Source organism: Pieris napi, chromosome 18 (assembly GCF_905475465.1).
Source record: "Pieris napi chromosome 18, ilPieNapi1.2, whole genome shotgun sequence".
NCBI lineage: Eukaryota > Metazoa > Arthropoda > Insecta > Lepidoptera > Pieridae > Pieris > Pieris napi.
In genome coordinates this window covers 3,974,953-4,085,797 of record NC_062251.1, presented here as the reverse complement: position 1 = coordinate 4,085,797, position 110,845 = coordinate 3,974,953, and the positions used below count along the sequence as shown (strand labels likewise).

The following is a 110,845-nucleotide window of genomic DNA, read 5'->3' as shown; positions in this document are numbered from 1 at the left end:
GGGAAGATGTCTATCTTTCGGGACTCGTTAACAATATTTACGAGCAAGTCAAAACGCGAGGTCGCGCTGGAGCGTTTTTATTTTTTTTTATTTTAAATTAATATTTATTCGACCGGTTACACTGGTGATTAGCTTAAGACTAAATTAATATCTAATATTCGAGACTGGGAGCTGGACAGTCCGTCAGCATATTTCGTGAGAATACGAGTGGGTGTTTCCGTTTATAGATTATGAAATATGTCTTGTGACTGTGTAACTAGCATACTTGTCTCAGCAAACTGCAACGAATCAGCGACAATTCTAAGGGTTTTAGCAACCACTTTCTGTAGATATTAAAGCTGTTTGAAATAAAGGTATTCACATTTACGTGTTACGATTAGGTTCTCGTGTGTGTGAACCTTTGATGCTTTTCCGCCTTTTTGGTAATGATTCAGCTGAAAATAATAATATATGAAAAGGTTATTTTAATTGTATGTATATCCTTCTTCAACTTTAGCGACACTAACTCCTTAGGTAGCCCTCTTCGATTTGATCTTAAGGTAATAACGGGTTTTGTGAGATAGGAGATGTTCCGCCGATTCAATTGAAGAGTAGAAATTGCCTGCAATTACTACACTAGTTCTCCAGCCCTTGAATGAGTTTCAGTACGGTGACTTTACCATGATTTTGTTCTCGGCCATTTTCTCCCTTTCCAGAATAAATTATTTATTTATATGTATACACTTCTGGAGTGCATAACTTGTAAATTTTAACACCGTACTTGTGTGATTTGTTTTTAAAGTATTGATTTATTTTTTGCTGACAGTAATGCTACATTAATTTAGTACATTAAATATATCTAATTGCTATTGTTTGAACTTCAGCTTGCCACGCCATGGTATCATTGATTCATCTATAACAATGAATTTACCGGGCGTTAATACTTCTTGGAATCTGCTGTTGAGCATATTAGCCAAATCTGATGCTAAATCAAGCATCGTTAAGAATAAACTTTTACCTAACATGTCAAATAAATCGTTAATATTAGCCAAAGGATATTTGTCATCAGTAGTAATGTCATATAGTCGTCGGTAATCTATGACCATACGCCATTTTCCCTCCGGACGCATCTAGCTTCTTTGGTACTAGATGTACCAAAGAATAATCTGGAATTATGTTGTTGTTTAACATTTTTTCTACCTGTTTTTTTATTTCTGTAGTTTGAACTGGGGGTAAGCGTTGAGCTGTAATATTAATTGGATCTTCGTTCTTTGTCCGAATATCGTGTTTCACTTCGTTACTAAAAGTTTTTTTTTTTTTAGCGGTAAATGTTCACAAAAAAATCTTTATAATCCCTACAATTTTTTCCAATCGTATTTAAAAGTAACTTCAGATACGGCGGTCTTGATTCTCTTTTCATCATGACAAAATAAATAAAAATCATCTAATTCAGACCATTAAAAAGTCCATATATAGTTAGTAAAGTAATACTTATAACTATGTTAGTAAAATTAAATCAAAACTGTCTTGTAAAATAGCAGCCTCTCTGTTTTATTTTCCATATATCCCCGATGTTTGATTTAAAACAATTTCTTTTGTAGCATAATTTTCTATTATAAACAACACATTATCTTGCAGTTTAATAATGTCCCTTAACAGTCTCGTGGCGTCTACATGGTCTAATGTGACCGGGGGAAGACGATGTAAGCCCCTTGCCACAAAATAGGTATCAAATCAGGGTCTGTTTCTTTGATCACACATAGAATATGTTCCATATCTCGCTTACTTTTTCCTTCACCTTTTCTTTTCTTTCGAGTTATAGTTTGTACCGACTCGAAAAGTATTTTTTTCGCCTGTGTGATTTCATCCGTCGTGAAAGCAGTAGAACACAGACGAAGTATACTGTCTTCATCCATTACATCAGCTTTATTTTGCACAAAAGCCAATAGTTCACAAATAACTATGTTACAGTTATTACACTTTACGATATCCATATTGAAGGACCGACCACGCGGATCAACTGTACGCGTGGTCGGTCCGCACACAACAACGACCGTGCGACGACTGAAATATCAGATAATTTTTTTTTATTGCTTATTTAGTTTATGCACAAAAGCCGATGCTAATTTATTCTACCCTTTTGGTATTTCGTCTTCAGTCCAAAAGTATATTTGAGTTTTTTCTTACATACAAATATTGTAGATGTAAAGTTGGCGAAGGTAGTAAGAGCTCTGGTCTGGTTATTTTGGAAGCACTAAATTCTTTGGCAGTCAAATGAGATAATTAGGACATTAGGATTTAGGATCATCATTTTTACGCGCCTTATACAGTGCATTTGCTCGTAAATTGTGAATTCTGTATTCTGTTCGAAGAGATTGTTTGACTGATTCAATTAGAGTATTTTTAATTCTCTCTAATAACTCCATGCAAGAGCACTTATCAGTTGCAGAGTACGAAAAGATACATGTACTTTTCTACAAATATTTTTCTAAAATAGTTATATTTCACTTTCAAGGAACGAACTTTGTCACTGTACATTTTATGCAATGTTTTATATTTTTTTATTTATGTGCTCAACAGTATTCCTACAGCTACTCACTAAACAATATCCAAACAATTACATTGTACAAAAAAGCCAAAAACGGAATACACATTCAAACATATACAAAGCAAGTGTGGAGATCTTGATAAGATCTTCCATGGCAGCCGAGTATTTAAAGAAGTTTTGATACCTTGAAAATTTTGAATCTGCTTTATATTGAAGGTCCAATATCTCCGTTTGCAATTGAGGGGTGTCAAATTCATATTTATCCTACTATTTTCAAGTTCCATTAACCCTAGAAAGATAACCATATTTTGCTATGCACTAAAGATTTGTGATAATTTTGGGTACAATATCCATAACTCGGATATTTTCCTAGGTCAGCTTCAAATATCACATTGTTAATCGCTTGTTTGACGTATATTTAAGTGCGTGAATCATATCTACGGAGTTCATTAGCAATGTGCTGGCCGTAAGAAAAATATGGGTCAGCAGATGATGCAGCGGATTCAGTTAGAACCTGAAATGCTTTTTTCAGCAGAGGGGAATCTTTTTCAGCGTTTGCCTTTTTCTTTTTCTATTTCATTACTCTTTACTCTTTAGCGCTATACAATTGTATTAGTAAACGGCACTTTTCGTTGTCCATTTTGACTTCTACAACGGTCCCCACTGCGCGCGAGCGAACGACTGAAGCTCCTTTGGAGCGGTCTCAAAAACCGACAGCGAGCAGATCGCCCCGCGGAACGTTCGAGCGCGATAATGTTCGCGTCGCCGCGGGCGTCGTACCCGTCTACATAGAGCGCGGCCGCCGCGCGCGCCAATAGCCGCGTACTGACTGAGCGAGCAGCCTCGCGAAGCAGCCTCGGACGTTTGCTTCGCAACGTTTGCCGCGCGAGGCAGCCTCGGTCTGTAAGTTTTCTAATCCGAGGCTGCCTCGCGCGGCAAGTCCGAGCCATCGTGAGCATCGACGCTCAGTTTAACTTGAAGTCGAATAGAGACCGCGCGTGCCCGTATAGTTTGCCCGAGACCACCATGAGGCCGCACATTCGGAAAGCTGTCGCTACCACTGCCTTTTTAATAATTCTAAGGCTTGCAAAAAAAAGAAAACAGAAAACTAAACGTTTTTGGATTAAACTCTTATACAAAAATAGATTACAGGCTGGGAACAGATTATTTGAAGAGTTGTGCTTCGATGACGAAGAAAAAAATTTCACTCGAATGAGTAAAATCGAATTTGACAATGTGTATTCTCTCATAAACGCCAAAATAAGCAAGAAGGACACAAATTTTCGAGAAGCAATATCCGCTAGGGAAAGATTATTAGTGACGTTGAGATTTTTGGCCACAGGAGATTCTTATACCAGTCTACAGTATCTATTTCGTATATCAAAACAAAGGATATCGGTTATAGTTCCTGAAGTCTGTGATGCTATAATTGAGGTGTTAAAGGATTATGTTAAGGTAAAATAAAATTACATATTTTTATTATTTTTTTATTAATCTGATTAGAAAATTGGACAAATAATATAAGAAAATTAAACAAACAAATATTTAATGATGAGGAGCTGGAGAAGGAGGAGGGGGAGGCATCGAAATTGGTGAGATAGGAGGCATTGGTGAGGCAGCAGGCATCGGTGAAGTAGAAGGCATCGATGAGGCAGGAGGCATCGGTGAAGTAGGAGGCATCGGTGAAGTAGGAGGCATCGGTGAGGTAGAAGGCATTGGTGAGGCAGCAGGCATCGAATATGTAGATGGCGTCGATGAGGAAGAGGGATGAGACATATATCTTAAATTATCGTGTTCACCATATGATTGAGTATAATAACTATAACCACTGTATGCTCCCATGTCTGCATCAAAGATAATTTTATTTATTGCATTTTTTACGTATGCTAATGTAATTTTATCATACTTTCTCAACTCATTTCCTATATATTGGCCATACACATTATAGGGATCATTTTTTTCTGATATATTATCGCTTGCACACTGTTGTAAGAGTGTTAATGCTTCAGATATGGCGTTATCAGTAAGATCATCACTTTCGTTCATTTTGGATCTCTTTTTAGGTCTAGTTGACTTTTGTTTAGGTCCTTCCGTTGTCGTCGAGTTTGAAGTTTCATTTTTTTCTTCGTTATAACCGTCATCATTTCGAGTATTATCCAGACTTGCATTCTGTAAAGATAGAAATTATTACTTAATTTTATTTACAGATACCATCATCCGAAGAAGAGTGGCTTACCATAGCGAAAGAGTTTGAGAGCAAATGGAATTTCCCACATGTCATAGGAGCAATGGATGGGAAGCATGTTATATTACAGTCGCCGATAAATAGTGGCAATGATTATGACTGTTACAAAATGTTTCCAAGTATAGTGCTGTTTGCTTTAGTTGACGCTAACTATAAATTTCTGTACGTAGACGTTGGCAGCAAAGGACGTATATCAGATGGCGGTGTGTTTAAAAATACCAATTTATATAAAAAGGTCGAAAAGAAGGAATTGAACATTCCTTCACCAGAAATATTACAAATACCGTATAAAATTGCAGTGCCCTATTTTATTCTAGGCGATAAAGCTTTTGCTCTCAATGATTACACATTGAAACCTTATGAAGGTACTCCAGAAAGAGGTTCAATGGAAAGGATTTTCAATTACAGGCTGTCCAGAGCAAGAAGAGTTGTGGAGAATGCCTTTGGCATTTTAAGCTCCGTTTTTAGAGTACTGAGGAAGCCGCTACTATTAGAACCAGAAAAAGCTACGAAAGTCGTATTGACTACCATATGCTTATATAACTACTTGCGTAGAGATTTAGCTTCCTCACAAAGGTTCACTCCCCCAGGATCATTCGATGCCGAAGTTGAAGGGACAGTAATACCCGGCCGATGGCGACAGGATACAGAAATGTCATCAATGCTATCTATTCAAGCCATACCACGGCGAGGATCAACAAATATAAAAGAAATACGTTCACATTTAGGGAGACATTTCATAACAAACGGAGCAATTTCTTGGCAGAATAATTATCAGTAAATAATAGGTACTCACTTCTTCACCTAAAGTATCTTGTGTATTTCCTGGGTGATTTCTATCTCCTAGAAAACTGAAGGCTTCATAGGCATACCAATTCGAAACATATATTTCACCACGACCTGCAGTATAAAATAAAAAAAAATAATATTAGAAATAATATTAGAAATAATATAAAAACCGATGTAACTTTGAATATAATAAAATGAATGTTGTTAACCCTAATCATAAACATTAAATAATAAATACCTGATCCTGTGATTCGGCTTTTTTTTTCTCTCGAATTTTCCCTCCTGTAAGACCCTAGTAAAGAGTCCATTTTTTTCTTTAATTCAGCTATTGGAAGGTTCATTTCCTGGCTTATTTTTCTCCATGCATCTTCCCTTAGTCCTCTATTTGTGTAATCAGGACATTGCGCATCCCAAAGTCGTCTATATTCACCATATAGTCGTATTAATTTAAGACACTGTTCTTTATCCATGACGCACAACTAACACGCAACGAATAAGCGAGGCAAAACACTACCGTCTTGAGTGAGCGCGGCAAACGTACTGAGGCGCCTTTGAACATCGACAAAAACCGACAACGTTCGGCTCGGGCCGCGGCACGCTCGGGCGAGGCAGCGCGTGCGTTTGCCTCGGGCGAGGCACGTCTTGACCGACCGAGGATTTGCCTCGCGAGGCAGCCTCGCGAGGCTGCTCGCTCAGTCAGTACGCGGCTAATGGTCGATGGTTTGCCGCGCTTAATTTATACGCACCTAAAGCGAGCTTGTCTGTGCGCTACAGACAACTTTGGACCATTTGCTGGTCTAAAAGGGGTGATATCCGCTTCCTTAAACCTTCTTCTTATTGTTTGTGCACTAACGTTATTTTGTATGCTAAGCGCTTCGTTGTCGACTTGGAATTCTCGGTATGCTTGAACTTCTGCTAAATCTGATGCATGGATTATCATTCGTAAGGTCCATTTTTATGTTTTATAAACGTCCATAGTAACTCATGAGTTGATCTAGCAAATCTACACCTCCCATCGCATGATTGTACTTCCTTACAACTTCGGGGCGTTCCACTTCAATAAAGTGCTTATCTTTTTTACACCACCTCTTCACTAAATCATTTTCACCAATTCCAACAAAATTAGATGCTAAATGGGTAATTTTATTGTTCAACCATTTGACCACAGTTACATCTTCATCATAGCTAGTCATTTCTTGAGCAAAGCCTCGCAGTTTTTTGTTCGTTTCTTCTGCCACGTCCACTCACTGCGGTGTGAGAGACGTCCGCCAAACACCGACGCGTCACAGCGATAGCCCTCACTTGACACCAAATTTGTCACGACAAGATGGCGTCGTATATTGTAAGCAATCAAATAAATGATGCTAATATCAATAGCTCAACCCTCCCTTCTCCAAACCAGAATATCTCCCAACCAATCGAACCGCCTTATGGAGACAAAGACGATGGTTACCTCCTCTTGGTCACCAGACCTCCCTAACACATCAATCCAACACATAGAATCACACCCAAAAACTTATATGTCGTCGCGACAAAAAACAACAAAAAGCACAAATACACCGGGTCAATTTCCCCCTCACTTTTGCCTTGTAGTTATTAAAGTATATAACATACAAAGTGCACAAACACTAGTGCTCTAATAGCGTCGCGCGAAAACATATTGGTAATTTCTTTTTCTTATCTGAAAATAGTATTCACCATTCAATAATAATTATAATTTATTTTTATAATACCTACAATACACAACAACAAATCAGAAATACATCGTATGCGCCCGATGTGTACATTTGCGCACAAATATCAAAATCACCAAAATTTGTACAAAAATAAACTTAAACCAACAGCATGTATGTAAAATATGACGACAACAATATAACAAATCGACCTATAAATACTTCATTACATATACTTAGATATTTTCTACTATTTAGAAATAAAATAATGAACTTACCTGCACAATGCCAACTTCTGTCGGCTACTGTTCTTAACTTGCCAAAAACTGTCATTAGACGCTAAGAGATGGCGTTGGGAGTATCGTTTTCGGTAGTTTATTAAGTGAACTAATGAACACAACCGTTTAAAGAAAATACTTTTTAACCGGATTAAAGTTATGTATTATTATAAATTTACAATTATTTAACATAATTTTAAATTTATCCGACGTTTCGCGTGCTTTACAGCGTGCGTGGTCACGGTGACTGAAGACAAAAGGTGTTGGATGTCAAAAAGTATCACAGCTGTAGAGAAAGTTGCATTATCTGTATTTATTTCCCCGGAGTTGGTATCGACTAAAAGATGGAGGGTTTTGGCAAAAATGGCTCACGGTGTCCTCTATTTTCGCGGATTGTTTTTCTTGAGATTTTAATTCGGATATTATTGGATCCCAGGTGTTTGACAATTTTAGGCCGTCTTTTCTATTGAAATTGGGGTGTTTTTTTTATTTCAATGGCTTCGCGTACCAATCTTGGAAAGAATCTTTTTTCTTTCGCAAGTAATTTCGGTTGATCAAAGCGTATGTAGTGATTAGGCCTATCTAGTATGTGTTCACAGACTGCTGATTTTGTGTGTCGTCTATGTCTTATGTCCGCAATGTGTGCTTAGTTTCTGCTGGACATATTGAGTTTAGTTTGCCCTATGTAAGACAGGCCGCAGTCGCAATCCAGTTTGTATATACCTGCATCTTGCAACGGGGTGTTACTTTTGATTGGTCTTAGGAAAGGGTCTTAGGCTTGAAAAATGTCAATAAAAGACAATACTAAAGACAACCGTTTTTAGTTGCAAATAATGTGAAGTTAATACTTAAATTTATTTTTATATTATATGTGTACAATTGTACACCAGGTCTGAAAGGTTTATTACTGAATGTGAATATAGCTTTAAAAAAACAAAACAATTTGGAGCAGCCGTCTTGGATAAGGAGTAGGAAACAACTAACTGGGTTTGAGCGGAATGTTTATTAAATACGAAGCAAAGAGTTTATGTTTTCGAAAAGAGAGAATGAAGTCAGCTCTATGGCTAACAGAATAAGGGTGTAACATCTCCTGGGGTAAGCCTAAACTTCGGGGTTAAAATTCGAAGTTTAGGAAAAGATATCCTTTATAGGTCTTCGGATGCTAGGTGCTGGGATATGTTCTGTATGATTTATGTCAGAGACTTGATCGAGAGAATATGGATAGGAGACGGCTACGTTTCTTTATTATAAGAAAAATCTTAAAAATACAGTACATAATAGTAACTCCTATAGAATGTATAGAGAATATATTGAGTAGTGAGTCTCATACTTTAAAATTGAATGTTGATTTATAATTTCGCCAGCGGCTGCTGATATGACTTTTGATTTTAATTCATTAGCACAAAAATCTAAGTTTATATTTAATAATTTCAAAGGAGCCTTATTATTCAATTTCTTATCAAACTTATCTAAATTACAACATGTGTCATTAATTATATTGAAGTCTGATTGTACATGATAATCTGTGGTATTGAGAGAATAAACTTTTAATTTAGGAATTAATTTTGTACCTTTACAATGTGCCTTACAATAATGGAATATTAACAATTCCAATGCCGTGTAGATTTTTTTCAATTACATTTTGGTTTAAGCATTCTATGAACAGTTTATTAGTATGTGATCGTTTATAAAGCCAATTGTTATTATAAAGAGGTTTTCATATATCAATTGAACCATGTATGAATTCCATTTGGCATTTGTCTGGGAGTTTATTAATTAAATTTAACAGCATTTCAGTTTCACAACTAGGGTTTTCATTCGTTCAGAAGGTGTTCATGACGTCACAAATATAGTTGTTGTTGAGATTAACAAATTTACAGTTATTAACTAAGGGTATCTAGATGATAGTATTCTGATTTGTCTTTGGTCACTGCGATATATTTATATATTCCTTTTTTCTTAAGGATTGATTTTTCTTGCGTATTTCTCTTGCGTGTAGGAAGTGGTGTTACTTTTATATAATTTGGCACTTGCACTTTTCCACTTTTTAAAACTTTTCACACTTTTTTGTCTCGTATAGACTTATGGCATTAAATTGTAATGGCGCCATTTCACTTTTCGTAACCGTTGATTTAATCATCTCATATTGAGTTTGATACTTAGAACAATAACTTTCTAATGTTTCTAAGCGTGTTTGTAGATAGCCACTTGTGTATCTTGATTTAGACGTCTTTTTAGTATTACTTTGTAACTTAAAAATACGTTCCGATATCGTTTTTGGTGAATTTGTTTACGTTTATGCCCGAATTCACGATGCACGAAATCAAAGTTAATATTTACAGTCTAATCTTACCAACACGCAGTAATTAGCACTTAGACTTTTAGACTATTGTTTTTTAGCACTTATTACACTTTCACAATCCGGTTCTTGAAGGACCAAACAAGTTTGTAATCGGAATCAAATTTGGGATTTGACCAATTTCGAAACCAAGCTATGGATTTGACTATGTTTGATGCTTAATATCATGGATATGACTGACTTTGATCCTAAAACAATATCATGTCAGGGTTTCTCAATATTTGGTTGGGTTGGGTTGGTAGGGTAGTAACAATAAATATAAAAAACTTGGTACATAATCAGTCTTGCTTTATATGAAAAACCTTAATTTTTATCCATCACTTTTATGTTTTTAAATGTATTAAACTCCATACTAAAGCTGGTAATTCTTCAAAGAAATCACAGTCTTCAACAACCTGTTCATGAGCAGTAGTTGGTATTGTTATTACTTGTTTATTATGACGTAAATCTCCCACTTCTCTCCAAAATGTGTAATTAATTTTTTTTTAACGTCCATGTATAATTTAATCACATCTGAGTTTCTAGCAGAAACCTTATTTTTTCCTTTACATATATTTTGATACGTATTTATAGTATTTTGGTAAAATTCTTCCGCTCGAATATAAACATTTTGTTTGTCACGATTACTTTTAAGAAAAACCTTTTAGTTTTTTTTATAAAAAAGTGCATGTTGGTTGTAGTTTTTAAGACTTCAACTAATGATCATTTCCAGTCGTAGACATTTATATCAAGTTCCGAGTAATACACAGTTCCATGACGGATGAAAATTTCGTAATAATCGTCAAGGCTAGTCATTACCTCACGACTATTATTCTCTTTAAATTTTTGCGAAAACTATCAGGTGGAAAAAGTGTATAGCCAACTACTGGAAACATTATTTCTAGGCCCAAAATGTGTACCGGTGCATAGTCTTGTACACATTTAGCTGCCATACTAAGAGCATTGGTATTGGCCGCTGCACCCATCTGCTACCAAACGAATCAATCCCCACGATCACCGGGATATTCATACTTTTAACCCACACGACATAAAAATAAATTTCAAGCGATATCACAGAAAATTCTTTTGTCAGAGTAGTACGAAATGATACATCGATGTCTTGACTTCCTAAGCCGCGTAATACACGAAAATACGATAATTGAGTGCACCGTGTAAACACTTAGTTACAAACTCGGAAATTAAAGACCCACTATCTATTAGCACATCAACTGACACATCTTGTATAATGGCAGTTGTAACCATTTTGCTTATTGCAATAAGCTATTGAATCACTACAAAAGTTAACATTTAGCCTACCGCTTGACTCAGAACGCTGTCGAACAAAGCAGTCCTCCGTTTTATGTCTTACCTTCTTTCAAAATGTGCAAATAATTTTGCCATTTAAAACTGCCTTTTATTTAAACTTGTATTGCTTGTACATAAAATTTGTTTCGTATATGATACGTAATTTATGAATAATTGCCCACCGTCCTTCTAGTAATCGAGTTGGATTGGATTCTATTAAAATTAAATTTTCCGAAGGAGTTAGTTTTCTGAACTTGAATGCTGTTATGAAGAAGATGAGTCTGGAACTAAATTTAGTTTTTCAACATGATATGATCGACCATCACTCAATTTATATTTATTGTGTGGCTCTATACTAACTATAGTGAACGGACCTCAAAATATAGGTTTGGTTTTGTGCCGATCTGCCATGCTATTTTTTAAATAGGCGACATCACCTACTTTATAAATCTTAGGGGTTTTAATTTTTTTATTGATTCTTTCATTTCTAACTTCTTTTCATTGAAAATTTTCTTCATTTTCAGCAATAACCTGTGAGGATTCGTCAATAAATGTTTCCTCACTATATTCCTCGTATATACATGAGGGTATTCGAAATATTCACCTTCCCCCATGTTTTCCTCATGAAAGAAAACTTCTTCCGCTACCATACCTTTCCCAAAATTAATTTGTCCTGGTCTAATGTGAGGTGCTGTTCGCATCGACACATCAGTTGTTTCGTTTGGCAACCGATTTTGTTGGAACTTTTGAGGAGAATAATGTGGATGTTGACCCCTGAAGTAGTCATATTTAGGTTTAGTAAATACGTTATTTGGATTCGGTGTCCAGGAATAATTTGGTCTGTTTGATTGCATTCTTTGGTTAATCGACCGTTGTGTCGGTGGATAAACATCTCTCGGGTTTTGTTGCGGTACGTTATATGATCGCGGATACTGATAGCTAGGTCCTGCTGTATTATGTATTGGATAGTTTGGTTTTTTGTAATTTTGAATAACCTTTGGTGGAGGTAAAATTTGCGAAATTTTTTGTTTAATGTTATCAAATCTGCCTTCTGGCTCTATCTTGAATCGCGGTATTGTTTTTTGTGTTTTTCTTGTTCATCTATTAATAACGTGTTAAATTCACGGTTATCGCCACTATCATTCTTTAGAATTTCTTCTATGTTTGTCCATTTTAATTCATGGTCCATCATACTCACACATTCGGACGCTTTGCCCTTTAATTTATATACTTATAAGTGGTATTTTCCGGGGACGCACCTCCCGCGCGCATTAACCATTGTTTCGCACTATTTAAATAATTATATAATCTATTTGAGTCACCATTGTATGTCGGGACGTATACTAAAGTTTTAGGATCCATTGTTTTTAATCCTCTTTTCGTTTGTGAACTTAAAATATCTAATGAACTTGGCACACTATAGAGCAAGCTAGTATTTCCCTCACTACCAAAAGGAGGGTGATTTTCACCACAATCACTAACACTTACTCTACATTACTATAATTCTGATCATAAACAAGTTATAGTAAGTTTATTTTTTATTGTAAAGGTATATATACCACTTTTCATGCATTTTACATTAGAAATGGCAGTTTCATACAATCTTACATCCCTTTAGTATATTTAATAGTTAGTAATTTTTTTTCTTGTAGATTAAAAATGATTTCATCGCTCTTCCTCTTCTCATTTAGATGTTAAACACGCAGCTCAAAAATGAATTTTTCATATTTCCTACAATTTTTGAACCATTCCAATCTTTCAGTGGATATTTGAGATGTGAGACTGGACACATTTGACAGCCTGAATTTTTTAGGCACCTTTAAACTCCTTGTCATCGAAGTGCTAAGAAATCAGGCTGGTGATTTGGTGTTGAATACCTAATATTAAAATATTGATTTTAATCATAATAACTTTTAGATTTAAATAAATAATAGTGAGTGAATGAAAAAGTGTGTAACTTCATACTAGGTCTCAAAAGCATCTCTAACACTGCGCAAGGTATGCTCAGAAGCCCATCCTTTACGAGTATCTATACATTGTAGACGGTGAGCGGGTAGATGTTAAGCGGCCTGTTCAATTTATTATATATAAAGTCTGCTTGCATATTGCGTCTGGCGAAGTCAGTCCTTACAGTTTCTGACCTACGACAACATGCCTATTTCTTTTTAGGTACAGCCTATTATCAAACGGCAGCGCTCTGTGTTTTCAAAATTAGACTCAGGACATACAGCTTCCTAACGGAAAGTAGTTGGCTGAGATGATACAGCTCCTCCGATTGGAATCTGTATGGCCGTTATAGCATCACCTTTAAAAGAGCCCAATGTCCCCGCTCTAATTCAAGAAATTTTGTTTTATTGGCCGCTCCCCATATGTGTATGCAATATGTCAATACGGACTGAGCGAGTGCTGTGTAAATTCTTCATACTGTAGTGAAACATACGCTAGTTGGTTTAACACTGATTTATTTTCAAATTACCCTCCATAAGTACATAATATTACCACATCTTCCCTCTTATAAATAAAGCTATAAAGCAATCTTAATTCGAATTAACATCTAATAACTTAGCTGTAAACACATATAATTATAGGTAAGTACCTGGATGTTTTATCATTGAGAAATTATCTATTACTTTGTTTTTTGATTGAATGATGAAATTCAGTGCGTGTACATCATTATTCTTTGCGGCAAGAATTGCTCGTTGACTTAATCAAGTATAATTCTGATAATTCTCTCTGTTTGGGAAAACATTTTCAATAAGAGCTAATTGAGAGTCTACAAATCGGTATAAGTCGTTGGTAAGAGTAATTAATCCAGATGTCGCATCAATTGGGACTTTTCCATTTCCAACAGCTAACACTTGTTTGGAAAATTGTGCAGCACTTTGATCATTTTGAAGTTGAACTCTCATATTAGTGGTTAGCGATAATGTTTTTATGTTATTCCATAAAGGTGATGCCTTCAGGCAAGCATTCAATTCATCTGCAGGCGTTCCACGGGGAATTACTGGCAACAATATCATCAAGCCGCCAAAGATCCTTCAGTGTGAAAGTGCATCAAGTGATTTCTTATGTGCCAGTGTGCACTCATTCCAAACAATGAGCTTGCATTGCATCAACAATTTTCCCATTGCACTGGATCGGGAAATATTGCATGTTGGATTATCAATTGTGTTTAAATGGAGTGGCAACTTAAGCGCAGAATGACCGCCATCTAGAAGAGTCGCCGCAATTCCAGATGATGCTAACGCCAAAGCTTTCGATCGGTGCCGGACGGTGGGGAAATCGTCGACGAAATTCACGTTGTGTTTTTATCACTGATGAATTATTCCGTAAGAACATTGACACGATTATTCCACATTCTTGGGGAGTAAAACGGTCCATGTTTATTTTCAGTGTATTTTACATTTGTTCACTACACAATTTTCAACAACAGAATGACAGGAAATGTCATATAAAAAAAATACACAAATTTTCTTTAGTGCGAGTACTTTTGCGCCACCCAGTATATTAGGCATTATTATTTATTAATCACAGCGTTCGTTCTATTACTTTATTATACTAGGATAAGAAATCAGAGTATCAAACTTCTTCGTCCATGTTTCCTTCTGAAACAGTATGGAATTTTAAATTTTCATACAAAATAAAATTTTGCTGGGATTACACCACTTTTACACAAGCTTAGCAAATCTTTATATTTGTTGTAACTTATGGCAAGTTCTCCCTCATAAGCCTGCTTTATAATCAATTCATGAGATATTCTAGCTGCCCTTGTGCTAGATCGCAGGACAATAATTGTTTTTGGTTCATCTTCAAAATTGTATTTGAACTCTATCCTGTCAAAATTATTCGCATTCACTGTAACCACTCTCACACGGGATTTACACTCGCGCTTCGTCCCTCGCCTCGTGGCTCGCCTCGTCCCTCGTGCGAGGCTCGTGTTGATCGATGGTAAATGAGTTGCCTGTTTACACTCGCGTGCCGAGTTCAGTCGTCTTTGAGCTAGCAACAATGGAGGACGTCGAAGTTTTAGCAGCAACAAGTTTGTGCGTACTGGGCTTATACTGCTACGTCACTAATTTAAATAAAAGGAAAGTAGTAAAGAAACGGCGGTGGCGCCCAAGAAGATGGTGGATGATATCGATTCATCGCAATAGAACCCTGTAAGTGTGTTAATGCCTACGGAGCTTCTGCTTCTCCCTGAATCGCATTATGCAATATGTAGTATAGTTATTTTTAATGCTTCTCTTTTAAATTTCCATATCTGTTCAGCAGTAACGATATACTAGCGCCATCTACCGACTAGCGTCATCTGTCTATACCTACTTGATGATGATTTATTGAAGATGACTAATTACTTGAACTGACTAATTACTTGAATAAACCTAACTAAACAAATATGTACTTAGTTTTATTTTACTTACTTGTCTTTCTTCAGTGCTCACTGTGGTGTTACACTCGTAAATGGATGCCAAAAATGTTTCCATAGTATCGTAATACAACCACACTGGCTTGTAAATATCATCTTCTCCTGCGCCGGACCCCTTACTGATTGTTTTTTGCGCCGGAGTAGCTGGCGAAATGTAGCCATGAGAGAATTTTTCTTGTTTTTTAATTCTGTTTGAGATCTTCCCATTATTTCGGACAATCTCGCCCATGCATCGCTAACTTTTTGGCTGTTCTTGTGGCATTTATGTTTAGGGTCCCAAATTATTCGTTCTTTTTGAAATAGTTCTATGAACTTAAATGTTTCGTCTTGCGACCAATCCATTATACGATTACTGCGTTTTTGTTTTTGCGTATTTAAAACTAAACACAACTTGCGCGGCACGATGTAGAAGCCAGAATAAAGCGGGAGGGCGAATGTAAACACCCACTTGCGTGCGACGCGAGGTCCTTTGACTCGTGCCCCAAAAACCGCTCCGGACGCGAGCGCCGCGAGGGACGAGGCGAGCCACGAGCGTCTGTTCACACTCGCACCTCGCCCCTCGCCTCGTCCCTCGCCTCGCGACTCGTACGCGAATGTAAATGGGCTATCAGAAGTGTCCAATTTACTTTTACGTTGTTAGTTTAATCCAATTTTTATTTACCAGCAGAGATTTGAAATCTAAGATTTCTGAGGTGGTTATCTCTTTGACTTCATATGGGTGCCCTTAAACTTTGACCCACAATTTTACGCTCACTAGCGCGCTCGATAGTTGAATGGACACTATCCCCTTCATTTTGTGTGTGGGCCTTTTCCATAAATCGATGTGTAATCGTGACTACAAATTCTTTTGCTGCAAGCAAGTAGAAAGAGAAACCTTTTGGGTTCCTATTCTGAGTTCTTTTATATATCATAGAGGCAACTAGAGACCTCATTTGTCCCGCGTTTAGCTATAGCTTCATGCCACATAAAACAGGTACCTTTTTTGGTAGCTAAATTATATACCGTAAAGTTAAAGGTTGACAATTTTCTTTTATAGTAAAATACGCTTACTATGTGGTGCTATCAATACTTTTTCAAAATCAAAAGTAGCTGCTGCTAATATAATATCAGTATTCGACTTTGCATCAGCTTTATCCATCTGTTTTAAACGGCGTGCAGATATTTTTGATGCTTGATGCTGTAAGTATCTTGATTGTTCTTTTTCTGTAGGTAATTCTTTATTTATGTATGTGTGACAAGTATCACAGAACTTTTTTCGGCTTATGGAATGCAATATTAAAATTAGCGTTGAGTATATACTTGTACTGTCTCTTATTTGCTTTATTCTTATATTTTTCAGAATCAAACCATTCAGCGTACAATCCATACATTCAAGATGCATTATCTACACCGTCTAAATATAATTCTTTAGATTTTATTTCTGATGTAATGTCTCCACAGGTGGAAATGATTTGATGTGGTGGACAAACGCTTCTAGACATCTCGTCGTCAATAACTCTGTTTGTATGTCTATATTTACCACGCCCATCTTCTGATACTTCTCCATAATGTAGTGATAATGCGCTCGGCATTATTATCACTACATGAGAAGTATAAATTGTATGTACATGTACATACAACATTTTCGATGAACGCTCACCGGCGTATATTGTTGTAAGTAATTTATACAATTGTTTAGGTTGGGGCCACCATGAAAAGTGTTAGTAACTGCTGATTCTCCGACAAACACCATGATGACGTCGTCTGCAAAGGTTTGACAATGGTTCCCCTTTTTTTTTCATTTCCTGCAGCAATGGATCCAAAAGTAGGTTCCAGAGTATAGGGCCACCTATGGATCCCTGAACGCATCCTTTCGATGTATTTCTATTAACCTCCTCTCCCGCATATTTTAGCTGAACCTTTCCTTCTTTTAAGTAGCAATCTATTAGCTTTCTCAAGTTAATCGGGACCTTTAGTTTAGCCAGCTGAACCCGTATCATTGGCCACCAGGCACTGTCAAAGGCGCCCTCTATGTCCAAGGAAACTATCGTAATCAGTTTTTTCTTATTAATTTGGTCTCATATATAGCCCATAAGAGGGAGTCTTCTGTGCTCTTTTGTGGCATAAAACCGTATTGACGGTGGCTAAGTATCACATGCCATTTTAATCTATACACAAGCAATTTTTCTAGGATTTTGCCCATCACTGGCAGAAGACTATTGTGTACTTAGGTACTCTGAATAATTGTGACAGTGTACCTAATGAATCTCCAGTTGCCAAATATTTTAAAGTTATTTCTTATTTCGTTCGAGCAAGAATAGCATTACGCATTGTTGTATTTTGCCTTTGTATAGAAGAACCAACTTTATCTAACAACAACTATGGTTTACAATTTTCACTACGTCATTCAACGTGCTTAGCAAATCTGGTGGAAGCGTCTTAACGGCCAAAGCGTAGCGGTGTATTAGACAATGATAAGGTAAAATTTGAAGAGCAACTTGTTTCACAAGTGCTTGAAATCCAGAACGAACACCCATCATGGAAGGGGCCCCATCTGTACAAACGCCAACCAGCTGTGACCAGTCCAGCCCGATTTCCTCAATAAATTGTTTTAGCGTTTGAAATACGTCTTCGCCACGCGTAGTGGTGGGCAAAGACTTGCAAAACAGGTATTCCTCTTTTAGGGTGCTTACATAAAGAAACAGGTTTCCGGTACAGACAAATCTGTACGGGTCGGTACCGATCGGTACAGTGTTGACTCGCATAAAGAAACAGGTGAATCTGTCCTTAGTGACAATCATGGCCTCCAGTTCGTCGGACGAAGATTTTTTACTTTTAGAAAGTACTTACGTCAAATATAGAAAGAGAAGAACAGTTAGTGTATCTGATATTAACAGAAAAAGAACTAAATATGGAACATATTATCATTTATTCTTAAAAGATATAAAGGACGATGAAAAGGAGTTTTATGATTATACAAGGATGACTCAAGAAACATTTTACTACATATTAAATTTAATCGAACATCGCTTAATTAAGAAATGGTGTAACTGGCATGTTCAACCAATTTCACCTGAAGAAAGACTCGTTATCACTATTAGGTAAGTAATGAATAATATTTATTAGTATAAAAATATGCGTAATATAGGTACTGGGTGGTATAATTTCAAAATGAAATGTCTTCTATACCGCTTATAATCGGGGTGTCCACAGCCAATGTTCAAAAAAATTCCTTGACCTTTATTCATTCAGTAGGCTAGTATGTTTTATTTGTAAGTAGTTTTAATCACAATGAAAAATATATTCTTCTGTGGCTAATTGGTTGCTTATAACAGCAATATTGTCACTCGAAGTTTGTGGAAGAGTTATTTCGTTGCAGGTCTCTGGAGTACTATTACGGGAAACATTACTTAAATGAGAGTAGTTTGACATCGAACTAGGGTTACCATATTGCAAAGATTGGTACGCGAACTCGTCGACGACGCTTTGAATGCGGTTTCTAAAAGAAAGTAGCATGTGCTGTGGAATTTTTTCAATGTGTGGTATGAGGCTTTTAAAAAATAAAATATGTTCGTTGTCTGCATCTGTTGTTCTATTCTGTCGGGATTTTTCCTTATCTTGTAAAAATTTAAGTTTTTGATGCTCAATGTCCAATAATTTGTCATTGATTGTTCTCTTCGGCCTTTTCAAAGCGATTTTTGAAACAGGCATCGCAGGAGACACTGTTGGTTGGTCACTCGCATCATTATCTTCCATGTTGCTTGGTCCAGGTGAAAGAGAACAATCATGGTCATTTGTAGTTTGGGTGTATTCTGTTTCACTATCAAGGCTCACAGCACTATTTGAATGAGATCTTTGTCGCGTCAAACTTCCAGTGGTTAGCCGCGCCTTCACCATAGGTTTGAGAAAAAGTAAGGGTTTAAAATATGGCCATTTGGGATATACTGTAGTTGCCTCATCTCCAGAGCGAGAAGGTGAAATTTTTCCTAAGGCATCTTTTCCATTACACGGTTGTTCAAACGTACGGTGTGTAAGCCGTACGGTTGAAAAAACGTGCTAGCTTGTACATGATACGGCAAAATCACCGCGCGAGACATTGGTAAGTACTGGCTAGTAGCGCTTTTTACTCGGGCTGTGTAGGACGTGCTGCGTCATGAATTTTCTTACGAAAAAAAAGATTATAGTTGCTTATTACATATATAGGAAAAAGAAAATAGAAAAAAAAGGGAAGTAAGGTTTTGGATACATCCGATTTTAGAAAAAAGGGAGGAATATGGCGCGTTTCATACACTTGTCAAGAATCAATTGAGAGAAGATGAAGACAAGTTTTACAATTATTTTAGAATGCAGAAAACTACATTCGACAACTTGCTCCAAAAATTATCCCAGGAACTAAAACATCAAGATACTTTTATGCGAGAGAGTATATCGCCCGCAGAAAGATTGGCTGTAACTCTGAGGTAAGTAGGTACAAAATTAAATGACATATTTTAGTTTAAAATTGTTTATTGCACACAAACAAAATTATTACATGTAATTGAATTTTAATAATTATTAATTTAAGAACAAGTAAATCAAAAAATACACTACGCTGAAAATGCTACTCAAGTGCGGTACTAAAATCGAATTCGTCTTCAATAGAAACTTGAGAATCTGCCGAGATACTTTCCGCATTTACACTATGTACAGATAATTGTGATTCGGGTCGGTAGTGGATTGGCTCTAAACCAGAACCGTGTCCAAAATCATGAGAAGACGTCTGTGGACGACTTATTCCATAGCTCGATCTAGCAGCTGTAGAATATCCATATGTTGACGATTGCGCATTTGAGGATGCTGTACCACTTAAATATCCTTGATGGCCTTGATCCCATTGGTTTCTTGATGTAGGTATATACTGAGTACACTGTCTTTGTTGAATATTTTTAATTATTGAAATTACTTGAAACTGAAAGTCTATCATATTTTCATCACTGAACTTGTCAACTGTATCAGCGATTCCCATAAAAAAGTTCATACTACGGCTTTTCTTTTTCTCATCTCGTTCTGCTGAATCCATAAACTTCATAAACCTAATGTCAACTTCACTTAGTTCATTTTTTCTTTTTTTTTTAGCCCTTTGCGTCTCACTCCGTTCAGTGTATCCCGAGCTTGATTGATTCGGGACTGCACTATCAAAATTTTCATTACTGAGGCTAGAATCATGAACATGTTCAGTCATGTTAGAATCGGTCTTGCGATGCTCAACATTTTTTTTTAGGAACATCATTTCATCATAGAACATATATTTTCTAATTTTTTTTGCTGAAGAACCAGACTTACATTCATTAATTTTTTTGTCATATTTTATCCAGCTATCTTTCATATTGGTCCACTTCTTCATCACCATTTGCCCTGAAAATAAATAAATAATAATTATTAAATTCAAAATTTATGAAAACCCCCGACCTAAACTGAATCGACCCCGACCTAAAATGGAGTTTTAGAATTTGAACCTGAACCGTTTTGTTTTATATTTCAGGTATCTAGCAACAGGAGATACCTTTACTGACCTATACTACAGCTATAGAATTGGAATAAAAACCATAAGTTGCATCGTACGTGAAGTATGCCACTACATTTGGTTAGAACTGTATAAAGAATATATGAAAATGCCATCTAAAGAAGACTGGCTACACATTGCAAGCAAATTTCAAGAATCTTCCAACTTCCCGCTGTGCTTAGGAGCGGTCGATGGAAAACACATCAGACTTATTAAGCCAATTGATAGTGGCTCGATGTTTTTAAATTACAAACATTTTTTTTCTATAGTTTTGATGGCAGTAGTAGATAGCGATTACAACTTTATATTTGTTGACGTTGGCGCCTACGGAAAGGAGTGTGATTCCAGTGTGTTTAAAGAGACCCCATTTTGGAAAAATTTAACAAACAACGGATTAAATCTACCCGATGCAACACGTTTGCCTGGAATTGACTACGATTTGCCATATGTGTTCGTTGCGGACGAAGCCTTTGCTTTGCATTATCACTTGCTTCGTCCATTTGGTGGTCATCAGCTTGATCAATTAAAACGTACATTTAACTACAGACTCACAAGAGCGCGAAGATTTGTTGAATGTGCGTTTGGCATTTTATCCAATAAATGGCGAATTTTTCACCGGCCAATGAATGTGTCCATCGATTTGGCAGTTGATATTGTGAAAACATGTTGTGTTTTGCAAAATTTTATACATAAGCAGGAAAACTTTCAGTTTCACAATGCGAGTGAAAATGAGTCCACCCTTGATTCAGAATCGGAACTAATCCAGTTACCTATCACGAATGCAGTTCGCGGAAGTTTGGCGGCTAATGAAGTTCGCAACAGATTTGCACAATATTTTGTATCTAACGAAGGTCGCCTCTCCTATCAAAACAACTATGCATAAGTAAAAAGTTAATAATTAAATATCTGTAACTTACCAAACTTGTTTTTCTCATCACCACTTAAATCTTCAAATGTGGGCTGGAAATGAATAAATATTTCTTTCCAGGAATCATATTTAAGCCGCTTATTTTTATAATCGTCGATGGTCTTATCCCATATTACAGGCCTTTCTTGAATCAACGTAATTAATAATTCTTGATTTATGTTCATTTTATAATAAAATCGCGAAACAGCGTATATAAGCGGTCACGAATCCGTGCGTACGTCCGGCACCGTCGACACACCCCGATAGACTGCCATACAACACTGGTGAAAATCACGCCGTGCGTAGACGCGGCGCGCCGAGGGGCAGTCACGGCGCACGCGGCCGCGGCGCCGTGCCTTGGCGCCACCGTGCATGTCGACAAGCTCATATAGTGATCCATACCACACTGACGACCGTGCCTACACGCGGCGAATTAACCGTAGATTTTCACGGCGAGAAACCGTGTAATGGAAAAGAGGCCTAATACTGGATTTGAGTAACTTGATCTGTGCCGTGTGTACAACCGCACTCATATGACTAAACAAACAATTAGAGAGAAACTGGAGAAAAAAAGTTAATCGTACTCATTTTAATAAAAAGAGTTTTATTCATAAATTAAAAAATCAAATTTTACATCATTCATTTCTTTGTAAATTTGTATCCTGAGCGTTGACATTACTTTCGCCTGTAGATGATGTTGTTGCTGGGGTATAAATTACGTCATAAGACGTGATATTAAACAGGCCGCTTTCAGTCGAAATAAGAGTTTCATTGTCATTCACTGCAGCAGAACTAATAGCATTGTCGTTAAGACTCGAAGTATCCTGGATTATACTATTGGTTTGGTGACAATTTATCGGTGACAAACTGTCAAGCTCAGTAAAAGCACTAGAACTTGTTGTAGGTATGGGACTGTAGTATGCAGGTTGTGTTTGACTTTCCATTTCCATAACTATATTTAACACTTTTGTTCTGAACATTAGTTTTTGATATCTAGTGAATCTTTTTAATGAAGGCTGCAGAGACTGAAAGAAAGCCAAATCCTCACTTTCTAGCTCCAGTTGATTAGACTTTAAGCATTCTAATAACTGTGCCTCAAATTCAGATGGTGCTTGCTTTTTAGATTTTACTTGTTTTTGTTTTGATGTTGGGTGAGAACTTTCTTGACGTGAAGTATCTGGTTGCGTGGACTCATTAGGTGTTTCTAAATTACTTTGTTCAGACATTTCTTCACAGAGTGACTCTTCTCCAGCAGTTTCCGTTGTACTGTCTAAGAAAGTCAAAATGTCATAGTAAGAATATTTCTTCTTCTTCTTCTTACTCCCAGAGCCGGATGGCTGATTTTTTTCAGATATCTTGTCTTTCTGGTAAGTGTCCCTTGCTGTTCGCCAGCGTTGTTGTATTTTCTTGTCTGAAATGACAAAATATAATAAGTAAGTGGCAAAAGTACACACAGTTTCAGATCAAGTTACCCAAAACCAGTACCAATAAACGGAACTTGCTAGGGCCTCGCCGGGCGCCGAGTCGTCTACGATAATAAACAACGCATGAGTCCTGTTTATACTGGTTTTGGGAAGCTTGATCTGTGGCCGTGTGTACAAATCTGATATTAGTTGGAAATTTAACTGCATTCGATTAAAGGCCCTCCTTAATTCACACATGTTGTCAACTTTACACTGTCTCATGAAGCATTAGATAAATCAAGCAATATATATATACCTATACAGAGTGGAAAAATAAGGCCGCAGTTGAAGGAAAAGTACCCTTAGGCGCAACGCAAACGGCGGGCCGGCGCAGGCCGGTCAATTTCGCCGCGAACGATAGCGCAAAGTGAATCTTATACTAGACGCAGACGGCGCGGCCGGGGCGGCGCGGCGCAGACATCGACGAAATAATTCATTTTTTACAAAAATAATTAGAACTTCATTTAAGGATTTTTGGAAAAACACCGGATTGAATCGGGCAATTTGTTTATTTGTTACAGTAAAATTTGCCATCATCAAAATTAAGGTGAAAACTTCCGGAAGTCACTAGCGCTGTAAGTTTTTAATTTGTTTTAACAAAAATTTGCTTTATTTGCATCTGTCAACCTTCATGAAGGAGGACATCTTGTAATGTAAATATTGCCTGAAATAAACGATATTTCATTATATTATATTATATATATTTATTAGATTCCTTTCATTTGCCGGAAATTTTACCATAGGGGTTAATTTATACAGAGAAGATTTCTTATAAAATATTTACAGCATAGTTATGTGTCTCAAATCTGCTAAAAGTGGCCACTTTTAGCAGATATGAGATACATAACTATACTTCGAACTTTTCATATGAAATCATAACTGCATAAATACCCCCCTATGATAAAATTTTCGGCAAATCATAGAAATCTAACGTAGCTATAGTACTGTAGTTAAAACGAATTAAAAACTTCTAGCGCTAGCTACTTCCGTGCCCTTTCACCTTAAGGGTATTTATTTTTCTTCTGAAGTAAAATTCGAGCGGTGCATGCTGTCTTATGTCTGATGTCAGCATTATTAATATATTATGTTATCATATTATTAATATATTGTTTTTGTTTTCAGATATTTGGCAACTGGTAATACATTCACTGATCTACACTATTCCTATGTGATTGGAATTGCAACAATTAGCGAAATAGTAAGACAAGTTTGTTACATAATATGGATTGAACTAAAGTCTGAATGTATTCCACAGCTTAATGGGATCAAATGGAAAGAAATCGCAGAGGGATTTCTCACATATACAAATTTTCCTAATTGCTTGGGTGCAATTGATGGAAAACATATAAGAGTGATTCGGCCGCCGCACAGTGGATCACTATATTTTAATTATAAGAAATATTATTCTGTAGTGCTCCTCGCAATGTGTGATGCTGATTATAATTTTACATATATTAATGTCGGTACCAGTGGAAGCAACGCCGATTCAACCATCTTTAGAAGGAGTCAATTGTATACGAAACTGGAAAGTAACACGTTGGGTATCCCTGACCCGCAAGAGTTGCCTATTATTTGCCCCGAAGTAGCTTATCCATCTAGTGTAAGAGCAAAGTTGCCGTTCGTGATAGTGGGAGACGAGGCATTTGGTTTATCATCACATGTGATGCGGCCTTATGCTCGTGATAATTTACCTTACAAAAAGAAAATATTTAATTACCGTCTGTCCAGAGCTAGAAGGTACATAGAATGCACTTTTGGAATTATGTCAAATAAATTTAGAATATTTCACAGATCCATGAATGTCAAGTTAGATCTAGCACAATTAATAGTCAAGACGGCATGTGTACTTCACAATTTCATAAGGAAACGGGATGGCTACAAGGTCAGCCATACATTTGTCACAAATGGTTTTACGGGACCACTACCCAGGCAGCAGACTGAAAGTAGTAATACGTCGGCAAGTAATATCAGAGATATATTTGCAGATTACTTTATCAATGAAGGAAAAGTCTCCTGGCAACACCGATATATAATTAATTAACTAAACTCAAAAGGTTTTAGAAGGTTTTTGATGTTATTTGTGAATTAAATAATTATGCTTATATTAATAAAGTAATGATGCTTGTATAAATAAAATAATGAACCAAACACATACCCGCCTCTTTTCTTTCCTCTTCGCTCAAATTTTCGTAGTTAGGTGCCAATTCCTTCAAAATATCTCTCCATGCAGCCTCCCTCGCGTCCCTGTTTTTGTATAATTCATTGCGTTTATCCCACAAAACGGGCCGCAGATGAACTTCAATGATTACTCGTTCTGTATCGATTTTCATTTCGGTAGTACAATACGGCGCGTGCGCCCCGCTCGACTCTAAAATGGGCACTGAAGTTGTAGGCAGCGCTTACGCATGCGGATACCCCGCACCGGGGTGACGCCCCGCACAGCGCCCCGCGTCCCGCGTGCGTTTATCACGCTTTAGGCTGCCAGTCCACCAGAGCGGAGCGAGGCAGCGGAGCCGAGAAACGGACTAATGCGGAGTGGAGTTGCGTACTGTGACTGTCCACCGGAGCGGAGCGAGGCTGCGGAGCGGAGTGAGGAAGTAATGCGGAGCGGAGTTGCTGTGTTTTTCAATATGCGGAGCTAGGCAGCAAGTACGCGACGAGTGATTTCGAGCTCCCGGCGTGGGGCGATTGGTTTAATTCTACGCGAAATGTCAGTGATAGCAGACATGCCATCGAAAAAGTTGATACATTATTACCTTACATTGCTTGAGGAAGAAGAGTTGGAGTCAGAAGAAGCCGAAATACTTACCATATACCATTTGAACAATTCTATGAGGAAACATAGATTTTGGTTAAGAAATCATATCAAACATCGTTCAGAACACAGTGAATATTTTACTTTTTTCCAAACAGCTGATGAAGAAACTTTCGAAAATTCTTATAGAGTTTCAAGATGTACTTTTTATGAACTTCACTCCCTGATTGAACCATATATTCGGAAACAAGACACAAATTACAGAAATTCAATTAGTAGCCGTGAAAGATTAGCGGTGTGTTTAAAGTAAGTACACATTTTAAATCAAAGTAACTTTTATTTTTGCATACAGTTATAGAAGCCATGTTATATTAATTTAAAAATCGTAATCTGTCTCAAAATTGACCGCATTTTCATTGGGTTCTGTTGGCTCTGCTGCAGATGTTTCAATATCCTGGGTTGTTGGAATTTGTAAAGCGCTAGGATTAATGATACTAGTGTTAATATTATCTGAAGCACTAGGAATATTGACACTAGTGTTGGTATTATCTGAAGCACTAGGAATATTAAGACTAGTGTTGATATTATCTGAAGCACTAGGAATATTGATACTAGTGTTGATATTATCTGAAGCACTAGGAGTATCGATACTAGTGTTGATGTTATCTGATGTAGGTGTTGAGCCTGTAGAATAACCATAATTATTCGGAGAATACCAACTATGTTGAAGATTACTTTCTTCAGCTGACATTACCGCATTAAAGCAGGTTTTTTTAATTTGAAGTTGAAAATAATACGGCAGCTTTTTTGTCGATGCAGCCAAATTTAAAAAAAATAAGTCTATTTCATCGTATTTATCACTGGCTGACATCATGTTTTTAAGTTCTATCCGTTCTCGTTCCAACACTTCGCGGCGTTCTTGATTTTTTTTTAAATAATCTAGAATTTCATCGTTCTTTCTTTTTTTGGATGTTGATGGAAGAGATTCCGAAGCTGTTGGATTCTTAGGATCATCGGCAGAAGGAAGATTATTTGAATTTGATGGCAAAAAATTGCATGATTCCCGTGAACTCTCTTCAATGGTATTTGGCGGATTTGAAGTTTCGCTTACTGAGTGGTCCAGGGGCGTAAAATTTGTTGACCGGTCTCTGTTACTCATGTAAGGCAATAAAAATGACATGGCTTTTTGATATTTCCATTCTTTTCGTTGTTTTCTAGCCTGTCCACTCCTTGTTGCATTTTGTCTTTTTAAGGCATCCCGATGGTTATCTCTCAGTTGTTTCCATCGCGACTTGGCAGTTGTAACTGAAACAATCAACAAACACAAAAATGTATTACATGGTCTATTTATGACAAAAATATTACATCACTTACGCGAAGTACAATTAAATACGTTTTTTTTTAGGTATTTAGCAACCGGCCAGTCATTTACAACGATGGGAGAGAATTTTAGAATTGGATTGAAAAGTGTATCAAGAATTGTTGAGGAGGTTTGTGATGCTTTATGGAATATATTGCAACCTCTTGTCATGTCACAACCAACAGAAAACGACTGGAAAGAAATCGCAAAAGATTTTGATGAACTATGGCAATTTAAAAATTGTATAGGTGCTCTTGATGGCAAGCACGTATATATCAAGGCTCCCTCGAAAACCGGGTCCTCGTTTTTCAACTACAAAAAGAGATTTTCTGTAGTATTGATGTGTTTAGCTGATGCCAAAAGGAAAATCATAATGGCTGATGTGGGATCTATGGGAAGATTTTCTGATGCAGGAATTTTTGATAACAGCATTTTCGGAAAGAGTCTAAAAGAAAAGAGATTGAATTTACCTCAGCCGGTACCATTTTATCAAGGTGGAGCAAAAATGCCGTTCGTATTTATAGGAGACGAAGCTTTTCCATTAATGGAAAATTTTATGAGGCCTTACCCACGTGATGGACTTAACGCAGAAAAAAAAATTTTTAATTACCGATTATCAAGAGCACGTCGTATTGTTGAGGCAACTTTCGGTGTATTGACGAGAAAGTGGTACGTGTATCATAAAGATTTTGAATGCAAAATAGAAACAGTTGACAAGGTAATAAAAGCAACATGTGTTTTGCACAATTATTTAATTCAAAGACAACCTAATTATATAAACAATATTGAAAATAACATGGAGCAATCATTATTATCAGTTGGTGATATTATAGAAACACAACATTCTAGTAACGATGGTTATCAAGTTCGTGAAATGTATTGTTCATACTTTAATAATCAGGGGAAGGTACCATGGCAAGATACTCGAATTTTGAAAAGAATCTATAATAGTCAGTGATGTGAGACAGATATAGATAATTTGGCCAGCTGCGGACATTATTTAACTATTTAGGCTATTACATTATATAGGCTATTTTGTTAAATAAAAAAAAAGATATCAATATGTACCTACTAGAAGGTATTATAGAATAAAGATACATATTATTTACCATCCGATATGTTTGTTTCAATGATAATTTGGTCCCACGCAGCATCTTTTGTTTCGTTGCATTTGTAAAATTCTGAAGATGTGTTCCAAATGCACGGAAACTTTTTCACACTTTCAATAAGTTTTTCATCCATTATCTTCGGTCACATACGCACTGGTCGGAATACGGCGGCACACTGCCGGCGCAAAGTGCGCCCGCGCCCGCACTCGCTTCCCCGCTCCGCATCCCCGCACGTTTCCCCGCTCCGTTTCCCCGCTCCGCATACCGGTTTTATATGAAATTTTAAACTAGCTCGCAAGTCCCTGTCCACTTAAGAGGAGCGGAGATTTTGTGCAATCCTATTGGTTAATATTTCTCCGTTTCTCGGCTCCGCTGCCTCGCTCCGCTCTGGTGGACTGGCAGCCTTAAGCCCCGTATTCATGGTAAACATTTGTTTAGCAACAGTTGCTAAACATTGTTGGTGAGCGGCGAGAATGTTGCTAGCAACTATGTTTAAATCAATACAGGTTGTCCACACGCCAGTCTGCGTTAAAATGTTGCCCGAGGAGGTAGTGTTGTTGTGTTCTCTGTATCAGATGTATAGAATCTCTAATAAAAAAAAGAGAAAAAGATGGTGGATTCGAAATTATCTTTTGCAAAGAGAAAATTTGATGAGTGACCTCAGAATGACAGATGGATCATTTTGTAACTTTACGAGAATGTCGAAAAGTGATTTCGAACATCTTCTAGAAATGATTGGTCCATCAATAGCCAAAAGGGAAACAAATATTCGTCAGCCAGTTTCACCTCAAACGAGGCTGGCTATTACATTACGGTATCTTGCAACTGGAGATTCATACAGTTCTCTTTCATACACATTCAGAGTATCAAAACAATTGATTAGCAAAATTATACCAGATGTATGTCAAGAACTAATTAACTCACTAGCAGGATATGTCAAGGTACAAGAACACTATTTGTGTAATCAAGTATTTTATTAATTAAAAAACACAAAAAAAAAAACAGTGTATGCTATTGCGTTGATTCATCACTGAGATAGTTAACTAAGTTTAGTATAGCCGAATCTTCTGTTTCGTCTCGTAATGCATCTAGTCTATTTGTTTCGTGTCTCTCAATTTCCCTTATTTCAGTTTCCTGAACATTATTTGGTGTTGATGATGGATGAGAAGATGCCGTTTGATATCCATATGTATTATATCGTCCCATTTTTAATTCATACAGTATATTATTAATATGGTACTTTGCCTGTGTCACGGCTTGGTCATCTTTAACACTTCTTAATTCAGCAGCAATATATTCACCATATATATCAAATGGATCCTTCTTCTCCCTTTCATCCATCTTTTTTTTAGCACTTTTCAAAACCTCTAATATTTCATTTGATTCATCTGTCTTATTTCTTTTCCTCGAAGATGTAGATGTTGTAGCATTCGGCCTTGGTGATTGAGATGGCTCTGACTCCATACCACTTTCAAGTGCATTGTTTTCATCTACCTGTAAATTATTATCTTATTATATATTTATTTATTTTTTAGGTTCCAAGTTCGGAACAAGAATGGAAACAAATAAGTCGTGAATTCGAAATACGATGGAATTTTCCACATTGCATTGGGGCCATTGATGGGAAACACGTTATGATTGTGGCGCCAAATAATTCTGGAAGTGAATACTACAATTATAAAAATCAGTTCAGCATGGTACTTATGGCAATTGCAGATGGCAATTACAACTTTATTTACGCAAATTATGGAGCTAAGGGTCGGTCGTCCGACAGTGGAATATTTCAAGAAACACCGTTTTATAATGCATTGTTAGAAAACTCACTTAAACTGCCACGGCCTGAACCAATAACACAAGGCGGAACAGAAATGCCGTATGTAATTGTAGGTGACAGTGCTTTCGCGCTAACGGAGAACATCATGAAACCATATCCTGGCATTCATGAACGTGGGAACAAAAAGCGTATATTCAATTACAGACTATCAAGAGCTAGGAGGATTATAGAAAATGTTTTTGGCATTTTATGTGTGGTGTTCCGTGTATTCACTAAACCTATTCCGTTAAAACCAGCCAATTGTGAACTCGTGGTAATTGCTTGTGTATATTTACATAACTTCTTAAGACGTAACTCAGTTTCCAGATCCATATATACACCTCCACAAACTTTTGATTTTGAAGACTCTGAAGGTAACCTATTAGAAGGTTCTTGGCGAAGGGAACTAAGTTCGTTTCCTATGATTGATTTGCAAAGACGGGGCAGGCCTGCATCACAATCAGCTCTTTGTATTAGAGAACAGTTTGCCGATTACTTTATAACTCCAGAGGGAAGAGTTCCATGGCAAAATAATGTAGCGTAATTGTAATAATTTTACAGACAATAGTATAAAACAATTATATACAAAAACAACTTACTGTTTTATTCATAGTATCCGTTTCATCAGAAGTAGTTGCACCACATAACAAAAATTCCAATGGCTCGTAATAAATCCATTTACATTTTTCTATTGCGCCGCTGCCTGTAGTTTTTTTTGCCGACATCTTTTTTTTCTCTCTAGTAAATTGAGTACGCAGTACATGTATTTTAGTTTCTACGTCTTTTTTGGGTATATTTAGGACTTGAGAAATTTCTTCGAATGCATCGTTCTTTTTGTTTCTATCTTTGTATTGTTTTATAGAACAATCCCATAATAATGGTTTTGATTGAAATAATTCTATTAATTGCATTATTTTATCATTGCTCCACACTACTGCCATGTTTATAAACTGTTGCAAACTCGTCCACACACGTCAACAATTGTCGCTAAACTGATGTTTACGCTTGTCGGGCGAGAGCTTGTCAACATGATGCTGTCAACTCTGCAACACGCAGTGTTGCCAGCAACATGTTGACAGCAACTCCGCAACACGTTGATTCAACTTTGTTGCTCAACAAATGTTTCCCATGAATACGGGGCATTACTCTACATTACTATAATTCTGATCATAAACAAGTTATAGTAAGTTTATTTTTTATTTTAAAGGTATATATACCACTTTTCATGCATTTTACATTAGAAATGGCAGTTTCATACAATCTTACATCCCTTTAGTATAATTAATAGTTAGTAATTTTTTTTCCTTGTAGATTAAGAGCTAGTTCAGACATGGCGGAATCCGTGCGGATGCAAATCGCGCGGTTCTAAACGCAAGTGTTCAGACAGACGCGGATGTAAATGCGGAGTGCCGTAATCCGCATAGAGTGACAGCGTTCTAGTCCAATCATGGAAGTCGAAGAAGCAATATGTGTGTACTTGTTGCTCCGTAAAAAAGAAAGAAAGAAGAAACGGCAGTATTGGGTGCATCCAATATTACGTGATCGGCTCACCCATGGTCAGTTTCTGACTTTATATCCAAAATTAAGAAGTTTTGAACCAAAATTCTTTAATTATTTGAGAATGTCGATAAATTCATTTGATGAATTATTAGAAATGATCAGTGAACAAATTGCATCTAATGATACCCATATGAGGTCAAGCGTGGCCCCAGAAGAAAAACTCGTGATTACATTAAGGTAAGATATTTATTTTATACATCAGAATATATGTTTTGTACTATAGAAGACTGTGAGTCGTCAGTGCTATTGCATGATAAAGGCGATGGAGACTCTCCTGGTACGATTGTAGAATATCCTGTAAAATATCCTTGTGGGTTTGAATATTGTTGGTTTTGCCAAAATACTTCATTAGGCGTGTTCTGCTGGCTCGTGATATGAATAGGCGCTGGTAATTTCTGCCCTTTCTGTATTACCTGGAGTAATTCAATTTTAGTAGCCAAACGCTTATTTTCTGGAATTTTTTTTAACTCTTTATACAATGACATACAAAAAAGCTTATCATCATCATCTTGCTTTGACATACTTTCTTGTAATTGTCTCTGTATTTTATCCCTTGATTCAATGCTATTTTCTAATATGTCAGCCAATCGCTCTTCTGAAGTAATTTTAGTCTTCTTCCTTTTATTGGGTACTGGTTGTATTTCACGTGCATTAACAAAATTATCTTGGTTTTGGTCAATGTTTTGAATTCCTTCATTTTTGGCTTCACGTATGTTTGATGTCGTTTCTTTGTTTTCTACTGTCTTCTGAAGAAAAGAAAGCCGGTCAAAATACATGTATTTTGAACCTTTACATGCACCAGAACCAGAAGGAATTGATTTGCCTTTCTTGAATTCCTTATTATAAGCATCCCGTATATTCTTCCACTTTTTTTGTAAAGTTACACCTGGAACAGAAATCAGTATTTTTAACAAAATTGTAGACTTATAAATACAGGAGCGGTCAAATATTTGAAGACACTCAAAAATTTGAAAAATTTAAAATAAAATAATTGACACTCATTATTTTAAACTAGCTGGTGCCCGCGACTTATAATTAATAAATGAAAAGTTTGCAACTTTGTTAACAAAACGATACAGATCAAGATTATATTGTTTCAGATATCTGGGTACTGGTTGTTCCTTTGGAGAACTGCATTACAACTTTCGTCTTGGCAAATCTACAATTACAGGAATTGTCCGTGAAGTATGTGAAGCTCTGTGGGAAAAAGTCGCAAAAAATGTCATGCCTGAACCCAGCGAAGATATATGGAAGAAAATAGCTACAGATTTTGAAAAATATGCAAATTTCCCCAATTGCATTGGCGCCATAGATGGCAAGCATATAAGGATTACAAAACCCAATGATTCTGGATCTTTGTATTATAATTACAAAACTTTTTTTTCCATAGTGCTGTTGGCACTTTGTGATAGTAACTATTGTTTTTCTTTCATAGATATTGGATCATATGGAAAAAGTAGTGATTCTGCAATTTTTAAAAATTCGGTATTTTATAAAAGATTAATAGAAAAGTCATTACACATACCAAAACCTAAACCAATATCTAACACAGATCCTACGCCATTGCCATACGTCATAGTTGGCGATGAAGCGTTTGGTTTATCCGAAACTGTAATGCGACCCTATGCAGGTAGAGGGCTATCATACGAAAAAAATATATTTAATTACAGGTTATCAAGAGCTCGACGTTATATTGAATGCACTTTTGGAATTCTGGCAAACAAGTGGCGCATTTTTCATAGGCCTATAAACGTTAATATAGACTTTGCCGAAGACATAATAAAGGCCTGTTGTGTGCTACACAATTTTGTTAGAACTAGAGATGGTATACAGTTTGAAGATACTTTATATACTGGGCCAATGAGTAATCTTAATACATTACATGCAGGAAGGGGTACACCGTCATCATTAAATATTAGAGACAAATATGCTAATTACTTTGTAAATGAGGGTCGTGTAGAATGGCAAGACACAAAAATATAAAAACTTGAGAGGTGTCAAGGGACACCCGGATAGAACGAAGTTGACCTCACTGGAGGCGAGTACTAGAGGCGAGTAGCGAGGCGTGGTGTTTGCGTGCGTGAGAATCGTGAGATTTTTCCCGCGCCCGATACTTACCTCCAATCACAATAACAACATTTTTATATAGTTTAGTTATTTGGGGTGGACTGTCAATTACAAAATATGTAAACTACCCTGATAAATGTAAAATTAAATACATACTGACCAAAAAGAACCTTTTTTTCCAAAGAATCCTCATTTTCTCCAAAAATATCCACCAGCTCCTGCCAAGCTCCGTTTCTAATAATTTTATTGGAATATTCTGCACATTGGATGTCCCACAAAGCAGGTCTCTTTTCCACCTCATCGATGAATAGCTCGGTGTCGAAGCGATCGGCCGGGTTCCCACTACGCCGGACCGGCAGATCTGCCGCGCCGGTAAATCTGCCGGAAGAGCTAGTGGCTGTACAATTTATATGAAGCTATTCACATTATCCCGGGTCCGGCATTTTTGCCGAGCCCGGCATTTCTACCGAACGTTTTGTCACTACGAATTGCCGGTAGAACGACCGGGCCCGGAGTAATGTGAACGAGTTTGTGCCGGTATCTGTCCCCCGCTCGCCCTGCTCGTGCTCCCCTCGCCCCGCCCGTGTTCCACTCACGTCATTCGGCTCGCATGTTCTGGTAAAAGTAGACGTTTAGCATGGATATTCAAGCAGAAACTTTAATTACGCTTGTCCAAGAGAGACCTGTTCTGTGGGATAAGACCGAAGACGTTTATAAAGACAAAAACTTAAAGTTAGCAGCATGGCGTGAAGTATGTTTAATACTGAAACCAAACTTCGATGAACTGGATGAAAAAGAAAGAAAACAGTACGGTGAGTTTTTAATGTTTTATTGATAAAATGTAAATGCATTGATAAATTTTATTTTATAGCTGCTGCCTGCCACGGAACGGAACCAATATCTGAAACAAAATAATTAGTAAATGATGTCCGTATAGCGTTGGCATTAGGGCCACCTCGACTCGACACATTTCGATTCATGGGTGTAGTTTCTTGTTCTTGTCTATGTTCTATATTTTGGTAACTTTCAAAATTTATACCATCTTTTTCTCTTACAAAATTATGTAAGACTGCACAAGCTTTAATTACTTGAATTGCTGTGTCTACGTTGAGATCTATAGCTCGATGGATTATTCGCCACTTATTTGCCAGAATACCAAAAGCGCACTCAACATACCTTCTTGCTCGACTTAGTCTATAGTTAAAAATCTTTTTATCAGTATTCAAATGTGTACCTCCATATGGACGTAGGAGATTAGGTGTTAAAGCAAAGCCTTCATCGCCAACAAGTATAAACGGTAATTCTTCGTGCAAGTTTTCATGAAGCGGTCTAGGCTTTGGTACATTTAAAGTACCATCATTGATCTTTTGCCAAAATGTACTATCCTTTAATATACTAGAATCGCATTCCTTGCCAAATGAGCCCACACTAATAAAAATAAATCGGTACTCTGAATCGACAACTGCCATTAATACAAAAGAATAATACTCCTTGTAATTAAAGAACATAGAACCACTCTTGGCTGGTTTCAAAATTCTGATATGTTTGCCATCTACTGCTCCAAGACAGTGAGGAAAGTTGGCTTTTCTTTCGAATCCTGAAGCGATGTCCTCCCATTCTCTCTCAGTATCAGGCAGCTTAAGGAAATCTGTCTTTAGGTTTTCCCAAATGACGTGGGTCATTTCTTTTATTAGTTTACTTATTGTCGAAACGCCTACTCTGTATGAGTAATGTATTTCTTTGAATGAACATCCTGAAGCTAAATATCTGAAAAAAAAGTATTTTTTGTTAATACATTATTACTTTATACGTCACCAAGAAACAAATTGTATTGTTTTATGATATTTTTTTATTGATTTCAGGAAAACAGGTTTCAACTAAATGGAATAATATACGAGATTCGTGGCTTAAGACAGTAAAGAAACAAAAAGATGAGTCTAAATCTGGATCTTCGACCAAAAAGACACGAAATTATTTATATCACGAGCAATTAATGTTTTTGAAAAAAGTCTCCGAACCTCGACCACCACATGAGTCAGTTTCAAAAAAAGCAAGAACCGAGACTGAAGTAGGCATGGAATCAGATTTTCGTTCACCTTTAATTAAAGATAAAAAAAAAATTGATAATAAAGAGGTAAATGACAGGATGGTAAAGTTTTTGGACTCCAGAATAAACCCAGAAAAGGAAAACCATCATCTATCTTTCTTCAAAGGCATTATACCAATCTTGAACACTTTAACTATCGAAGAGACTTTAGAATTTCAAGCTAGCGTCATGACAATGTTGCAAAAAATTAAAAGTAGGAATTATGAGAGACCAAATTACGGACATTGGCGTGATTCATATAATCAGATAACCGGACCAGATCAGTATTCTGGATACTACACACATAATAGCGTCAATCAACAGCCAATACCTACGCAAGATCAACACTACCCTGGATACTCTACGCAATATAATAGTAGCAATCAACAGGCAACAACATCTATACCATCAACTTCATCTCAGACATCGAATCCGATTCCAGCTTCGCCATCAGCATCTAGTAATCGTTCCATACATTCCCAAGACTCAGATTACTTAGATTTTGAAGGGATTTAAGTTTGAGTACAAATAAATACTTAAATAATTGTTTGCATTTTTAATTCATAATGATTATCAAATACATACACCCTCCCACACACACACATTATATATATTCACATTCATGAAACAAACATACATAGCAAACATTCATTCATTCATACAGTCTTAAGTAGGTACCTACGTCAAAACTATTATTACGCAATCTAGTGCATAAAATAATCTTACCTTAGACATATGGCTAATCTTTGTTCTGGGCAAATACATTCTCTGAAACTTGTATCTCGTACTCTTATGTCTAGTCGTCCCAGTAAATCGTCAAAAGTGGTTGCTGTCATTCGAAAATAATTGAAGAACTTTGATTCGTCTCTTCTAAGTTCACCCATTAATGTTTCAAATGTTCCAAGTGAAAATCTTTCCCGTAAAATAGGGTGTACCCAATGTTTTCTTTTATTTTGCCTTCTATTAAGATACCACCACAACACAACAATTTCGTCGTCCATTGTGCGCGCAGGTCCAAATTCAACTGAGGACTGTCTGAATTTCTTCCGGGATCCGATGTAATGTGAACACTCTGTCCGGTGTCCGGTTTTCGGCAGATCTGCCGGTCCGGCGTAGTGGGAACCCGGCCATCCATTGTCACCGTCCGATACGCGCGGCTTCCGCAGAGCAACTGAACGCGCTCTAGGTACGTCAAGTAAATAGATCCGAGCGGCAACCGCGCGAATTCATTTTCTAGCGGTTGAGTGGCGGTAGCCGCGCGGTTTGTCAATCCGCGCGGACAGGTATGAACGAATTTATAGGCGCTAATGTAAATAAGATCCGCGCGGTCTAACCGCGCGATTTGCATCCGCACGGATTCCGCCATGTCTGAACTAGCTCTAAAAAAGATTTCATCGTTCTCCCTCTTCTCATGTAGATGTTGAACACGCAACTCAAAAATTTCTATTTCATATTTCCTACAATTTTTGAACAATTCCAATCTTTCAGTGGATATTTGAGATGTGAGATTGGACACATTTGACAGCCTGCATTTTTTAGGCACCGTTAAACTCCTTGTCATCGGAGCGCGAAGAAAACAGGCTGGTGATTTTGTGTTGAATACCTAATATTCAAATATTGATTTTAATCATAATAACTTTTAGATTTAAATAAATAATAGTGAGTGAATGAAAAAGTGTGTAACTTCATACTAGGTCTCAAAAGCATCTCTAACACTGCGCAAGGTATGCTCAGAAGCCAATCCTTTACTCGTATCTTTACATTGTAGACGGTGAGCGGTTTAACACTGATTTATTTTCAAGTTACCCTCCATAAGTACATAATAATACCACATCTTCCCTCTTATAAATAAAGCTATAAAGCAATCTTAATTCGAATTAACATCTAATAACTTAGCTGTTAACACAAATAATTATAGGTAACCTGGATGTTTTATCATTGAGAAATTATCTATCACGGTAGTCTAGTTCTAACGTAACTTATAACTACAACTAAACCTTAATAATATAAAGAAAAAACCAACATAAATCAAATGTACAACATCAATCAAAGGAGGTACTATTTACAATAACCTAGGTACTTTGTTTTTTGATTGGATGATGAAATTCAGTGCGTGTACATCATTATTCTTTGCGGCAAGAATTGCTCGTTGACTTAACCAAGTATAATTCTGATAATTCTCTCTGTTTGGGAAAACATTTTCAATAAGAGCTAATTGAGAGTCTACAAATCGGTAAAAGTCGTTGGTAAGAGTAATTAATCCAAATGTCGCATCAATTGGGACTTTTCCATTTCCAACAGCTAACAATTGTTTGGAAAATTGTGCAGCACTTTGATCATTTTGAAGTTGAACTCTCATATTAGTGGTTAGCGATAATGTTTTTATGTTATTCCATTAAGGTGATGCCTTCAGGCAAGCATTCAATTCATCTGCAGGCGTTCCACGGGGAATTACTGGCAACGGCTGTCTGAAATCGCCTGCCAACAATATCATTAAGTGCTTCAAGTGATTTCTTATGTGCCATTGTGCACTTATCCCAAACAATGAGCTTTCATTGCATCAACAATTTTCCCATTGCACTGGATCGGGAAATATTGCATTTTGGATTATCAATTGTGTTTAAATTGAGTGGCAACTTAAGCGCAGAATGTGCAGTACGACCGCCAGAAGAGTTCTAGAAGAGTTGCCGCAATTCCAGATGATGCTAACGCCAAAGCTTTCGATCGGTGCCGGACGGTGGGGAAATCGTCGACGAAATTCACGTTGTGTTTTTATCACTGATGAATTATTCCGTAAGAACATTGACACGATTATTCCACATTCTTGGGGAGTAAAACGGTCCATGTTTATTTTCAGTGTATTTTACATTTTGTTCACTACACAATTTTCAACAACAGAATGACAGGAAATGTCATATAAAAAAATACACAAATTTTGTTTAGTGCCAGTACTTTTGCGCCACCCAGTATATTAGGCATTATTATTTATTAATCACAGCGTTCGTTCTATTACTTTATTATACTAGGATATGAAATCATAGTATCAATCTTCTTCGTCTATGTTTCCTTCTGAAACAGTATGTAATTTTAAATTTTCATAAAAATATGTTATTTTGCTGGGATTACACCACTTTTACACAAGCTTAGCAAATCCTTATATTTGTTGTAACTTATGGCAAGTTCTCCCTCATAAGCCTGCTTTATAATCAATTCATGAGATATTCTAGCTGCCCTTCTTGTGCTAGATCGCAGGACAATAATTGTTTTTGGTTCATCTTCAAAATTGTATTTGAACTCTATCCTGTCAAAATTATTCGCATTCACTGTAACCACTCTCAGAAGTGTCCAATTTACTTTTTCGTTGGTAGTTTAATCCAATTTTTATTTACCAGCAGAGATTTGAAATCTAAGATTTCTGAGGTGGTTATCTCTTTGACTGCATATGGGTGCCCTTAAACTTTGACCCACAATTTTACGCTCACTAGCGCGCTCGATAGTTGAAAAGACACTATCCCCTTCATTTTGTGTGTGGGCCTTTTCCATAAATCGATGTGTAATCGTGACTCCAAAATCTTTTGCTGCAAGCAAGTAGAGAGAGAAACCTTTTGAGTTCCTATTCTGAGTTCTTTTATATATCATAGAGGCAACTAGAGACCTCATTTGTCCCGCGTTTAGCTATAGCTTCATGCCACATTAAACAGGTACCTTTTTTGGTAGCTAAATTATATACCGTAAAGTTAAAGGTTGACAATTTTCTTTTATAGTAAAATACGCTTACCGTGTGGTGCTATCAATACTTTTTCAAAATCAAAAGTAGCTGCTGCTAATATAATATCAGTATTCGACTTTGCATCATATTTATCCATCTGTTTTAAACGGCGTGCAGCTATTTTTGATGCTTGATGCTGTAAGTATCTTGATTTTTCTTTTTCTGTAGGTAATTCTGTATTTATGTATGTGTGACAAGTATCACAGAACTTTTTTCGGCTTATGGAATGCAATATTAAAATTAGCGTTGAGTATATACTTGTACTGTCTCTTATTTGCTTTATTCTTATATTTTTCAGAATCAAACCATTCAGCGTACAATCCATACATTCAAGATGCATTATCTACACCGTCTAAATATAATTCTTTAGATTTTATTTCTGATGTAATGTCTCCACAGGTGGAAATGATTTGATGTGGTGGACAAACGCTTCTAGACATCTCGTCGTCAATAACTCTGTTTGTATGTCTATATTTACCACGCCCATCTTCTGATACTTCTCCATAATGTAGTGATAATGCGCTCGGCATTATTATCACTACATGAGAAGTATAAATTGTATGTACATGTACATACAACATTTTCGATGAACGCTCACCGGCGTATATTGTTGTAAGTAATTTATACAATTGTTTAGGTTGGGGCCACCATGAAAAGTGTTAGTAACTGCTGATTCTCCGACAAACACCATGATGACGTCGTCTGCAAAGGTTTGACAATGGTTCCCCTTTTTTTTTCATTTCCTGCAGCAATGGATCCAAAAGTAGGTTCCAGAGTATAGGGCCACCTATGGATCCCTGAACGCATCCTTTCGATGTATTTCTATTAACCTCCTCTCCCGCATATTTTAGCTGAACCTTTCCTTCTTTTAAGTAGCAATCTATTAGCTTTCTCAAGTTAATCGGGACCTTTAGTTTAGCCAGCTGAACCCGTATCATTGGCCACCAGGCACTGTCAAAGGCGCCCTCTATGTCCAAGGAAACTATCGTAATCAGTTTTTTCTTATTAATTTGGTCTCATATATAGCCCATAAGAGGGAGTCTTCTGTGCTCTTTTGTGGCATAAAACCGTATTGACGGTGGCTAAGTATCACATGCCATTTTAATCTATACACAAGCAATATTTCTAGGATTTTGCCCATCACTGGCAGAAGACTGTATTGTGTACTTAGGTACTCTGAATAATTGTGACAGTGTACCTAATGAATCTCCAGTTGCCAAATATTTTAAAGTTATTTCTTATTTCGTTCGAGCAAGAATAGCATTACGCATTGTTGTATTTTGCCTTTGTATAGAAGAACCAACTTTATCTAACAACAACTATGGTTTACAATTTTCGCTACGTCATTCAACGTGCTTAGCAAATCTGGTGGAAGCGTCTTAACGGCCAAAGCGTAGCGGTGTATTAGACAATGATAAGGTAAAATTTGAGGAGCAACTTGTTTCACAAGTGCTTGAAATCCAGAACGAACACCCATCATGGAACAATCTGTACAAACGCCAACCAGCTGTGACCAGTCCAGTCCGATTTCCTCAATAAATTGTTTTAGCGTTTGAAATACGTCTTCGCCACGCGTAGTGGTGGGCAAAGACTTGCAAAACAGGTATTCCTCTTTTACATGGTCATTTTTGATATAACGAGTAAATAACAGCAATTGTGAACACGAAGCTACATCCGTAGACTCATCTTATTGCAGCGCAAACATATCACTTTCTTTAATTTCATCAATAACGGTTGCCAAAATATCGTTACTCATGTCTGAAATGCGTTTTTGAACTGTTGTATTTGAGAGTGATATTTGTTTAATCTTAGCCACATTTTGTTCGCCAATAACGAGCGATCAACACACAAACAAGGTTTGATAAAATCCTCTCCAATAGTATGCGGTTTTTTGTTCATAGCAATACGATAAGAAATTCGAAATGAAGCTTCAAGACACGACTTGTTTGCCTCATCTCTTTTAATAACTCCTGCAGTTCTCCTGACTTCACGTGAATAGTTTCCATTATTTTCTACGTTTTCATGATTATGATCAGGGATAGTGATTACATTTAACTCATCTCCTTGTAATATGCAGATATTGTGGACGACACAGCATGCAATGATGTACTCTGCTATTAAATCGACTCTTGTCATTGGTAGACAATGTAATAAGCTCCTTCATGCGTCCTTTTAATAATCCAATACATCGTTCAACAGTCACTCGTGCAGCTGAATGACGATAATTATAGTTTCTTTGTTTTTCAGTTAAATGTCCATTATCTCGATACGGAATAAGTGTTGATGTATTTCATACGCAGCATCGCCTAGAATATGGCAATTTTCTAAGAATTTATCATCATCATTTACGTAATCTGCAACTTCTGATAAACGGAAAACTCTCTGATCATGAACAGACCCAGGAAGTCCAGCATAACAATGAGTTATCAGAGTCTTGTGATCACAAACGATCTGTAGAATATTTTAACTATATGTAAATCAATTTTCAATACTAAGGTTAGTAGTGTGCTTTAAAATAACAGTCGCTAAATACCTGTAACTGAATAGAATGAAATCCTTTCCGATTAATATAATCTGCATGATTTTGTTTCGGACGATTAATACGAATATGAGTACCATCAATCGCCCCTATTACTTTTGGAAAGCCACTCGCTCTTTCAAATCCATGCATCACTTCTATAGCACGATCCCCCGTAGGCCATTGTATAAATCTTTGGATGCAATTATAAAAATAATATACAATGAAAACAATATTTTGACACTTTTTTAAATTATTTTCTGTGATTGATTCCGGTATACAAATATTCACAATGACAACAAAAAACGTTCAAACTAAAAAATCAAGTCAAAAAATCAATCTTAACAAAAACTAGGTATATAAATACATATATGCTTATTTTCGTCATGATCAAGATGTGTGTAGAATATTGTGTAATTCCATTAATAGTCCGGGAGGTAGCGTTGCATTTTCGGCAGTGATTTTACGCCGACTATTTTCCTTCTTTCACTATTTATCTCGAAATACTTATAACTGAATCAAGCGTCAGCTGGCGCACCTGCGGTGGGTGTGGAATTGGGAGGTTGCGAAAGAAGTAAAAAAAATTAAAAAATTAAGTAATAGTACGCTGCCTGAAACTTTTTCCGTAAATAGTTGATGTCATACTGAGCAAAAAAAAATCGTCAGCTGCATCGTGAAGGGGGGATTATGCGTCAGCTGCTCGCATGAACTTGTAATAAAATCACGTGAAATAAAGTCATAGTACGCCGGATGAAATTGGACTACGTGATCGTTTAAATAATTCAAAGTACGAAAATAACAATCAGCTGCGTGTATAGCGGTGGAAAGACCGTCAGCTGACGCAGTAAAGGTAAAGATTATTCTAGAAATGCACAGAATCTTTCTCGATATATTTTTGTCTCGTTTTATTCGTAACAAAATGCACGAGATGAAATAAAATCGAGTGTAAAATTAAATGAACGCAAAATAAAATGAAGGGTGATATAAACAAAATCGAAACATAGAAATAAAAAGATCGCAAAAGTTATTCGTTGTCGATGGTATCGCTATCATCATCGTTGTCTGACGAATCATCGGCCGAACTGTCCTGGAGGAAATCGTTCTCTTCGTCTTGATCGAGTTCTTGGCCTCGAATCTCTTCACCGTCATCTGTAAATGACCATGTAAATTATCAAAATTAGGCTACTAGAAAGCTCAAAGAAAGTGTCACCGACAAAAATTCCATACCGCCAATATAGTCGCTGCTATCCGTTATACTGGTGACTGATAGGGGTACTTGATCTCCTTCGAACCATTTGAAGACATATTTGTCGTCGTTTTCTTCCCTTCCCCAGTCCGTGGGAGATAATTGAGATGGATCTTGAAGGTGAGCATGGATCCAAAGGTGCGCTATGTATGACGTGCGCAGTAAATGCTGGCGTGGCTCGGATTTACATGGTGGGAAGATCGCCCCGTCGATACGGCTTTTCCACTTGAGCACGCCGTTTTTCTCATTGATTTGATAATTTTTCGCGAAGGTAGCAACGCGTGTAGCGTTGACACCGTTTATCGATTTAAACCCGTACAAGCGACAAACTAATTCTTTAATCGTTATGAAGACCTTGTCTAATTCACGACCCGGAATAGTTGCGATATTCCCCAACGCTTGCATATATGCCTGTGATTTTCGCAACAATTGTAAAGGCTTTTTTTTTCTTTCCTGTAAAATGCGGGATTAAAATCACAGCCTGTGAGGGCTTGGAAACCTGGCAACGCAGAGCACAAATCGGTTCCCAAGGTCCGTTCGGTCGACGAGGAGAACCGAAACTGCTTGTGTACGACAAAGATTCCCCAGGCAGATGCTGCTTTGAAATTTTAGGGGGAGAGGTTTAGGTAGCCCGAAGGTCGTGCTATGGGTTCAAGCAAGGCCAGAATGTATCGCAAAATATGTGTTTGAAAGCGAACAGCCTGACAGCAATGCTCCAAAATTTTAAATCTTGACTGGGTCAGCTGACGGTCTTTCCACCGCTACATAAACAGCTGATTGTTGTTTTCGTACTCTATATTTTTTGTAGAATCACGGAGTTAAATTTCATTCGGCGTATTATAACTTTTTTTTTAAACGTTTTTTTTCACAAGTGCATGCGGGCAGCTGACGCATAATCCCCCCTCCACGATGCAGCTGATGATTTTTTTTTTGCTCAGTATGACATCAACTATTCATGGAACAAGTTTCAGCCAGCGTACTATTACTTTATTTTTTTTACCTCTTTCGCAGCCTCCTACACCCGCACCCACCGATACTTGAGCAGCTGACGGTCGGTTCACTTATTAGTCATATAAGATCAACTATCGGTGTTAATATCAGCCGGCTTACTATGACTTTTGCATTTGCAACGCTACCTCCCGGACTATAACATTATTAGTATTTAAAACAGAGTATTTGCCCACTGACAATTATTCGTGTATCTCGCTTTCTATTCTGCTAGCACGGAGAATACGAACGATCAAATGTTTTAAGAAACATACTTAATAGAAAAAGTAAATTATTAAACAATCAAATTGATCAGAGCTCCGTATTTGAAAAAGGAAAACCAAAAATACATATTTTATTATAGTAATAAGTTAGTGATGTCAACCACTGTTTGAACAACACCACCAAACTTTTGATCTGATCCACTTCTTATCTCGTAAAAACAGACGTAGAGATTTAACATACGAGGCGTGTATTTAAAGTAAGGTCTCCATTTATTTTTTTCACATTAAATAACATGTATTTACAAAATTTAATACATTGCTGTAAAGCTTGAAATCTAAGCTATTTTTCTTTATAATCGCCATTCACTTCGATGAGTTTCTTCATTCGTACGACAAACTTTTGTATCCCCTCCTCGAACCATGATCCCGCCGCCTCGCGCAGGAACGAAATGACCGCTTCATGCACCTCTTCATCATTCGCAAATTTCGCGAACATTAAAATGAAAATGGAATTTTCATGGAAACATGTGGAAGTCACTAGGGGCGACGTCGGGACTGTAAGGAGGGTGGTCCAACACATCCCAACCAAATTCCGTAATGAGTGACGTTGTTTTGTTGGCCACATGAGGACGCGCGTTGTCGTGATGAAGTCGTACTCCCTTGGTCAGCATCCCTCTTCGTTTATTTTGAATAGCTCTTCGAAGTTTCCTCAAGGTCTCACAGTACCGATCAGCATTTATGGTTGTTCCACGAGGCATGAAATCGATCAGCAATACACCCTTTCTGTCCCAAAAGACGGTGGCCATAACCTTGCCTGCTGATTATTCTTGCTTAAATTTTTTAACTTTAGGCGAATGCGTGTGTCTCCATTGTTTCGACTGCTCCTTCGTTTCCGGTATGTAATAATGAGCCCATGTTTCATCTCCTGTAACGATTGAATCGAGAAATTCTTCCCCTTCCTCTTCAAAACTGGCGAGAAAGTCTTGGGCACATTGGACACGTTTCACTTTGTGCTCCGGGGTAAGCATTTTTTAATTACGAATACGAGACAAAATTAACTTAATCATTTTTAATCAAATTTAAATGAATTCAAAAGTTAGCGTCATCATAGTTATGGTAGTATTCTCTGAGAATAGATTCTGTATTTTCTGTGTTATGAGTATGTTGAGGTTCAGATAAAATTATATCAGAGTTTTCTTGAAGTGGGGTAGACGATGACGATGGCCCAGAAATGTTAGTATGAAATACAACTTTTTTGCATTGTTTATCACATATATCTGACGTTTCTGTTAGTTGTTTTAAAATGCCTTTGTGCATAACTGTATGTATAATTGATTCTGCATATAGAGCTTGGACTTTGTCCATTTTTTCAATTTTTTTTGAAATTGTCACTCCTAGAGCTTCATATTCTGTCATCTGTTTGCTCTTTTTTTGAAGAGCTTCTGTGCATACATTAAAGAACTTAATTTGAGTGTCAATTATATTTGACTTCCTCTTCGTTCCCCGTGGAGTAGGGGTTGATTCCTGAAAAAAATGTAATAAAAATGAATATTTTTTACAGTTTCCTACAAGCAAAGAAGAATGGCTGGAAATTGCTAAAGGTTTCCATGATCATTGGAATTTTGTTAACTGTGGAGGCGCACTGGACGGAAAACATATAAGAATTATTCCTCCTGCCAATTCTGAAGCAAAATATTACAATTATAAGAACGTTTATAGTATGGTTTTAATGGCTCTGGTAGACTCAAACTATGAGTTTATTTTTGTTGACGTTGGTAAAAATAGCAGAATGTCCGATGGGGGTGTTATTGAATACACAACCTTTTACAACAAATTATTAAGAGGACAATTAAATTTACCCGAGAGAAGCAGAATGTTCATTATTTAAATTACGTTTTCATTAGTGATGAAGGTTTTGCTTTGAATGAAAACCTTTTGACCCTCTACCCGCAAAGAGAACTTGATCATGAAAAACGAATCTTCAATTACAGACTCTCACGTGCTCGTAATGTTGTTGAAAATACATAAATTATTGCCTCTAGATTTCAGATACTACGTACACCTATTAACATGAAACCAGAAAATATATGTTACATAGTACTAGCAATATGTAGTATTCATAATTTTTTAAGAAAGAGAAGTAATTTTTATATGTCAGCATCAACCGTGACCAGAGAAAATATTGAATCGAGTACTGTTTTAGACGGAGATTGGCGCCAAAACAGCTCTGAACTAACTCCATTGGACAGATATTCGTCCAGAAATGTGCTTTCCTTAGCTAAACAGAGTAGAGATGAATACAAAACATATTTCAATACAATAGGTAAGGTTTCTTGGCAAGAAACTATGATAAACGCTGGTAGAGCATAGCTGTTAATATGGACAAACTTTTAATTTTTTTGTAAAAATCATTTAACTTAATTTTAAAATGAAAATAATCACTTACTTATACGTAATAAAAAGGCTTTCTGTGAAAAACGTGTATTTATTATCTTACCTTAGTATTTGTATTTTCGGCATTAATTGGTAGCGATGCTATATTAGTAGTATCCTGTAGTGGTGATGGTGAGACATCTCGTGGCGGTGATACTGAGTTAGTACGGGAAAATAACAGTGAAGCGACGTTTGTATATTGGGAATTTTCATTTTATATGTCTATATTGGAAATACTTGGAGTCGGCAATTCTTGGTCTTTGGTAAACAACATTTGATGATAATACCAAAGACTTGGTTTATATATATCATCCTGTGCACTTCCGCTTTTATTTCTGGTATCAGACACTTTTTTTAACTCCTTGCGGAATGCTCCCCTTAGATTTTGTATTTTTTTCGTGACAAAATCCCGGTTCGCCGTTGTAAAACCAACATTTTTGCAATATTCGATGAGTTCGTCGTACGCTTTTTGTTTTAAATTACGGTTTGTATAAGCCGACTTATTTTTAAATTGCCATAAACATGGATGTTCCCGATATATCCTTATAAGCAGTGACACTGCTTCCACTCTCCAAACTGCCATTTTGAAATAATTGTCATCCACACGAGGCACCCGCATAAAACTGTACAAACGTTAGTACACACCTTTGAGTATTAAGCCAGAAAGGAGTCGCCTTTACGCGCGTCCCCCTCTGTCATACGGGATTTACACTCGCGCTTCGTCCCTCGCCTCGTGGCTCGCCTCGTCCCTCGTGCGAGGCTCGTGTTGATCGATGGTAAATGAGTTGCCTGTTTACACTCGCGTGCCGAGTTCAGTCGTCTTTGAGCTAGCAACAATGGAGGACGTCGAAGTTTTAGCAGCAACAAGTTTGTGCGTACTGGGCTTATACTGCTACGTGACTAATTTAAATAAAAGGAAAGTAGTAAAGAAACGGCGGTGGCGCCCAAGAAGATGGTGGATGATATCGATTCATCGCAATAGAACCCTGTAAGTGTGTTAATGCCTACGGAGCTTCTGCTTCTCCCTGAATCGCATTATACAATATGTAGTATAGTTATTTTTAATGCTTCTCTTTTAAATTTCAGGCAAAGTATGGAACAAATGTTTCAAGAAATGCTGAATGAAGATTCTGGCGAGTTTCAGAATTTTTGCCGAATGTCACCAAATGATTTTGATTTTCTGCTAAGCAAAGTAGAACCTTTGATTAAAAAGCAAAAGACTAGACTCAGAATACCCATCCCAGCAAAAGTGCGCTTAGCTATAACGTTACGATTCTTAGCTACTGGCGACAGCTACAGGAGCCTTCACTACTTATTCAAGGTTTCCAGTGCAGCCATCTCAATCATTGTACAAGATGTCTGTAATGCTATCAACACAGTGCTAAAGGATCAGATAAAGGTAAGAAATTAAAGTAGGTACTTGATTAGTCAATCATGTATTTATTAAAATTATGTATGTAGCCTAAATTATGCATGTTTTTTTAGTAACATCACTGAATAATCATCAACTTACGTATTTTTAAGCTTATACGTATGTATTCATTTATTTTCATCAACTTACACTGTAGTATCACCAACGTATACAGTAATCATCAACTTACGTATTTTTAAGCTTAAACGTAGTCCTTATTTACTATCATCAACTTACATTGTAGGTATCACCAACGTATATAGTATAGTTGTAAGTTTAGTATTCTTATTTTTATACTTTAGTACTTACATAGATATAGTTAGTAAAATTAATTGTATTTGTCATTTAAAGCATTTATGAGCGCTGTATCTATGATGCTTTGAGAAGCATAGGGCTGCGTAATTTCGTCAGAAAGGATAGTGAAATTTTGTGATGGTAAAACGGTATCAATAGTGGCAGTTGCTGAATGTGTATTCGGGATAGATATTTGTACGGGGGAATGTTGTGGTGGCGAGACATAGCTGTAATGAGAAGCAGGACGGTCCGGGATAGATATTTGTACGGGGGAATGTTGTGATGGCGAGACATAGCTGTTATGCGAAGCAGGACGGTCCGGGATAGATATTTGTACCGGGGAATGTTGTGGTCGCAAGACATAGTTGTTACGAGAAGTAGGACGGTCTGGTATATAACTCGGAGAGTTAGAGGAAGATGGTATAGAATGTATCGGCGATGGTGTAGATCTGGAGTATCGGTTAAATTAAACAACAGAGAAGGCCTCTAGCAACCTTAAAATAGTACACCAGAATATACAAGGTTTTTCTGGAAAGAATCTAGAAATCTCTTTGTTTTTAAACAGTCAGAATATCCATGTATTATGTCTCACAGAGCATTGGTTAAAAAAAAATGAATTATTAGATTGTATTGAAAATTATAAAATTGTTAGTGCATTTACTAGGGAATGTGCAATTAGAGGTGGGTCATTAATAATGTTACAAAACAATATCAAATATAAAGAAAGATTAGACATAATAAAACATTCCATTGAACAAACGATAGAAATTTCTTGTGTGGAATTTGAACAATTTATAATTGTGTGTGTATACAGACCCCCTTCTGGAAGCTATGATCTGTTTGAGTCTTCTATGGAAAATGTTCTTAATATTATAAGTAAAAATAACAAAAAGATGGTTGTCTGTGGGGATTTCAATTTAAATATTTTAGTTTCTAGTACATATACAAGTAGATTTACTAATTTATTTGGGTCGTTCAATCTACAATATTCTTTCTTTGAACCAACTAGGATTACCCCCCTATCAGCTACCTGCTTGGATAACATTTTTTCTGATTGCGTTTTATATGAAAAATGTATTGTTAACTGGGTGGATTCAGATCATAGTGGACAAAAAATCATTGTTGAGCGCCATAGGGTTAATCAAGACATAAAAATTACTTTTAGGCCAATAACGGACAAACGCTTAAAGGTTTTTGAAAATAATATTAAGAATAAACTTAGGTTTCTTAAAAATTCAAATGATGCTAATGAGCAATACGAATATTTATGTCAACAAATAAGCATAGAATTTGCTAGCATATTTAAACAAAAAACTGTTTCTTTAAACGCTAAAATGAAATTCTGTGACTGGGCCACACCAGGTATTTACGTTAGTAGAAGAAAATTGTATGATCTATATTATGAAAAGTCTATTTCTACTGAGCAGTCGCTTATAAACTATGTCAGAAATTATTCAAAAATATTTAAAAAAGTTTGTAATATAGCAAAGGCAAATTATTTGAGTAATAAAATAAAAAAATCGGACAATAAAATTAAGACCACTTGGAACATTATTAATCAAGAAACTGGTAAAACTTCATTTAAAGATAGCTCTTTTGAAATTAATATTAATGGCAAAATTATAAAAAAAGATGCAGCGGTCGCAAATGCTATGGAGTCCTTTTTCTCTGAAATCCCTGCAAGAATCACTAGTAAACTGAATTCATCTACGCAATTCGCGCTTTCACTTTTAACGTCTAGCACAAATAAAAATAGTAGTGCATTCGATTTTCATAAAATTAACACGGATTCTATTGTAAAGGCATTTAGATCGTTGAATAAGAAGAAAACAGAAGATCTATGGGGAATATCAGTAGCTGTAATAGCACCAATAATTGGAAATATTTCTCCTTATCTAACGATTATTTTTAATAGATGTATCGATGATGGGGTTTTTCCCAATCTCATGAAATATAGTAAAATTATTCCTTTATTTAAGTCTGGAGACAAATCGGACCCCACGAATTTCCGCCCTATATCAATTTTACCAACTCTAAGTAAAATATTTGAAAAAATTATTCATAATCAATTGCTTTCACATTTTAGATTAAATAAACTATTTCATGATAGACAATTCGGTTTTACTAAGGGTAGATGTAGTACGGATGCGGGTGTGGAGCTCATGAAGCAAATATTCGATGCCTGGGAAAATAAACAGGATGCTTTAGCTGTCTTCTGTGACCTGTCCAAGGCTTTTGACTGTGTAGAGCATAAAACATTATTGGGAAAATTACAGTATTATGGCGTCTCAGCAAACTCAATAAAAATAATAAATTCATACTTGAGTGACCGATTACAAAAAGTGGTTATAAATAAAGCAGAGTCTTTAGGAGCTCCTATTCTCATGGGTGTGCCTCAGGGGTCGATATTGGGGCCGTTGCTCTTTCTTATCTACATAAATGACCTGCCATTTTATATAAATAACTTATGTGAAACGGTATTATTTGCAGATGATACATCTCTTATTTTTAAAATCAGTAGGAACGCAATAAATTTTGACGAGGTAAATGATGCCCTTTCCCGAGTTATGTGTTGGTTTACTTATAATAACTTGTTACTAAATTCTAATAAAACAAAATGTATTAGATTTTCTTTGCCTAACGTAAAACAGGTCAGTACAAACATTAATATTAATGAGGAAATAATTCAATGTGTTGATTCAACTGTATTTTTAGGGATCACTCTAGATTCTCGTTTGCAATGGAAGCCCCATATTACAAATCTATCGGCAAGACTTAGTTCGGCTGCTTTTGCGATAAGAAAGATTAGATGGATGTCTGATGTCGAAACGGCGAGGCTTGTATACTTCAGTTACTTCCATAGTGTTATGACATATGGTATATTGTTGTGGGGCTCAGCGGCCGATATTCAAGATATTTTTGTTTTACAAAAAAGAGCAATACGCGCTATATACAAATTAAAACCGCGTGACTCGCTAAGAGAATTATTTAAAGAGATTGGTATTTTAACAGTTGCCTCCCAATATGTGTATGAAAATATTATGTACGTTTATAAAAACATTAATAAATTTATAAAGCGCAGTGACTGTCACAATTTAAACACAAGAAGTAGGAATAGACTTGATTTTCCAGCTTTCAGACTTCATAAAACTGCTCACTCATTTATGGGGAAATGTATACAGATATTTAACAAGATTCCGGACCGTGTAACCAAACTTCCGATACATGAGTTTAAGCTTTGCATCAAGAAAACCCTAACAAAGGGAGGATATTACACTGTTCGGGAATTTATAGACGATGACAATGTGTGGGCACTAGTGCCGCTGTAAGATGGGGAGTTGACATGCATAAGAGTACAAATTGTACCTAAATGATTAAATGACTTATTATTATTATTATTATTATTATTATTATTGCTGCAATTGTTGTGGTGGATTTGCCAAAAGTAGCCCATCAATGCGATGCATAATCTGACGCCGTTCTTGTTTTGAATATTCTCGTAATCTTGTAGCCAATAACTGCGCGTACATGTCGCACTCGTCAGTTTCCTTCCTGTTCAATAATATGCTGTTTAAATTAGATACCGTGTCTTTTATATTCTTCTGAATCTCTGTGTCGCAATCTTCACGAGGACGCTTTTTTTTGACAGGTGATTTAAATATTTTTTTATTGTTCGCTGGTTTGTCTTTCTCGCTATTCTGTACATTGCTCTGGGCATTATTATTGTCACTAATAAGCTCGTTATTTTGTTCGTTACCATGGCGATCAATATTGTCACTATCCTCGTTGACATTATCTGGATCTGATGTTATCTGAAATAGATTACATACATTCTTAATCATAATTGTTCTAAAATACAGAGTCCTCATCCTCAACAGTATCAACAGCCGTGGATATCATTATGAACAACTGTTTCATATGGAATTCGCGAAAAATAATTCGATCTCTCCATACGAACAGACCGAATCACGAACCACCTGAACATAGGTGATTGACAAATTAGGACCCGAAATAATTCATACTTTTTCTTGTTTTTCAGATGCCGCGGACAGAGGCAGAATGGTTAAATATAGAAAGGCGCTTTCAGAGAAAATACCCACATTGTGTAGGTTGTATTGATGGCAAGCATGTACAGATACAATGTCCAATTGACAGTGGCTCAGAATACTACAATTATAAAGGGACTTTTAGTTTTGTGCTCTTAGCTTTAGTTGATAATGATTACCGCTTCATATTTGCCGATATCGGAGCTCAGGGTAGAATAAGCGATGGAGGCGTATTTCAAAACAGTGTTCTTTGGGAAAGAATTTCTACAGACACTATTAATTTACCACCTGATTGTCCACTTCCTGGTGGACAATGTAATGTACCATATGTTTTTCTCGGAGATGGGGCATTTGCGTTAAGCAAACACGTTATGAAACCTTTCCCAGGAAACCATCCCCTTGGTTCATTACAACGCAATTTTAACAAGAGATTATCTAGTACACGTGTTATCGTTGAAAATGTTTTTGGAGTTCTAACAACAGTTTTTAGAATCTTTAAACACCCAATGGAAATTAATAAGGATAAAGCTATATTGATAACAAAGACTTGTATTCTATTACATAATTTTCTCAGAAATAGTAGGACTTCAAGAAACATTTACACACCTCCTGGTACCTTTGATACTGTTGTCAATGATGAAATAATTCAAGAAGGTTCTTGGAGGCGACAGGTTTCCACTAACCCGGCTATAATACCTATTCCAACTGTAGCTAGACGTGCAGCACAGAGTGCCATAGACGTAAGAAATGAGTTCGCTAATTTTTTTCAAAGGCAAAATGTTTAAGACAATAAATTGTTACCCATTTTATCGAATAGTAATGAGGTTATAAATCAGTTGCTAAGAGCAAACTCGCCAGCCAATATCAAAATTATTTAATTATTGTGTATTATTTATATTGGATACAACTTTTGATAGTAGGTAATTATTATTTATAGAAGTACTTGCTTGTGCCCGGCCCGGGACTCGAACCTGGGATAAAAAGTATCTATTATGTTATTCTGGGTCATTCTATATCTGTGCCAAGTTTCATCCATATCTGTTCAGCAGTAACGATATACTAGCGCCATCTACCGACTAGCGTTATCTGTCTATACCTACTTGATGATGATTTATTGAAGATGACTAATTACTTGAACTGACTAATTACTTGAATAAACCTAACTAAACAAATATGTACTTAGTTTTATTTTACTTACTTGTCTTTCTTCAGTGCTCACTGTGGTGTTACACTCGTAAATGGATGCCAAAAATGTTTCCATAGCATCGTAATACAACCACACTGGCTTGTAAATATCATCTTCTCCTGCGCCGGACCTTACTGATTGTTTTTTGCGCCGGAGTAGCTGGCGAAATGTAGCCATGAGAGAATTTTTCTTGTTTTTTAATTCTGTTTGAGATCTTCCCATTATTTCGGACAATCTCGCCCATGCATCGCTAACTTTTTGGCTGTTCTTGTGGCATTTATGTTTAGGGTCCCAAATTATTCGTTCTTTTTGAAATAGTTCTATGAACTTAAATGTTTCGTCTTGCGACCAATCCATTATACGATTACTGCGTTTTTGTTTTTGCGTATTTAAAACTAAACACAACCTGCGCGGCACGATGTAGAAGCCAGAATAAAGCTGGAGGGCGAATGTAAACACCCACTCGCGTGCGACGCGAGGTCCTTTGACTCGTGCCCCAAAAACCGCTTCGGACGCGAGCGCCGCGAGGGACGAGGCGAGCCACGAGCGTCTGTTCACACTCGCACCTCGCCCCTCGCCTCGTCCCTCGCCTCGCGACTCGTACGCGAATGTAAATGGGCTATGAGAGGAAGCGAGAAATGAACAAGACAGAGCAATATTCAAATCTGATTTATTGTTATAAAACAATATCTTAAAAACTAATTACACCTATTCACACATACATGATATTTTTGTAGTGAGCTGTTGGCGTATCGCGCAACCTCAGCTTTTAAGATTTGGAACACATATGAGCCGTATCAGCAGATGATCAATATTTAAATAAAATATCATTAAAATTGCTCTTCAGCTGCTAATATTTAGCACACACCGGGTCCATGTTAGCAGTTTGCTGATGTTTCAATGATGAAATCTTAACTAACGGTATATTAATAATAAAGTATATTATCTGATTTATAATTCGGCTATTTACTGTATTAAAAGATTCTATATCATTTATATTGTTAGATAACATTACTTCTTTTGGAAGTATACTATTTATAGCATCCTGTAAAATATGAGATTGTAAAATGCTATGATGAAACATATTATGTTCTGCAAAAGTAATCGCAGTACTATGTCTTTCAGATACCTCTTGTAAGGTTTGGGTCTGTAATAATAAAGAAGTCGCTACTTTTTGATGTATTTTTGAATTAAATACTCCTTGAAATTGTGGATTAATTTGCTGTTGAATAAAGGTAATCTTAGCAATTTGTTTATTATCCTCTTCCAGTGTATCATATGTTACTGATGTTTGTTTGTTATATGCTACTCGAAGAGTTTCTAAATCTTTCTGAATATTGTCTAAATCGTCTTGATCTAAATTACCAGTAATAGATTTAATTACAGATCTTAATCCATTAATTAATCCACGCTTTACACGACTATTACTTTGTATATTCAAATGTTTACAAATTTCCTTGACATGTTCTAAAATAATATCATATCTCTGATATATGTGTTTGGCTTCATCAGATTTAAATCTAGTGAGAGCATTTTTCATGGAATTTTCAATACTATCTAGGTTATTCTTTATAGGTTTAATATCTAATTTATGAATAATTGCCCACCGTCCTTCTAGGAATCGAGTTGGATTCTATTAAAATTACATTTTCCGAAGGAGTTAGTTTTCTGAACTTGAATACTGTGACGAAGAAGATGAATGAGTCTGGAACAATATTTAGTTTTTCAACACGATATGATCGACCATTACTCACAATGACAATAATGTGGATGTTGACCCCTGAAGTAGTCATGTTTAGGTTTAGTAAATACGTTATTTGGATTCGGTTTCCAAGAATAATTTGGTCTGTTTGATTGCATTCTTTGGTTCGACCGTTGTGTCGGTGGATAAACATCTCTCGGGTTTTGTTGCGGTACGGTATATGATCGCGGATACTGATAGCTACGTTCTGCTCTATTATGTATCGGATAGTTTGGTTTTATATAATTTTGAATAACCTTTGGTGGAGGTATAATTGGCGAATTTTTTTGTTTAATGTTATTAAATCTACCTTCTGCTTCTATCTTGAATCGCGGTGTTGTTTTTGTGTTTTTCTTGTTCATCTATTAATAACGTGTTGAATTCACGGTTATCGCCACAAACGCTCTTTAGAATTTCTTCTATGTTTGCCCATTTTAATTCATGGTCCATCATACTCACAGATTCGGACGCTTTGCCCTTTAATTTACTCATAAGTAGCATGGACTTACCTCCCGCGCGCATTAACCATTGTTTCGCACTATTTAAATAATTATATAATCTATATGAGTCACATACGACGTATGCTAAAGTTTTAGGATCCATTGTTTTTAATCCTCTTTTCGTTTGTGAACTTAAAATATCTAATGAACTTGGCACACTATAGAGCAAGCTAGTATTTCCCTCACTACCAAAAGGAGGGTGATTTTCACCACAATCACTAACACTTAGGCATCTTTTCCATTACACGGTTGTTCAAACGTACGGTGTGTAAGCCGTACGGTTGAAAAAACGTGCTAGCTTGTACATGATACGGCAAAATCACCGCGCGAGACATTGGTAAGTACTGGCTAGTAGCGCTTTTTACTCGGGCTGTGTAGGACGTGCTGCGTCATGAATTTTCTTACGAAAAAAAAGATTATAGTTGCTTATTACATATATAGGAAAAAGAAAATAGAAAAAAAAAGGGAAGTAAGGTTTTGGATACATCCGATTTTAGAAAAAAGGGAGGAATATGGCGCGTTTCATACACTTGTCAAGAATCAATTGAGAGAAGATGAAGACAAGTTTTACAATTATTTTAGAATGCAGAAAACTACATTCGACAACTTGCTCCAAAAATTATCCCAGGAACTAAAACATCAAGATACTTTTATGCGAGAGAGTATATCGCCCGCAGAAAGATTGGCTGTAACTCTGAGGTAAGTAGGTACAAAATTAAATGACATATTTTAGTTTAAAATTGTTTATTGCACACAAACAAAATTATTACATGTAATTGAATTTTAATAATTATTAATTTAAGAACAAGTAAATCAAAAAATACACTACGCTGAAAATGCTACTCAAGTGCGGTACTAAAATCGAATTCGTCTTCAATAGAAACTTGAGAATCTGCCGAGATACTTTCCGCATTTACACTATGTACAGATAATTGTGATTCGGGTCGGTAGTGGATTGGCTCTAAACCAGAACCGTGTCCAAAATCATGAGAAGACGTCTGTGGACGACTTATTCCATAGCTCGATCTAGCAGCTGTAGAATATCCATATGTTGACGATTGCGCATTTGAGGATGCTGTACCACTTAAATATCCTTGATGGCCTTGATCCCATTGGTTTCTTGATGTAGGTATATACTGAGTACACTGTCTTTGTTGAATATTTTTAATTATTGAAATTACTTGAAACTGAAAGTCTATCATATTTTCATCACTGAACTTGTCAACTGTATCAGCGATTCCCATAAAAAAGTTCATACTACGGCTTTTCTTTTTCTCATCTCGTTCTGCTGAATCCATAAACTTCATAAACCTAATGTCAACTTCACTTAGTTCATTTTTTCTTTTTTTTTAGCCCTTTGCGTCTCACTCCGTTCAGTGTATCCCGAGCTTGATTGATTCGGGACTGCACTATCAAAATTTTCATTACTGAGGCTAGAATCATGAACATGTTCAGTCATGTTAGAATCGGTCTTGCGATGCTCAACATTTTTTTTTAGGAACATCATTTCATCATAGAACATATATTTTCTTATTTTTTTTGCTGAAGAACCAGACTTACATTCATTAATTTTTTTGTCATATTTTATCCAGCTATCTTTCATATTGGTCCACTTCTTCATCACCATTTGCCCTGAAAATAAATAAATAATAATTATTAAATTCAAAATTTATGAAAACCCCCGACCTAAACTGAATCGACCCCGACCTAAAATGGGGTTTTAGTATTTGAACCTGAACCGTTTTGTTTTATATTTCAGGTATCTAGCAACAGGAGATACCTTTACTGACCTATACTACAGCTATAGAATTGGAATAAAAACCATAAGTTGCATCGTACGTGAAGTATGCCACTACATTTGGTTAGAACTGTATAAAGAATATATGAAAATGCCATCTAAAGAAGACTGGCTACACATTGCAAGCAAATTTCAAGAATCTTCCAACTTCCCGCTGTGCTTAGGAGCGGTCGATGGAAAACACATCAGACTTATTAAGCCAATTGATAGTGGCTCGATGTTTTTAAATTACAAACATTTTTTTTCTATAGTTTTGATGGCAGTAGTAGATAGCGATTACAACTTTATATTTGTTGACGTTGGCGCCTACGGAAAGGAGTGTGATTCCAGTGTGTTTAAAGAGACCCCATTTTGGAAAAATTTAACAAACAACGGATTAAATCTACCCGATGCAACACGTTTGCCTGGAATTGACTACGATTTGCCATATGTGTTCGTTGCGGACGAAGCCTTTGCTTTGCATTATCACTTGCTTCGTCCATTTGGTGGTCATCAGCTTGATCAATTAAAACGTACATTTAACTACAGACTCACAAGAGCGCGAAGATTTGTTGAATGTGCGTTTGGCATTTTATCCAATAAATGGCGAATTTTTCACCGGCCAATGAATGTGTCCATCGATTTGGCAGTTGATATTGTGAAAACATGTTGTGTTTTGCAAAATTTTATACATAAGCAGGAAAACTTTCAGTTTCACAATGCGAGTGAAAATGAGTCCACCCTTGATTCAGAATCGGAACTAATCCAGTTACCTATCACGAATGCAGTTCGCGGAAGTTTGGCGGCTAATGAAGTTCGCAACAGATTTGCACAATATTTTGTATCTAACGAAGGTCGCCTCTCCTATCAAAACAACTATGCATAAGTAAAAAGTTAATAATTAAATATCTGTAACTTACCAAACTTGTTTTTCTCATCACCACTTAAATCTTCAAATGTGGGCTGGAAATGAATAAATATTTCTTTCCAGGAATCATATTTAAGCCGCTTATTTTTATAATCGTCGATGGTCTTATCCCATATTACAGGCCTTTCTTGAATCAACGTAATTAATAATTCTTGATTTATGTTCATTTTATAATAAAATCGCGAAACAGCGTATATAAGCGGTCACGAATCCGTGCGTACGTCCGGCACCGTCGACACACCCCGATAGACTGCCATACAACACTGGTGAAAATCACGCCGTGCGTAGACGCGGCGCGCCGAGGGGCAGTCACGGCGCACGCGGCCGCGGCGCCGTGCCTTGGCGCCACCGTGCATGTCGACAAGCTCATATAGTGATCCATACCACACTGACGACCGTGCCTACACGCGGCGAATTAACCGTAGATTTTCACGGCGAGAAACCGTGTAATGGAAAAGAGGCCTTAGGCCGTGGCCCCATGTCTACGGCACGGCACCGGCTACCGTGCAACGGCACGGCGCCGTCGCCGTGACACGGTACGACGCCGTGCCGCACCACGGTGCCGCGGGCGATGTGCGCGGGGGGCAATTCTCAGTCGATATTTCGCAGTTGTTGTACTCGGACGTGGTTATCTGGATATGGATCACGAAATTATTCTCCTGATGTTACTAAGACGACGAATGAAAAAAAAACAGAAACAGAGGAAATTTTGGGTAAATCCATATATTCTTACAATGAACCAAGATGGAGGTCATTTCAAAAGGAAATATGAAGCCCTAAAAATATGTGGGAATGAGAAATTTTTTGAATATTTTAGAATGACCATAACAAGTTTTGAACAACTATTTACCAAATTAGCACCTCGTTTACAAAAACAATACGTGTTCAGAAAACCTGTTGATCCTATTGAGAAGCTTGGTTTAACTGTCAGGTAAGAATAAAACGAACTTATAGTAAATCAAAATATGTTTATTATTTGTATCACAGGAGTTTCAATGCGATTTTTTTCGCTCTAGAGTCGTGGTCCCCTGCGATGTTCTTAAATTATCTAACTAGATTTAAGAAAAATCGTATTCGGACTCCTGTGTGTTTGATAAGATATCGCTTAAATTATTAGATATGTTTTCTATGGTTGAATTTGGCGAAGTTTGGTCACGGACGCTTGTAGATGATGGATTGTGAGTTGTTTGATAAGTCGCTGTAGCTTCTTGTGATCTTTGGTAGCTACTTTGATATGCTGTCTGGTAGCCGCTGTATGACTGTTGATTGTATTGATATGTGGGTTGATTAAAATCTGTCAATATTTGCATTACACGACTTTGATAGATCAATGTTTGGTGGTCGTCTAGTTTTTCCAGAAATGGTAAAATTGATTTAAAAAAAGACACATGTCTATTCTGTGCAATTTCTAAAGTTTCGATAATTTTGTTCTCAAAATCATCTTCAACGTATTTTCTTTTACGCGTAGGTGTAGCATAAGGTCGGTATCGTGACCTAGTATTTTCATTTGTCTTTGGACCTTCAGACTCTTCTTCCAATATACTACAGTCTGTTAAATTTGGTGCGTTTTTTTTTAAAAACATCAGTTGTTTGTGCAAATGATATTCTTTCAAGTTCTTTGCACCAGCTCCAGATTTGTTCGCAAGCTCTTTCTTTTTCATGTATTTCATGTAGTTGTCTTTGATGTTTGTCCATTTTTTAATTATGTCATGTCCTGCAACAATAAAACATTAGGTTAATATTTTCATGACTACATGTATTTATCATAGGGTATACAAAGTGTTAGCCAAAGTATAAATTCAAAAAAGCAATTCGAAAATTGAGCTGCTTAAACAGTTTGTGGTAACACTGTTCTAAGAAACTAGTAAATATATTTTCTCTTTTCAGGTTTTTGGCAACAGGGAATTCATTTAGAGATATGGAATTCACAGATTATCGAGGAAAAAGTACAATCAGCAGAATAGTGCAAGAAGTATGTCGTGCTATTTGGGACATTCTTTTATCTGAATGTATACCGACAATAACCGAAGAGCTTATGGAACCAATAGCGGAAGACTTTGACAAAAAAACAAATTTCCCAAATTGCATGGGGGCCTTAGACGGGAAGCACATTCGCATTAACAGTCCCGCCCACAGTGGATCTCTTTTTTTCAACTATAAAAACTATAATTCTATCGTGTTGCTGGGACTAGTCGATTCTAAATACAGATTTGTGTATGTCGATATTGGAGCGTATGGAAAAGAATGTGATTCGACAATTTTTCAGAACACAAAACTATATGAATTATTAATTCAACATCGACTCCCCATACCAGTTTCAAAGCCTTTGCCAGGCCTTCAAAAACCAGTTCCGTATGTCTTTATTGCAGATGAAGGCCTACCGTTAATGAGTAATCTAATGCGTCCATACTCAGGGAAACATTTAAGTATTGATCAAAGAATTTTTAATTACCGTTTGAGTCGGGCCAGACGAAATGTCGAGTGTGCTTTTGGCATACTTGCAAATAAATGGCGTATATTTCACAGGCCTTTAAACGTCAAATATGATTTTGCAACAGACATTATCAAAGCATGCTGTGTATTGCACAACTTTGTTGTATCTCGAGATGGAAGTAAAATGTCCGAAGAACTGTATATCGATGACTCCTTTTTGGACTTGCGACAAACTATAGATGACGTTTCTTTATCAAATCCAGTAAATATAAGAGACGAGTTTTCTAAATATTTTAATAGCGATGTTGGCGCGCTTAGTTGGCAATTAACCAAAATATAACTCAAAACCAGTCACGAAAAAAAAAGAAATTCCTACCTGCCTTCTATTATCAAGACTGAATTCCTATGTGGAAGAGACGTCATCTCAAAGTACACAGGAACTGTATGGTGTACAACCATTATTATAGATCTTATTACAGCAGCGCAAGTTCTATTTCTGCATAAAAATATATCTCGATGAGACCACGACTGTACCTACTCCATTATCATAAAAACATTAAAAACAAATAAATGTTAGTACTCACCCAGTTTTGTTTTTTCTTTAATGTCCTTGTCATCAAATGATTCAAAAATGTTTCGGCAAACATCTTTCCACGCTTCTGTTTTTAAATGTTTGTCCTTATAATTGTCATTTGTCTTGTCCCAGAGCACTGTACGTGCCTCCACTAACGAAATAAAGAAATCTACATCGATATTTTCCACCATTTTGTTTTAAACACATTAAACACATGCACGCACGCCACCTGCGAAATATCGACTGAGAATTGGCCCCCCGCGCACACCGCCCGCGGCACCGTGGTGCGGCACGGCGTCGTACCGTGTCACGGCGACGGCGCCGTGCCGTTGCACGGTAGCCGGTGCCGTGCCGTAGACATGGGGCCACGGCCTAACTCTACATTACTATAATTCTGATCATAAACAAGTTATAGTAAGTTTATTTTTTATTGTAAAGGTATATATACCACTTTTCATGCATTTTACATTAGGAATGGCAGTTTCATACAATCTTACATCCCTTTAGTATAATTAATAGTTAGTATTTTTTTTTCCTTGTAGATTAAAAATGATTTCATCGTTCTCCCTCTTCTCATGTAGATGTTGAACACGCAACTCAAAAATTTCTATTTCATATTTCCTACAATTTTGAACAATTCCAATCTTTCAGTGGATATTTGAGATGTGAGATTGGACACATTTGACAGCCTGCATTTTTTAGGCACCGTTAAACTCCTTGTCATCGGAGCGCGAAGAAAACAGGCTGGTGATTTTGTGTTGAATACCTAATGCCCCGTATTCATGGTAAACATTTGTTTAGCAACAGTTGCTAAACATTGTTGGTGAGCGGCGAGAATGTTGCTAGCAACTATGTTTAAATCAATACAGGTTGTCCACACGCCAGTCTGCGTTAAAATGTTGCCCGAGGAGGTAGTGTTGTTGTGTTCTCTGTATCAGATGTATAGAATCTCTAATAAAAAAAAGAGAAAAAGATGGTGGATTCGAAATTATCTTTTGCAAAGAGAAAATTTGATGAGTGACCTCAGAATGACAGATGGATCATTTTGTAACTTTACGAGAATGTCGAAAAGTGATTTCGAACATCTTCTAGAAATGATTGGTCCATCAATAGCCAAAAGGGAAACAAATATTCGTCAGCCAGTTTCACCTCAAACGAGGCTGGCTATTACATTACGGTATCTTGCAACTGGAGATTCATACAGTTCTCTTTCATACACATTCAGAGTATCAAAACAATTGATTAGCAAAATTATACCAGATGTATGTCAAGAACTAATTAACTCACTAGCAGGATATGTCAAGGTACAAGAACACTATTTGTGTAATCAAGTATTTTATTAATTAAAAAACACAAAAAAAAAACAGTGTATGCTATTGCGTTGATTCATCACTGAGATAGTTAACTAAGTTTAGTATAGCCGAATCTTCTGTTTCGTCTCGTAATGCATCTAGTCTATTTGTTTCGTGTCTCTCAATTTCCCTTATTTCAGTTTCCTGAACATTATTTGGTGTTGATGATGGATGAGAAGATGCCGTTTGATATCCATATGTATTATATCGTCCCATTTTTAATTCATACAGTATATTATTAATATGGTACTTTGCCTGTGTCACGGCTTGGTCATCTTTAACACTTCTTAATTCAGCAGCAATATATTCACCATATATATCAAATGGATCCTTCTTCTCCCTTTCATCCATCTTTTTTTTAGCACTTTTCAAAACCTCTAATATTTCATTTGATTCATCTGTCTTATTTCTTTTCCTCGAAGATGTAGATGTTGTAGCATTCGGCCTTGGTGATTGAGATGGCTCTGACTCCATACCACTTTCAAGTGCATTGTTTTCATCTACCTGTAAATTATTATCTTATTATATATTTATTTATTTTTTAGGTTCCAAGTTCGGAACAAGAATGGAAACAAATAAGTCGTGAATTCGAAATACGATGGAATTTTCCACATTGCATTGGGGCCATTGATGGGAAACACGTTATGATTGTGGCGCCAAATAATTCTGGAAGTGAATACTACAATTATAAAAATCAGTTCAGCATGGTACTTATGGCAATTGCAGATGGCAATTACAACTTTATTTACGCAAATTATGGAGCTAAGGGTCGGTCGTCCGACAGTGGAATATTTCAAGAAACACCGTTTTATAATGCATTGTTAGAAAACTCACTTAAACTGCCACGGCCTGAACCAATAACACAAGGCGGAACAGAAATGCCGTATGTAATTGTAGGTGACAGTGCTTTCGCGCTAACGGAGAACATCATGAAACCATATCCTGGCATTCATGAACGTGGGAACAAAAAGCGTATATTCAATTACAGACTATCAAGAGCTAGGAGGATTATAGAAAATGTTTTTGGCATTTTATGTGTGGTGTTCCGTGTATTCACTAAACCTATTCCGTTAAAACCAGCCAATTGTGAACTCGTGGTAATTGCTTGTGTATATTTACATAACTTCTTAAGACGTAACTCAGTTTCCAGATCCATATATACACCTCCACAAACTTTTGATTTTGAAGACTCTGAAGGTAACCTATTAGAAGGTTCTTGGCGAAGGGAACTAAGTTCGTTTCCTATGATTGATTTGCAAAGACGGGGCAGGCCTGCATCACAATCAGCTCTTTGTATTAGAGAACAGTTTGCCGATTACTTTATAACTCCAGAGGGAAGAGTTCCATGGCAAAATAATGTAGCGTAATTGTAATAATTTTACAGACAATAGTATAAAACAATTATATACAAAAACAACTTACTGTTTTATTCATAGTATCCGTTTCACCAGAAGTAGTTGCACCACATAACAAAAATTCCAATGGCTCGTAATAAATCCATTTACATTTTTCTATTGCGCCGCTGCCTGTAGTTTTTTTTGCCGACATCTTTTTTTTCTCTCTAGTAAATTGAGTACGCAGTACATGTATTTTAGTTTCTACGTCTTTTTTGGGTATATTTAGGACTTGAGAAATTTCTTCGAATGCATCGTTCTTTTTGTTTCTATCTTTGTATTGTTTTATAGAACAATCCCATAATAATGGTTTTGATTGAAATAATTCTATTAATTGCATTATTTTATCATTGCTCCACACTACTGCCATGTTTATAAACTGTTGCAAACTCGTCCACACACGTCAACAATTGTCGCTAAACTGATGTTTACGCTTGTCGGGCGAGAGCTTGTCAACATGATGCTGTCAACTCTGCAACACGCAGTGTTGCCAGCAACATGTTGACAGCAACTCCGCAACACGTTGATTCAACTTTGTTGCTCAACAAATGTTTCCCATGAAGAGCTAGTTCAGACATGGCGGAATCCGTGCGGATGCAAATCGCGCGGTTCTAAACGCAAGTGTTCAGACAGACGCGGATGTAAATGCGGAGTGCCGTAATCCGCATAGAGTGACAGCGTTCTAGTCCAATCATGGAAGTCGAAGAAGCAATATGTGTGTACTTGTTGCTCCGTAAAAAAGAAAGAAAGAAGAAACGGCAGTATTGGGTGCATCCAATATTACGTGATCGGCTCACCCATGGTCAGTTTCTGACTTTATATCCAAAATTAAGAAGTTTTGAACCAAAATTCTTTAATTATTTGAGAATGTCGATAAATTCATTTGATGAATTATTAGAAATGATCAGTGAACAAATTGCATCTAATGATACCCATATGAGGTCAAGCGTGGCCCCAGAAGAAAAACTCGTGATTACATTAAGGTAAGATATTTATTTTATACATCAGAATATATGTTTTGTACTATAGAAGACTGTGAGTCGTCAGTGCTATTGCATGATAAAGGCGATGGAGACTCTCCTGGTACGATTGTAGAATATCCTGTAAAATATCCTTGTGGGTTTGAATATTGTTGGTTTTGCCAAAATACTTCATTAGGCGTGTTCTGCTGGCTCGTGATATGAATAGGCGCTGGTAATTTCTGCCCTTTCTGTATTACCTGGAGTAATTCAATTTTAGTAGCCAAACGCTTATTTTCTGGAATTTTTTTTAACTCTTTATACAATGACATACAAAAAAGCTTATCATCATCATCTTGCTTTGACATACTTTCTTGTAATTGTCTCTGTATTTTATCCCTTGATTCAATGCTATTTTCTAATATGTCAGCCAATCGCTCTTCTGAAGTAATTTTAGTCTTCTTCCTTTTATTGGGTACTGGTTGTATTTCACGTGCATTAACAAAATTATCTTGGTTTTGGTCAATGTTTTGAATTCCTTCATTTTTGGCTTCATGTATGTTTGATGTCGTTTCTTTGTTTTCTACTGTCTTCTGAAGAAAAGAAAGCCGGTCAAAATACATGTATTTTGAACCTTTACATGCACCAGAACCAGAAGGAATTGATTTGCCTTTCTTGAATTCCTTATTATAAGCATCCCGTATATTCTTCCACTTTTTTTGTAAAGTTACACCTGGAACAGAAATCAGTATTTTTAACAAAATTGTAGACTTATAAATACAGGAGCGGTCAAATATTTGAAGACACTCAAAAATTTGAAAAATTTAAAATAAAATAATTGACACTCATTATTTTAAACTAGCTGGTGCCCGCGACTTATAATTAATAAATGAAAAGTTTGCAACTTTGTTAACAAAACGATACAGATCAAGATTATATTGTTTCAGATATCTGGGTACTGGTTGTTCCTTTGGAGAACTGCATTACAACTTTCGTCTTGGCAAATCTACAATTACAGGAATTGTCCGTGAAGTATGTGAAGCTCTGTGGGAAAAAGTCGCAAAAAATGTCATGCCTGAACCCAGCGAAGATATATGGAAGAAAATAGCTACAGATTTTGAAAAATATGCAAATTTCCCCAATTGCATTGGCGCCATAGATGGCAAGCATATAAGGATTACAAAACCCAATGATTCTGGATCTTTGTATTATAATTACAAAACTTTTTTTTCCATAGTGCTGTTGGCACTTTGTGATAGTAACTATTGTTTTTCTTTCATAGATATTGGATCATATGGAAAAAGTAGTGATTCTGCAATTTTTAAAAATTCGGTATTTTATAAAAGATTAATAGAAAAGTCATTACACATACCAAAACCTAAACCAATATCTAACACAGATCCTACGCCATTGCCACACGTCATAGTTGGCGATGAAGCGTTTGGTTTATCCGAAACTGTAATGCGACCCTATGCAGGTAGAGGGCTATCATACGAAAAAAATATATTTAATTACAGGTTATCAAGAGCTCGACGTTATATTGAATGCACTTTTGGAATTCTGGCAAACAAGTGGCGCATTTTTCATAGGCCTATAAACGTTAATATAGACTTTGCCGAAGACATAATAAAGGCCTGTTGTGTGCTACACAATTTTGTTAGAACTAGAGATGGTATACAGTTTGAAGATACTTTATATACTGGGCCAATGAGTAATCTTAATACATTACATGCAGGAAGGGGTACACCGTCATCATTAAATATTAGAGACAAATATGCTAATTACTTTGTAAATGAGGGTCGTGTAGAATGGCAAGACACAAAAATATAAAAACTTGAGAGGTGTCAAGGGACACCCGGATAGAACGAAGTTGACCTCACTGGAGGCGAGTACTAGAGGCGAGTAGCGAGGCGTGGTGTTTGCGTGCGTGAGAATCGTGAGATTTTTCCCGCGCCCGATACTTACCTCCAATCACAATAACAACATTTTTATATAGTTTAGTTATTTGGGGTGGACTGTCAATTACAAAATATGTAAACTACCCTGATAAATGTAAAATTAAATACATACTGACCAAAAAGAACCTTTTTTTCCAAAGAATCCTCATTTTCTCCAAAAATATCCACCAGCTCCTGCCAAGCTCCGTTTCTAATAATTTTATTGGAATATTCTGCACATTGGATGTCCCACAAAGCAGGTCTCTTTTCCACCTCATCGATGAATAGCTCGGTGTCGAAGCGATCCATTGTCACCGTCCGATACGCGCGGCTTCCGCAGAGCAACTGAACGCGCTCTAGGTACGTCAAGTAAATAGATCCGAGCGGCAACCGCGCGAATTCATTTTCTAGCGGTTGAGTGGCGGTAGCCGCGCGGTTTGTCAATCCGCGCGGACAGGTATGAACGAATTTATAGGCGCTAATGTAAGTGTGGTTTTACAGTGACGCTTCTGTCCGCGCGGGTGGTAAGCGCGCGGATGACCCGCTCGAAACTATAAAACTAGTTTTAAAGCTAGTCGCGCGGTTAGCCGCCTCGTACAGTCGTGATCGGTTTGCCGGCTCATACAGTCGTGATGAGACTTCTCGTATTTATTATACTATATTACTTATGGAAAAAAAGGCAACGACGACGACGTATACAAGTACATCCTTACAATGCCACTAGATTGCTGAGAGGCGCGTTCTCTACATCGTTTGCGGATTTAAGAGAACATAGTGACAAGTTCTTTAAACATTTTCGTCTGTCTATAACAACATTTGATGAATTACTCTGCAAGATAGAACATAATTTAAAAAGATCAAGTTTACGTCGAGCACCTATAGAACCAGTTGAAAAGTTGGCGATTACCTTAAGGTAAGTGGCATGAAAAATACTATTTAATTTTTAGTAATTACTTTATTTACAAATTTAAACAATCAAAAAAACAAAACTCGTTGAAATGTAATTAATAGAAATTGTCGTTTTCTGATGCAATATTTGGAAAGTGCTGTATTTCTTCACAGCTTTGCTGAACAGAATTATTGACTGTTGAATGAGGATCATATTGATTTGCTGTTTGATAGCCTTGCTGAGTGGTGGTACTAGACATTGATTCGTTGACTGGTAGCGTTTGGTTTGAAAAATATGATGAATTGGTTGCACACATTACAGAAGAATTAGAATCATTTTCTGGTGACATGACGGTGTAATATTGACTTGCTGATTGATAACCTCGTTGCGTAGTAGTATCATTAGAATGATTGGTTGTTGATGTTGTAGTAGAATTTGAGTTATGTTCTGGTGACAAGATGTTGGACGTCGACGTAGTGCCACTTGAAGTTGGCGCGGAGAGATCCATGGCGATTTGCAATACTTTGGCACGAAATAATAGTTTTTTATAACTGTTAAAAGATTTTAGTATTGGACCTAGAGAATTAAAAAATGACAAATCGTCAGAGCTTATGTCTGGCATATTTTTGTCTAACAAATCTACCAACTTTTTCTCAAACGCGGAGTTCTCTTGTACCCGTTCATGTTTCCTCTTCCGAGTCCATGTTGGTTTATCTTGGTCAGCCACCGGAGTAGAACTGTTTTGAGAAGAGCCAGAAATTTCGTCGTTATTTACTACGTGAGCTATTGTTTCAGATGAACTTGATTGTTCATTAATGTTGTACATAGATTCTGAAACTTCGTTTTCAGTGATACGATCAAGAAAGTTTAATTCTTTGAAATAAATGTATTTTGTAACGGTTTTTGCCCCGCTACCAGATGGTGCTTTTTTCATATTAGCTTTGGTTTTGAAATATCCATCTCTTGCAGATTTCCATCTTTGACGTAAAAGCTTATCTGAAACAAAAAAAAATTGGCAAAAATAATATTTTGTGTATCACGCCTTCTCACTTGTACTTTTTATGAATCCTTTCCTACTTGGAACTTTCTACTAGTTCTAATAATTATATATATTTTTTTCAGATTCTTAGCTACTGGGAACACTTACTCCGATCTACATGTCACATACAGAATGGGCGTTACTACTATAAGCAAAATCGTCAAGGAAGTTTGCTGTGAGATATGGGAAAAACTACGCGAAGAATGCATTCCTCAACCGACAACGCAAATGTGGCAACGTATTAGTGCAGAGTTTGAGATGTATGCAAACTTTCCTAACTGTTGTGGGGCAATAGATGGTAAACATATACGCATAGTTAATCCCGCAGGTGGAGGGTCAATGTTTTACAATTACAAACATTTTTATTCTATTGTCCTTCTGGCAATGTGCGATGCCAACTATTGCTTTACTTATGTCAACATTGGTTCTTGTGGGAAAAACTCTGATTCCACCATATTCCAAAACAGTGTACTATTTCAACAGTTAGAAAGAAATAATTTAAGGTTACCGGCTCCAAAGTACCTGCAAGGATCTAATATTGTGGCACCTCATATAATAATTGGTGATGGTGCATTTGGCATATCGAACTATGTGATGAAACCTTATCTTCGAAATGATATGAGCCACAAACAGAAGATATTCAATTACCGTCTAAGTCGTGCCAGAAGGTACATAGAATGTACATTTGGAATATTATCAAACAAGTTTAGAGTGTTTCACACTCCAATGAACGTGAGCTTCTCCAACGCAAAAACTATAGTTAAAGCTTGTTGCGTATTACACAATTTTATCAGAGTGCGAGACGGCTACAATGGAAATGACTTATTAAGCATTAGTGGTTTGATTGACATGAATCTTCAGCCAGTTTCTAGAACAGGAAACACACTACGCGAAGTGTTTGCCGATTACTTTATATCGCCTGCTGGCAGTGTTTCGTGGCAAGACAGACAAATATTCTAGAGGTACCTACCTAGTACCTATTTGAAAGAACTTATTAGTGGAATTGAATTCATTGTCGTCCTTTCAAGTATAGACTATAGTGATGATTCATAGTCATTTATGACTAATCTAATGTGTTTTTTCTGCAAGTAAACCGTTGAAGAGTGTTCAAATCATCAAAAATCCACAATCTTATTTTTAAATCCATAAAGATAGTGCTCCAACAAGTAAAATTGATCAATTTACCTTATCTTACCCTACATATCGATTGAAATCTTACCCTACATATGTTTAACGACGACTTTTATACCAACATAATATAAATTTTATATTATAAATGTAATTGATAAAAATACAAATTTTATAAACATACCTTTGTCTTTCTTTATGTAATTTTCTCCAAAGATTGCTTCTCCAACTTCTTCCCAAGCCTTATTTTTTGCGTCTTTGTTTTTGTATAATTCGTTCGATGGATCCCACAGCAACGGTCGAAAGCGAACTTCTTCAATCAATCGACCCGTATCGATATAATTCGCATTCATTTTGGCGACGACGGTACGCATGCGCGCGTCCGACCGGCGAGACTGTGCAACGCACACTGAACACAATGACTCCTCGCCCGCACGCGGTTGAAAAGCGCGGCTGAATTGCCGTCAACGCGGGCCATCCGCGTGACTATGTAATGATCCATGAGACGCAAAGCTCGTGGCCCGCGACGCTTACCAACTGCGCTGGCGAAAGCGTCACTGTAAAACCACACTAAATAAGATCCGCGCGGTCTAACCGCGCGATTTGCATCCGCACGGATTCCGCCATGTCTGAACTAGCTCGAATACGGGGCATTATTTTATCATTGCTCCACACTACTGCCATGTTTATAAACTGTTGCAAACTCGTCCACACACGTCAACAATTGTCGCTAAACTGATGTTTACGCTTGTCGGGCGAGAGCTTGTCAACATGATGCTGTCAACTCTGCAACACGCAGTGTTGCCAGCAACATGTTGACAGCAACTCCGCAACACGTTGATTCAACTTTGTTGCTCAACAAATGTTTCCCATGAATACGGGGCATAATATTCAAATATTGATTTTAATCATAATAACTTTTAGATTTAAATAAATAATAGTGAGTGAATGAAAAAGTGTGTAACTTCATACTAGGTCTCAAAAGCATCTCTAACACTGCGCAAGGTATGCTCAGAAGCCAATCCTTTACTCGTATCTTTACATTGTAGACGGTGAGCGGTTTAACACTGATTTATTTTCAAGTTACCCTCCATAAGTACATAATAATACCACATCTTCCCTCTTATAAATAAAGCTATAAAGCAATCTTAATTCGAATTAACATCTAATAACTTAGCTGTTAACACAAATAATTATAGGTAACCTGGATGTTTTATCATTGAGAAATTATCTATCACGGTAGTCTAGTTCTAACGTAACTTATAACTACAACTAAACCTTAATAATATAAAGAAAAAACCAACATAAATCAAATGTACAACATCAATCAAAGGAGGTACTATTTACAATAACCTAGGTACTTTGTTTTTTGATTGGATGATGAAATTCAGTGCGTGTACATCATTATTCTTTGCGGCAAGAATTGCTCGTTGACTTAACCAAGTATAATTCTGATAATTCTCTCTGTTTGGGAAAACATTTTCAATAAGAGCTAATTGAGAGTCTACAAATCGGTAAAAGTCGTTGGTAAGAGTAATTAATCCAAATGTCGCATCAATTGGGACTTTTCCATTTCCAACAGCTAACAATTGTTTGGAAAATTGTGCAGCACTTTGATCATTTTGAAGTTAAACTCTCATATTAGTGGTTAGCGATAATGTTTTTATGTTATTCCATTAAGGTGATGCCTTCAGGCAAGCATTCAATTCATCTGCAGGCGTTCCACGGGGAATTACTGGCAACGGCTGTCTGAAATCGCCTGCCAACAATATCATTAAGTGCTTCAAGTGATTTCTTATGTGCCATTGTGCACTTATCCCAAACAATGAGCTTTCATTGCATCAACAATTTTCCCATTGCACTGGATCGGGAAATATTGCATGTTGGATTATCAATTGTGTTTAAATTGAGTGGCAACTTAAGCGCAGAATGTGCAGTACGACCGCCAGAAGAGTTCTAGAAGAGTTGCCGCAATTCCAGATGATGCTAACGCCAAAGCTTTCGATCGGTGCCGGACGGTGGGGAAATCGTCGACGAAATTCACGTTGTGTTTTTATCACTGATGAATTATTCCGTAAGAACATTGACACGATTATTCCACATTCTTGGGGAGTAAAACGGTCCATGTTTATTTTCAGTGTATTTTACATTTGTTCACTACACAATTTTCAACAACAGAATGACAGGAAATGTCATATAAAAAAATACACAAATTTTGTTTAGTGCCAGTACTTTTGCGCCACCCAGTATATTAGGCATTATTATTTATTAATCACAGCGTTCGTTCTATTACTTTATTATACTAGGATATGAAATCATAGTATCAATCTTCTTCGTCTATGTTTCCTTCTGAAACAGTATGGAATTTTAAATTTTCATAAAAATATGTTATTTTGCTGGGATTACACCACTTTTACACAAGCTTAGCAAATCCTTATATTTGTTGTAACTTATGGCAAGTTCTCCCTCATAAGCCTGCTTTATAATCAATTCATGAGATATTCTAGCTGCCCTTCTTGTGCTAGATCGCAGGACAATAATTGTTTTTGGTTCATCTTCAAAATTGTATTTGAACTCTATCCTGTCAAAATTATTCGCATTCACTGTAACCACTCTCAGAAGTGTCCAATTTACTTTTTCGTTGGTAGTTTAATCCAATTTTTATTTACCAGCAGAGATTTGAAATCTAAGATTTCTGAGGTGGTTATCTCTTTGACTGCATATGGGTGCCCTTAAACTTTGACCCACAATTTTACGCTCACTAGCGCGCTCGATAGTTGAAAAGACACTATCCCCTTCATTTTGTGTGTGGGCCTTTTCCATAAATCGATGTGTAATCGTGACTCCAAAATCTTTTGCTGCAAGCAAGTAGAGAGAGAAACCTTTTGAGTTCCTATTCTGAGTTCTTTTATATATCATAGAGGCAACTAGAGACCTCATTTGTCCCGCGTTTAGCTATAGCTTCATGCCACATTAAACAGGTACCTTTTTTGGTAGCTAAATTATATACCGTAAAGTTAAAGGTTGACAATTTTCTTTTATAGTAAAATACGCTTACCGTGTGGTGCTATCAATACTTTTTCAAAATCAAAAGTAGCTGCTGCTAATATAATATCAGTATTCGACTTTGAATCATCTTTATCCATCTGTTTTAAACGGCGTGCAGCTATTTTTGATGCTTGATGCTGTAAGTATCTTGATTTTTCTTTTTCTGTAGGTAATTCTGTATTTATGTATGTGTGACAAGTATCACAGAACTTTTTTCGGCTTATGGAATGCAATATTAAAATTAGCGTTGAGTATATACTTGTACTGTCTCTTATTTGCTTTATTCTTATATTTTTCAGAATCAAACCATTCAGCGTACAATCCATACATTCAAGATGCATTATCTACACCGTCTAAATATAATTCTTTAGATTTTATTTCTGATGTAATGTCTCCACAGGTGGAAATGATTTGATGTGGTGGACAAACGCTTCTAGACATCTCGTCGTCAATAACTCTGTTTGTATGTCTATATTTACCACGCCCATCTTCTGATACTTCTCCATAATGTAGTGATAATGCGCTCGGCATTATTATCACTACATGAGAAGTATAAATTGTATGTACATACAACATTTTCGATGAACGCTCACCGGCGTATATTGTTGTAAGTAATTTATACAATTGTTTAGGTTGGGGCCACCATGAAAAGTGTTAGTAACTGCTGATTCTCCGACAAACACCATGATGACGTCGTCTGCAAAGGTTTGACAATGGTTCCCCTTTTTTTTTTCATTTCCTGCAGGTTCCAGAGTATAGGGCCACCTATGGATCCCTGAACGCATCCTTTCGATGTATTTCTATTAACCTCCTCTCCCGCATATTTTAGCTGAACCTTTCCTTCTTTTAAGTAGCAATCTATTAGCTTTCTCAAGTTAATCGGGACCTTTAGTTTAGCCAGCTGAACCCGTATCATTGGCCACCAGGCACTGTCAAAGGCGCCCTCTATGTCCAAGGAAACTATCGTAATCAGTTTTTTCTTATTAATTTGGTCTCATATATAGCCCATAAGAGGGAGTCTTCTGTGCTCTTTTGTGGCATAAAACCGTATTGACGGTGGCTAAGTATCACATGCCATTTTAATCTATACACAAGCAATTTTTCTAGGATTTTGCCCATCACTGGCAGAAGACTGTATTGTGTACTTAGGTACTCTGAATAATTGTGACAGTGTACCTAATGAATCTCCAGTTGCCAAATATTTTAAAGTTATTTCTTATTTCGTTCGAGCAAGAATAGCATTACGCATTGTTGTATTTTGCCTTTGTATAGAAGAACCAACTTTATCTAACAACAACTATGGTTTACAATTTTCACTACGTCATTCAACGTGCTTAGCAAATCTGGTGGAAGCGTCTTAACGGCCAAAGCGTAGCGGTGTATTAGACAATGATAAGGTAAAATTTGAGGAGCAACTTGTTTCACAAGTGCTTGAAATCCAGAACGAACACCCATCATGGAACAATCTGTACAAACGCCAACCAGCTGTGACCAGTCCAGTCCGATTTCCTCAATAAATTGTTTTAGCGTTTGAAATACGTCTTCGCCACGCGTAGTGGTGGGCAAAGACTTGCAAAACAGGTATTCCTCTTTTACATGGTCATTTTTGATATAACGAGTAAATAACAGCAATTGTGAACACGAAGCTACATCCGTAGACTCATCTTATTGCAGCGCAAACATATCACTTTCTTTAATTTCTTCAATAACGGTTGCCAAAATATCGTTACTCATGTCTGAAATGCGTTTTTGAACTGTTGTATTTGAGAGTGATATTTGTTTAATCTTAGCCACATTTTGTTCGCCAATAACGAGCGATCAACACACAAACAAGGTTTGATAAAATCCTCTCCAATAGTATGCGGTTTTTTGTTCATAGCAATACGATAAGAAATTCGAAATGAAGCTTCAAGACACGACTTGTTTGCCTCATCTCTTTTAATAACTCCTGCAGTTCTCCTGACTTCACGTGAATAGTTTCCATTATTTTCTACGTTTTCATGATTATGATCAGGGATAGTGATTACATTTAACTCATCTCCTTGTAATATGCAGATATTGTGGACGACACAGCATGCAATGATGTACTCTGCTATTAAATCGACTCTTGTCATTGGTAGACAATGTAATAAGCTCCTTCATGAGTCCTTTTAATAATCCAATACATCGTTCAACAGTCACTCGTGCAGCTGAATGACGATAATTATAGTTTCTTTGTTTTTCAGTTAAATATCCATTATCTCGATACGGAATAAGTGTTGATGTATTTCATACGCAGCATCGCCTAGAATATGGCAATTTTCTAAGAATTTATCATCATCATTTACGTAATCTGCAACTTCTGATAAACGGAAAACTCTCTGATCATGAACAGACCCAGGAAGTCCAGCATAACAATGAGTTATCAGAGTCTTGTGATCACAAACGATCTGTAGAATATTTTAACTATATGTAAATCAATTTTCAATACTAAGGTTAGTAGTGTGCTTTAAAATAACAGTCGCTAAATACCTGTAACTGAATAGAATGAAATCCTTTCCGATTAATATAATCTGCATGATTTTGTTTCGGACCATTAATACGAATATGAGTACCATCAATCGCCCCTATTACTTTTGGAAAGCCACTCGCTCTTTCAAATCCATGCATCACTTCTATAGCACGATCCCCCGTAGGCCATTGTATAAATCTTTGGATGCAATTATAAAAATAATATACAATGAAAACAATATTTTGACACTTTTTTAAATTATTTTCTGTGATTAATTCCGGTATACAAATATTCACAATGACAACAAAAAACGTTCAAACTAAAAAATCAAGTCAAAAATCAATCTTAACAAAAACTAGGTATATAAATACATATATGCTTATTTTCGTCATGATCAAGATGTGTGTAGAATATTGTGTAATTCCATTAATAGTCCGGGAGGTAGCGTTGCATTTTCGGCAGTGATTTTACGCCGACTATTTTCCTTCTTTCACTATTTATCTCGAAATACTTATAACTGAATCAAGCGTCAGCTGGCGCACCTGCGGTGGGTGTGGAATTGGGAGGTTGCGAAAGAAGTAAAAAAAATTAAAAAATTAAGTAATAGTACGCTGCCTGAAACTTTTTCCGTAAATAGTTGATGTCATACTGAGCAAAAAAAAAAATCGTCAGCTGCATCGTGAAGGGGGGATTATGCGTCAGCTGCTCGCATGAACTTGTAATAAAATCACGTGAAATAAAGTCATAGTACGCCGGATGAAATTGGACTACGTGATCGTTTAAATAATTCAAAGTACGAAAATAACAATCAGCTGCGTGTATAGCGGTGGAAAGACCGTCAGCTGACGCAGTAAAGGTAAAGATTATTCTAGAAATGCACAGAATCTTTCTCGATATATTTTTGTCTCGTTTTATTCGTAACAAAATGCACGAGATGAAATAAAATCGAGTGTAAAATTAAATGAACGCAAAATAAAATGAAGGGTGATATAAACAAAATCGAAACATAGAAATAAAAAGATCGCAAAAGTTATTCGTTGTCGATGGTATCGCTATCATCATCGTTGTCTGACGAATCATCGGCCGAACTGTCCTGGAGGAAATCGTTCTCTTCGTCTTGATCGAGTTCTTGGCCTCGATTCTCTTCACCGTCATCTGTAAATGACCATGTAAATTATCAAAATTAGGCTACTAGAAAGCTCAAAGAAAGTGTCACCGACAAAAATTCCATACCGCCAATATAGTCGCTGCTATCCGTTATACTGGTGACTGATAGGGGTACTTGATCTCCTTCGAACCATTTGAAGACATATTTGTCGTCGTTTTCTTCCCTTCCCCAGTCCGTGGGAGATAATTGAGATGGATCTTGAAGGTGAGCATGGATCCAAAGGTGCGCTATGTATGACGTGCGCAGTAAATGCTGGCGTGGCTCGGATTTACATGGTGGGAAGATCGCCCCGTCGATACGGCTTTTCCACTTGAGCACGCCGTTTTTCTCATTGATTTGATAATTTTTCGCGAAGGTAGCAACGCGTGTAGCGTTGACACCGTTTATCGATTTAAACCCGTACAAGCGACAAACTAATTCTTTAATCGTTATGAAGACCTTGTCTAATTCACGACCCGGAATAGTTGCGATATTCCCCAACGCTTGCATATATGCCTGTGATTTTTGCAACAATTGTAAAGGCTTTTTTTTTCTTTCCTGTAAAATGCGGGATTAAAATCACAGCCTGTGAGGGCTTGGAAACCTGGCAACGCAGAGCACAAATCGGTTCCCAAGGTCCGTTCGGTCGACGAGGAGAACCGAAACTGCTTGTGTACGACAAAGATTCCCCAGGCAGATGCTGCTTTGAAATTTTAGGGGGAGAGGTTTAGGTAGCCCGAAGGTCGTGCTATGGGTTCAAGCAAGGCCAGAATGTATCGCAAAATATGTGTTTGAAAGCGAACAGCCTGACAGCAATGCTCCAAAATTTTAAATCTTGACTGGGTCAGCTGACGGTCTTTCCACCGCTACATAAACAGCTGATTGTTGTTTTCGTACTCTATATTTTTTGTAGAATCACGGAGTTAAATTTCATTCGGCGTATTATAACTTTTTTTTAAACGTTTTTTTTCACAAGTGCATGCGGGCAGCTGACGCATAATCCCCCCTCCACGATGCAGCTGATGATTTTTTTTTTGCTCAGTATGACATCAACTATTCATGGAACAAGTTTCAGCCAGCGTACTATTACTTTATTTTTTTATTTTTTTTACCTCTTTCGCAGCCTCCTACACCCGCACCCACCGATACTTGAGCAGCTGACGGTCGGTTCACTTATTAGTCATATAAGATCAACTATCGGTGTTAATATCAGCCGGCTTACTATGACTTTTGCATTTGCAACGCTACCTCCCGGACTATAACATTATTAGTATTTAAAACAGAGTATTTGCCCACTGACAATTATTCGTGTATCTCGCTTTCTATTCTGCTAGCACGGAGAATACGAACGATCAAATGTTTTAAGAAACATACTTAATAGAAAAAGTAAATTATTAAACAATCAAATTGATCAGAGCTCCGTATTTGAAAAAGGAAAACCAAAAATACATATTTTATTATAGTAATAAGTTAGTGATGTCAACACCACCAAACTTTTGATCTGATCCACTTCTTATCTCGTAAAAACAGACGTAGAGATTTAACATACGAGGCGTGTATTTAAAGTAAGGTCTCCATTTATTTTTTTCACATTAAATAACATGTATTTACAAAGTTTAATACATTGCTGTAAAGCTTGAAATCTAAGCTATTTTTCTATATAATCGCCATTCACTTCGATGAGTTTCTTCATTCGTACGACAAACTTTTGTATCCCCTCCTCGAACCATGATCCCGCCGCCTCGCGCAGGAACGAAATGACCGCTTCATGCACCTCTTCATCATTCGCAAATTTCGCAAACATTAAAATGGAAATGGAATTTTCATGGAAACATGTGGAAGTCACTAGGGGCGACGTCGGGACTGTAAGGAGGGTGGTCCAACACATCCCAACCAAATTCCGTAATGAGTTACGTTGTTTTGTTGGCCACATGAGGACGCGCGTTGTCGTGATGAAGTCGTACTCCCTTGGTCAGCATCCCTCTTCGTTTATTTTGAATAGCTCTTCGAAGTTTCCTCAAGGTCTCACAGTACCGATCAGCATTTATGGTTGTTCCACGAGGCATGAAATCGATCAGCAATACACCCTTTCTGTCCCAAAAGACGGTGGCCATAACCTTGCCTGCTGATTATTCTTGCTTAAATTTTTTAACTTTAGGCGAATGCGTGTGTCTCCATTGTTTCGACTGCTCCTTCGTTTCCGGTATGTAATAATGAGCCCATGTTTCATCTCCTGTAACGATTGAATCGAGAAATTCTTCCCCTTCCTCTTCAAAACTGGCGAGAAAGTCTTGGGCACATTGGACACGTTTCACTTTGTGCTCCGGGGTAAGCATTTTTTAATTACGAATACGAGACAAAATTAACTTAATCATTTTTAATCAAATTTAAATGAATTCAAAAGTTAGCGTCATCATAGTTATGGTAGTATTCTCTGAGAATAGATTCTGTATTTTCTGTGTTATGAGTATGTTGAGGTTCAGATAAAATTATATCAGAGTTTTCTTGAAGTGGGGTAGACGATGACGATGGCCCAGAAATGTTAGTATGAAATACAACTTTTTTGCATTGTTTATCACATATATCTGACGTTTCTGTTAGTTGTTTTAAAATGCCTTTGCGCATAACTGTATGTATAATTGATTCTGCATATAGAGCTTGGACTTTGTCCATTTTTTCAATTTTTTTTGAAATTGTCACTCCTAGCTTCATATTCTGTCATCTGTCTGCTCATTTTTTGAAGAGCTTCTGTGCATACATTAAAGAACTTAATTTGAGTGTCAATTATATTTGACTTCCTCTTCGTTCCCCGTGGAGTACGGGTTGATTCCTGAAATTTTTTTAATAAAAATGAATACTTTTTACAGTTTCCTACAAGCAAAGAAGAATGGCTGGAAATTGCTAAAGGTTTCCATGATCATTGGAATTTTGTTAACCGTGGAGGCGCACTGGACGGAAAACATATAAGAATTATTCCTCCTTCCAATTCTGAAGCAAAATATTACAATTATAAGAACTTTTATAGTATGGTTTTAATGGCTCTGGTAGACTCAAACTATGAGTTTATTTTTGTTGACGTTGGTAAAAATAGCAGAATGTCCGATGGGGGTGTTATTGAATACACAACGTTTTACAACAAATTATTAAGAGGACAATTAAATTTACCCGAGAGAAGCAGAATGTTCATTATTTAAATTACGTTTTCATTGGTGATGAAGGTTTTGCTTTGAATGAAAACCTCTTGACCCCCTACCCGCAAAGACAACTTGATCATGAAAAACTAATCTTCAATTACAGACTCTCACGTGCTCGTAATGTTGTTGAAAATACATAAATTATTGCCTCTAGATTTCAGATACTACGTACACCTATAAACATGAAACCAGAAAATATATGCTACATAGTAGTATTCATAATTTTTTAAGAAAGAGAAGTAATTTTTATATGTCAGCATCAACCGTGAACAGAGAAAATATTGAATCGAGTACTGTTTTAGACGGAGATTGGCGCCAAAACAGCTCTGAACTAACTCCATTGGACAGATATTCGTCCAGAAATGTGCCTTCCTTAGCTAAACAGAGTAGAGATGAATACAAAACATATTTCAATACAATAGGTAAGGTTTCTTGGCAAGAAACTATGATAAGCGCTGGTAGAGCATAGCTGTTAATATGGACTAACTTTTAATTTTTTTGTAATAATCATTTAACTTAATTTTAAAATGAAAATAATCACTTACTTATACGTAATAAAAAGGCTTTCTGTGAAAAACGTGTATTTATTATCTTACCTTAGTATTTGTATTTTCGGCATTAATTGGTAGCGATGCTATATTAGTAGTATCCTGTAGGATGGTGAGACATCTCGTGGCGGTGATACTGAGTTAGTACGAGAAAATAACAGTGAAGCGACGTTTGTATATTGGGAATTTTCATTTTCTATGTCTATATTGGAAATACTTGGAGTCGGCAATTCTTGGTCTTTGGTAAACAACATTTGATCATAATACCAGAGACTTGGTTTATATATATCATCCTGTGCACTTCCGCTTTTATTTCTGGTTTCAGACACTTTTTTTAACTCCTTGCGGAATGCTCCCCTTAGATTTTGTATTTTTTTCGTGACAAAATCCCGGTTCGCCGTTGTAAAACCAACATTTTTGCAATATTCGATGAGTTCGTCGTACGCTTTTTGTTTTAAATTACGGTTTGTATAAGCCGACATATTTTTAACTTGCCATAAACATGGATGTTCCCGATATATCCTTATAAAACCTGTCACTGCTTCCACGCTCTAAACTGCCATTTTGAAATAATTGTCATCCACACGAGGCACCCGCATAAAACTACAAACGTTCGTACACACCAATGCGCCGCATCGAACTGTTAAACCACCACGCGCTTGTCGCGTCTACACGGACGGATTGGACGGCAGATCGGAATGGCGCGGGCTGTTTCCTACGGTTCGAACTGTACGTGTGAAGGCCGCTAATGAGGCACTGTCACCAATGTATGAATACAAGGCACAACCTCGTTCAGCGATTGTGGCAATTACCTGAAAATTAATTGTAGAATTAATAAAGATACAAGTGTCCTTTTATTAATTTTCTCTATGTAATGATTAGTAGTTACCATGCAACAACATTATCTTACTGGCCTTAACTCATCTGGGACTTCATATACACGTCCGTCTGGTGTCTCAATAGAGGTTATGCATATGACATTTGTTTTTCCATCCGTTGACCCCATTAGTATAAATTTAAATAGTAGTTTCTCCATTTTTCTGGATTTAACTAGCAATGTCGTTTTATAAGATTACTAGCGACCCGCCCCGGCTTCGCACGGGTGCAATGCTGATACTAAATACACTACAGAAAAACTGTGCGGCCGGCCGGTACCGCCGCAAACGCTACGTCCCGCAATTTTTAAATCTGTAATATCTTCGAAAATATTCACTTAAATTATACGGTGTAAAGGGCCATATAGATCTATATTAAATGAACAATGTATTCAAGGTATTTAATTGGTTAAGGATTAATGCTGTATTGGTTAAAATCGCTTCGAAAATTAGCCATTATTTGTCGTAAAAAGTAAATGACAAAAAAAAGTTATTGTGGGTTATCCATAAGAGATAGACATATACCATCACGGACTTTTCTGTAGACCTTTTCAATGTGTACAATACTTAGTACATTATTTTGATAAAACTCGTAGGGTTCAGCCTGCGTTTGCAATGTAAGTGGAAAAAATGTAATTATTTACGACATCACATTAGAAACCTCAAAAATAACAGTACTTCTCCACTATTTAATGGATGATATTATACATATAAACCTTCCTCTTGAATCACTCTATCTATTAAAAAAAACCGCATCAAAATCCGTTGTGTAGTTTCAAAGATTTAAGCATACAAAGGGAAATAGGGACAGAGAAAGCGACTTTGTTTTATACTATGTAGTGATATTTCTTTTTATATGGAATTGATTCAAATAAACAATTGTGTTTCTCTGAAAACAAGGATATTTATTTTATTATTAATACACTATACTAATTACATTATTCTATACCTAAATAACAATATAACAATACCTGAAAACAAGGAAACGACATTAAAAGTTTATTATAATATTATCAATTCCTTTTTACAATTTCACAATCAAACAATTTATTAATAATGATGACTTTTCACTTGTCAAACTTCTTCTTCCAATCAAGATGGCGGATGGCGTCATCTATTACATATCAAACACGGGATTTACACTCGCGCTTCGTCCCTCGCCTCGTGGCTCGCCTCGTCCCTCGTGCGAGGCTCGTGTTGATCGATGGTAAATGAGTTGCCTGTTTACAATCGCGTGCCGAGTTCAGTCGTCTTTGAGCTAGCAACAATGGAGGACGTCGAAGTTTTAGCAGCAACAAGTTTGTGCGTACTGGGAAAGTAGTAAAGAAACGGCGGTGGCGCCCAAGAAGATGGTGGATGATATCGATTCATCGCAATAGAATCAGTTGCTAAGAGCAAACTCGCCAGCCAAAGGTTCGGTTAAAACATTGCTAAGATATCAAAATTATTTAATTATTGTGTATTATTTATATTGGATACAACTTTTGATAGTAGGTAATTATTATTTATAGAAGTACTTGCTTGTGCCCGGCCCGGGACTCGAACCTGGGATAAAAAGTATCTATTATGTTATTCTGGGTCATTCTATATCTGTGCCAAGTTTCATCCATATCTGTTCAGCAGTAACGATATACTAGCGCCATCTACCGACTAGCGTCATCTGTCTATACCTACTTGATGATGATTTATTGAAGATGACTAATTACTTGAACTGACTAATTACTTGAATAAACCTAACTAAACAAATATGTACTTAGTTTTATTTTACTTACTTGTCTTTCTTCAGTGCTCACTGTGGTGTTACACTCGTAAATGGATGCCAAAAATGTTTCCATAGCATCGTAATACAACCACACTGGCTTGTAAATATCATCTTCTCCTGCGCCGGACCTTACTGATTGTTTTTTGCGCCGGAGTAGCTGGCGAAATGTAGCCATGAGAGAATTTTTCTTGTTTTTTAATTCTGTTTGAGATCTTCCCATTATTTCGGACAATCTCGCCCATGCATCGCTAACTTTTTGGCTGTTCTTGTGGCATTTATGTTTAGGGTCCCAAATTATTCGTTCTTTTTGAAATAGTTCTATGAACTTAAGGCTGCCTACGCACTGGCGACCATAGACGCGGCCAGGCCGCCGCGGCCATGGTCGCCGGTGCGTAGGCAAGCGCGACATGTGGACGGCCGAAAAATTTGCAGTCGACTTCCAAGGATGTGTCAAGATGGACGTGCAGAAGATAATCACGCTAACTGTGCTTGTGTATTTACTACGAAAACGAAAACGGAAGATTTCACGTAAAAGACAGTTTTGGGTGCATCCATTACTTTGCGAGAGAAAGACTAAAGGATTATATTATACTTATTTTTTGGATTTAAAAATGTATGAGAAGAGATTCTTTAATTACATGAGAATGTCAACGAATACTTTTAACCTGTTACTGGATACAATAAAACCAAAAATTACTGGAACTGGTAACAACTATCGGAAATGCATTCCAGCAGAAGAAAAATTAGTAATAACAATAAGGTAAGCTTTTTCTTTTTTAAATACAGAATGTTTAAAAAATACGTGATATATTTTAAAGGATGTTTCGGAATGGAGTATTGTGTACAGGAAAAATAAAAATAATGTGATAGGGCCTTTTTTTTACTTAAACTGCTAAACGGATTTTTTTGTAAATTTGAATTATACAAGACTTGATTCTGAATCACCCTAAACCACCACTGTTGCGTTTTTCACAACAACCTGTATAATTCATTGACCAAGGTTTTGCCACTTTAAAAAATTTATGAACTATTGTTCAGTAGTATTCTACTTTACGACTTTGAAAAGGAGAGGAAAAGGGCTTGCTTATAACATGTTTTTAAATATTAAAAAACTGAAGTAGATAATCAAATTATTTGTATTTTCATAACTTAAAAAATGGCAATTGTGAACAATTAATCATTCAAATTGGGAAATAGGTCTATCATTTCTGAATTTTGAGAAATATCAGAATAATGAGTATGAGTATCGCTGTAATTTGAATCATCTGATATCCTGTTGGTAGTAGAATAACCTGAATAACTCGGTCGATTTGTAGGTGTACAGTTCGGTTGGTATTTTTCTATAATTTCCATGATTTCCATTTTCGCTTTGGTCTTCATTGCAGCAGGGATTGTTTGAAATCTTTCGAGGAGGGATAAAAGAAACAGTCTGTCACAATTTGAATCATTCTGTGTAGTCGCTATGGTCTTATGCAGAACTGAAATTAGAGGGTCTGTATCGGATTCTTCGTTTGGTATTTTTTTCTTCCTTTTTGTTCTAAGCGACTTTGATGCAGACTGTTGAGTCTCAAGATCAGAAGATCTTGCACTTTCATTTTCTTGACTTGCCTCTTCGAGACTATTTTCTGTTGCGTTTGTGTCCAGCACTGATTTCAAAAACAGTAATTGGTTGAAATAGGTGTATTGTGATTTACGTTTTGCAGCAGAACCACTTTTGACATCTTTAAGACGGCGCAGCTCTCTTGTGAAACAGTCTCTAAGGTTTTTCCATCTTTTTTGGAGAGTAATGCCTGTAAATCAATAAATAAATGTAGTACATATTACAAAACTAATATTATGTTTATTAATGTGAATTTTATTTTCAGGTATTTGGCTACTGGGTGTTCTTTATCTCATATAAGTCATGAATACCGTATAGGGCTTCCTACAGTATCGGAAATAGTATTTGATGTTTGTGAAGCAATATGGGAGATATTAAAACCAATTGTGATGCCACAATTGACCAGAGATAAGTGGATTCAAACGGCTGAAGGTTTTCAAAAATACGCCCAATTTCCTAATTGCATCGGAGCCATCGACGGCAAGCACATTAGAGTTATCAAACCACAACATTCGGGATCTCTTTATTACAATTACAAGAATTATTTTTCAATCGTGTTACTTGCAATATGTGATGTAAATTATAAATTTCTTTACGTAGATATTGGAGCATACGGCAAATGCAGTGATTCGTCAATTTACAAAGACTCTGTATTTTATCATAGGCTTTTAAATAATGATCTCGATATTCCGAGCAATAACCCCATCAAAGAAAATGGCCAATCAATGCCGTTCGTTTTAGTGGGTGATGAGGCGTTTTCACTATCGGAACATATGATGCGACCGTATGCTGGGAGAAACTTGAATAATGTAAAGACTAATTTTAATTATCGACTATCCCGTGCCCGCCGCTATATTGAATGTACATTTGGAATATTAGCCAATAAATGGCAGATTCTTCACCGACCCCTAAACGTCAAGAAAGAATTTGCAGTTGTGATTATAAAAGCTCTATGTGTGCTTCATAATTTTGTGCGAGAAAGAGACGGATATGATTTCAAGGACACGTTAACTGTACCAGAGGCTTTATTAGAAATACCTGCATGTTTACCTAATAGAGCAAATAGAACATCAACCGAATATCGAGATATATTCGCAAACTACTTCAGTACCGATGGTCGCTTGCCCTGGCACAATTTGTAAATATATGGGTGCTCGCCGCGAGCCGCCATTGCGCGCCGTAAACAAAATGGCGTCGAACGCACATGCGGTATGAGTAATCTTTTTAAAAAGTTATTCCAATCATTACGAAAACCTGGGAAATTTTAGCAAATAATTGTCAAAACTCATGTGCAAAGCGAAAAATAGTAGAAATAAAATAGTTATACTTTTGACAATTACCTATTTGCTAAAATTTCTTAGATTTTGAATGAACGGAACAACTTTAAAAAAAAATCACTCATGTCACATATACGTGTCGAATGCTACTACAGCACCTGCTGCGTTTATTGTAGTTCATCGCATTATTAATTTACTTAGGCATAATAAAATAAAATACTAACCAAGTTCTGCCTTTTCTTTATCTTCCATGGATTCACCGCCAAATATATCGACCACTTCAAGCCACAACTGCCGCTTAACATCTTTATTGGAGTAATCATTTGATGCTAAATCCCATAAACCTCTTCTATTTTCAACTTCAATTATGAACCTTTCCGTGTCGAAATTGGCCATTGTAAAATAATCACTCTGTAGCTAGCTACACGTCTGGTCGCCGCGGCCGATGCGGTAGCACTGATGAATTTTAATACAGAAGTGATGTTCTCGACGGCCACGATTGGTCGCTGGTCGCGTGGCATCAAATTGGACGCCGCGGCCAACGGTGGCCGCTGGTCGCTGGCCGCTAAGTGCGTAGGGGCTATAGCGATTGCCATATAAAGTCCAGAATTCACTGGCCGCCGCGGCTAGGTCGCGGCGACCATGGTCGCCAGTGCGTAGGAGGCCTAAATGTTTCGTCTTGCGACCAATCCATTATACGATTACTGCGTTTTTGTTTTTGCGTATTTAAGGGCGAATGTAAACACCCACTCGCGTGCGACGCGAGGTCCTTTGACTCTTTTATTGAAAGGTTTGCGCAATTCTCACAGAAATTGATGAGTCACCTAAATAATGCGTCTTACAATTATGCTACGACGTCTAGCATGTTTAATAAAGTGACTGAATCTAATAATGCAAACTTAGACGATGCATTTGTAACCGTGCGGCATTTAAATATTATTAATTGGAACCACACGTTTGGGTATATACTTGGTTTGCTCTTTAGGGTTGACACCGAATAATGATAGTGCTCTTTAGGGTTGACACCGAATAATGATAGGAAAGATTCTTTGCGCACACGGATCACATCATCGTCAGACTCCAATCTGCACCAACTGCGAATATTTGACCACTCGATTGGCCCTCCTCCACCAGCAGGAATAGGGGTATCCAGCCATGCTTTTAAGTCTCCCTTGACCCTGAAGTGTTGCCGAACGTTTAGTTCTATAAGGGATCTTATGACATATTATGTAAGTCTTTCATTGTCCATACTATGAGGCAGATAACGACTATAAAGAGTCAGCCAATTCTTCGATACTTCTTGCTCCCTATCTAAACTGTACCTATCTAACCAGGGGGGAGCATATAGCACTGCCCCCATAGCAGAGCAAGGATAACCTATCACACCTCTGGGGGAATATACCTGACGTAGGAACTCGCCTATTGGTCCCGATATAGTTTTTAAAAGATTGATGTTGAACCCGGTTTCTGCGTAGCTATCGAAAAGTTGCTCCTGTGTAAGCCCATACAAAGGAGAAGCCAAGATGATGTCGTCACCCATACCAACAGCACGAGCTCCAGGGATGTTATTCTTTTGTATGATATAACGACCTATAGCCATAGAGACCATAGTCCCTACCAAAGATGTGATTCGCCATCCAGACAACAATCCACCTTTATATGGCCACTCCTTTCCATTCCATGAAATGATTAATCTGTCTATTGAATTTAATTCTGCTTGTGCTACCCATCTTGTCTCGTCATCTATTTCACCCATTTTACGTACTACATATTTAACCATGTCCTTACTAACAGAGTGGTCGAATCGTTCTGCGTCAGCACAGCCATACCAAGAATACTGCGTAGATTGAAATTGCCCCAGCCATTCAGGGTTTGATATCGGGGAATCTCCTGGCAACCTGTTCCATCGATAAGCCAAGTAGGATTGTCTGAGATATGATGCCATGGGAGTAGTAATGATCTCTCGTGTTTTCTTCTTCCTCCTTTAACGCCACTACACATACCTCAGGCTCGCGTATGGCTTGGTCATATAGGTCATATTGGTCCGGATTCTTGAATGAACCATCTTTATTCATCATTCTGCTAAAAGCCCACGCCCACTTGGAGCGGTACACCTCTCCGCTGATGGTTGCCTTTTTTGCCCCTCCACTCGTCCCCCATCGCAACGGGTCATTGCAAAACTGTTTGAAAGAGAGGAAGTTGGTGGCATTGGTATCGTATCCCCACTGTTGAAATATTTGGTCTAGATAAGGTGATAGTAAGTTCAGATTTCCCTGATTAGCACCCGATGTCCACTTGGTGATATCAGCTTCAATCATGTCTTTTGTCCATGGTGACTTGGACCCCAACATGTCCATGTGCATCAGAAAGCAATAGGCAGGGCCACGAGAAAAGACGAGGGGAAAGGCCCACTTGGATATCAGTTTGAGATGTTTTCTAATGTAATCGTCATAGACTGAACGGTTAACTAGAGAAGGAGACTGACTAAATAACCACCTGAATCTACGCTCCAGAAAACCAAAGATGTTCAGTAGTGTGTTAGCGATGGCTGTTTGTCCGCTAGCGAGTGTGAGCTTGTAATGTAAGTATAAGCCTGAAGTATAGGAGGATCTTCTTATAGGAAAGAAAGCAGGCGTCTTGATAGAAAAGCGAACCAACATGTCTAAGTTCTCGACGTTTTGTAGGAAGTCTAACTTCATGTCTTGAAACATTGAGTAAAAACCATCGTCCAGTTCCAGAGTATATAGAGTCGCTCCCCTATCGTACAACAATCCATTCAGGCATCGGTTGTGGTCACGCCGTGCCCCACTTCGGTTGGTGGACCACGTACCGTTGGGTAGTTAGAGTTAGGTGTGGGCTGTTTGGGAACATGCACGTCAAGGTGGTCAGAGGTGCAGTCCCACGTGTAACCGAGCCATTTGTTTGTGGGAGCATCTGGTCTCCCGGGCTCGTCTGTCGTCTGGTTATCTATTTGGCTGTTGATGTAGGCTCCACTTGAGCCTCTGTTTCCTTTATCGAAGAGGGAGGAAGTATCTTGTTTCCATCTTTCTGGTTTTCTTGGCCCTGCGAAGTGGCTGAGCCCTGCTTCGCTAAAAATCTCATATTTGGAGGATCCGGGTAGTGTTATTCAGTCACGGACCAGGAGGTAATCTTAGCCCTCATGGCATTTCTATTAATTATAAGTGCGACACCCGGACTAGACACGTGTCTGTAGTGGTACTTAAGCGAAGTAGAGATTAGGTTTGAGGTAAGTCCCATTGGTACCGTATACGTGTGTGAGTTCCCGGTCGAATGTGTTTGCCAGTCTTCAGCAGATAGGTGCAACATGTAAGGGACTGTGCGTGCATAGTCCATATACACCGCGGGTAGATATGCGCGTGTGTCTAGGGTAGTAGCTAACCATGAAATAGATACATTACTAGAGTGTCCGACTAGTAAGTGGGGACTCTCGAATGCTGCTGTTATGACACCTTCCGTGGCTTCATATGACCCAGTCATATCAATATTAAACTTGGATCCCCATTGCAGGAAAGAGGGGTAGGGCATGCTAATAGATTGACCCCATGTGTTACTAGTAGGTGATATGCCATAGTAAGTTTCAATCTCTGTACCAATACTAAAGTTTCCGTTAATGTTGACAGCCATGTGTGCGTCTGTGTTGGTTGGGAGCACCATCCCTTGTGTCATCTCAGAAATCCAATCCCGGATCGGTGTTTGAGACACTGGGGCTTCGTTCACTCCCAGCCCGGACCAAGATTTCCTTGCGACGTCGCTCTTGCTTAGCGCGACCCCAAGTGAAAGGGTTAAAGCGACTCCTTGCATGGTTAGGACATTAGAGATGCCATCCGGTGTTCTGAACCCATAAACGTAATCGTTCTTTGTGATCATCCCCATCCCTGCCGAAATGCGATATATTGAATTTGATATGTTACATTGATATTGGGGGTGTGTAAATTCAGGGGTTTGTGCGTGCCAGTATGTGGCAGTTCCAACATAGTTTCCATTTGCTACCACATCTTCTTCGTCTAGTGTGTTGTAGCTCAGGGCATGTTGTTGCATCGGAGATGTAGACGCAAATGCGTAGCCGTGAAGCAGTCTTCTGATCCGAGTACGTACATTTTCTTCGGTGCCTTCGTCTATGTTTGAGCAAGTATGTCTGGGTCGTCTTGTGTTCATGTCATGGGCACCTATAGTCCACCCACCAGATAACTCATTTACATATGTCCCTTCTTCGTCAGCGTGCAACATTGGTGACTCTGGCAGAATGGAAGATAATTCTGCAGCTAGAGTAACAGCGAGTTGGAAAGCCATAGATGTACATAGGTTATTTTCAACAAATTGCAGGCAACGGGTCATATTTTGACAGGATGTTGGGTAAGCTTCTTCAGTTATTAGCCCGTATAAATGTTCCTCTATATTGTTCCAAAATCTATTAAATGGGTTTTCCCCTGTAGCTATCCTCGCCCCTCTATATACAGGAACGTTGCCTATTGCGGGCAGTCGAATTGTCGTTGCTTGCGCGTACGTATTCTCGTCTAACAATACCAACAAAACATTTTTCGGACCGGGTATGTGTACTTGGTGGGCAGCAGGCATTCCTGTAGATCGTGTTGTAGCGTCGTGGTTGTTGGTTGCATGGTCAGCATGAGATAATATACATAGTTTACCAGCCCAAATTTCTGTAGTGGTGTGGATCAGCAGGTATTCTAATAGCCATGGACACCCCAACATATCAGAGCTAATGGGCACGGCGACCCAATCAGTATCCATTCCTGTCATACTAACTCCATTTGCACCTGGTGTTGCCATTCCCTCATCCAAGTTCTTGAGATGGGACGCGAACGCGGGTAAGGTCACAGCCGCAACTCGGACGGCTATCCTGTCAGCTGCTGGCGTTTGTCTTATAAATATTCTGTCTTTCGTCCTTGTGCTGCGTGTCTGTCTACGCAGAAAACGTGCGTCATAAGAATCAACACTCCAAACATCCTCAGAGAATGGGTATGTGTACAACAGTCCACGCAAAGCGGGTCCCGTATCAACATGCGACACATTGTAAGGTGCAGCATAAGCTATCAATTCCTGGATCGATGGAATATCACGAGCTAAAACTCCTCGTGTTGCGCTTATATATGGTTGAGTAGCTGCTCGGTCACTGCCTGTTGCGTACGACTCTATGGCGACCATGGCTGAACTTTTTGGAGGTTCGGATTTCATGTATCCTTTGAAAGCCATGGCCACAGTCCTGACTGTCCGCAGTGGAATCACTAATGCAGATTTGGATTTGGCAGGGGGGGTAGCAGCAGTCAGTCTTCTCTCTGTAGGTACGACTGGAGGTATAGTAGAAGTGGGTAACATATCACCTATGTCCGAATCTCCGTGCATGTCCAGGGGTGGCTCAGTTGTTAGCCTACCTTCGTCATACGCGCGAGCAATAGACATCGCAACAGATTCAGCATAAGCGCTGCTCCGTGCAGAATAGTGCCTAGGGAGTTCATGAAAGACCTGCGCTACAGACGAAATGAACCTACCATCCCCATTTACGAACTTGCGTTTTAACGTAATGTTAAGTGAAGTCATTCTGGCCACAACTTGGTTTAGGGCTCCGTCAAATAGGATAGTAGGACGGGCAGGTGCGCGTACCGCTTCCTCGTGTGCTACAGCTGTTACTGTGTAACCTATGTGAGTTTGATAATGGTGACAATGTGTATTCCAAGTGGTCATAGACACCTCACGTTTACTACCGTGAGCTGAAAAATTGTCCATACCTGCAGGGAGGTCTCTGAGTTTAGAACTTGCAGATCCTGACATAGGTAGTGGTGCCTGGAAGGTCGACTGGAACAGTTTTGTGGCCTGTTCATCGCCTGTGATGTCTCTAAAATCAGCCATAATTAACAATTTGACACAGTAGCCTCGCAAATTCTTTTAAGCATACGAGACTGGTCAACGCTGAGAGAGATTACTTTTTGCTCGTTCCTTATGATTGAAATTATAATCAGAATGATAGCTAATGAGACGAGCACTAGCAAAGCAATTAGTTTAAACGTTTTCTGAGTGTAATGGTGCTGGTCTAAGTGCTCCTCAGAGCCCAGTGGGCTAGACGTATCCATATAAGTTCACCAGTGTTTTGAACTTTGGCCTTTAAACTTCTTTTTTCAAATTTAAATACTAAAATACGTACAATTGTACCTCCTAATCTTCGTAGGTCTATCCTCATATGCAGTGGTTGCCTCCGTCGGTCCTCTCTGCTACAGCATGTTCAAAGTTTTTGGATCTGAGCCCCAAAAAGTACCTGCCAAACTTCTCATTACATTAATGCTTTTCATGGCATTTTGGCATATGTACTGAATGTGTTTATCAAATTTTAATTTGTCATCCACTACTACACCAAGAAATTTATGGTGATTAACTATAGGGATTTTATCATTGTTATAGGAAATATTTACAGTGTGTGCAAATGGATCTTTACTGAATACTAAAACTGAGCTTTTCTCTGAACTTATTTCTAATTTCTGTAATAAGTCTGAAGTTTATTTAATGCAGCGTTTATGCTATTAACCGCTATGTTTAAACTTTGATTTTCACTATACAAAAGTAAGTCATCTGCAAATTGCAATTTTTTACCCTGGGGTATATTTACATAATCCAGTATTTGTGATGTATACAAGTTATAAAACAATGGTGACAAAGTTGCACCTTGCATTGTTCCTTTATTGGCCGGTTTAGGTCCATGTAACTTATTATTAAATTTAACATATATAGTCCTGTTGTGCAGGAAATTGAAAATCCAATTTAGAGTTTTTCCTGGTATACTCAATTTATGTAAAATTTTGATTAGGCTCTCAATATCAACATTATCAAATGCACCCTTAACATCTAAGAAGACACAAACAACATTAGAGTGACTAATCTTAGCTTTTTTGAGATCAGCAATGAAAGATACAAAGCTTTCAGAGCAACTACTACCTTTCCTGAATCCAAACTGAATATCTGGTAACTTTCCTTCCGATTCAGCAAAATAATCTAATCTTATCTTTAGCATGTTCTCAGAGAGTTTACCTAAACACGATGATAATGAAATTGGTCTGTATGATGATGGATTATTTGCAGTTTTATTTGGCTTTAAGATGGGAATGATGCACTGAGTTTTCCATGAATCTGGTATTAACAAGTTTTCCCATAGTATATTATAAATATTTAATAAGATTTCTATAGCATTAGGATGTAGATTTTTATTTAAAATATATGGTGTATTATCCAAAAGTGTTGTATCTTTTCTGCTTTTGAGGGATATGTACAATTCATTTAATGTAAATGGTTTATTCAGAAAGGAATTACTGTTATTTTCAGACGAATCATTTAAAATACCACTTACATTGTTTAAATTTATTTGATTTGAATCAGAGATGTTATCTAGGAATGAAGGCACCCATTCATCATTGAAAAATCTATCATGACATGAACCTATTCTCTTGAACCTTTTCATGTAACCCCATATTCTAGAAACAGGTGTCATTCTATTGAAACTACTACATAAGTTGTGCCACGAATTAATACTTTCTTCTTTAAGTATTCTTTTCTTTTGAGCATCTGTTTTTTTGTACTCTATAAAATTAGAAATGCTAGGTGAAGCTCTATACTGTATCAGGGCTTTTTTGGACTTTCGAACTGCATCATCACATGTTTGGTTTCCTCATGACTTTTACGGTTTGTCTAGACTTTTGTTTAGGTATAGTAATTGATCTGATGTCACACAAAATATTTATAAAATTATTGTATAAAGCAATTGGTTCTGTATTTTCAGTGTCTAACTGACAAAAAGATGTTTGAGATAAATTATAATATTCAGTCCAATCAGCCTTACAATATATGTATTTTACTTCCACAGGCCGGACTTCATATGTGGATGGTTTTACATTGACAACAACCTGAGTTGGATAGTGGTAGCTGCCCATTGAATCATCATGAATTCGCCATTCACAAAGAGGAGCTATTGCTGGGTTAACCAAAGTAACATCAATAGCAGGTGCATTTCTGTTTGGAATTTGAACAGTTGTAGCACTCCCATCATTCAAAATACACAAGTCTAGTTCATCAATGAGATTGTATAAACTATTGCCTCTACTATTATTTGATTGACATCCAAAAACTATGTGGTGTGCATTTAGATCTCCCATTATTATACATGTACATTATTATACACAACATCACTATTGTTAGGGCAATATACACAAAGAATGTGCAATTTGCCCATAGATGTTTCTACAGCTACACAGATATTTTGAACGGATTCATGAAAAGTAGTGTTCACTATATCATACTGTAAATTTTGTTTGATTAGTATACCCACACCATTCTGGGTATTAACTGAATTTTTATGTATAAAATTATATGGTGCAAAGTTTGGAATTATACTAGTGCTTTTAAGCCAAGTTTCATTTAATAAACAAATATCAATATTATGTTTCGATAAAAAATTATTCAATAAGGCTTTCTTACTCTGTAAGCTTTGTATATTAAACTGTGCTATGTTCAAAAATGTATCCATTATTTAGTTTAATAAATTAGCTAAAAGTATTTCTTTGATCTTTTTATTTGTAATGGGTGTGTCGTTTTTATCATTACCCAGAGTAATAAGAGATTTTACTATGGCGTTAATGATAATGTCATTATCGAGAATTTGCTGTGCATTGAACGGGCCTGTAGTCACATTTTTATTGTTTGGCTTAGTAATAGCCGGAAACTCTTTAGGGTCTAACATCTGAGGGGCTATGGGAGCTGTACTCACCACAGTAGCATAACTTCTGTTGAGATTAAGATATTTACTCTTTTTTTCCTCCATTTTCTTCTTTTTAATGTGGCAATCCCTGGAGATTGCCAGATGATTGCCATTACAGTTAATACAAATAATTTCATCTACGTCACATTCCTTGTAGGAGTGCCGGCCGGAACATGACGAGCACATTTGCTCTCCGCGACAAACTCGAGCTGAGTGATTGATTTTGAAGCATCTGAAGCATTGCAGCAGTGGTGGAATATACATGTGGATTAGATTGTAGATTTTTTAATGTGGTACTTAGGTTATGATATTAATATTTAGAATGTTAACGTAACATGACTAAGAATTTTTTTACCGTTTTCAGGCAATTCATGGACAATCTGTTAAGCGACCTTGTTGCAGAACCATCAGGGTAATTCGATAACTTTGTTCGTATGTCATCTAGTGATTTCGAATATATATTGCAAAAAATATCGCCAATTATTGCAAAAAAGGATACATATTGGCGAGAAGCAATACCTCCAAAAATAAGATTGGCATTGACATTGCGATTTCTTACGACTGGAGACAGTTATAGGAGCCTGCACTACCATTTTAAAATATCAAGTACACTCATATCTAGAATTATTCCTGAAGTATGTTTGGCTCTGAACCAAGTGCTAAAGGACATGATTAAGGTGAGTTAATAAAACATTTGTATATACTTTAAATTTCTTAATCAATAATTATTGCCCCACTATATTTTTTTAATTGGTTATTTTACAATCGTTATTCAAAGCTCTTGCATAAGCATCAGCCAAAATATTTTTAGACTGACTCTGTGTCTGAGAATACAATTCGTCAGAAATTATTTGCATGGATCCCTCAGGTATATGGATCGTAGGGACAGGTGTATGGATTCTGTTGGGGGATTGATAAACTACTTCTTGTGTGTATGAGGCATTAGAGAGTTCAGTAGGTGGAAGAGGGGATGGAGTTTCCCCAGGTGGAATAGGTGATGGGCTTTGTATAGGAGAAGTAATTATATATGAATGATTTGAAGACGTTAATGATGAGGGGCGATTGATCCAAGGTGACGACGGTGATGGATAAGAATAGCTGGTGGCTGAAGAAGACGGACGTTTACTTATAATGATTTGAGAAGGTGAAGACACGTACTGAGGACTACAATTGCGACGCCGTTTTAATAGTAATCCATCAATATCGTACATTATTTCTTGTCTCTCATTAACTGAATATTTTCTGAGTTTGTTAGCCAGAAGCCTCCCATACAAATCGCAGTCGTCCTCTATTTTATTTTGTTGGCCTTTATTGAGAATAGCCTGGTTTATCGTATTAAAAGCCTTTGACATTTCCTTATCTGCTTTTTCTAACTCAGGTGGTTTAACTGAACGTCTCCTCTATACAGGTATGTTTATATTCATGTCCTTTGTTTCTGTGTTGCTTTTAGCATCACTTGGAGTTTCCCTTTCTTCTTCTGTCTGTTCCCCAATGACTGCCTGAAAAAAATATATTTATTTTTTCAGATTCCCACAAGTCCTGAAGAATGGCTGACCAAAACGGAAGGATTCAGTTTTCCCCATTGCCTTGGCGCGATAGATGGGAAGCATATTACCGTATTAGCACCAGCTCATACCGGATCTGAATACTTTAATTACAAAGGAATTACTGTTCCAGTATAATTATCTTGCACCTACCATACATATTTATCGAGACACAAACATAATGAATCTAAAACAACTTTATATTTATCACACATGTATTCTTGTAAAAAAATTTATAACAAGTTCTCTCCACACTAGTTTAGCTTTCTCTAAACCGCCACGTGTACGCATACTTGCGTCGAACGAGTTATCTTGCATTACCTAAAGTACGTACGAACTACGGCAAAAAAATGTTTACCTATGAAGGCGCACAGCTGTATAATAAACTACCCACAGATATAAAAAATATTACTTCTATCAATCATCTATCTTCAAATCGAAGCTAAGTGAATATGTTAAACAAAATTACTTTTAAATTCATTTCTTATAATTACTTTTAATTCATATTTCTTTGTTTACTTTTATTTTTAAATTTATTGCATGTACGGCTATATTTTATTGTAATTATTTTAAGAACGATTACAATGCTATGTTATCTAGAGTATTATTCTCATGTAAGTGACATTTTTTGTCTTTTTTGAGAAATAAAGTCTTTAAACCTAAAGGAAGTTTCAGCATCGTTTTATTAGCCCTAGTAGACAGTGATTACTGTTTTTTGTTTGCTGACACCCAAGGGAGAATTAGTGATGGAGGTGTTTTAAATCAAAGCAATTTGTGGAAAAAAATATGTGATGGGACCCTTAATTTACCAACTAGTTGCCCACTTCCTGGAAGTAATACTAATATGCCTTATGTTTTTCTGGGTGATGGCGCTTTTGCTCTTAGTACTCATATTATAAAGCCCTTTCCTGGACATCATCTTTTAGGTACCCCAGAAATAATGTTCAATCAACAACTATCACGTTCTCGTGTGGTCGTAGAGAATACTTTCGGGATATTATCGTCAGTTTTTAGAGTATTTAAAAGACCTATTCCATTAGATGTCGTTAAAACTTCTATTATAACCCACAGCTGTTTATTAATACACAATTTTTTAAGAAAGAGCAAATCATCTCGCAATATTTATACTCCACCAGGCAGTACTGACAGCTATGATAGGAATGGTGAATTAATCCATGTAGGTATGAGAGTAAACCATGAAGAAAATCTATTACCATTAAAATCTGTACCTCGTCGGGCTCCAATTAATGCTACGCAAATAAGTTCAAATTTTATGAATTACATCCATCAAAGTCGACTATGTAGTGGTAGGGCCTATGATGCATAATTTAATTAGTTTATAATTTGTGGAAATGAAAATGAGTAAATACGTACTTACTAATGGGGAAGATTACTGTCAAATAGTTCCTTGTAGAGGGGGCCAAATGTTTGTTCCAAGGGAGCTGTCAAACTCCATAGTAAATTATAAGACTTCGCGATATTTTACGTTTTGTGATAAAATGGGTCGGTGTGTGGCTGTTGGATGTAAAGATATAGGTTCACATAAATTCCCTTCTAATCCCACCCTAAGAAGAAAATGGGAAAGAGTTAAGTTTAAAGCAACTGATTATTGTAGGTTATGTAGTAATATTAATCACTTCAAAGTTACAGATTTTGAAACAATTTCTAAGGTATATATACAGGTAGATAACTGGTATGTATCATTAAGATACTAAAATGATTTAGTAAATCTTGTGATAAAACAGCAATAAACTTACTACACCTACGAACTTTTTATATTAAGTACCTTAAATTTGTTTTACGTTTCCCACTTCAGCGGAATTTTTTAAAGAAATCTGCAGTACCAACACTGTTTTCTTGGAACAGTGCGTCAGGTAAGACACTTCTGCACGAACTGAACGTTTGAATAGAAGAAATGTTAAGCGTTGCCTCATACCCAGCACTGTGACAGAAAATGTTATCTGTAGTTTTTTTTTTTTTTAGACAATTCACACCAATTGACCTAATCCCATGCTAAGCTGGTGAAGCTTGTGTTATGGGTACTAGGCAACGGATATACATACATATTATAGATAGATAGACATATAAATACATATTTAAATACCCAAGACCTAGTCCCGCGCCCCCCGTCGAAGCGCAAACACTAAAAACGGTCCGCTCCGCGATTCAAAATTCGCAAAAATAGGTTTTTTCGAGAATTTTGCAAAGTGAAACACATCATCTTAACCAGCGTCAGTGACGCGATTCTAATGATACCATTCTCGCCGTGATAAGTGGAAAACTCGAAAAAAGTTAGAGTTTTTCGGTTTTTTGCGTGCGACGTTAGATTTAGATCGGTGACATAGTGATTTCTTTTCACCATAGTGTGTGGCATATGATTGTGTACGTGTGTGCAAAAAATTGGATTTTTTTCAAGCAGGTTTTATACATTTTTTTCAATTTTTAAGATAAATCACGTGGCCACCACGTGGTGACTTACTTTTTAACCTGTAGTGTCAGAACTTTGTGCCATACACCATCAGAACCGCCGTTCAAAGGGCTTTTATAATATATTGGACACCTTCAGAAAAACCAGGCTGGAGAAACCATCTATTTGCAGAAAGTTGTAAATTTTATATATTTTCGTAACCCCATAACTTTTTAAGAAGATCGCTGACATATCAGTTTTAAATCATCATTAAATAGCACAACTCATCAAGATCCTCCCTGCAAAATTTCATAATTTTCTGATCACATCTTCATATTCCTCCGAATTTTCTCCTGGAAAAGGGCTGGAGACGCCATTAGCACTTAAGTTGGTAATCAACCTGGAGGCCAAACGGAGCGTCTGATCAAAAATCTGAGCGAAATTTGTTTCATTTCCGTGAAACAGTTGTATGGGTAACCGACCTAGTGAGACTACAAGATCCGGTCTACTGGAAGGTCCAGCGACTCTTTCGGTGATAAACCTGGCCCCTGCAGGGTCAGAGAGGAACTTTTATATTATTTGAAATCAGCACTTTCTACTGCACAATAGTATATAAGAAGCAGAATTAATATAGGTAAATTTCATATTTTAAATAATTTTGTTAAAAATATAATTCTGTTTTAAATTGTAAAACTCCTAGAATTAAAATTAAAAAGGGTACTATCGGCCATCTTTAACATTTTGTAGACATACTACTTTATAGAACTCATTGTAGAGTACGTGAACACTAATAAAAATATTAATTAATATAAATTTAAACTCAGATATTAAAACAACATTTTTATAAAAATATTTTGATCAAAATTGTTAAAACTCACCAAATTAAATTTTATGTTATATGAAAACAGCACTTTCTACAGCATAATAGTATAAAAAGCAAAACCTATATAGGTAAATTCCACATTTTAAATAATTTCGTTAACAAATATAATTCTGTTTAAATTATAAAATTCCTAGAATAAAATTAAAAAAGCGTACTATCGGCCATTTTTGACATTTTGTAGACATACTACTTTATAGAACTCACTGTAGAATTCAATAACATTATTCTGATCAAAATTGTATTCACCAAACCAGACAATATATGAAATCTACCTCCAGCTGTCCCCAACCCCTTGAGTTTGGTATCAAAAGATTCAGCTCGAGGAGGTGAATTCACCGAACCGAACTGCCCCCCCATCTCATTCCCCCCCCCCCTTTTTTTTTACAGTAAACCGGTATAACTTAACTCAACTGCCAAATAACTACACAAAATGATGAGACGTACACCCCCTCAAACCCCCCGAGACCTAAGTCCCATTAAACCAACAACCAGCACTGATTCATCCAATAAAACCCCTCCCACACCCTCAACAGCTCACCCCGACAATAAAAAACCCCTCGGTCAATTTCTCGCCGAACTCTCCCCCGGATTACAAACCGGCACTGGACCCACATCGAAACCCTCACGTCTAGTCAATACCAACTTGACTCCTCACGCGGAGGGTAAGTTGTGGCTCCATAAAGCCAGAGAAACTCCTCGAGAAACTTGAAGACTGAGATCAGGATTTCTATAGAAAAATCACTACAAAAACTCTATGACTTAGCAGTCTCTGCATCGTCTCTTCCCCCCTCCCGCCCCCTTTCTCCAACCCATACCTGACATAATGGCGTTTACAGCCGCGGCCAACGATCTTAAGGCTAAAATTGAAGCGCATACAAAATTATTAAATGAAAACAAAAATAACATCTCACAGATCTCAAATAAAATCACATCATTAAATAAACCACGCAATGACACACCCACCAACCCCCGCACCACCGTTCCTTCCTATGCAACGATTGCAGCCACCACCTCCCCCTCTCCGAAATTAACACCTCCCCTCAATAATAGTTAGTGGCGGTCCTGACACCACACCCCAGACAATACTGGAACAAGTCAGGACCGGCATCAACTATCGGCAAGGAGGGTATGCACCCCTCAAAATTGCCCCCCTATCTAAAGGGAAGTTAAAAATTACTTTTCGCTCCGAAGAGAACAAAGACGACGCCCTTAGGCAATTAACTAAATCCTCCCCGCTAAAAGCGGAAAACGACAAACGTCTTGACCCTATGGTTATTATTAAAGGAATCAACACCTGAAGAGTAAAACAACACCTGAAGAGGAAGTAATTGACACTATTCGGGACCAAAATCCCGAACTCACCAATGAAAAATTATATATTAAATTCCGACGTAATAACCGTAATGACAACTTCTTCAATCTTGTCCTATCAACCTCCCCCTCCGCTTGGCGTAAGTTCGTCGAAATGGGCCACGTCGCTATTTCCTATCAATATGTACATTGCTCAAACTTTTCTCCTTTTCTCCAGTGCAGACGTCGGCTTAACTTTGGGCATACCAAAGGCAGATGCCCCGCGTCCTCCCCCACCTGCGCTAAATGCGCCGGTCAACACGACACCACTGATTGTAAATCCTCTGAAAACAACTCTCACGTAAACACCTGTGCTAACTGCAATGAGCACAATGCTCAGTTTAAAACTAACACTGAACTGCCCCAAGGTAAAAGCAATGAGGGCCCGCATTGAGGCCAAGATTAATTATCACTAAAACATATTCATGCACACATTTAAAATTACACAAGCGAATCTAGACAGATCTCGCCTTGCGCTCCAAGAATTTAAATTACATTTTGCTAACACTAACACTGACATTGCTTTTACCTCCGAACCATACTATAACACCAGCAACACAGTCTCACATATTCCAGGCTTTCGTATATTCCAATCCTCTAACGATGGACCCACGAAAGCCTGCATAATCACCACACAACACATAAACGCACACATCCTCACACAATACACCTCTAATAATATCGTCACTATATCAGTCACCACACAATCAGACACACTATTTCTCATTTCCATATACATAGAACCAGACACAGATAACGCCCAAACACTACAAGTTTTAGATAATTTTCTCATACAAAATCCAAACGCACACATCCTCATTGCGGGCGACCTCCACGCTTGGCATCCACTCTGGGGCAGTGGGCAACACGCTCGATACAATAAACGAGGAAAAGAAATAGCTGACCTCCTACTCACACATGATCTCTACGTACATAATAACACTCACACCCCTACGTTCGAAACGTCAAAACACGGTAAAATAAGATCATCAATCATCGACCTCACAATCACACCCACACATAACGCTCAACGCGTTAACGAATGATCCGTACACAGCGGCCTATTTCCACACTCTCAACACAACCCCATTACATTTACCTACAATCACACACAACACCCAACAAGTAAATCTCATACCTATAGTACATTCATATATAAAACACAGAATGCAAACTGGCATTCATTTAAAGAGTCACTCCACACACATATTATTAACTCCGACACATTAGATATCGATATTTCAGAGATATCACCACAACAAATAGACACATTCATAAACAACCTTACACAAATTATTAACAAGGCTTGTAAAGAGGCTTTCCCCGTACGGAAGAGTACACAAGGCCCCATGGTGGAATGACCATCTAGAGGAACTTAGCGGCGAATGTCGCAGGCTCCATCATAAGATGTGTCGCTCCTCAAGGGGACATAACACACCATCTACTGAACTCATTGCTCAATTCAATAACGCGAAACAAAAATACACTGCTGCAATGCGCCACGCCTCCACACAAAGCTTCAGGGAGTTCTGTGAATCTCAAGGAAAAGAGGACGTTTGGTCTGTCACCAACCGCCTTCTCAAAAAATCCACCCCTAACATACACCAAAACTGAGCTTGAAACAGCTCAATCACTACTGAACCATTTTTATCCTACTAACCTTCCCAATACGGAACCTCGACACCAAACACTCACCGATTCAACTGACTTTCCCCCGGAAACGGCGGATGACCCACCCTTCACTCTACAGGAAATAACACACGCTATTGAAACTATCAACCACAAGAAAGCTCCTGGTCACGACCACCTAACCAGCGACATCTGCCTCACAGTAATAAAATCATATTCAGAGCTATTTCTTAAGTTATTTAATCGATGTATAGAGATTGCTCACTTTCCCACCCCCTGGAAGGAGGCAATAGTTAAAGTAATACCTAAACATAATAAAACTGACTACACCCAAGTAACACAAAACAACATTATAAGAAGCGTACAACAGCATGGACTTACGTGCAAAACAGTATATGAGCAGCATATGTAGCACTATATCAGCCGTTTATAAGTTTATAAGTGTCATATAAGCTCAATTTGGGCCCCAAATAATACGGCTTTGAGCATTTTTAAATATTATTAGTGCTGCTAACCAGCGCTATAAGCGCTGTTATTGTTATTGAAGACAGACATTAGTAAAGTTGTGAGACAGCATATTCTAATGTAAAAAGCATTTTTTTAGATGTTAGTACAGCTTTTATACATGTCGTGGGCTTATCGTTAGATTGGCCAGATCGAGACATGCCCAGGCAGAACGTGATACTCCGGCACATCATGATCTGGCCATCCAACACAGGGCATATCGTTCAACACTTAACGTTTGGCGATTTGGCCAGAGATACTTTAGGCATATCGATTATGTAGGGTGTCCAAGGTTTTAGCAAATAAAAATAAAGTTAAGAATTAAAATGTTTATTAAAATTGAAAATAATTATTGTTATGAAGCTCTAACTTAACATTATTTTTTAAAATTCCAAATGTGGCACATAGAATCACAGTTCTTTGGAGAGAAAATAACAAAACGCCTATTTGAGGCAAATAAAATATGTAAATAAACAGTAAGGTTTAATAAAATGTTAACACAGCCATCACGTAGAAAACGGCACGTACGAGCAACAGCTAGAATTAAATGAAAATGTTAAAAAATAATGAATAACATTAAAAATGAGTTATTTAAATAATAAAGTGTAACTAAATAATCAGACTCATTAATCAGTTGAAAACAAACTTATATTAATAGGAACGTCAAATAGTTTTTCAAAGAATAGTTACCTATTATTTGTTATTAAATATGACAAACATTAATAACATCGTCAAAAAATTCTAAAAATGGCACATTCAATCACAGCCCTTTGGTAATAAAATAAGATAACAAACCAAACGTTCGTAACATTTAAATACCTAAAAAATCTTTAGAAATAGGTAATACAACCCGACAACCGCCATGCAGAAAGAGAAATTAAATTAAAAAATGTTTATAAACATTAAATAGGTACCTACTTAAAAAATGTTCCTCAATCAGACTAACAACAGACTTAATCAGTTGAAAATAAACTTTGTATTGAATATTAAAGGAAAGTCAAATATTTTTTGAGATATCTATCATTTGTTGATGCATGATATACTTTGATGACATTTTGAAGTGCAGAGAACATTATTCTTATAACATGCACACCTTTTGGTGTGACATTGATTTCTGGCAGGCCTGCAGGAGCATTTCTGGAAACCTTGACCTCCAAACATGGACTGACATGTGACTGCATGACGCAATGTTATAAATGATTCAGAAATGTCTCCATTATAATCTTTGGCTGAAATTTGTAATTCTTGTCTCGGGAACCAGTTTTTTATTGTTCCAGAAGTAGTACCAATTTTAAATACACCATTCCTAATGTCAACAATTTTACCTGCGATGTTCTTGGTATCAAGTGGTCCACGATCAAATTTTGGAACATTTATCAAGACGCTATTACCAACTTCTAATAACGGAAGCTTTTTGACTGTTTGGTCAATCATTTTTTCTGCAGCCCGTTTGGTACCTTTAAGAGTTTGTGCTCTTTCTTTTGCAATGTCTTGTTCTCTTTTGCATATGAAACATAAAATCTGAGACCCGTAACCTTCTTCACCGTCAGTGAGACCACATATAACGTGAACTGGTTTAAAGCACGATCTACAACTATGAGCTCCAGTTTCTTTGGTACAAACCAAACAAATCTGCGTATTGCAGTCGGCTTTCTTAGTCGTTAGTGACGTGTCGCTACTGGCTGAAACCCCTTGAATTGAAACGACAAAAACATCTTTGCTAGTAGAAGCTCTGTTAACAGTTTGCAAAGCTAAATCTTCTATACAGGACGTATCATTTCTGGGTGAACAATTAGTTGCTTCAAGTTTTTGTTCGGCGGTTTCAATATTTTCTATTTTCAGATCTTGATTGGCAAGCGCCGTTGCCGAATTTACACTTGTTAGGACGTTCTGTTTATTATTATTATATAGGACGTTCTGTACACTTAATGCTTTAGGAACATTTATTTCGGCCGAAACCATCTCAACATCAAGCGTTAGTGCTTTACTACTTAAGCCATCAACATTTGTCCCTTCAGGCAAGATTATCTCCATCGAGGTTGTCGTAATATTCTTCTTTTCAGTTTCAATAGATGAAATAACACTGTCTGCGATATTGGCAGGCGCCGGTGCCGCATTTATACATGTTGGGGCATCCTGTACACTTAATGCTTCAGAAATATTCACTTTGGCCGAAACCATCTCATCATCAAGCGTTAGTGCTTTACTACTTAAGCCATCAACATTTGTCCCTTCAGGCAAGATTATCTCCATCGAGGTTGTCGAAGTATTCTTCTTTTCAGTTTGAATAGATGAAATAACACTGTCCGGGATATTAGTACCTTTCAGTAATGTTTTGGGGTCAGAACCGAACAAGGCACGATAGGGTGATCTACCAATTATACGATGAAAAGATGAATTTTTATAATACTGTACGAAGTAGCAACCCACAGACCAATTAGCAGAATCATTATCTTTCATCCAACAACGCAACATGTTTTCTACGTCTTGGTTGCTACGTTCGACGCTTCCTTGCGTTTGAGGACGTCTAGGGCCTCCATGAACGATCTTGCATTCTGGCCACAACTGCACAAGTTCTTCAATGACATGAGCTGTAAACTCTTTCCCATTATCAGATTGTAAAATTAATGGTGCACCAAACTCCAAAAATATTTTAAATAGTTCAAACGCCACCTCCACAGCCCTCTTAGATTTCAATGGCCTCAAGTGTAGAAACTTGGTAGCATGGTCCTGATAATTCATTAACCACTTGTATTCCCCGTCCGGAGCTGATTGTAAATCAATAAGGTCTACCTGACCTCGTGAGTTGAAATCTGGTGATATAATTGGTTTTGTCACTATACCTTTTTTTGGCATGGAACGTTTCATTTCACACACTGCACACAATTTAATGTATATTTCTATAGCTTTTTTCGGTATGTGAAATTTGTTTTTAATACTATATATCATTTTTTCTCTGCCACCATGCCCAACAGCTTTGTGAACTTCTGTTAATATATCAAAATATTCATCTACGGCGACTATGCGCACTGTAGGATCATCGGCAGTTTTTCTTTTGAAAATTAAGTAATCTTTGTCAGAAGTTTCCATGACATCATATTTTGCACTCCAATAATAGTCCGAAGAGACCCGCTGCATGGTCACCCTACTTCTTTTTATTTGTTCAATAACCTAAAAAATAAAATGGAACTTTAGCGTACAAACATTAGTTACTTAATCAATCTAAGAATTTTAATACATAATGACATGAGAGAAACGCATCACCTACACATTATTATGCAAAAATAAACACTTGTTTATCAACTAAATACTAACCTCTAAAATACGTTGAGAAGTCCATGGTTTTTTTACATTGTGCGAAGAATCTTTATGTCCCTCATAGAAATCAAGTAACTGATGGTAATATTGTTCTTTAAATGCACTTTTTGTTTCGTTTTCACTGTTCATTTTGATAATATCAACACCACATTCACTTGTTTGTAACGCCGCCATCTTCCGCTCGCGTAAACAAAGCCGAGCGCGCGAAGACAGCGCCACTATCGGCGCGAAATGCAACTATTTCACGATCCGCCGTGTTGTTAGCTCGGAATATCGACAAATACGTTATTCTCGTCGATCTGCCCAACCTTTTACTTGGCGCATCGCGATATGCCCGGCCGAATCATGATGTGCCGGCGTTTCAAGAAGTGCCCGGGCATATCTCGATCTGGCCAATCTAACGATAAGCCCACGACATACAGCTTTTTGAATTACAATGCCAAAGTTACGTTTTATTCTAAGGCTGAACGTTTTATTTTCTTTGTATAAAAATATTTGAAAAAACTTATCGAAACTTATATGTCCGAATTGATTATATATATTTCGTTTAGTGTATTGCAGTGCATTGGTGTTGTGCGGAGACGTTTTAATGTGTCTTCATTGAAAATAATTTATCATAAGGTAAGACAAACATCAATTTTATTTTGTTTTGAATGCAAATGAGTTGGGGGTATTAGTCTTATGTGAAAATATATATATGTTTGTGGCTTATAATTCACGCGCCGTCACAGAAATGCTTTTTAATAAAAAATAGGGACAAATTTAGAATCGACATCAGCTGACCTTTTGTAATTTTTTAACGATTTCATTAATTTTAACGTATAAAATTGTTTCTATCGATACTTCGCTTATAAGAAAAACATAATAAGTAGTATTTCATTCATATGTGTGTTATAATTTTATTTTTTATGTTCGAGAAAACAGAAAGCAAATGGCGTCATGTAATATTAATGTTCTAAACTTTCAACTAGTGTCTTTTAATGTTGTCAGTCTTATTATAGTATAAAAAAATAGCTTAAGTCATTCAACCTACATAAAAAATATCTAAGTGATATCTTTAGCATTATAGTAACACTTTTTAGGCATGTTATAATGTTTATTACCCTTATACGTCATAAAAATGGATTGCTATAGTGTTAATCAGGGTACCGAAATAATAATTTAGAATCCCTTAATTACATGATACCCTACTCCACGTCTTTCATATTTTATCTGTCTCCAATTAGATAATTTGCCAAGTGTAAGTATAAAATCATTATCACAATAAATGAGTTGGGGAATTCCCTGAATCATGTGCCCGAATAGAACGAACGGGACGTGCGACTTAAAGTCGATAAAACAACAATCCCTACAAAACGTGACGTCACTTGCACCAAGAGAACGACCTCTATTCATTAGTAGTACTTGATTCCTGTCCCTGTGACGACGCGCGCTCATTTGCTAAATATTGTGTATTTTATTTTTGAATTAATTTAAACACCGGCGTGATCACGATCCCTTACAGGTACCAATTTAGTTGTAGTGTGTATAGGAAAGGAATAATAAGGTAGATTACCTACTAAGGTAGGTATACTCCTACGCTAAGCGTGCCACTACATAAAAGTACTTAGTGAATTGAAACACGATATTATAATCTTATTTTTCGCACATTGTAATTAAAGGAACTTTTTGTAAATACGTTTTAAGGGCACGCGTTATACGGGTACTTATTTAGTTTTAAGGTAAAGTACCTTCTCTATTAAGTCCTAAATAAGCTCAATTGTTTTTTTCAGATGCCTTTTAAAATTGTGCAAACGACCGAAAGGGGATCAACTAAACTGTTTATTGTTCCAAGCGGGTGGGAAAGTCAGCGTCAACTGCGATATCCAAAAAGACCTAATGAGTCTGCATTAGTAAGGAATGAAAATTCCAAGCCTCGCGCAGATTGGTCAGTGTTGCCTTGGAAAGTCAAACGGACGGGTTTTTTAACCTATGAAGATGCTGACGAGGAATTGTCAATTATGATGCAGCATAGCGACACAGATACCGGCCCCACTATTTATGAAGCCCAAAGAGAAACCCAGCTCGCAATGTCAGGATTACCAGATTTTCAAATCTTGAATGTACTACGGAACCACTTGCTAGAACTTCTTGAACGGTGCTTGGCTCATACACAACTACCGATTGTTCTGTATTTTGTGTATCAAGAGTATCATTGTTTGGAACACGTTTTTCATTACTTAAACCAGATATAAAATTTGAGTATTCCATTTTTATCTTTCTCTTTACTCCACCTGTTCTCTTAGTCTTTTTCCACTGTTTATTCATGACAACAACGTGACACGTGCGACATAAAATTACTAATGAGTATATATATATACTAACGCACAAATGAAAATAATCATACTACTCATGGTTTTATGGCTAAATTATGACCTATAGTAATAAAATTAAATTTTTATTTATCTAAATAGTGCTGAAAGCTTTAAAGTAACAATAAAGTAAGAAGATAACAGAGCTAAAACTTTAGTAAATGTTTGGCTAATGCTTAGCTGTAAATAAGCATAAGAAAAGATTATAAAAATGCGTTTAATCTTAAAAATGTGTTAATAAATCTAAGTTCACTATAAAGTATTTCGACAACGTTTATTTAATGTATTAGGTTTTCTTATTTACTAATATAAGGTCTTAACCTTTGTGTTAGTGTAAATGCTGTTTAAGGTGCTGTATATTAAAAGTAATTAATGTTTTGGTATGATTATAAGCCAATTAACCTTATTTTTTAGACCATACAATAGCTTCATGCATTATAAATTTTACCACATTCTACTGAAAAGCATTTAAACTAAGTCAAAACTGATTTAAAGTGATAGTCTGACTTTAAAACGTAAATCAGTCTTTACTTCAGTGAATATACAGATTACGTGTTACTTGGGCACCTCACTATCATCTTTTCGCCCCATTGGCCTCATCCCTGTGTTCAATACACCAATACCCATCCCATAGTCACTGACATACACACACGCTCCATTCCATAAAATCAAACTCCACCCCTAACATATATTTCCATTGGGTTAAAGGCCACTCAGGCATACCAGGCAATGAACTAGCCGACGCCGCGGCTAACAAGGCAGCATCCCTTCATAAATCCCCTGATCTTATTTCCTGTCCCATTTCCCATATTAAAAACATCATCAAACAAGACATTAAAACAAAATCACAATCCAGATACATAGACGAAACAACCGGTAAATTTATTAAAAAACTATTTCCCCAACTTTCCAATATTCACGCATTTTTCCAGTCCATCCCCATATCCTTTCAAATGACCCAATTCCTAACCGCCCATTCATTCGCAAAGAACTACCTACACAGATTCCACATCACTGACGATCCTTATTGCCCCTGTGACAACTCCACCATCCAAGACCTCATACACCTTATCCGTGAATGTCCCAGATTCTCCTACCAAAGGAGAACTCATGAAGACACTTGCAATTTTATGAATATTGATCCATACAACATT

At 37.0% G+C, this 110,845-nt stretch overlaps 23 protein-coding genes, 3 long non-coding RNA genes and 1 pseudogene across 30 annotated transcripts; 14 read left to right on the top strand and 13 right to left on the bottom strand.

Moving 5' to 3' along the window:
- The first annotated feature begins 3,553 nt into the window (after window positions 1–3,553).
- On the top strand, window positions 3,554–5,713 carry LOC125058347. The gene is made up of 2 exons (XM_047662422.1): window positions 3,554–3,982; window positions 4,735–5,713. The coding sequence occupies exons 1-2, from the start codon at window positions 3,554–3,556 to the stop codon at window positions 5,551–5,553; spliced, it is 1,248 nt and encodes a 415-aa protein (XP_047518378.1). The 3' UTR covers window positions 5,554–5,713.
- Window positions 5,714–19,891: 14,178 nt separating this feature from the next.
- On the top strand, window positions 19,892–22,018 carry LOC125058374 (protein ANTAGONIST OF LIKE HETEROCHROMATIN PROTEIN 1-like). The gene is made up of 2 exons (XM_047662452.1): window positions 19,892–20,020; window positions 21,082–22,018. Exons 1-2 carry the CDS (start codon window positions 19,905–19,907, stop codon window positions 21,983–21,985), a joined length of 1,020 nt encoding a protein of 339 aa, XP_047518408.1. The 5' UTR covers window positions 19,892–19,904; the 3' UTR covers window positions 21,986–22,018.
- Window positions 20,019–22,484, bottom strand: LOC125058379. Its single transcript, XM_047662456.1, has 2 exons — window positions 22,020–22,484; window positions 20,019–20,954 (listed from the first exon to the last, which is right to left on the bottom strand). Exons 1-2 carry the CDS (start codon window positions 22,192–22,194, stop codon window positions 20,161–20,163), a joined length of 969 nt encoding a protein of 322 aa, XP_047518412.1. The 5' UTR covers window positions 22,195–22,484; the 3' UTR covers window positions 20,019–20,160.
- Window positions 22,485–22,593: 109 nt separating this feature from the next.
- On the bottom strand, window positions 22,594–25,941 carry LOC125058383. Its single transcript, XM_047662459.1, has 2 exons — window positions 25,628–25,941; window positions 22,594–23,420 (listed from the first exon to the last, which is right to left on the bottom strand). The coding sequence occupies exons 1-2, from the start codon at window positions 25,800–25,802 to the stop codon at window positions 22,645–22,647; spliced, it is 951 nt and encodes a 316-aa protein (XP_047518415.1). The 5' UTR covers window positions 25,803–25,941; the 3' UTR covers window positions 22,594–22,644.
- On the top strand, window positions 23,416–25,626 carry LOC125058404. 2 transcript variants are annotated; one of them, XR_007118380.1, is made up of 2 exons: window positions 23,416–24,019; window positions 24,595–25,626. It is a non-coding gene; the product is annotated as an uncharacterized LOC125058404 (long non-coding RNA). The 2 variants fall into 2 exon arrangements; XR_007118379.1 differs by having other exon boundaries at window positions 23,416–24,047.
- Window positions 25,942–25,949: 8 nt separating the features above from the next.
- On the top strand, window positions 25,950–31,103 carry LOC125058346. Its single transcript, XM_047662421.1, has 2 exons — window positions 25,950–26,533; window positions 27,633–31,103. Exons 1-2 carry the CDS (start codon window positions 26,181–26,183, stop codon window positions 28,543–28,545), a joined length of 1,266 nt encoding a protein of 421 aa, XP_047518377.1. The 5' UTR covers window positions 25,950–26,180; the 3' UTR covers window positions 28,546–31,103.
- LOC125058372 lies at window positions 26,545–28,829 on the bottom strand. Its single transcript, XM_047662450.1, has 2 exons — window positions 28,697–28,829; window positions 26,545–27,532 (listed from the first exon to the last, which is right to left on the bottom strand). The coding sequence occupies exons 1-2, from the start codon at window positions 28,827–28,829 to the stop codon at window positions 26,604–26,606; spliced, it is 1,062 nt and encodes a 353-aa protein (XP_047518406.1). The 3' UTR covers window positions 26,545–26,603.
- LOC125058397 lies at window positions 29,094–31,127 on the bottom strand. Its single transcript, XM_047662478.1, has 2 exons — window positions 31,109–31,127; window positions 29,094–30,190 (listed from the first exon to the last, which is right to left on the bottom strand). Exons 1-2 carry the CDS (start codon window positions 31,118–31,120, stop codon window positions 29,708–29,710), a joined length of 495 nt encoding a protein of 164 aa, XP_047518434.1. The 5' UTR covers window positions 31,121–31,127; the 3' UTR covers window positions 29,094–29,707.
- LOC125058343 (protein ANTAGONIST OF LIKE HETEROCHROMATIN PROTEIN 1-like) lies at window positions 29,170–31,103 on the top strand. The gene is made up of 2 exons (XM_047662419.1): window positions 29,170–29,637; window positions 30,232–31,103. The coding sequence occupies exons 1-2, from the start codon at window positions 29,170–29,172 to the stop codon at window positions 31,051–31,053; spliced, it is 1,290 nt and encodes a 429-aa protein (XP_047518375.1). The 3' UTR covers window positions 31,054–31,103.
- A 1,109-nt stretch (window positions 31,128–32,236) lies between the features above and the next one.
- Window positions 32,237–34,737, bottom strand: LOC125058863. Its single transcript, XM_047663005.1, has 3 exons — window positions 34,733–34,737; window positions 34,297–34,526; window positions 32,237–32,955 (listed from the first exon to the last, which is right to left on the bottom strand). The coding sequence occupies exons 1-3, from the start codon at window positions 34,735–34,737 to the stop codon at window positions 32,261–32,263; spliced, it is 930 nt and encodes a 309-aa protein (XP_047518961.1). The 3' UTR covers window positions 32,237–32,260.
- On the top strand, window positions 34,472–36,767 carry LOC125058387. Its single transcript, XM_047662462.1, has 2 exons — window positions 34,472–34,948; window positions 35,999–36,767. The coding sequence occupies exons 1-2, from the start codon at window positions 34,774–34,776 to the stop codon at window positions 36,736–36,738; spliced, it is 915 nt and encodes a 304-aa protein (XP_047518418.1). The 5' UTR covers window positions 34,472–34,773; the 3' UTR covers window positions 36,739–36,767.
- Window positions 34,950–37,367, bottom strand: LOC125058391 (protein ALP1-like). Of its 2 annotated transcripts, XM_047662469.1 has the most exons (3): window positions 36,949–37,359; window positions 35,371–35,903; window positions 34,950–35,037 (listed from the first exon to the last, which is right to left on the bottom strand). In XM_047662469.1, exons 1-3 carry the CDS (start codon window positions 37,221–37,223, stop codon window positions 34,997–34,999), a joined length of 849 nt encoding a protein of 282 aa, XP_047518425.1. In that variant the 5' UTR covers window positions 37,224–37,359; the 3' UTR covers window positions 34,950–34,996. The 2 variants fall into 2 exon arrangements, with proteins under 2 accessions (XP_047518425.1, XP_047518426.1); XM_047662470.1 differs by having other exon boundaries at window positions 34,950–35,903; window positions 36,949–37,367.
- Window positions 37,368–45,213: 7,846 nt separating this feature from the next.
- LOC125058419 lies at window positions 45,214–47,573 on the bottom strand. The gene is made up of 2 exons (XR_007118396.1): window positions 47,464–47,573; window positions 45,214–46,490 (listed from the first exon to the last, which is right to left on the bottom strand). It is a non-coding gene; the product is annotated as an uncharacterized LOC125058419 (long non-coding RNA).
- Window positions 47,574–47,692: 119 nt separating this feature from the next.
- Window positions 47,693–84,036, top strand: LOC125058341. The gene is made up of 4 exons (XM_047662417.1): window positions 47,693–48,387; window positions 48,486–48,798; window positions 53,144–53,986; window positions 83,676–84,036. Exons 1-3 carry the CDS (start codon window positions 48,173–48,175, stop codon window positions 53,933–53,935), a joined length of 1,320 nt encoding a protein of 439 aa, XP_047518373.1. The 5' UTR covers window positions 47,693–48,172; the 3' UTR covers window positions 53,936–53,986; window positions 83,676–84,036.
- On the top strand, window positions 56,822–59,273 carry LOC125058352 (protein ANTAGONIST OF LIKE HETEROCHROMATIN PROTEIN 1-like). 2 transcript variants are annotated; one of them, XM_047662429.1, is made up of 3 exons: window positions 56,822–56,914; window positions 57,019–57,276; window positions 58,337–59,273. In XM_047662429.1, exons 1-3 carry the CDS (start codon window positions 56,883–56,885, stop codon window positions 59,238–59,240), a joined length of 1,194 nt encoding a protein of 397 aa, XP_047518385.1. In that variant the 5' UTR covers window positions 56,822–56,882; the 3' UTR covers window positions 59,241–59,273. The 2 variants fall into 2 exon arrangements, with proteins under 2 accessions (XP_047518385.1, XP_047518384.1); XM_047662428.1 differs by lacking the exon at window positions 56,822–56,914 and having other exon boundaries at window positions 56,969–57,276.
- On the bottom strand, window positions 57,275–59,702 carry LOC125058378 (annotated as a pseudogene).
- LOC125058356 (protein ALP1-like) lies at window positions 59,790–62,302 on the top strand. The gene is made up of 2 exons (XM_047662433.1): window positions 59,790–60,213; window positions 61,170–62,302. Exons 1-2 carry the CDS (start codon window positions 59,921–59,923, stop codon window positions 62,053–62,055), a joined length of 1,179 nt encoding a protein of 392 aa, XP_047518389.1. The 5' UTR covers window positions 59,790–59,920; the 3' UTR covers window positions 62,056–62,302.
- LOC125058392 lies at window positions 63,057–71,874 on the bottom strand. 2 transcript variants are annotated; one of them, XM_047662472.1, is made up of 3 exons: window positions 71,645–71,874; window positions 65,064–65,378; window positions 63,057–64,145 (listed from the first exon to the last, which is right to left on the bottom strand). In XM_047662472.1, the coding sequence occupies exons 1-3, from the start codon at window positions 71,669–71,671 to the stop codon at window positions 63,663–63,665; spliced, it is 825 nt and encodes a 274-aa protein (XP_047518428.1). In that variant the 5' UTR covers window positions 71,672–71,874; the 3' UTR covers window positions 63,057–63,662. The 2 variants fall into 2 exon arrangements, with proteins under 2 accessions (XP_047518428.1, XP_047518427.1); XM_047662471.1 differs by lacking the exon at window positions 71,645–71,874 and having other exon boundaries at window positions 65,064–65,591.
- Window positions 63,126–65,058, top strand: LOC125058342 (protein ANTAGONIST OF LIKE HETEROCHROMATIN PROTEIN 1-like). The gene is made up of 2 exons (XM_047662418.1): window positions 63,126–63,593; window positions 64,187–65,058. The coding sequence occupies exons 1-2, from the start codon at window positions 63,126–63,128 to the stop codon at window positions 65,006–65,008; spliced, it is 1,290 nt and encodes a 429-aa protein (XP_047518374.1). The 3' UTR covers window positions 65,009–65,058.
- Window positions 65,594–67,834, top strand: LOC125058359 (protein ALP1-like). The gene is made up of 2 exons (XM_047662437.1): window positions 65,594–66,018; window positions 66,942–67,834. The coding sequence occupies exons 1-2, from the start codon at window positions 65,729–65,731 to the stop codon at window positions 67,822–67,824; spliced, it is 1,173 nt and encodes a 390-aa protein (XP_047518393.1). The 5' UTR covers window positions 65,594–65,728; the 3' UTR covers window positions 67,825–67,834.
- LOC125058389 lies at window positions 66,009–68,412 on the bottom strand. The gene is made up of 2 exons (XM_047662465.1): window positions 68,069–68,412; window positions 66,009–66,727 (listed from the first exon to the last, which is right to left on the bottom strand). Exons 1-2 carry the CDS (start codon window positions 68,238–68,240, stop codon window positions 66,033–66,035), a joined length of 867 nt encoding a protein of 288 aa, XP_047518421.1. The 5' UTR covers window positions 68,241–68,412; the 3' UTR covers window positions 66,009–66,032.
- On the top strand, window positions 68,431–71,170 carry LOC125058361 (protein ALP1-like). The gene is made up of 2 exons (XM_047662439.1): window positions 68,431–68,844; window positions 69,943–71,170. The coding sequence occupies exons 1-2, from the start codon at window positions 68,564–68,566 to the stop codon at window positions 70,817–70,819; spliced, it is 1,158 nt and encodes a 385-aa protein (XP_047518395.1). The 5' UTR covers window positions 68,431–68,563; the 3' UTR covers window positions 70,820–71,170.
- On the bottom strand, window positions 68,867–71,533 carry LOC125058369 (uncharacterized serine-rich protein C215.13-like). Its single transcript, XM_047662447.1, has 2 exons — window positions 71,172–71,533; window positions 68,867–69,816 (listed from the first exon to the last, which is right to left on the bottom strand). The coding sequence occupies exons 1-2, from the start codon at window positions 71,359–71,361 to the stop codon at window positions 68,936–68,938; spliced, it is 1,071 nt and encodes a 356-aa protein (XP_047518403.1). The 5' UTR covers window positions 71,362–71,533; the 3' UTR covers window positions 68,867–68,935.
- A 423-nt stretch (window positions 84,037–84,459) lies between the features above and the next one.
- On the top strand, window positions 84,460–87,156 carry LOC125058350 (protein ALP1-like). Its single transcript, XM_047662426.1, has 2 exons — window positions 84,460–84,812; window positions 85,918–87,156. Exons 1-2 carry the CDS (start codon window positions 84,460–84,462, stop codon window positions 86,792–86,794), a joined length of 1,230 nt encoding a protein of 409 aa, XP_047518382.1. The 3' UTR covers window positions 86,795–87,156.
- On the bottom strand, window positions 84,810–87,590 carry LOC125058395. Its single transcript, XM_047662476.1, has 2 exons — window positions 87,154–87,590; window positions 84,810–85,842 (listed from the first exon to the last, which is right to left on the bottom strand). Exons 1-2 carry the CDS (start codon window positions 87,323–87,325, stop codon window positions 85,226–85,228), a joined length of 789 nt encoding a protein of 262 aa, XP_047518432.1. The 5' UTR covers window positions 87,326–87,590; the 3' UTR covers window positions 84,810–85,225.
- A 9,515-nt stretch (window positions 87,591–97,105) lies between these two features.
- Window positions 97,106–107,753, bottom strand: LOC125058862 (KRAB-A domain-containing protein 2-like). The gene is made up of 3 exons (XM_047663004.1): window positions 107,338–107,753; window positions 105,589–107,193; window positions 97,106–97,204 (listed from the first exon to the last, which is right to left on the bottom strand). Exons 1-3 carry the CDS (start codon window positions 107,512–107,514, stop codon window positions 97,106–97,108), a joined length of 1,881 nt encoding a protein of 626 aa, XP_047518960.1. The 5' UTR covers window positions 107,515–107,753.
- A 216-nt stretch (window positions 107,754–107,969) lies between these two features.
- LOC125058438 lies at window positions 107,970–109,589 on the top strand. Its single transcript, XR_007118404.1, has 2 exons — window positions 107,970–108,844; window positions 109,113–109,589. It is a non-coding gene; the product is annotated as an uncharacterized LOC125058438 (long non-coding RNA).
- The last annotated feature ends 1,256 nt before the right edge of the window (window positions 109,590–110,845 follow it).

Bases quoted from the DNA above. Each gene is read 5' to 3' on its own strand.
- LOC125058347 (XM_047662422.1), top strand. From the start codon at position 3,554: ATGAGGCCGCACATTCGGAAAGCTGTCGCTACCACTGCCTTTTTAATA. The intron at 3,983-4,734 runs GTAAAATAAAAT...TTTTATTTACAG, and splicing joins TGTTAAAGGATTATGTTAAG to ATACCATCATCCGAAGAAGA.
- LOC125058374 (XM_047662452.1), top strand. From the start codon at position 19,905: ATGCAGAAAACTACATTCGACAACTTGCTCCAAAAATTATCCCAGGAA. The intron at 20,021-21,081 runs GTAAGTAGGTAC...TTTATATTTCAG, and splicing joins AGATTGGCTGTAACTCTGAG to GTATCTAGCAACAGGAGATA.
- LOC125058379 (XM_047662456.1), bottom strand. From the start codon at position 22,194: ATGAACATAAATCAAGAATTATTAATTACGTTGATTCAAGAAAGGCCT. The intron at 20,955-22,019 runs GTAAGTTACAGA...ATTTATTTTCAG, and splicing joins TGATGAGAAAAACAAGTTTG to GGCAAATGGTGATGAAGAAG.
- LOC125058383 (XM_047662459.1), bottom strand. From the start codon at position 25,802: ATGAAAATCGATACAGAACGAGTAATCATTGAAGTTCATCTGCGGCCC. The intron at 23,421-25,627 runs GTATGTGTTTGG...TTGTCATTTCAG, and splicing joins AGAGGAAAGAAAAGAGGCGG to ACAAGAAAATACAACAACGC.
- LOC125058346 (XM_047662421.1), top strand. From the start codon at position 26,181: ATGTCAGTGATAGCAGACATGCCATCGAAAAAGTTGATACATTATTAC. The intron at 26,534-27,632 runs GTAAGTACACAT...GTTTTTTTTTAG, and splicing joins AGATTAGCGGTGTGTTTAAA to GTATTTAGCAACCGGCCAGT.
- LOC125058372 (XM_047662450.1), bottom strand. From the start codon at position 28,829: ATGGATGAAAAACTTATTGAAAGTGTGAAAAAGTTTCCGTGCATTTGG. The intron at 27,533-28,696 runs GTAAATAATATG...TGATTGTTTCAG, and splicing joins TGAAACAAACATATCGGATG to TTACAACTGCCAAGTCGCGA.
- LOC125058343 (XM_047662419.1), top strand. From the start codon at position 29,170: ATGTTGCTAGCAACTATGTTTAAATCAATACAGGTTGTCCACACGCCA. The intron at 29,638-30,231 runs GTACAAGAACAC...TTTATTTTTTAG, and splicing joins CACTAGCAGGATATGTCAAG to GTTCCAAGTTCGGAACAAGA.
- LOC125058863 (XM_047663005.1), bottom strand. The intron at 32,956-34,296 runs GTCAGTATGTAT...TTTCTGTTCCAG, and splicing joins GGAAAAAAAGGTTCTTTTTG to GTGTAACTTTACAAAAAAAG.
- LOC125058387 (XM_047662462.1), top strand. From the start codon at position 34,774: ATGGATATTCAAGCAGAAACTTTAATTACGCTTGTCCAAGAGAGACCT. The intron at 34,949-35,998 runs GTGAGTTTTTAA...TATTGATTTCAG, and splicing joins AAAAGAAAGAAAACAGTACG to GAAAACAGGTTTCAACTAAA.
- LOC125058391 (XM_047662470.1), bottom strand. From the start codon at position 37,223: ATGGACGACGAAATTGTTGTGTTGTGGTGGTATCTTAATAGAAGGCAA. The intron at 35,904-36,948 runs GTAAGATTATTT...CTTTTTTTTCAG, and splicing joins AGATTAGCCATATGTCTAAG to ATATTTAGCTTCAGGATGTT.
- LOC125058341 (XM_047662417.1), top strand. From the start codon at position 48,173: ATGGTAAATGAGTTGCCTGTTTACACTCGCGTGCCGAGTTCAGTCGTC. The intron at 48,388-48,485 runs GTAAGTGTGTTA...TTTAAATTTCAG, and splicing joins ATTCATCGCAATAGAACCCT to GCAAAGTATGGAACAAATGT. The intron at 48,799-53,143 runs GTAAGAAATTAA...CTTGTTTTTCAG, and splicing joins TGCTAAAGGATCAGATAAAG to ATGCCGCGGACAGAGGCAGA.
- LOC125058352 (XM_047662428.1), top strand. From the start codon at position 56,969: ATGAATTTTCTTACGAAAAAAAAGATTATAGTTGCTTATTACATATAT. The intron at 57,277-58,336 runs GTAAGTAGGTAC...TTTATATTTCAG, and splicing joins AGATTGGCTGTAACTCTGAG to GTATCTAGCAACAGGAGATA.
- LOC125058356 (XM_047662433.1), top strand. From the start codon at position 59,921: ATGGATCACGAAATTATTCTCCTGATGTTACTAAGACGACGAATGAAA. The intron at 60,214-61,169 runs GTAAGAATAAAA...TTCTCTTTTCAG, and splicing joins AAGCTTGGTTTAACTGTCAG to GTTTTTGGCAACAGGGAATT.
- LOC125058342 (XM_047662418.1), top strand. From the start codon at position 63,126: ATGTTGCTAGCAACTATGTTTAAATCAATACAGGTTGTCCACACGCCA. The intron at 63,594-64,186 runs GTACAAGAACAC...TTTATTTTTTAG, and splicing joins CACTAGCAGGATATGTCAAG to GTTCCAAGTTCGGAACAAGA.
- LOC125058359 (XM_047662437.1), top strand. From the start codon at position 65,729: ATGGAAGTCGAAGAAGCAATATGTGTGTACTTGTTGCTCCGTAAAAAA. The intron at 66,019-66,941 runs GTAAGATATTTA...ATATTGTTTCAG, and splicing joins AAACTCGTGATTACATTAAG to ATATCTGGGTACTGGTTGTT.
- LOC125058389 (XM_047662465.1), bottom strand. From the start codon at position 68,240: ATGGATCGCTTCGACACCGAGCTATTCATCGATGAGGTGGAAAAGAGA. The intron at 66,728-68,068 runs GTCAGTATGTAT...TTTCTGTTCCAG, and splicing joins GGAAAAAAAGGTTCTTTTTG to GTGTAACTTTACAAAAAAAG.
- LOC125058361 (XM_047662439.1), top strand. From the start codon at position 68,564: ATGAGACTTCTCGTATTTATTATACTATATTACTTATGGAAAAAAAGG. The intron at 68,845-69,942 runs GTAAGTGGCATG...TATTTTTTTCAG, and splicing joins AAGTTGGCGATTACCTTAAG to ATTCTTAGCTACTGGGAACA.
- LOC125058369 (XM_047662447.1), bottom strand. From the start codon at position 71,361: ATGCGTACCGTCGTCGCCAAAATGAATGCGAATTATATCGATACGGGT. The intron at 69,817-71,171 runs GTATGTTTATAA...TTTTTGTTTCAG, and splicing joins TTACATAAAGAAAGACAAAG to ATAAGCTTTTACGTCAAAGA.
- LOC125058392 (XM_047662472.1), bottom strand. From the start codon at position 71,671: ATGGCAGTAGTGTGGAGCAATGATAAA. The intron at 65,379-71,644 runs ATAATGCCCCGT...AGCAATGATAAA, and splicing joins TAGTGTGGAGCAATGATAAA to ATAATGCAATTAATAGAATT. The intron at 64,146-65,063 runs GTAAGTTGTTTT...AATAATTTACAG, and splicing joins CGGATACTATGAATAAAACA to GTAGATGAAAACAATGCACT.
- LOC125058350 (XM_047662426.1), top strand. From the start codon at position 84,460: ATGTGGACGGCCGAAAAATTTGCAGTCGACTTCCAAGGATGTGTCAAG. The intron at 84,813-85,917 runs GTAAGCTTTTTC...TTTTATTTTCAG, and splicing joins AAATTAGTAATAACAATAAG to GTATTTGGCTACTGGGTGTT.
- LOC125058395 (XM_047662476.1), bottom strand. From the start codon at position 87,325: ATGGCCAATTTCGACACGGAAAGGTTCATAATTGAAGTTGAAAATAGA. The intron at 85,843-87,153 runs GTTAGTATTTTA...ATTGATTTACAG, and splicing joins TAAAGAAAAGGCAGAACTTG to GCATTACTCTCCAAAAAAGA.
- LOC125058862 (XM_047663004.1), bottom strand. From the start codon at position 107,514: ATGGCGGCGTTACAAACAAGTGAATGTGGTGTTGATATTATCAAAATG. The intron at 107,194-107,337 runs GTTAGTATTTAG...TTTATTTTTTAG, and splicing joins CTTCTCAACGTATTTTAGAG to GTTATTGAACAAATAAAAAG. The intron at 97,205-105,588 runs GTTATATGTGGT...TATTTTTTTCAG, and splicing joins CGTGCTTTAAACCAGTTCAC to GCAGTCATTGGGGAACAGAC.